This window comes from Coturnix japonica, chromosome 10 (assembly GCF_001577835.2).
Source record: "Coturnix japonica isolate 7356 chromosome 10, Coturnix japonica 2.1, whole genome shotgun sequence".
Lineage (NCBI taxonomy): Eukaryota > Metazoa > Chordata > Aves > Galliformes > Phasianidae > Coturnix > Coturnix japonica.
In genome coordinates, this window is record NC_029525.1 from 10650915 (window position 1) to 10795093 (window position 144179).

The following is a 144179-nucleotide window of genomic DNA, read 5'->3' on the forward strand; positions in this document are numbered from 1 at the left end:
CTGGTTGGACAGTAGATGTTGATTGTCATTCCTGAGAGTTTCACTGGAGCTGGAACAGGAGGCTCTAACCAGATAAGCAGACAATGATTTATTTCTGTACAGACCTCACATACCTGATTTCTGTTTAATGGTGTAGGTTCTTGTACTGAATTAAAAACAAAAACAGCAAAAACAAACAAACACAAACTCAATTTTCTTGAGAGAAAAGGAAATATCTCCTGTTAATATTAAGAGATGAGAGCTGCAACCTCAAACAACTAGGAAGCACTTGATATTTTAATTCTTCACTTGCGAGAATCTTCTAGAAGCATGCTGCATCTGCTGAAAGTAAGCAAATACCACTATCTACCAGAGTGTTCTGATATTGAATGTCTGCTTTGTGGTCCTCCATTTGACATTACTGTCCTTCCAAGCTGCCTGCTGAAATCAGTGGGATGTTTTTCCTGGCTCTGGCGAACTCAAAGTTTGGCCCATTTATTGAAACATTTTTTGTGTTGCTCAGCTTTATTGTCTGAGCCCTTTTTCCTTCTTACATTACTGCTATTAATTGAAATATTTCACCATCTGCTTTTGGGTGGAGTAAGAAATTGATTGCTGATTAAAGTATTTCCAAGCCTATCTATAATGTAAATGTAAAAACATATCATTTTAAGTGCCTCATTGAGTTTAAATGGAAATTGTGACCAGATTCATAATGTGTTGAGCTTGTGTTATGGCATATCTCCAAAGCATCAGCTCAGTGCAATCTGCTACATCTGCATTTCATGGCTTCAGGGGAATGCCAAGAGATTTCCATGGGGTCCAACTGCAGAGCTTTTTAACAAGGCAATGGATGCCTTTCTGGTCAGACATGGTCACAGAAAACATTTGAGCAATGTGTGGCCTATTAGAATGTCTTCCTCACAGATAATGCAAAACTTTGTTCAGGTGATGTTCTTCTATGGTTTATTTCTACTACTTCTAGCGCAGCAACAGTTTAATTTAGGCCCCAGGCATGTGAGCAGCTATGAACTTAAGCGGTTGAAGGTGAAACATGGTTATTAACAGCGAGATGCAAAAACATTCTGCTGATGCACTTGTGCCAGGGATTCTCTAAGTCCCAGAGCTGTTCAGAGAGTAGGTGCACAGGTGCCTTGATTCTAGAATGGCTAAGAATTATGGAGAACACAAAGAGCAACTCGTGACTGATGGAGAGAGAGAGAGAGAGAGAGAGAGAGATCTTCACTGAGAACCATACCATTACAAGCTGCTGTGTGAAGGTGGGACTTGTGATTTCTGCTCTACAGCCAAAGAGCTATCACTACGCAAACTGGAAACAGCATGCACTTCAAGCAAGAGAACTCCTTGTGAAAGTAATCATGTATGTGTATGTTTGAATTTATATGGCTTTTATTGGAAGAAAGCCTTACAGAATATACATTTCCTAGGAAGAAGATTGGGATATCACTGCTTGCTTTAGCTTTGCCTAGTCTGTTTGCTAGTAGGTAATAATCAATCTTCCTCATCTATTCTGCTGCTGCTAGAGAAGAGCATTTACTGAGCTTGTGACTTGATGGAAGAGAAAGCATGCTGCTTTGTTACTTGTTATATTCAGTCACTGTAGTAGTAGTAGACCCACAATACACAAGTATTGTCTTAGAATAAGATAGCAACATTAGATAAAGAAACAGTGTTTCCTGCTTTATTTTGTTTTAGTTTTCAGGAAAGAGTCTGAATAATATTTGAAGAGCAGATGGACTTTCTCCCAATGGTGACACTTGCTGCTTTCCAAATTTGACAGCCTTTAGGATCATTAAACATTGTGTTGCCTTTTCATAGTTCTTATCAAGCAACTGCTGCACGTGGGGATTGTTCCTCAATAGTATTGATAGGAACTGTTCTTATTGTAAAATCAAAGCTAATTTCTTATCTCTCTGTAATGAGTATACCCATGAAGAAATGTCAAACAGTGTGGAGTTAAGTGATGGAAAGAGGTTTAGAGCATGTCTGGAATGTTTAATTCTGGATGAAATCTGTGTTTTTAGCATTGAGTCCTTCCATTTGAAATTCATTTTTGTATGTTGTCTTGCATCTGAAGCAGGGAGCTGTGGATTTCATTATATGTCTAGCAATCTTGACACAAGGTTAAAATACAGAGCAGATAACCATCTTGGCTAGGGTTCAAATTGTGTTGGAATTACATTTTTTTGACAGGGCTCCTTTTCTTGCTGTTGGAAGGCATGCATGTAGTAAAGGGACTGATTAGGAAAAACTTTCCCCCTCCCCTAAAGTCTGTTTCAGTTTTCTTTGTTTTTTTTTAATGTTTGCAACAGTTCTTGAATTTTTGAGATGCTTTTGTGGAGAGCAAAGCAAGCTAAGAGCCAACTCTTACAATGAGAAACCTGGATTTTTACCTTGATTTCCTCCTGTTCTAATGCAGAGAGAGTAAAACATTTCTGGAGGCGATTAGCATCTGCCACCCAGATTTAGTTTGTTTCACAATGGTTTCTAATAAGCAAGAAACATGACGAGAGCAGTAAGGAGCAGCGTGAGTGCCAAAACAACTCCAGGGCTGTCCAACCAGCCATAGCAATTACTTGACGTGGTTTTGTCGTATTGCTGGTTAGAGATGTTTTCACTCCAAATACTTTGTAGAAATTTCAGATTGACTTACAGGAAGTTGCAACAAGTGATCTCAGGCGTTCCATTGGAGATAGTTCTGCCTTCTGATCCTCTGCTGTCTGTCCCTTATAAATGCCCTGCACATCCTGTGGTTGCTATTGATTATCAGTAACAATTATCAAAATTGATATTATCAATTTGAATTTGAATCAATTGAATTATCTGAATAATTGAATAATTATTTGAATTATCAAAAATGAAAATTCAACGTTCAAAAATAAATATTTTGGCTATAAAATGGGGTTTGTACTTACAAGGGTTACCCACAGCTGTTAGGCAAGCAACCCTATGGAAGGATGTTTTCCAGTGGGTAGATGTGCTATCGTGCCTCATTTGAGTGGATAACATGAGTTTTGTTTCACTCTGCTCTTAGTGGAAGGCTCTGTAGTCAGACTCAGATGACTTGTTTCATACTAATATTTCAGTGTGGCAGATGGTGGAGGTGTCAGGGAGCTGCTGAAAACTGCCATGTTTATTGTACCTCCTTGGTGCTGAACAGCTCATCTGTTCCTGCTGGCATTGTTCCCTAAGGGACTTGATGCCTGTCAGGATATTCAAAACTATGTTCTGCCCATGTTCTTGACTGGCTTTGCATACTTGTGTCTTTGTAAGGTTAGAGTTTGCTGTATATAATGGTATGTGTTGGACAAACTTTGCCTGAGCTGAAATTATCCCTAAAGAGAATAAAAATGGCAGAAGTGAGCCCTGCTGGGAAGCATAGTCCAGTTCTGCCACTGCAGTTGTAACTGGTTATAGAGTAGGAAACCTTTGATTGCTCCTACAGGTTGTATCTGTGAGAGGGCAGGGCTACATAGGAATCATGTTTCTGCAATATAGCCCAAAGATGTTGGAATTAGTGTTAATTTGCTCCAGGAAGCAGCAGCAGAGGAGCAGTTCTGGTAGCCCAAGCTGCCAGGGTCCAACTGCTTGAACTGCATTGTTAAAACTTAACCTGGGAAGCCGCTGCCATGAGTTTCTGTTGTATTCTTCTGTGTTTGAAGTTGTTAGAAAAAAATCAGAACAGAACACTTGAATTCTGAAATTACACCATTGCTTAAGAGTGAACATAACTGTGCTATTTCTAGATTGCATTTCTGTAGATGGGCTTTTACATTATAACAGGAGTCAATCTGCTTTCAACAATATATTTTTTGAAGCTTCTATATAAAGGCAGTGCTTTTAAAATACTCGCTAATAAATTAGACTGTAAGTTTTGTAAGAACACCTGGACAACAAGTATTTGGCTTAAGCAGTGTTACTGTAGACTAGGAGAAAAGAAGAACCTAGGCAAACCACACAGCAGGCCTGAGAGTACATCTAATACAGAAGGGAATGGTAATGAAAGTTCAGCTTTCTCCTCTAGCACCTCTGGGTGCCAGTGAGTGTCTGACTCACACTTTATAGGACATTCTGCCTCACTGTTCCGTTCCCAGCTTTGCACTTGATGCTGTACCTTGTTTCAATGGCTTGCCAGTAATTGAAAGGTAATATAAGCAAGTGTGAGGTATCTCGCATCGGAAGGAGCAGCTTTAAATTACTTGCACAAGTTGTTGGATATGAAATTAACTACTCAAGAAAACTCCATCTTGGCATCATTACAAATACATCATTGAAAACATCTGCTCAATACAGAGCACTGGTCAGAAGAAGAAACAAATCTCTTCTCCATCCCAAATGATCAGTGCATTTCCTGGACTTCTGGGATGGATGGTGTTAGTAGGGCCAAGTTCTAATCAGAGTGTGTGTGCTTGGACACTGCTTGCTGATGATCAATGACATGAGCTTGCTGCTCCAAACGCAGTTGCTTTTCCTTCATGCTTTTGTCTGTTACAAGAGCAGCTCATTGTATTACATGACCAAAAGTCTCAAAGCTTCCATGCAGGAAAAGATGATGAAAATTCAGGATGACTTGAAAACAAACAGCAAACAACGCCCCTTCCTTAGCATGATGGAAACAACAGCTCCTTTGTTCTCAAGAATCACCATTTTCTCTTGGGGAAACTGAGGTACTGTATGTGGGTGTTTAACCATCTAGAAAGTAGGAATAATAAACCATAATTTCCTTTTAAGGGTGAAACAACCAAGTATATATAAAAGAAACAAAGCCTTTGTTTTTAAACCTCCTTAAAGTTTTGCATTTACTGATGTTTTCCATTAAGCTGAAAGTATGTGAAACGTTTTTACACAGGTTGTTTTGGGATTAATTATATTTCCCTCTATGTTTCAACAGACTAAAGTCTGTTAAGAAATAAATTATTTGATCCAAAGTCTTTCATTTAGGAGCTTGATGCAGTGTAAGGACTGTTCTATAATACTGGAGAAGAAAAGGATGAAGGAGTTAATGCATTTTCTGGTTTTGACATGTGGAGGGTACACAAAGGTAAAATATATATTCTTCCTCTGGAAAAATTTCTGAGTGTCGAATGTCTCTTTTTCACTAAGTGTACAGTACTGTAAGGAAAATATAGAGCTGTGTGATGACAAGTTTGCTGCTTCCTTTGAGAAAAGGATTTTAGCTGTGAGCAGTGACAATCAGATGAGATCACTTTTCTCCCTCAGTTGATTGGCAATAGTGATGAAAAGAGTCAGACACTGAAAGTCGCTTCTGATGTTGAAAGGCTCAGAGGGCCCAGGCAAACTGAAGCCGCTGATGGGAGTCTTTGTTTTTGTGTTGATTCTAACTGTGGGTTTGAAAACACCTAGAAAGAATTTTGGGGAGGGATTATGGGTTCAACTTAAGGAATTTACTGAAGAGTAGGATTCCTTCTGGAGCTTTCTCTTGAGGATGCTATGTACTATCCCAGAAGTTCTGTAGGTAGCATGGAATGCTAGTGTGTGCTGGGAGAATGCATTTGCTTCTGAGTCTTTAGTAATTCTTTTCTCCTAAAATGATAGCCTGTCACAGTGGCAAAAAAAGAAAAAAAAAAAAAGAAAAAAAGAACACCATAAATGTCAAACCTATTGTTTTGTAGAGCTTCATTCAGGAGGAAAAGATGTTTGCTTAGAGCTTTGCATTACATGGAAGGAGAAGGATGCTAATTAACCCAATAAGCACTCCTGTCTTCCCATTTGCTGTCTCTCTTGCCTTGCACTGATGAACCTGGACCTGTGCTGTGGCTGTAGCCTGGTGGGGCTGACATGGGATGCTCTGACCTTCCTGAGATTCCCAAACATTTCTCTTGAGGAAGTAACACAGGGCTGTGTTAAAGTACTGATATTGCACTAGGTAACTTCCCCTGCTCTCCTCTCCTTTCTCAGTTAGTTCTTCCAAACAGATTATTATTTTTTTCAAATTCTTTTCTCTTTTCTTCAGCTGGGATGCTGGTACATCAAGTTTATAGCAGGCTGCTAGCATGTTCATTCACTGGGAGAGTGAACTGTGAGATCTTCCTGAGTGTCAGTGTTTCATACTTCCCTGCATCAGTACAGTGGATGTCACTCATGGAAAGTGTCCTCACTTCAATTGAAAACCAGGAGAGATTAATTCCCTTTCTCTATTAGAGAGGGGAGGAAAAAAACTGAATTACTGGTGGTCCACAGAGACGTGACTGCTTGCGCATGCTGACTCCTCCTCTTTGTAGATGTTGCTAAAACATAATGTGTTCTTTCTATAATGCAGTGTCTTTTTTTTTTTCCTAAGTAATCGTTGTGGTTACCTCATGAGCTTTAGGAACTCAGCAGTGGGCGGAGGTGTGCTGGTGAAACACATTGTATAATATGCTGTGAATCATACCAGGAATCAGATTGTGAGGCTCTTGCTTCAGAATGTAAAATCGATAAGTGGGCCACCCACAGGTCATCCTTTTCCTGCAGTGTGGAGTTTAACAGATGCAGTAATCAAACAGCCACTCTCAGGAAAAGTTAACGGGAATCTTTCGCAAATGACTTGAGCCAAGATCCTGTGAGTTATCTCAGAGCTGGCTGAGGCAGTTCTCTGATTTCACTGCTTTGCAATGAGCCAGCGGTGACTTTGAGCTGCTGTGAAATATCGGAGTATCTCTTACATTGGGTTAAAATAAAAAGCAGCTGTATACTCTTGATTAGAATGGGCTTATTTCATATCAAAATACAGGAAATAGAACTAGCTGTAGTTGAAGAGACGAATGTGTCTTCACGAGATTTATCAGCTCTGAAGACTTTTGCAAAAACCTCATTGTGTTCTGAGGTTTTCAGAAAGGCTGGTGTGATTAAGTCACAGTCTGGGCCATGTAGGAGGAGGTTTCTAGGATTTATTTCATTATTTATTTTTGGGCAACGTTTCGCAGTGTTTCCTATTGCATCATCCAGCTGAATTGCTTGGTTTTAGTTTTTCTCCTTTGGCTGCCCTGGGCTGGAGTTGATGGGAATGCTGTCCTTGAGGTCATGCATGGAATACTTTCATAACAAAAGCACTGCTCCCAGATTGCTCTGTGGTGTGGTTTGGGGGGAAAAAAAGAAAGTATGCCTGTTTCTAATATTGTACTGCAGCTTGCTCAGTGAAAAGCTAGCTGTCAATAGTTGTCCATACCAGCAGCAGGACTGTAAGTAGGTACCATGTGGTTGGAGGCTCTAGATAGCCCAATCTTTAGATTACCCTCTACCACAAACAAGTTTTCTGAATGCAAAGATTTCACACTTTCTTAATCTCTGGAGACATTACTGAAGAATTGGATTCCTAGCTAAATTTTATTGCCCAGAAAAAATTTTGGTCCCCTTCCTTCTTATGCTGTGTTACCCAACTTTGTAGTTGAATTTCCACCTTAAACTATAAGAGAGATGGAAGTTTCGTTATTTGGACAATTCTAGCTAAGTTCTTTTATGGCATTCCTGAAGGTCACAGGGAGTGATGTGAATACATTTTAAGAGGTCAATGGATGACTTCCCTGTGTGATAAATACCAGTTGTACGATTTATTTAGAATGATCTACTATGATCAATTCTTTCTTTTGTCACTGAGTGCTTTCTGTTAGGTTACCTGAGCTGCCCAATGCAGTGGCTATAATTTGTTTAGATGCAGAAATGCACCATCATCAACAAAGCTGCTTGGCTGCCCAAGATTTTGTGAGAAAGCTCTCTGTGTAATGTGGAAAAGCAGTGATCCTCTTCTGTTCATCTCCACGCATAGCCAGCCTCAACACAGGCTTAAATAGAGCATAATCATCTAGAATTCTGTGATTATTTTTTTTTCTTCTGTTTGCTGTGATGAGATTGATTGAGCTGCAAGAACATCAGCCAGAAGTTAATACTGTATTTCACTGTAGTGTCTAATGTGATGCAATCATGTATATTGTTGATGTCAGACCAGTTCTATTGGGTAGTTCCTCTGATCACTGGATAGTGTTAAGACTTAATAATTTAAGCCAAAAGGGAGTGATAAATCTTCACTACTTACTTAAATCAAGTGCAAACCCTGCCATCACCATGACTGTAGTTTTAATCTTTTCCTCACTCTGCAAATTAACAAAATGCGCTTGAATAACCATGCAGCTAAAAGAGCAGTCAGCTATATTTACTGATTGCTGTGAACTGGTCATTCTTTCTGAGCTGGAATGAAATATGGGGATATAAATTTGGTTTCCAAAGATGACCTTTAGTGAAGCTGCTGGAATACTCTGCTGGTAGCAAACACAGAACTGAGTATAGGAGCAGAGATTAGTCTATCAAATAATCCAGATTATAAATGCTAAGCAAGAAAATGGAAGAATAGCTTTAGAGAGAAGCGGGGAACTAGAAAACATAAATCCAATAATCAGATCATCCAGACAAGCCTTTCCAGAGCTGGCATTTAACCGTAACTACAGCCTGAAGGTGTGTTACGGGGGACGTCCAAACCTCCAGTGTTTGACATGCTTTTGTCCTGTGTACAGCCTGCAAAAGATACAGTAAGCAGAATTTATCAGTGGGGTATTTATGTGTAATAATATTCTGAGACAGTGATGCCAGAAGCCTCTGAGATATCCCAGGCTTCAGACCTTGCTCGATATGCCTTGAAGTGACTGGGCACAGCTCTGGCTCCAAATGCATGATCAAAAGATTCATCAGAAATAATCTGGTTGATTGCCTGACAAGCGAGCTAATATTTATTACAGGATTTGGTTTTAGATTTTCTGGATGTGATTCATTTTCAGCTATTAAGGCCTTTTTCAGTGGTGCATTATGTGCATCCTGAATGAAATATTGATCTCTTGAATGAAAAATGTTTTACTTTTTTTGTCAACAATTTGTCTTATGCAAAGATGCTCTTTTTTGGAAGAGAAAGTACTCAAGGTGGTATTTAGCTGCAGGTGCCCTCAATTTTAACCATAGGCCGGTTGTTGGGTGAATGGTTACACTCAGCTCTTGGAGCTTTCTCATACCTTAATGCGTGCCTATATATAACAGTGGTAGTCCATGAATAGACATGCACAGAGAGGCTAGAAATAGATGATCTTGGATTTATATTTGCACTCTTCCAAGAACAAAAAATAGTGACTACTGCATTGCTTTTGTAAAAGTGATTATTTCGTAGATGAACCAAATGTTAACCTGTAATTATAGATCAGCACAGCATGATGCTTCCTCTTCCTTCGAAAACATGGGAAGAGTGTTCTGCATAAAATCATGCATTTGTTCTTTGATTCGGAGATGTTGCTTTCAACTTACTTTTATAAGGTTTTAAATATATTAAATTTGGTGCTGTCATTACTGTCTAGCAACAAACTTATTTTTGTAGTGTATTCCTTTTAATTGGGGGCTATATAGAAAATCAAATTAAGCTCTCACTGAAGCCTTTAAATTGGGTTCAGAACAATTATTTTTTGAAGAGCCTGTACTTTTATGACAAGGATTGTGGTCCAGGTTGATAAGAGGGGAGAAAAAAAATCAATTTAGACCTTTTCATATTTGAATTCATTAAATTGGTCTTTCTCTATTAAAAGAACAATTAATTTATGGCAGCTAGTGTTGTACAATTGCATTGGAAGAAGGGAAAATGCAATGTAATAATGATAGATTTATCAAGTTACACAGTTGGAACTTATTACCTTGAGTGACACTAATTTTGTATTCAGTTAAATGATTGTAGTTAATAATAATACAGTATCCAAGGATCAGGATTTGAACTGATAGATCTCTGTTCGCTTTAGCTCTCTATATTGCAAATAAGAATTTGGCATTGATGTAGCAATGAAACAAGTCTTAAATGAAGCTCATTTTTATTCTTGAAATGAAATTTGAATAGTGCTTTAAGTACTTTTTTGTCTCTTCCTGGCACAATTTGTACTGGTACCTAAAAGTGAGTTTTAGTCAGAACTATTTATATGTAATTCTGTGGTTAATGCACCAAACATTCTTGAAAAGTATATTACTGTCTGCAAAATGTGTTTCTAGCTCTGTGGAAAGCTGAGCAATTAGTACCCAAGAGATGTTCTCTTTTAACTTCAGCTTTTCAGAGAGCATTTACTGTGTCAAGTTAAAGCCTAATGTTACATGCTCTTGCATAAAAGCTTTCCTTGTTATGTTGGTAGCCTACGTATCAGGGGGCACTCGTCTTATAGCATCCCAAACCTAACGTTTAGCAGTGCAGTGTAATGTAGGCCGTTTTATGACTGAGTGGATGGAAAAACAATAATGTCAGAATTTCTCAAGAGTGTTTAATAGAGGAAGGATTCCAAAAGAAATTCTCCTGGATTTTGGTGGCTGTTTCTCTCATGCTGCTGCAAGTGAATTAAAACAGAAATAAATCAGTGAAATGCATGCTGCCTTTTTGTTCTTTCAATATGATAAAAAACACAATTAAATTGTTACAAGTTGGGATACTTGCTTTAGTTTTTCCAATGAACTTGGTATTGAAAAATAAACCTTTTAGTACACTAAGACCCATATACTGGAAAGCTAGATCTGTGTGGCTTAATCTGTAGTGACAAAGGTAACCGCAGCACCCCAGCTGCAGTGCACCTGCTGTAAAAGTGTCTCGATCTCCAATAGTGCAATATATGGTTTGCTTGAAATGATTTGTATTAATTTAATCTGAGGCTTTCAAATCCCCTTCACTTAGTGTAGTGAAAGGAGGTGTTGCGTCTCTTGGAGCTAATGTGATATTGTTTGATCCTGGTTTGCTGTAAACTTGATGTTTCAAGACCAATTCAACAGCTATGGCAATGGTGAACTAGGTGATCTTAAAAATATTTTGTTACAAATAAAGGGGATAAGTAGCTTTAGCTTAGCACTATTCAGGTTCCAGCACTGGTGTGGCTTGAAGTAAGTTGAAATGTCTGATTTAGCTCAGTGAGTGGATCTACTATTTCACAGCCCTGAGGTATTCACAGGGATGTGATGCTGTCTGGCCTGGTCGCAGTCACACTGACCTGCATTGCAGAGACCTGGCGAACAGCCTGTCAGAGGTCTTTTCACTAGCTGCTTGTGCTCTATGGTTATCAGACAGAATTAAAGGTAAAATGAATTGTTATGAACACATCCCTTACAAAAAAAAAAAGGGATATTCAATATATGCAATGAGATGCTTTGTGCTGAGACCAGGCTCTTGGTAGCACTGATGGTGGTTCAAAGTGTGTGAAACATCTTCTTAATCAGTCACTTCAATCTGTTTCTAATTCTTTCTCTCCTTGCTCTTATCAACCTATTTCAAGAAATTGGTGAGAAAAAACTAAGCAAAGTTGTGATTCCTCTTTTTGTTCTGACAGGGGTGGGAATCTACAGTGTGATATGACCATTAGTACACTGCAGGAATAACAAAGCTCTGCTATGTTTAACAGAAAAATCAGATATGGAATGCTGCACTGAATTAAATTGCTTTAAAATCAAGAAGCCAATTATTACCTCAAAAGTGACCCATGGAGGAAGTCCAAGAGTAATAGTTATATGGTTGCTTTTTGTATTATTATTATTATTATTTAAAAGAGAGAGGAAATGGGATGATTGATTTGTAAATGCAGTTTCAAGTCTGGGGGATGTCCAGACTAGAGACATTTTTAAAGATGCTAACCAGCCCCAAGGCATGGAGTCAGTAGGAAGATTTTGTTTTTTTTTTCAATACCTTATTGCTTGTTTAATTAGATTTCCAGGTAATCCTCATGTATACCTGGAGATGCCTTGTATAAGAGATTTGAGCTCATTGTTCAACAGTGATTTATAACAATTTAATGTAGTTCTATGTGGGACATAGTGGGGGTGTTAGAACACTGCCCGTGCCAATAGTTTTTTCCTTCAGAAAACAAGCAGAAACCCCCAAGAAGGTGAAAGTCAGCATTTTATGTAAATAGCCTCCAAAACAGCTCATTGTGAAAGCAAATGTTCTCCCATTATGTGACTCTACAAAAAGTCTTAACCAAGCTCCAGCAGATGCAAACAGAGTGCAGACAGTCGCAGTAATTATGCTAACCAGTGATAAAAGCTTCCATTTATGTGCCCCATCTACATCCTCGATGCAATCACTTCCAATCGCAAAATGCATCTAGCAGTTGGAAACCCAGAGCTTTATTAGATTGCATTGACTCTGCTCCCCACAGCTGAGGGAATGCTCTTTCTCTGCAATACATTTTTCTAACAATTTCAGGACCCTTGAGATACACCCTTGAGTCAATTAAAATTATCTCCACTAAACTAGACTGCAGCTTTTAAAGCGCTGTCTAATAGCTCATGTGAGCAGCACCCATCCAGATTACAATGGTTTTATAAAACATAATTTATATTCTCAGCATGTCAGTTCAGAATGGAATTCTTATTCATTTACTGTGATTTCATTTTACTAACAAAGCAGTGCATAAAGCCATTTTTAGTACAATGCAGAGTATTGTATTCATCTTGCAGGAAAGAATGAGCAAATGTAAATCATGGTATTTTTTTCATCCAAGAGTGTAACTGCTTTTAGGCATAGGGAAAACTGCCCTTGTGTAACAAGAGGCTAGGAAAACACAGAATGCTTGATTGTACTGCTTGCTAGCTCTGCGGCTCCTCTTTTTCCTTCTCCTGTTTGTTTTATAGCTTTTTTGCTCACCTCCAGGTTCATTGGTAAGCTGCTATTCAGCTTCCTGGATGCAGGAAGGGTTATGCAAGTAGTTTGTGCTGTATGTTCTGAGCAAGGGTGGCTGTATGCTGCCAAGTGACAGGGTGATGGCAAACAGGTCAGCAGCGTATGAAGGGTTTTCTATATACACCTATCAGAACTAGAGAGGTTTAAAATGAACTTTAGATATAAGTTTAGTCCAGGATTTCTCTTTTAAAAACAAAAACCAGCAAGGGAGACAAAATGCTGCTTTTTAGTTTGATTTTTAGCAACCATTCTTACAATACCATACAGGGCTGGAAAATTAAGCCTGTTTTTAAATGGTTTCTTTTTTATTGTTATGAATGTCTCAGTGGATTATGAGACAGAAATTGATGTTATGAGTTTTCATTCCATATGCGGGATGCAGGTAGTTTAATTTAGTAGCAGCGGGTTTTGACACAAGTATGTCAAAGGATGTTTCCTGTCCAGTATAGAAGGCAATCCACTGGCTGCTGTGCCCTGGTTGGTGTCTGAACATGGGACATCAGCCTGTAGTGTAACAGCGTGATAAGGTATGAATCTGGGGCTGCTATAAGCATCAGATTTTCTAGAATGTTTTGGGCATTGTCCTACGCATGGTGAAGTGTTTCTTAAGAAAATTATTTAGCAGACATCTGTGAACTCTGGCACGCCTTTCTGCTATGGATTTACAGTTCTGAACTTGGTCATCCGTTCAGTAACGCAGCCTTAAGAGAGCCCCAGAAAACTGCACTACGGAAGCAGCAGGAAATCCCCACGTCCGTGATTAAGCAGTAAAAGATCTGCTGGGCTGAGAATGAGATCATTTCCTCACGTTTCATCCTTTACACAACTTTTTGGTATGTACGAGTCAAACCTGATACTGGATTAATGTATCTTAGTGAAAGATGGAGCCTTGGGAGCACAAAGTTTGGCACTGGGTTTTAGACCCTGAGGCTTCATCAGAAGCTGAGCCTTGATGCTACCTGAAGCTGTGGCCTCTTCAACTGTTTGGTCTCTTTTTAACTGTTGTGAGCATTAAAACAACAAAGATTTTAATAATAAAAATTAAAAAAATTACTAATGCAATCAATATGAAATAAACTTCAGCAGTTTGGAATATGACTGAAAAATACATTTAAAGAGCAAGCAAGGCTTCTAACTTGAAGATTGTTATCGCAAGTGAAGTCAGTGATTCAGAACACCCTGTTAAGTGTTAATGCATACCGGGTGGATGCTGCATCCTTTGTCTCAGTGCACATCAGTTAAAAGCTTGGCACAGCTTCAGCGGAGCCAGCTGGGAGAGTATCGCTCTGTTTGTGTGTGGTTGAAAGAGAAGTGATGTACAGTACTTGGGGAGTTAAGAAATAACAAATGAATTAGTGAACAGTTATGTTTGTTTATTGATCTCATAAATGTGAGGAGTGGAGATGGGTGCAAAAGGTTTTGGGAAGGATGTTTTGGAAAGAGTTTCACCCAGAGAATGCTTTCAATTTAGAAATTCTTTACTCAGAGGGCAGAGAAGTGCAGGCAGCCCTGAGAGCTGTGGGTGCACCAGCCCTGGAAGGTGCTCATGGCCAGGCTGGATGAGCCCTTGTCAGCCTGAGTTGGTGGGGGGCAATCAGCCCACAGCAGCGAGTTGGAGCTGGGTGATCTTTAAGTCCCTTCCAACCCAGACCATTCTATGAATTCACTGAAGAGCTTATACTGCAGTTTGAAGTTGTGAGAGGTAAGAAAATACCTTAACAATGCTGAGGGAAAGATCTACTCTTTGTTAAACCACATAGAGGTCATGAAACCTCTCAGTACTCTGCTCGGAAGAGTGAATGGGAAAATGAAAAACTGAAAAAGGAAACTGAGGAAACTTGGTATTACTCCTTGGGAGTGGTTGCCTGTGTTTGTGAGGAGAGAGGCTTCCAACCTGGCTGAGGCATTTTCTTTATGTGGGCTGGGAGGGGATGTGTCATGCTGTGTAAGAACTCAAATAGTATTGAAAAGTACAGGTGGAAAAAAAAACGTAGTCTCACCAAGTCTTTGTCTGAAACTGTGCTGGATTTGGCTGAGAGATGGGAGAGCTACAAGGGGATTCATAAGTTGGAGGGCAAGTGTTATGCCTGGAAAGAGGGAGAAAAGTAATTTTAGAATGGAGTAAAAATATTTGTATCTCTGATGATAGAACAGGCTGCCCAGGGTGGTGGTAGAGTCACTACTGCTAGATGTTTCTATGAGAAGGATGGATGTTGCATTATGTGACGTGATCTAGAGCTGTCACAGGCATGTTGGACTACATGGTCTTGGTGGCCTTTCTGACCTTAATGATCCTATGAACTGAATCCCAGCTAGAGAACAGGTTATGTATTGAATTGTATGAGGGGACTTAAGTGACAGTGTATCAGTGTCTACAACCAAGGGAACTTTCATGAGTTTGCTGAAGTTGTCCCTTACAAACACACAAAAGCCATTTTCTCTACCGCTGCATGCTGCAAAAATGATGAAAGAAACGATGGAAACATTCAGGGAGTGCTCTTCAGTATAAGACCCAAATGAGTGGGTGTGAAAGCTAGCAGAAGCCTTTGGGGCTGTGCTCTTACACTGGAGCTGGGGTGGCTGGCAGTGATTTTACAAAGAGTATGAGCTTCAGCTAGGGAGAGAGGACCTAATGTCAATCAAGCCCCTAATAAGTGGAAAAGACAAGAGAATGATGAATAAACTGATGAGAGCCATTATTTCTATGTCAAATTTTAGCCTATTTGGATCACCACCTCAATGTTTTAATTAAAACTGGTGCTGCTACCATCGGTTGTATATTGCAATAACTTTAATGCAGATTATTTTTATTCATTTGTCCTTTCCTGGCCTTGCCCCACTGAGATCACTGTTAATTAGATACTCCATTACAACAGCAACGTCTTTACTGCTGTTAATGTTGCTGTCTGCATTATCTGGATGGCTCCAAAGTGAGAACATACTGAGAATTTAATAAGATGACTGGTAGTTGAGGAGCAGATATTAATGTGTTGTAAAACATCTCATATGACATGTTTTCTTTTATTAAGTGACCATGTCACTCATAAAATGGGATGATGCAATTCATGGTCAAAGCAGAGTTAACAGTGGCAGTTGCTGAGAACATTACAGTAAGGGGTACAGCTCTCATACGCAGAAATATTTCTAAGTTTTTGCTCGTGTTTGCCTTGTGTCACATGGAATGTGGATTCCCACTGTTAGGAAATAACAGGATGAGTTAGATTTTGATACTGCTGGTCTGTAAAAAAAATGGGAGCTGCAATTTTAGGGGATGGAGCTGTCTGCTGGTGGAACAAGTGCCCAGATTCAGCATCTACCACGGGGCTGAAAGCTGCTCCCTGGAAGGCTCAAGGTAACCCACACTTAAAAAGGTGTGAGATCATGGAACTTATAACAATTTTAGAATTGCAATATATTTCCATTAGTGTTATTTCTGCTGTTCTCACAGTGAACCCTCTCTTTTTATTTTTGATGAGAATAGTTTCCTGGAATGACTCCATAAGAAGATAGGGTATTTTTCATGAAAATCAAATAAATACAGGTAAAACCTAGTGGTGCCCACGCCTGTTGACTCTTTATGTGGTCTGTGGGACAGTGTCTTGCAGATGGCACTGGGTACAGAGAGCTGTGCCTGCCTTTCTGCTGATAGAGCTTTCCTTTGAAGCTCTTGAGCTGTTTTGTCTCCCTTCATATTTTTGAAGAGTGTTGTGTATGCTGAGCAGTGTGTTGAGTATGTTGAGTAAATAATTGCTTTTCCCATTTATTTCTGATGAACACTTGCTGTAAATTTCTATGCAAATAAAGCCCAGCCCCAGCGAGGTGCCAGTGCAGCCTCCAGGGATGCTCAGGTAATGCACTGAGCATCTTACACCTGGGAATTCCTCCCTCATACCCAGACTCAGCTTTTTTCACCCTTCATTTAATCCCCTTCCTGAAGTTACATAAACATCAGCCACTGAGATGCTGTTTATTTTAATGGTGTTTTAGTCTTCTAATCTCAACAGGAACGAAGTTTTCACCCCTAGTTTTGCATTGCTGTGTTGAACTGGGGATGAAAGTAAATTTAAGTCCTTTGTTCTTGAGTAACAGTAATAGGACCTGCAGGAATGTGCATCTCTTATAGATGTAGAAGGGGGACAGCACTCTACTTCTGTAGAACCTGCTCATGTGTTGTATTTCTCTTTATGCTGTAGATGATGAATAGTATTGTGAATCATTTTTCTATTTTTCTTCTTTTTTCTCAGTTTGTGCAATGTGTGCTTCCTTGTTCTACATATGAGGGATTAAGTTACAAACTATTTTCAACATTGCTTATGAATGCAAAGTCTGAAAAAGAAAAATATCCTCCTTAGGGTTATGGGTTTTGATTATATCTTTCTAATTGCATGCATCTAGTGAGATTACATCACATATTCCTCAGACATGACCAAAGTGTATGGCTCAAGATTTATGAGATAAACATTAAAGTGCAAATGCATAACTGCAAAGTAATGTAATGTCAGTTAGGAAAATCGGGTTGAGACTTCCAGACTAACCGCAAGTGGATCTAAAGCAGAGGGGGAAAAATGCAATTTTTCCTTCATCTGCTATATATTATGGATTGCATTTTACAGATGGCATTGTATTGTTCTTTGCCAGTATTTATATACCGAGTGGTATTCGTGGAATCATTCTGATGACAGGAGTAACTGCACAGAATTCTTATGGGATTTAATACTACATAGGCATAAAAAGGCTGTGCTTTTGTTATCATGCTCAGTGGATTCCATGATCACGAACCATCATTCTGTTGCTGCCCAGCTATTGAGCTGTAGGTATAATAATTTTTTTGTTCTGGTGTGGTTGAACAAGACATTTGGTTTTAGCTGGATTATGACTGGGTCACTTCAGCTGTGAAAGGTGTGAGCTATGGTTTAATGTAGGGGCGGAGGAACTATACCTCCAAATTTCTCAGGATTTCTGGATCTGAGATCACTTCATCAGCTGGCAGGGAACATGGCACCTGGGTAGTGCATCTGGCTCCTGCAGAGTGAAAAGCAGAGTAGGAAAAGGGATTTCTGCTTTGCAAAGAATCAAGATGCTGCCAATCTATAGCTTTTCATTGCTGAGGCTTCCCAGTTCCTATCATTTCCTGTTGTGGTATGGGGGCAATTTGCCTTGCATTTCAGCAGATTAGTGCACCTGCTGGAATATTGCCTCTGCAGCTCCTGCTGAGCCATTTCAAGCACTCATAATGCAGTCATTTGTGTCAGAAAGGTGGCAGAATGGGGCTTTTAGCTTGCAACCCTGCTGGGATGTACCACTGTATTTCAGACACTGAGGGCAAGCTGCCTAGGTAGTAAAACCATAAAATATAGCAAATAAGAAAATACTGAGAACTCGGTATTTCTGGAAAGAAATGAAAATAATCTTAAGCACCTTCTTCTGTTTTAATATTTATTTAGTTCTGAATGCCGTTTGGATATATATATATAAAAAATCATTTTGACCTCTTTTTTTTTTTTTTTATTCAAATGATAGTTCCTAAAGTTAAGCATCTAAAACTATATTTAGACATCTCAGTGAAAGTGCCCTGATTTTCAAAGGTGCTGAGCAATTACAGGGATGGAGAAGTGCGATAGCTTTTGTCCTGGATTCCTAGACTTAGAAATTAACAGTAGAGCATGTTGTCGGAGAGGATCAGACTATGAGCTATTTTAAAGGCTGAAATCATATGGCAATGCATGCTAATAGCAATTTACCCTTTTTAAGTAAGAGAAAGGTGAGGACTATAAATGCTCAAATTAAATTTAGAGGTGTTTGAATGAATATTGAAAGGGAAAGAAGAAAAAACTCAGTTGGAAAGAAGGAAAAACTCAGTGGCAGTAAATTATTATACACTGCTGTGAAATATGGGCAGCCAAAGCAGTGTTCAATTTTTTTTAAATAAAGCATTAAAGAAAATCTCAAAAACTTGTTTGCCTGGGTCTGTCCTGAAGGGAAGCATTTTAATAGTTATAAAATCTGGATATTAAAGCATAGGGTGGGAGCACTGACACTACTTTAATTGCAGTGGCATAAAGGTGTTAATCAGGTATGATGGTTAGTGCTGTAAACCCAGCCAACGCCTTTAACTACAGGCAGTCTCCTCATTTGGGGAACTCTCATTAGTGCATAAGGTCTTTGAAACAACTGCATCTCTTTCCAGCGTAGCAGTTCCTGCTGGGCATTTAGTTTTCATAGTGTTGAGTTTAGCATTTTGCATATGTTTGATTTATGGCCCTTTTACGGCTCCAGTGAATTGCCACAAATTGTTTGGGGGAGAAAAAAAAATGTTCTGAGAAGGAAAATCGCTTGCCTCGCAGCACATGCTTTTGGTCTTGTTTTGTTTGCTTTCACATCTGTGGGTGAATATTAAAAGTGCTCAGTGTAATGGCTCTGTTTTTCAGGTATGTTGAAAATTGATTTATTTTTACTCTATAACAACAACAAGTGGTCATAAAGGGAACAGAAAACTCCCTGAGAGTGCATCCTGTGGGAGAACCTCCCCAGGTGTTTTGGAGCCCAAACTGGGGACTTTTTATGGGGAAATCGCTTCTGTAAGTGTTGTGGTCAGCTGGGCATAGCATCGGGATGGGTGAAATTTGTGGTGCGCTGTAAATAGGTGAATCTCAGTACTGTGTGTTGATGTAGGAAGTTGTGGAGAGCGTGAGCAATGTAATGACTTTATTTCTGCTTGTAGGAGCTTGCTGCATACATGGAACCAGCACCTAAGGACATTGGAAGGAGCCAGGTTTAGGAGAAGGTTTTTTAAACAAGTCTGTGACAGGAAGAGACACGTCTGCCCTAGATTCATGCAGGCAACAGAGAGCTCTCTATATGACCTCTTGTGTATGAGGAATACAAAATACTTCAAAGGTCACTCACAGATATAGCAGAGAAACACAGAATCATGGCCATTATTTCTGTCTCCAACAGTGTGACATTCTCTGCAAGTACCAGCAATTACTTCCTATCCCTAATAGCATTTCTAAAGTGCAGACTGATGTGGTGTCTAAACCTCAGCTTGTTCTCGTATTCTTGCTCCAAATTTGATTGCAGTTTTCTTGCAAGCTGAAATTTAGGACTGTAAGAACACACTTACAAATGCATGCATACTTGCTTTCAAGCACTTTATTGCTAAATGCTGAATACAAAACCAATATAGGCCAGTGGCAGATGCAAGGAGTAGGATGAGAGGATGATCTTTGCTGTCGTGACTGCCTGTGGCTATTGTGCTGTGATGGGCAACCTACATCAATACAGTGATGTGAGAGTTTCTTACCAACTTAAGCTATGGTCCTGTGATTGGATAGGTACATAACTTATTTTCATGTTTGGTGCTACATGTGCACACAGGTGCTCACTGTGGACTAAGGGTCTCAGTATTCTGAAAGCCAAGAGAAATACTACAGAGAAGGTAGTATAAAACAAGCTTTGTTTTCTGTTCTTAAGGAATTGTGTTACAAGACAAAAACAAATAAAAATTGAAGCTGTGGAAGTTGATCATTGCAGACCTGGCTGCAGCTACAAGACGACTTAGAAGCGTTCAGCTTTTCAAGTCTCTTGTGTAGTTTGTGAGTGATGGAGCATCAGATGCTGACAAGCTTGGACCGTGGTGGGCCACCAGGTATATTTTGGTGCAAGGCCAATTTAGGAATCCAACACAAATGAGGGTGCACAGCTGCTGACTTTTTGAACACCCTGGCACTGTGAAATATGAAGACTGTTGCTCAGCCATTTGATTGGGTCAGTAGTGTGCACTGAAGACGCAATGCAACAGTTTCATGTAAGAGAGGAACCTTTCAGGTTTCATGGAGGTTTATCAGGTTGGAGAGGGTTTAGAAGTCACTGCCTGCAGCTGGAGGTCATCTTCTGCTGATCTACTTTCTAAAGTTGATCAGAAAGGAGGAGGCAAAAGTTATGTTGCTGGGAGTCTTAGAAGAAAAGCCAGTTTGTTTTTTTATTTTTTGAAGTTAGAAATGAGGAAAAAATGGAAACAAGGAGAATCTTTGTGCTCTGCAGCCTGTCTTGTAGTCTTAAGCAAAGAATAAGTAACATCATGGCATAAAACCTGATTAAGCTGGGGCAATCTGTCTTCCAAGAAACCTTTTATGAGCCAGATCTTGATCTATTTATTTCCTATTTTCAAAGTTATTGCCATGGCATCATTAAGTACTATGCATGCTGTTGGTGTTCCATAAATAGGAATAATTGTTGTTCTAGCCAGAAGGCTGGTCTGCTCCCAGCTCTTGTTGCACTGAAGAGATAGTAGGATTAAAAAGAGCTTTTAGACCCTGGGAAGTTGAAAGAACACTTTCTGGAAACTGTCTTGTGTGTATTATCATGTTTCCAGGCCAAAGAATGGATTTAGCTTATTTCTTTCAGGGCATCTGCAGGAGACAAATATTCTTCAGTTTGGTTAGCTTTAATACAGAGTATCTGTGAGCCTTCTGAGATGCCGGTTGGGAAGCAGATATTTTGAGCTACATCAAGCTACAGCATTAGCACTTCTAAAACATAATCCTAGAAGCCCAATGCTTGCAAATTTATCACCAATTTAGTATGTAACCAAAACGCATTTTTTTCTCTGAGTTTCTCACATAATTCATTTTACTGCCTATACCAATGCTTAATTTATAAACAGCAGCTTGCTATTTACAGCTGATATCTCTAAGTGATTTTATGCTAATTGAGGAGCAGGATAGTGCTATTATGATCATTCTGAAGGGTTGAAAAAGGAAATCCCAGCAAAAGATTGTAAATTAGCCCATTTTCTTGCGCTGTTCTCCTTATTGAACTTGATCAACCAGCAACAGATTCAGTTACTGCAGGCAGTAAAACTAAGTATGTTAAACAGACAGAAAAGCTCTTATTGTTGTGGTTCATCTTCAAAGCTATCACTTTTGATGACAGAAATGTGGCCAGAGTCCAGAAAAAAAGGGCACCATAAAAAAAATATCCATTGACTGAACTCATTGCTGATGGTGATTTCACCTTAGTAGTGCAGTTTCCAAACAACTTTAGTACCTTGCATGTATTTAAATGGATTTGTCTTTAGTGAACTGTTTACAAAGAAAATAATCATGCAAGAAAGAATGTTACTTAGTTTAAAGACTGGTAGACTTAATTTAATTCATTAATTATGCCTCTGCATCTTTTGTTTTCAAAAGAAATTTTAAGCCTAACCAAGACTGGAAGGGAGAACTTAAAGTAAATTCACTGCTGCCTTAAGTTTGTCAAATTATGCAGTTATGCCAGTGAGTGAGCAGCGAGGGTCATCTGACTGGTACTGTCTGCCCAGGGAGAGGTGTTGGGGTTACCATCCATAAAGGTGTTCAAGAACTGTGGGGATGTGGCACTGAGTGACATGCTCAGTGGGCATGGTGGGGGTTGGTTGGGCTTGGACTAGATGATATTAGCAGTTTTTTCCAACCTTAATGATTCCATGATCTGAGTATGACCTCTCCCTTTGTAGAGGTGAATGATGGCATGTGCTGAAGCAAGAGCTGTTGATGTTTAGCCTATGACTTGATATCCTGTAAGCAGCAGTGGATGTTCAGGGCATGAAATAAAGTCATTACACGCATGTGCTTCCCATTGCATTGTCTCGCCTCAAATCCAGTTGGGCATATCAAATGGCACGTTAGTAGAAAACCTGGCTTGTGAGTTCAGACGTAATTGTTAAGTGTTAACAGAAGACTACTAATTGAATGTGAGATTAGATCTAGCTTCATTGGTCTTTTCTGTACTTTTGCATCCAGACTAGTCCCTTCATTGTGCAAACGTGTTTTGTGGTTATGGGCCCAAAGCTACAGTACTGCAAACACAAGTGAGATTTGCTTTGTTTTTACAATTTGTCTTACTGAGCTCATGTGGTGAAATTTAAATATATGCTCAAGTGTTTGCAGTATTAAGTTAGCATTTACCCAGTTCCAAATGGCGTTGCACAAAATTTTTAAAGAAAAACATAACTTCATTTTCCCAAAGTGTACTGATTTAACTGTCAAAAAATAGCTCGCTATTAGGGGCTGTCTGGTTTTCAATAAACTAAGCAAACCAATTAATTTGACTTCTAGAACACTACAATAGCTTTTATCTTGTTTTATTGCTTTTATTTTTAAAGAAGCTACAGCAACATTTTTCCAATGCAAATGCTAATTTATGCAAGCAGAAATTCTGCAAAGATTTTTACAATAGATTTTACAACTCCAGTACTTTAATTCATCTAAAGAGCTTAATTGTTTTTAGAAATAAATCTACTGACTTCAGTAGCAGATATAAAGGAATGTTTATAAACTGCTCAAACAGACAAAAATGTTTTTGTTATTGGGGCAGGGGGAAAAAAAAAAAAGGCCAATTAAAGCTCCTTCCAGCTTTGATTTTATATTCTTGCAATTAAAAACTATATCTTGAGTTCCATCCCTCTGGGGAAGCCATGCTCAACTGCTGGCCTAATGTGGCTGCTCTGCTTCTGCAATTGGAGTGAGCTGGCTCAGAACCAGTTTGCTGGTGACTGCCATCAAGTATCAAGTATGCGCGGCTCTTGACACTGGAGTTATGGAAGTGACCGCTGTGCCTGTGCTAGCCTTGCTGGGCTTAGTGTTGCTCCTCTTGTATGCTGGAGAAAGAGAACTGGTTTTCCTGGGGTTGAAGTAATAGGGGGAATATTTCATAGGAAATCATGTAAGAGGTGATGCGTAGATGACATTGTGTGGGAGAACAATGAGAAGAGAGATGATTTTCCAGAAACCTTTATTCATCTTGAATAATAATTAACAAGCAAGTAATTGCATTCGTTCAAGCTTGCTACTCTATTTACCCAAAGGCAAAGTGTAATGATTTCATAAAAGATTTCATTCATAAAACTCTTGAATGAGTAAAGCAATTCTACACAGATATTGAAGAAGGATTCTGTTGTATTTCTTACGGTCTAAGAGGAAGGAAAGGGTAAGACTTTTAAAGCTATCAAAAAGGAATTGCATTTGGTCTGCTTCTGAATCTGCCCCTGTTCACCCAGGCAGTTGTTGCTGGATGCATTAGGTTCAAGTCTATAGTGCTACGGCTGTGACTTTCTGAGAGAAGTGCTGTCATATAGAGAAGGTAATACTGTCCTGGCTGACTTATTGTGGCTGTAGTAAGTGAGCAGGAAGGTGTAGCTCCTGGCAAAACACCAGGATGATGATCCCTCCTCCACCTGTGAATTGCTGTCCTGGATGTCTCCCAGTTTTACATCAGTGCAGCAGGTGAGTTCTTGTGTGTGTTAATAAGTTTGGCAGATGTGCTTAGGCACTGCAGAAATGAGAATAAGCAGCACAAGTTGTGACCCATGTACTGAAATGCAGGGATAAATCATGCATTTTTTAGTCTTTAATGATACTGAATCCATGTTAAGAAAAAACACTGAAGCTTGAGGTATTCACTGAGTCCTCTTTTAGTTGCTTGCTGTCTAGCATCTTCCCTTGTGTAATATTACATGCTAGAGCTCCCATTACTGTATAACCTTCCAGGGCCAACCAGCTCTCAGTGCAACATATTCAAGGAAAGCCTTGTCTCTGTCAATACACCTCACTCTTGCGTGGTGTAATTTCCCATTTGGTATATCTCCTTACCTGATGTTGCCACTGGATTGTAAGCAGATCTAGGCCACATCTTGAGCACAACATGAGCATACTGAGCACTCTTGCTGGGTATGTCTCATACGGAATGATGCTTTGGGTCAGTCTATTTATGACTAAGTAGCAGAAAGATGGAAAACTCACCAGCAAGGAGGAAGATGGAAGCAGGATTGTGACCTGAACTGTTATGTGCATACTTTTCTCTTTTTCTTTTTGTCCCTTTGTGATGAAGACTTATAGACACCTCTGACTGACTCAACACAGCTGTCTTAATATCTATAAATGCTTAACTACTGCCAAAACAAAATTGTTTCATTTCTGGTAAATGTATTAGGCTTTGATCCCTGTAAATCACGGTCAATACATTTGTCAGGAGTGTAATCTCTTGAGTAGTTTGTTTACTTACTCTAGCTTTGGAGTAGAGGGTATAAACAGGCAGTCATATCTACAGCGAAGAGGGTTCATGATAAAATCCAGCTTTACAATTTAGGTTTTGGTTATTAGGTTTGCAAGTCATTCTTACAGGGAAAATAAGTGTTTGTGTTTGTTTTGGTGTTTGTTTTTGTTTTTGTGTTTTTGGTTTTTTTTTTGTAATAATTGTTTATGCATGGTGTAATTTGAATCATGCACCATTTTTTTTAATGCTATATGCATTTTTTTCTCTACTGCATGGAGATCCTAGCAATAAGCAGCATTCTTATTGTTTCCTTAACCTTAGAAATACTTGTGTGGTGATTATTTAATAGAGCTTACCAGCAGTTAACAGTTTCTAATACAATGGGGTTCCAGGGTTGTGCACTTAGTCTAAATTTATTATTTATGGTAACATTCAGTCTTTGAGTTTCTTTTGCCTCACATACTCTGCCAACGCAGTTCCTGGTTGGTGATCAGCCAAAAACCCGTATTTTACATGAATTTCAGCAAATGTTGAAAAGTAGTCTCCAGTTCTGTGAAAGTTGTGCTGCCGACAATTACACATGTGCAACCAAGCTGCAGTGTTGGTTCCTGTTGGCCATCGTACAGGCCAGGCCTTGTGTCTTTAAAGCAAGGTTAAAATGCTGGCTATCTTGGGAACGCTGGGATGGCTTAAAACATACATTGTGTCAATTAGAAACTTCAGTAAGGGAGGAAATCTGGATGATGATGATTTTTTGAAGGGAAGCTTTCTCTAATTGAGTTCTTTTTTATGAATATTTTAAGTTTATTCATGTTCATTGGAAAAATACAGTTGTTCCTACAGTCACACAACCCTAAACTGAAGGGACCCTGTCCTGTCCCTCTGTGTTGGAGCAGTGTTTGGTGTGGTCTGCAGAACAGTCCACAAGAGGTCTAAATGGAGCTTTCAGAAAAGACGTTATAAGTCTACTCCAATAGCTGAGCTGCTGATGAGCCTAACAGCAAACGATGATGAATATGGTGTTGTGCAATATGTTGTTATTCAGATAAAGTCTCCAGCATAATCCCTTAATAACTTTCTCTGGTAGAGCCTTGTTACTTGTTCATAAGCCAACATCCCCTGCTGAGAGGCTGCTTCTGTACCAGTTGCAATGAATAATCTTTATTCTTTTGACTGCTAAATGTTGTTTAAGTTGCAGAAGTGCGCCTCAATTTACACCTTATTTCTGCAGTGCTGAGTTCTTTTGTATGTGGTTTCCCATCCAAGCTGTAACTTGAGGTAAACTCTCAGGGGATAATGCCATTGTGAGAACTTCAGCATGAGGTACATAATTCAACATTTTAGCTAATATTTACTTCAGAAACTTTGTGCATTTTTTATGGTTTGCTGTAAAACCAGTTATTTCTGCTGGTTTTTGCCTCCCAGGCACCCATCGGACAGTGACTCATTAAAACTTCATGTCAATATTTAGAGAAATATACTTCTTTAGCGTGACTAACCTGCAAGAGAATCGCACCAAAGTTTCCAAAGTACTTCGATATTTTACTCATCTTTCTTAGAAAGTATGCATCTGTTCATTATGAACTGTGATCTCAATAGCAGTGGTAGATGCGAAGCTGTACAATATGAACAAATTATGCAATAAAAATAAAAGAATGAAATGGTAGATGTGCACTAAAAATATGCCCAAACACACTGCAGGTACTTGGCAGTTCCCCTCCAGCTTTATGTCTTGGTCCCAGTGCAAAGCTGCAAGCAGGGTGTTTCCAGCACTGAGAGACAAAAGACAGCACAGGGATGTGTTGTGAAGTCCAGAGGAGTGAAAGGAAATAAGGGAAAAAAAAAAAAACAAAAAACAAAAAAAAACCAGAAAGCACATTTTCTGTGCTTCTCACACTGTTTTCTGTTTTAATGTTTTTCTGGGAACTTGCAAGGAAAAGCCTGTTTCAAATAAAGTGTGGCTTGAGCTGCAGGAGCAGCGTGCTGTTAGTGAAGTGCAGGTGTGAGTCACCCGAAGCATTTCCCTCAGCCTCTGGAGTTGAGGCTCATGGGAAAAGCAAAAACCCAGGAGCCAACAGTAAACACATCTGAAAATACTTTGGGAAGTAGCTCAGTGTTTGGCTCTCCTGCCAGATAGGAGAACAGAGAAAACGTGTATTGAGATGGTGGTGATGTTTTGCCGCTTTAATAGCTGGCAAAATAAGGTGATCACAAACTGTGTGGTATGTCCTTTTGGCTTTTACTCCATCCTTACCAGGTGATGCTCCTTCCCATGACTCATGCAGTGAGGTTTAACCCTGCAGGAAGACATGGGTTGCTCCCAGCTGTGGGCAGTGCAGGTGCAGGATGGGAACGTTGAGCTATCATTCAGGTGGACCACAGGCAAACACCTTAGCAGAAAGATTTGTAACCCATAATGAAGGGAAATTTCTAACTGGGGAGAACCAATCCTGTTAGTTTTCATGTTGGTTTTTTTTTGTTTTTTTTTTTTTCTGCCAGACCACAGTTCTCCTGATGTGACTGTAGGTTGTTCAGGAGGGGAACTTAACACCAGCCTCCCTGTATGTGTGTAGATGAGAGGAACGGCACATCCCATAATGACAGCCCAGAGACTTTGCTAGGTGCTGGTAGGCAGGCCAAGGAGTGCTCCTGTTCTGTGATCGTTGCCAATGATTTGACCAGCAGCAATCTCCTGTAACTGGGGAGCACTGAAGTTCTTGTAGAATATCCCAGTTACTGACTGCAGAATCAGGAAGCTGCTTGAAGAGCCATATCTCTTTTTCAGCTAAAGGCCTGAGGATTTTTAGATGAACCAATAAATTCTTTCTAATCCCTTCTTCTAGCTTAAACGCTCTGGTGTTTATCTCTAGATGGATCAGCTTCAGACTTATCTCAGCACAGGGTAAAGCCTGCACCAGGTGCATTGCACAGCAGCAGTGGTAGCAATGATGTTAGCTAAGCTGACCAGTATGCTGTGCTCTTTCTGCGGCACAGTTACTTCCCAGGACTTGCCAAGGGTCAGCCCTGACCAAACAGTTCAAAATGACTGAAACTACCACTACAGTATGGTGCTTCAGACAAACTGCCCTTTTACTTGGAATTATAATGCTATTCATCTTTAAATAGGCGAAGATCACCCATTAATAAAGCCCATATTAATTCCTAGGATGTTATAATTAGGTCTACTGAACTTTACATCTGTGTAAAAAACAAATACATAACCTGAAGTACAGTAAGCTCAAGTTTTCTTTTGATTTGGGAAGGTGTTCAACAGATATCAGCATTTCTTGTTAGCTGGTCTCACCTCTAGGATCACTTTATGACAGTACCGTGAAGTTTCATATTTTGTGAATTGCTTTAAAAAGATAACCAGGTTTCTGAGAAATGATTTAAGTTTGATATTAAAACAAAAGAGCTTTAAATCAGTTATTTTTGTTTGAGCTTGGCATATGACTTGTGCTTGTCTTAAATAGCCTGTAGAAAATACAATGGTTAATGTGCTGCTTTGGAGGGCTCATGAATTTCTGTCTGTTTTCTAACTACTTCACACACACACAAAAAAACCTGTGTTAAAGGTGCTTCATGAGTGACAGAAGAAATATTAAACCTGCTAAAGAGATCCCTGGCTGCAGAGGGCTATTTGTGTTAGTACGAGTGCATCAGTCCCTATGGATCTGAAGTTAGAAAAACGGGAAATAACTGAAATTGCTTTAAATCAAATTTGAGAGATTGTCAGTGGAAAACGGTCATCATTAAACCTAGAGACGTATGATAACAGTTGTCTTCCCAGAAAAACAGACATGGGAAAATCTTGTGGTCTAAACTGAGACTGGCTTGCATAGATTCCCTGAACAGAGAAAGCAAGCAGAAAGCTCATTTAAATAGACCTTTGGTGTCACTTTTCAACATCCTAAAACCCAAGTGAGTTGGAGGGACTGAGCAAGGTTGCACAAATGGATTGTCTGTGCATTTGAAGCTGCTGTCAGCTTTACCAAGCAGACAGTTGGCAGCATCTTCACCTCCTTGTTCTCCATGGGATGAGAATGGGTGAAAGAAACCAATAGCTGTGGTGTATGCAGGCAAACTGTAAAGGGACAATGGCATGTTTCTGTTGTAAGCTGGTCTAGTTGGACACTGATCTTTGGAAGCTCTTCTTAAAAGAAGTGCACAGCTGCACAGGAAGGTTGTGGGGTCACTGTTGCTGGAGTTGTGGGGATGTAGCACTGAGGGATGTGGTCAGTGGGCATGGTGGGGGGTTGGAGTGGGTGATCTCAGTGGTATTTTCCAACCTTAATGATTCTGTGATTTTGAGATAAAGAAATAAGTGGATAACAAATATGAAAAGGCGATTTTATTGAAATAAGCTTTCTTGCAAACATTTTTCCCTTCATCTAAATACTTAGCCAAACTGTGTTCTCATTGATGCCAATATAAAAACTCACACCTTTAGTTAAGATAGGATGTGATTTTTTTTCTGTATTAAATGTCAGTGTTTCCATCAGCTATGGAAGAGTACTCTCTCTGTAGGAATAAACAACATTCTTGTGGAAGTGACATGGTGGTGTCTGCTGTTGGTTCCTGGTAAGGAACGTTTTATTCAAGTTTCATGCACGTCAACTAAGGTAGATTCTGTGTTGGGCCAATAAATCAACATCTTTCAATTTTCATTTAGAATTGATCTTTTTCTTATCCACAATATGATGAAAATTTCAAGTGAGTTTTCCATTTGTCCTCAGTAATTTCAGTTCCTGCTTTTGAGGCCTTGATTTAATGCAGACTTTTCTGAAGACATCAAGTGTGCACAAATAATTTTCCACACTGAACATACTCTTCAAGGCATACATATATTTTTTTAATTTTAACTAACCATATCTCCGTTTCAAATATTTGCAATGAAAATCTAATAAAGCTTGCCTGAGTTTGGCTTTCATTACCATTGCAAAACTAGGAGCAAATGAATAAACATGCATGAAAAGATCACGTACCGTTCTGAATGTACAAGGGATTATTTCCAAGGCTTTTGCTTGCTTGGATTACTGAGCTTGCCTAGAACTTAAGACAGATTTGAAAAGAGAACTTCCCATGGTTTTCTGCAGTCAAATGTTCAGAATAACAGCAGGGAGCCTTTCTTAACATTAAAAATCTTCCTATAGATTGCTTCTGTGATGTTGTGTCACAAATCAGACATAGGCATAGAATTTGGGGTGCAAATAAGAAGGGAAAACAGAGAGTCTTCAACTGTGATGGCCTTTGTGGCTCAGAGACCTTGAATCTTGCTGAGACTTATTTCAGTGATAATGTTTACTGTGCAATGGATTAACATCTCTTTGGTGAAAAGGATGAATGATGAACTAAATATTTTTGTTCAGGCCAATCACCAGGCAGAATTTGTTATAATTATCTAGGTTTTTTCTCAAAGATCTTATTGGGGTAATCATAGTATCTGCTATCTGTGCATCTGTTCCCAGATAAGCTTTCCCTGCAAAACTGTGTATGCTTTTACAGAGATTACCTCAAAGCTTTGGATTCCTAAGTTTATAGTTCAATGCATGGAGACCACAACAAACACATCTGCACAGCTCCTTCTGTCTGCCTGCACCAACATCATCTGTTCTTCAAGTATGGGATTACTGAAAAAAGTTGGTAATGGAAAGACCTTGTGGGACTGGAGTTTTGGAGAAAGTGAGAATTCACTATGGAAATTAGAAGGCTACTTGAAATCTGAGGCAGCAGCCTGCTTCTTTATAATAAGTCTGTTTAACTTTATATTGAGAAGTCAAATAAGAATTTTTACAGCTGGCTTTGGATCTCTAAGCTTCTGTCTTTCATACTGTCTAAAGCTTCTTGGCTGTGACTGAAAACCCACTATGTTGGAATTAGTCTTGCTGACTTTCGCAGCTGTGGTTTAACATGCTCAAGATGAGAATTTCATTATGGAGCCTTTAAAACTGTTAATTCTTAGTGAGAATGCTAATAGTAATAGAAAAATAAAATACACAGACCTGTAGCAACAGATAAAGGATGGCTCCTGTGAAGCGGATTGGTTTAAAAGAATAGAGACAAGATTAAAAATCAGTTGAATACATATATTCTTTCCTTTCAAGTGACTTGTTTTGGTTGTGTCTGTTTTCCCTCTATAAACATTTATGCATTTGAAATGGCATTAATGTTAATGGAAAGCAAATTCTGAAATTGTATGTGTGATTACCTCCAGAGCTGAATTTGAAATGCTAAGCATCCTGCTGGTAGGAAAAAACCTTTGCCAAATGTCAAAATCTTTTTCAGGTACTTATAAAGTGGTATTTTCAGCCCTTAGACCCAAAGATTCACGCACTTCAGCCCAGTTCTAAGCACTATCTTGTCCCTGAGCAAAGAAACTTACCTGGGGACGTGCTACAAAGAAATTTCCATTTTATTTCACTTTGTTGGCACCCCATTTGTTTATTATCATGGCACCCCTGATAGGCATCAAGGAGCTGCTTGATACTCTGTGGCATTCAGGTGAAGGTCAAACAAAGCTACACTTGTTTGTAGTAGAGGTATTTGAGTTTCGTGAACCCTGAGCTCACATTTGGCTGCACGGAGCTCTCTCCAGAGTTTTGAAGCCCATTATGGTAGATGAAAGATTCTCCTTGACTTCTTGGGCATTGGCTCAATCCTTTGAGCTTTCTGCGTTTGCTTCCTTGTGGCCTGTTTTCCTTGTCTCATTATTAAGTGACTTCATGGAGATTTGCTATATCTCATTTGAGGCATGTGCTAAATAAGTGAAAATAACATTCCTGCACTCTTCTAAGCTTTTTTAGATGTATTAATCTCAGAGGTACAATGAGGCATAATGAAATTGTTATTAAAGTCTCGCTTTAATGTGGGGATGAATTGCTGCTTTAAAGGGTATGTAACGTATCTGTTTCATAGTCAGAACTTATTTGACCCCAGTTACCTGGTTAAGTTGTTTTACTGCCATCTTGTGCAGAGGTTAAATGCAATGTGCACCGTGCAAAAATAATGAGACAAGCATATTTAGAAACACACTTGTGAGGTCCTTAGCATTATTTAAAGTGCAGGTATTGTAGCTTAATGACAGTGAAGATTTCAGTGCTGAGCAAACCTTAAGACAATTTCTCCTGTGTGCTGCAGCTGTTGGAAGTCTGCCCAATAGGGCAATGGGTAGGCATGGATCTGTGAGGAAAAACAGCAACACGGAGTTCAAAACCGTTTGTCATCCACTTTGTGTGCTTCATTAAAGGCTCTCTGTACTTTAATATATGCAAATCTGTTGAGTACCTCTGTCATGGTTTTGTAATTTTGCTATCAGTATTCCACATCATAACATCATGTCAAGTATGGATACTTCTGTTGAATGTGCAGTCCACAGAAGAAGACTACATATCCCAGAGAACAACAGGAGTGACAATAAGTCACGGGACCAGGACTCTATATAATCTCGTTCCCAGGCTGGAGTGCCCTCCTTCTTCTCTCGAACTTCTCGGAGAGTGGGAAGCGTTCCAGCCGTGTCGCCTAGAGTTCACAGTAGGCCTCTCGGTTTTCAGAGACTCTCTCTCTCTGTTTCGTTCAATTTTGTTAGCCTTAATTATATTATATTGTGTTATCTTGTATTTCGATATCATATTTAGTAAAATAAGTTTTTCCTCCTTAGATTGTCGCTGTTTTATCCCACTCCCCTTTTCCCCCTCCTTTCCAGGCCCCGGGGGGGGGGCGTGGGGTGGCTTCCCCTGTCACGGGCATAGGTAAATCTAAGTAACCCGTGACAACCTCTCAGAGGATCCATGCTACTGCCACCAGTGCTCTGTGTGAAGGGACTGGGTGCAATTATACCCAAGGGCTTTTTAACCTCAAAGGAATGATCCCTTTGCTTCCTATTCATCCTAGTATTTTCTTACACACTCCCCTTGGCTTGGAATTTGTAAATAATAATAATAATAAAAAGTAACAGTAGCTACATCTAGAATGAGGCTAAACATAAGGCACAAATAATGGCTAAGATATTAGACAGACAGCAGCAGGGCAGCAAATCATAATGCTCAGAAGCTTTCCTATCAGGAATGTATTACAAATATTAGCAAATGCTCATCAGCAAAATACAGGTTTATGAAATATGGCTTAAGAAAGCTGTGGGTGGGTTTGTTTTTACTGCTGTTGAGATAAAGCAATTGTGGAACAACGATGTAAATGTGATGTTGCTAATTAGTTGCCTGCATTAGCTCTGCCTCATGATGGTAGGATAGAATGTTCTCAGAATTGTCTAAATATATCATTTCTCTTCTGGAGACACAAAGCATTACTTAGCTTAGCAACTCAAGCTATATTCTTCCCCTTGCCTCCTTTTCATGCTTTCAGATAAAAGGAATGTTTTTGTCAATTGGTGTCTGTAAGAGCTGAAAGGCAACCCCTAACATTTGGATCTGGTGAAGAGCTCAGCACCTTCTCTCTTGTTTATTATGTCAGCAGTCTTGGAGATGTCTGGCATCCTTTTTCTGGCTTGAACTTGGAATGCTGTGCAATTGGGTTGTGTTAGACTGATAGTCTTCTGAATTGAATGTGAAACAGTGTTCAGGAAAAAACATTGTGAGGCTGAGTTTTTGAGCTATCTTCTTGTCTCTTGTTTGGGTTTTGTTTGAGTTATAAGAACTGTCATCTGCTATAACTTAACAAATAAACACTGAACTTTTAAATGAAGATTTGTCTACCATACATCTGCATCCTAGCATGCATGTGTTGTACCTTCATTAGAAAAGTTAATGAGTCAAGCAGCACTGTGCTCCCCTTAAGGTGAATAAATGCTTTTCATCCCTGCAGAGACTGGAAACTGGGGGAAGCTGTGGTCTTTCCAAAATCACAATGGCAAACTATCAGTACTTTTTCCACAAATTTGTTCAAACTTCAGTGCTGAGGCATTTCTGAATAATGCTGTTGTTTTCTATGCAAAGTAATATAAATGACATTTCTGTTATAAGATTAGCCAGAGTAGCCTTGTGATTTATGCAGAAAATCTGTGAGCCAAATTCTGGGAAGACTGAGGTTAAAAATAGGGCAGCAATAATGAAAAAAATTGAAGTAATATGGCCATGGAAAATGTTATATAAAAATTCAATAAAAGATGATAAAATGAATTTAGAAGATGGTCAGATTTGATTTAATAATCAGGGGAAGAAAGGAACTTATGAAAAACAAGGATCTCCCTTCTGCCTGCCTGTCTTTTCTCATACTTTTTTAATGTTGGAAGATATTTTGTACCATATGGTAGCTGCGCGTGCGGTGATGGATTTTTATTCTGTGGTTGGGAATGGGGTTGCCAACCTTTGTCTGCCCATCCCTGGGCTCTGTCTGGACTCCTGCTTGCTGCTACATGACAACACTGCATGCTGGAACCAGCCAGGCTCAGGACTAAGCCAAGCACCCTGATATAGTGCTAATCCAGTGCCTCTCCCTGGGCAGTGCATTTCAGCAAGGTTGCTATGAATCCTGAGTAGCAACTTAAAGCTTTTCCTCACTGAGCAAGTCCTTGAGGGCAAATAACAGCTCATCCAGTCAGTGCTTTCCTTGCATGGGATTGGATCTTTGTAATTTAGTGCCCTAAAAACTCAGATTGTATGTTTTAGCTTTAATTGATTAAGTGTACATCTATCTTCCACATCCACTTGTATTTCCTTCCTTGCTCTCTCAAGTGCAATTATACAAGATTTTAGGTCATTTTGGAGAAAATTGAAGGTGAAAGGCACTCGGGTGAGATGCCTTTAAGTTTTGTTTTATTTTTTTTTTTGTTTTCAAACTCAGCTGGAAGGCATAGAAGGAGGGGAAAAAAAAAACAAAACCTTATGTAAACAAACATAGGTTTGACTATGAGAGCTTGATGAAATCTTCAGCAAATATATTGGAGTGCTGCTTGTTTCAGTCCTAGAAGGGACTGTTTTCACTATTGGCAAGAAATCTTGATGGGAAGCATATGTATATATGTGTGTGTGTATATATGTGAAAAAAATATATTTTAATCTTTAAAATCCTACAGTTTTGTGCTGATAGGCTTGGGATTAGTATAATTGGAAACTTCTTTCAGAGTCTTCTATTATCAAATCTTTTGTATTATGTTGCTAGTGGGAGCGTTTACATTAATTTTAAGATACCATATATACTGGAATTAGTTACAGATATTTCCCATGTTTTTGCTTAAGATGGCAAAAGCAATGATATAACTGCTACCTGCTGTCTGAATGTGAATAGTCACCTAATGCATTCATTACTAGTACAGGGCTGTAATTTGAATAAATACACTGATTTGATTATCTGCTCACAGACAAATAATTCTAGGATGGTTCGGGTTGAGTGTTCATAGTGAGTTTGCTATCCTTGATTTCCTTCTTTATTCTTATAGCTGTTTTCACAGTTCCTGTCCTGTCACAATCAGCTCCACTAACTTTGCTTAATCTCTTTTTATTTATGATAGTTTCCTGAACAGCACTTTTTGGTACAGATCATTGCTTTTTCAAATTACATAGGCATTAAAGAAAAAAAAAGCACCTGTTATTCAGATAAAATATTTCTGAGACTGAAGAATATAACCGCTCTCCCGTGTCTAAGGTAAACTGGATAAATAAATTGGACTCCAACTCCTTACATCCATATGCTGTTAGGAATGCTAATAACTACGAGTTAGGGTTCAGATGTTAATGGAAGAATTTATTTTAAAGGCTGACCCATTAAACAGAGGAGCTGGGACATAGGATATATGTTGTTGGAATTTCATTCTTTTATAGAAGTAAAGGAATCATAGATGCAGTCGACTTGCTACTCTACTAGTGAAACTAAAAGGAATACATATCTGAGAGAGTGCTTGTGTTTGATGGAGAGATGACCTGGAGAGGAGGCCAAAGAGTATTTTAGTTTGCTTCATTCTTGTTGTATTCAAGGAGCAGGATTCAGGGGACTCCAGTAATCCTGTGCCAGTTTTCATGATATATATATAACTGCTGCTCTAGCGTCTGTTTAGTGGAGGCTGGTTCTTCCTCAGAGTGCTGGATTATTATGCATGTGCTGTTGATTTCTGGATATAGAGCAGGGCTTGGCAAAAACATTCAATATATTGCATATGTGCCCTGTGAGGGTATAACGTGTCTGTAGTAAGTCTAGGGCTTTTGCCAGGAAAAGGCTACCTCATGTCTGGAAAGCCCAGACAAATTCCTTACAAATCATCCAGATGAGATTAAAAAGGGGGAAGAAAATTGTAACTCCCTCTCCCTAGAAGAAAAGACTGCAGGAGACCTGCACGAGTTACCTGTTATACCTCCTTGATGGAAAATAACATCAGCTACACCTATGACTTTCCTAATTAATGTCTCTAACCTGCTTTGAAAGACCTCCAGGAAAAGTTTCTCAAGAGCTTCCCTAGGCAGTTTATCCCCATGTTTTACTGTCCTTAATTTAGAAAGATTTTCCTGTAGGCTAAATTTGAAGACATCTTTTAACCTGTTTTCATAGATCTCGTTTTCCAATACTTGATTATCGTAATAGCTTTCCATGTATTTGGTCCAGATCTGTGTTGAGCAGAAAAAAAATGGGCAAAGTGAACCCCAAACCCTTGCTTTGTATCTCTTTGTGCTGCTTTTGTGTCTTGAAACCTGTTTATGCTTCAGGTATCTTGTTTGCCTTTTTGTGGGTCACTAATGTACTTGCCGTTTTGCCTCTGTTGTACAGGAATTTGATAGACTAAACTTCCCTGCTAGCATATGAGAACATAAGGGCAGCATTAAATGCCTTAACTCAGAGCTTTTTCTCTTGTTTTAGAAAGAAATAGACTGGTTTGGTGCAATTTGCTGTAGACAAATCCATGTTGGCTGCTTGTAATCTCCTTGTTATATTCCAGGTGGCTACAAACGCTTTGTTTGTTCCAGAATTTTTCCAGGAAACTGCAGCTAAGCTGCCTAGTCTATAATTTTCTTCTCCTCAGTTTATCCTTTTTGATGCTAGGCATTAACTCTGTCCTTTTCTGTTTTTTGGTGGCCTTACCCGTTCCCTGCTTCTCAGAGATAAGTGCTAGTCATTGCTCTGTGCAGTTGTTGAGGTAGGAATAGTTGTGGGATATTCCTAGGATTGCAGCAGAACAATATCTGATGCTATAACCAAATTATCTTAATAGAATGTAACTATCTATGTACCCTGACAACTGGCTCTATGCGTGGCTCTATGCATCCTGCAGTTTTACATTGAGCCATCCTTAAATGGTGTGCGATAGCAAGTATTTATAGAATCATGGAATCATTAAAGATGGAAAGGGCCAATAAGATCACCTAGTCCAATTGTCAACCAATCCCTGCCATGCCCACATGGAATCCATGGGGAGAGAGCCCAGTGCGTGAGCTGCTTTCTCCCTTTGTCTCCTGCAGGCCATCTTCTTGCCTTTAATAGAATGCCTTATATTTCAGTAGTTGCCATGGTAGCTAAATAAATTATTATTGAGCTGAGTAATAATTGCTTTATAACTGTAAATCCAAGCAACATACTTGCACATGTATCTGAAAACTTATGTGCTAATTCTTTCTGTATTGATCTTTCTCCCATCTTGGTCTTTTTGCATTTGTGAATTGTTTTATTTCACCTCTTAATGCTGAGTAAAATTAATCTAAAGCTTCTGTATTGTAACCTCCTTTTGAATCCAGCTGTTAGAAAGTCTCTATGGCCAGCACAGCACCAGGTGGAACCTCTTTGGCTTTGATATAAATTCAGCAGAAAAGAAAGTTTCTTTGAGCTTGCCTATGTGCTTATTTTTGGATATTTTTCTGCTTTGCCTAAAGCACATTTTGTGATAACGCTAAGGAATTTGTGAAAATACTAATAAATCATATTATTATAGGGCTTGGAAGGAGCCTGTAGAGATCACCTAGTCTAATTTCTCTCCTAAAGCAGATTTCCTACAGGAATTTACACAGGTAGGCATTCAGGCAAGTCTTGAATATCTCCAGAGAAGGAGACTCCACCACCTCTTTAGACAGCCTTTTCCAGTACTTGATATAAAACAAATATTATTTAGTTTATATATATAAACTTTAATGGACACGGGCAATTTTTTTATAGATTAGATGGAAATTTCCAAAGGGAACTATCCTTTGCTTGAATGCTGACAAAAATGGGCCATGGTCTTGTTGCTGATGGCTGGTCTTATTGCGACCATTGCTCTTGTTGCTTTGTCTCTATGGTCTGTTGCCTCTTGGTTGTAGCAGTGATACTGTTGTTTTTTTTTTATCTGGATCCACACATTTTATATTTTTAGCTCATGGGTTGGATCTCCAGGTTGAGATAACACAATAATTATGAAAGGAGTAGGAAACTGATGTGGTTGAGAATCACATTATGCATTGTTTACTATTGACACAATTTTTTTTTCCAACAGTGCCCTATTTTCAGATATGTTGTTGATAAATGCATGCTTTTCTACCTGAGATCTGCTTGTCAGGCCCAAACTGGGATCCATCTTTATTTAGTTACACTTCTAAGGAACAAAGTTTGGTGATAACACAATAAATCAAAGTCTTGTTGCATTGTGCAGTCCTCACAAGTTAGATGACTTTTTAATCCATGCAAAATCCCTGTCTTAAAGTATTTCTTAGGTAAACAGGTGCCGCATACCAGTTCTCATGACTGACACATCTGCCTTGGGGTTGTGGCACAGCCCACAGCCAAGAGTTTAACCCAGTGTGTGAAATGTATGTCTGCTGATCTTATAAGGACACTGAGATGCTTTGGGCACATTTGTTCCATATTCTCACTTATTCAAGACTCAGTCTCTCTCTGTGAGATGTTGTACGTGGCTGCTTGGCAGCATGTCAGTTCTATAAAGGCACTGTAAGATTAGGTTGAAATATTTAGTGAAGGCGGAAGCAAAAGCAGTTTAGTCAACAGTTCAGCAATTATAAATCTGGGAGTACTGTCATAACAGAAGCAAGACCAGTGAATATAGGCTTCCTCTCTTTATAAATGGATGTTTCTCTTATACCTGCAGTAAGATATAAGGGAAGGATTCTGATCTGCATTTCTAGTTGAACATATTCGTGAGAGTGTCTTTTTTTACAGCTAAATCATGTTAAACCTTCACGAGTGGCTTTTACTACTATGTGGTAGGGAGTGTAAGCAAACATATTCACAGATGGGTGATAGCAAGGAAATAGCCTAAGCTTTTCAAGAAGGAGGCTTTGAATTTTAAAATGCACATGCAATCTATGCATTTGTTACAAGTGACAGAAGAATACTGTAATGCAGGGCCACTGCTCTGCTCCTGTGTCTGTAGTTGTTTGCACTGACCATTCATTTATGTTTCAGCGTGCTGCTGTTTTGTTTACTACTGATGCTTCCTTTCTTCTCTATTGGCTTTAAAGGGCAGTTTACCCATGTTAGATTTTAATTTTGCTCTTAACATGCTTGGAAAAATGTTCTTGTAACAGTAATAACAAAAATGTGTGCAAGACGGCACAAATGACATGTAAGCTTATGCTGTGCATTTTGGCTAATTGAAGATAAACAAATTTATTATCGTGCAATTAGTGCGGCTTGTATATGTAAATGGCTTCCTAGCAAATTCAACAACTTGACTCAACGTGCTGTGTTGGATTTGGCACCAGGTTTTATTTCATTGTAACTTCAAAAGCTTCTTGGAAGAGTTTTCCTCCTGGTTCTCCTGGCAGCCTGATGTATGGACAAGATTTGATATCATGCTCTTTCAAACTCCTCTGCAGAACACAGTGATGGTGGAGAATTATAAGCGTGCTGGAAAATGCACTTTGTAGTATTATTTTTGCAGCATCCTTTGCAGCTGATAAAGTGATACCAGGCAGTGAGACATGTCAGCAATACAAATATGAATGTTAGCAAGCACAGTGCAGATTTAGTGTTTTTTCTTTTTTAATTTCAGAATATAATCCTGTTCTATGAGATGATGCCTAATTGATAGCAGTGATTAGCTTTCCTTTATTATTATTTTCCTGAGAGGAGAAGCATACCAAACAGGAGAAATCAGTAGTTTGGGAATCATGGGAAGGAGTGCTGTTGAAATATGAAAGTGTTGTTAGAGCTAGGCAGGCTCATTCTGCCATAATTACCCCATTGACCCACAAATGAACTTTACTTTTCAAAGAAACAATTTTGGAATATTTCCTGGGGAATGTTTTGCTGTTGATGTGTGAGCATACAGTGCAAGATGCTAAAGAGACGTATCAAAACTTGTGGCTGAGGATTAGCATAATGATGAAGGCAGCTGCCTAGTACTGCTCTGCAGTCAGCTCATGGTACACCTTATCTTTGTAGGATTGCTTTGTGTCCTTGTGAGCTGTCTATGGAGCTGGGTGATGCCCAAAGATGTCATCTGGATAATTTCTGCTTTTTGGTTTGTGGTTTTGTTGGCTTGTTGTTGTTGTTTTTAATCAATCATTACTGACTAAAATTGATTGAAGTCTCTTCCTTCTTCCATTCCATATAGAGGCATGAATATGGCTACCTCTACTTGACCAGAGGCAAGCATGCTGATCAAGATTTTACTCGCCAGCTTCTAAGCCTGGCTCTTGGCTTACATCTCTGTAATGTGTAAGGAACTGTAAACCAGTACACCAAGATTTGGTCATCTGAGCCAGCTGCAGACTAGAAAACATATTATAGCAAGGGGCTAAACATGCTGAAGAATGAGTTCTATGATTATAAAAAAACACCTCGTTCTTTTCATGGAATGTTTGATGTCCTGAATGTATGCTTGCTGAGGGTCCTCAGATTTCATAACCAGTGCTACTTTTCAAAACATATCCCTGGTAAAAGAATAATCCTGACAATTCAAGGACGATTCGTATTTGATTAATTTGATAAATTATACAGTAATATGATCTAAAAAGGTCTAGCACAGTGATAGCTAATTAAATAGACAAAATTCTTAATGCACTGATGGCCCAATCCAGGAATTAATTGGCAAGCTTTTGCAACAAGAAAAATTTTTTCACTTCTTCTTTGACGTGGTTTTAATAAGGTAACTGTGGATATTCCTAATGCTTATGATGGCATTCTTTGGTTGAACTAATTTGTTGGGCTTACACGAAGATAAATACCCATGCTATTATATGGAAGATGAAAAAAAGCAAAACTGTTTCTGTATTACTGAAGGTTCATCTTGAAAACATTTCTGAGCTTTTTATTTGCAAATAGCATTTTGCTCAGTTAAGTCTCTTTCCACAGACAAATTGTACTCTGCTTCTTCAGAAACCGTTGCTCTCAGGTAACTTTCATTTCAAACCCTTGCCTGCATAATTAAAACGCAAACTCGAGACCTTTTTCTCAACGTTTCCATTTTCTATTTCTCATTATGCTTCTTGATGAGATTTTTAGGCTTCACAGAACACCGTCTAGGCAGCTAATCCGATGCAGTGCTAAGATCACAGCACTTCTTGTGTAATTCTTATTAGCTTAATCAAGAAACTTACTGAAGCAGGAGGTTTTTTAAGGCCTGCCAAATCTGAAACCACAGATCAAAGTTCATAGCCCTCTGACCCTTTTGCCCTAACTTGCCTCAGCAAAGTCTACATGAATGGCCTTATTGTGGCTATGGCAGTGTCCCAGTGCCTGTACATTTGCAATTGTTTAGGCTTAGGAGGGGCATTGTGTTGTGACTGATGAAATGGATTTTCTTCTCTTTCTGAAGTGTAAAGGTTTTCACCTCCATTGCCTATACAAGCATGCCGGTGATTACAATAGCACTTAGGTGATCCTTGTTCCTGTTGGACCAGGCGCCCCATTTTATGACAGAGTGTAATTAAATGGCTCAGAAGGCAACATTGGGAAAACAGCAGTGAAGAACAGGGGAAAAGCTTAATTTCCATATGGTCAGCCAAGCACAAACAACACCAGCATTGTGATCTGGAGTAGACAGTTTTAACCATTATCAAAGAGACGTCTATTCTTTATGCTGTCTCTTGAACGCCCCTGCACTTCTTTGATTGCCCTTCTTCATGGTCAAAACCTCTTCTTAAACCAAATGCTTCTTGCATGGCGTGACTTCTTTGGTGTTATTAATATAATAGCAAGGATTATTTTGAATAATAACACTGAACTTAGGAATGGAAATGAAATAGTCCAACTAAATGAAGTTTGACCCAGAAAGGCTTAGAGAATTTTAATAAGGTTGCCTTAATAACATTTTGATTTACTACTTTCTTATCCAGGTGAAATTACAAAAGTAAAATCACAGTAAGGTTGGAGCTGTTAGGGAGCATGGGGTGGAAATGCTAATTGTGCTTTTAAAGAGCATCTGAACTTCTTTGGGTAAGTTAAATCGTGTATAGTTTTGTTTTAATTTCTTGGGTTAACTTATCTGAAAAACAACCAGTGGCTCTGAGGAGCCAGCAATTAGCCAGGTGACAGGTTTTCACTCTCATTGTAGTCTTTAAGTTATGAGCTTGGGAGCTACTAAGTACTCACTTGTGAAACCAACTCCTTGGTTCTAGGTGTGCACGCCATTGTTACAGCTGCAGTGCTGCAGTTATCACTGTTTCCACTCCTGACAGCGCTGACCCCAGAGCCAGTGAGAATTTGGCTGTTTTGGGTGTGAGCTGTGGCTGTATGAGCATACACTAAGCACGGCCTGTATTCTTGCACGGTGGAGGGAATGAACACATGTAAAAGCACACAACTTATACACTGCAGAACTGAAGGAGGGGCAGCAATATTATTATTTTTTTTCCTTGATATGGCTGATTAAAAGCAAATGCTTAGGGGTAACGTAACACTGTATCTAGAGGAGCTAACTTGAAAGTCGATGTTTGTATAACAATAAAATGATCTGGTAGTTCTGAGAACACCCTTATTTATGTAGCAGAGCACATGAATGTGGTACCAGACACCACAGGAGTTTATTAAAATAAAGCAAGAGATGTTGTTCAGATCATAAATTTACTAATTAAAGAGGAGTGTTGATTGATTAAAGCAGGATGTTCATTTACAAAACAAAGCACATGAAGCAGTTCTAGCAATTATGGTTCTCCTTCTTATTGCAGGGGAACATTTGAAAGTTTGACAGGCAGTTGTTTGCTTACTGTGCGTATTCAATTCTCTAATCTTCAAAGCTATAGAAAAGCACTGTATCACCAGCAGGAAGTTCTCAGTCTAAATACTCAATGGCACATCTTGTGCAGTTGGGTTGTTTCCTTCCAGACAGAAAAAGTGAAAGACAGAACCAATAAAAAGATCTATTTGAGGGGTATGAATTTCTGCTTAACTCTGTCTTGACTACATCTTATTACTAAAATGCATTTTTTGCTGCTGCAGCCAAACTGCTTTCCCTCCCAGTGTATAAAAGAGAAGTGTCAATTCTGTTAGATCCTGAGATAGTGAATGTAATGATGCATCGCTACTAGATGAAGCAAGGTTTATTCTGGCAGATTGCATTAACGAGAGCAGTGTGACAGATACGATACAAGCACATGCTGTGTCAGCTTGGGAAAGAGTGTATAGGCAGAAGAGAATATTGTCATCACTCTCAGAAAAATAATGTGAAGTATCCCTTTACTTATGGCTTGAAAAACTGACTGAGGCAGTTAAATTATTGTGTCAGTGAAGTCCTGATTTAAAGCTCCAGCAGTCAGTACTGAGGAACTCAATTACTTTATGACCTTTCATCTTTTTCCTCTTTATGGCACATGCAGTGCCCAGGCTCCTCTTAATTGTTACACTTCCCTTGACCTCTTTTCTTTAAATAAAAATAGGGAGGGGGAAAAAACCTTTTTCTAACAACTGTTTGAATTTTTCTTTAAATTAATTTATTACATCATTATCATTTGCACAATTATAACGCTATGGCTTTTCTTACTAGTGTATTCTCTCTTGCATTACCAGTGGAGCCAAGTGGGATTTACCAAATTACTTCTGGAAAACTAAGTGGCCTAACATTCCTTTCTGGTTATCTACCCTTCAACTGGAGGGATATATGCTGTGCCTTCTGCCTTCATGATTCTGCCTTCCATGATTCTTAGCGCCCTGTAGATAAATTTGTACAGAACTTCTGAAGCTGTCAGAGTGATGGATGGGCGGTACATGGAGCCTGCTCAGCCAGAGCATGCGGCTGCCTTTGCCATCCATCACTCTTCCTGCTGTCAGACCCCTGATCAGGGCTTCAGAGGAGGTCCAGGCTTTGTCTAGGTCACATTGCCAAAGAAAAACAATTAGTCAGTCAAGAATATATGTATTTTAGTATGAGGATATTTGACATCTGAAATGCTTCTGTGTTTGGTATTCAATAAATCTGATTTTTGCTATGCTTTGAAGGAGGGGAGAGTGGAGTGTGTTGCACTGGGTGCTGTTGTGGTTATGTTTGTGAATGGCAGTGGAAGAAAGTATGTATCAGATGAGGGGGAAAAAAGGAAAGAGAAAAGTTTTTGATTCACAAGTAATGGAGGCAGATGTATATTTTAACAGGGATGTTAAAAACCACTCTCGCCTTTTTAAGGACTTGAGGGTTTTTCCTATTAGTAATTTTTAGTGACTCTGGTTGTCTTTGGGCTTTAGGTCATTCCCTGGCTGGGTGTGTTGGCTCCTTTGACTCGCTAGCTATTTGCGAAAGGAAGAGAAAAGCACCAAACTGTACTGAAGTAGTTCTTCCTACTTGTGTTAGGTTTCATTGGATGCTATTACACCTCATGCATTCAGCTGGTAACTGGAGGTTCAGCTCCTCAGCACCAGACAGGGTTTTTAAATCAGGCCTGTCTTTAACGGGTTGATGCAGCTCTTGCAACCTGATGCTGTATGTAAGCTGGGCAGACAGCCTTCTTGATGGCTGTGAGAAAGATGGCATAGCTGAGACTATGCTGACATATTTGGAAGGAATTAAGTCCCTTCCACACATCTGTGTTTTAATAACATGGCTTTTTTTTCAGCATTTGTTTGCACAGTGGAACAAATCAGAAATAGCCACTGCAGCTGAAAGCAACAGAGACTTGAGTGTAGTATTTCTTTCCAACCCTCTTCCAAACCTTTCTTAGACCACTCTTGCTGCATTATCATATTCCATCACGCCCTCCTCCTATGCTTGCTTTATTATCTTGCTGTGCCTTACGTGGTGCATTTGAATTGCAATGCCTTTGTGATGTGAGCTTTGTTTGACATGACTGTAAAAGTATAATATGAAAGCATAGTAAATATTTTGTTTATTGGAGAGAAAGAAGAAACTTAACAGCTGGTTAGAGGAAAATATGCCATTTATAATTTTTAGGACAACAGTAAGTGCAAGGTTTTCTCTACTAAGCAAGTGTGTAGATACTTATATCAACATGACCCAAAACAAGGTGGCTCTCATCTTGTGGTGCACTGTGTGCAAGTGGAAGTTTGAGGGGAAAAAAGATTCCACCTGATTTAGTAGACTCTTTCTTTCAATAAACCAGAACCAAGTTTTATCATAGTGGTGAATAGTTTGATTTCTTGTTTCTGGTAATTAGCAGAAGTTTGCGGTAGCAAAACACCCGCTGGATGACTCAGAACATGGCCCAAGCGGAGTCTTTTCATACCAGCTTCTCCTTGTCTCAAATAAGAGGAGGACAGGACTCTGGCAGATGGGTTACCAAGAATACTGGAACTGAATGCCAGGTAGCAGGTTGAGGAGTCACGGTAAATAATTAAATGCACTTTGAAATGAGCGCCCCTAGTTTTAAAACCTTTGAGTATCTTTTGTTCACCTGGCTGCTATTTTATCCTGCTGTGTCTGCTTCTTTGCATCCTGGGTGGTGATGGGGTGATGGCTGATGATCTTAGTGGTCTTCTCCAGTCTTAATGATTCTATGATACGTATCTGTTAATTCAGTTTCATAGGAAAAGTGAGGCTATTTTGGATTATTTGTTGGATAATCTAGGGGCTCTATAGTAACATGGTAGGCAGTGTGATATGTGTTCATGTCAGCATTGAGGAATTATCCATCTACTTTTAATGTAGCTTTGTGATCATCAAAATAAATGTAGTGACTGGGGTCTGAGGCTGCCAGAGAAAGAAGAATGCACAATTTTGAGCAGTGAAAGGCAGGCTATTAAGGAAGGAAAATAAGAGTAGATTTAGGAGACAAGTATCCAATATATCAAGTGTAAGATAAGTGTTGCCTAGTATCTAGGGGCTCAGCTAGTGCCTTGAAACTGTACACAAGTGTCATGTGTTTGGCATGTGGAACTGAAATTTGCACCTTAATATCACCTTTGTTTTTTAAAGCCAGAAGAGATCACTACAGCCTAGCCCACGTCTTTGCTTTATCAAAGAATACATGTATACTCAATCTGATATTTATTCTCATTTCCAGTTTATTGTTCTCTATCAGTCCTTGACAAAACCTTACAGTTACAGTGGATTGTCATTAGAGGTGAGTTATAAAAATAATGCAGCTGATGTGTCCTATGTGTACTGACATTCCCCTTGTTACCCAAGAGCTCTTTTCTCCAGGGCTCTGGTATGAACATGACCTTCTACAGTGCTAAATATTAAAACAACTGTTTTAAGCCTTATGTTTTAGTTCTAAAAGCAAAGGAACAAAGTCACAGCGGAAGCCAGCTGGCAGACTTGCATAGCAATGTGCAAACCTTTCCCCTTTAGACATACCAGAATTTAAATTCGCACTTAAATCACGAGTCAATATGAATGTGAACTATCCAAGAACTCATTTATGCGCATCACAAAACCAGCCCACAAATTGGTACAGTGCTTTTCACTTGGCAGTCATTCCTCCAGAGATATCCAGGACAGAAATAGCAAGGGTGCTGCAGGCCAGATATATGCTGGCAGAGCTGCCTATGACAGAAAACTTGCTCAGCACCTGCCTCATTGTGCTGGCTGCCATCACCTCTGCTTGGATTCTTGCATTTATAATGACCAAAACTGCAGACCCTAAATAAGAGTTAGAGCAGGTGTGGTTTTCTTATTATTGTTGCTTAGCCTAATATAAAATGTTAAGTGCTGTTGAAAGTGAGGGAGAAGACTGAGGAGCACAGCAGAGCTGAGCAGAATCCATGTTCAGAAACTTGTCATTTCTTGGGTCACAGCCATGCAGTTTGCAGTGCCTCCATGAGCGCTTGTTCCTCTTCCCTGCTGTGCAAACTCAGGGTTGACAGGCCTCCATGTGGGTGTGATCTCAGAATTTAACTCTTTTATCCTTACTGTTTAAAAGATTAAATTGATGTGGTTGCTAACCAGCCTATTTACTTCTGTTTGTTCAAGTCAATGTCTGGAGGTGATCCCAGTGAATTTCAAGTGAATTATGTAATGCCAGGAATAAATGTGGTTCATTGATTAAAAATAAAATAAATTGGAATGTAGGTCAGGATGATCTGAGATCCTCTTACACTTAGGCTCTCCCTCCTGGCATGGGCTCACTGCTGCCTTTACCTGTTGGAGAACCGGAGCAGCTGGCAGGGATTCCTCTTGCAGGCACCAACAGTAACTCATTTGCTGGCAAAAGTATCAAGCTCTGTTCTACAGAATTACTTTAAACAAGTGTAGGGTATCTTGGAAATGGAGAAGCCTGCAGCTGGCACTGATTACTGTCCCAGCTAAATTCCTTTCCTAACCTGTGTGTAGGATCTGTTGCAGCCCTTTAATGCTTTGTTGGCGATTTTGAATCCCTCTGCAAATCTACCCTTGAAAAGTCTGACCAAAACAATTTGATATTCTTCATCTTATTTTCTTCATTGTGGTTTTTAAAGTGTTTGTAAAAATAGAAAAAGCACTATCCATTTCAAAAAAAGGGAAGAAAAAAAGAAAAAAGGCCCTAATGGAACTTTCCTAAAACTTTCAGTGTTTACTTAAGATAACAAAGAACCTGAGGCCACGCACAAACCAAAGCAGGCTTGTTGTTGTTTTTAACTCCTGTGTACACCAAAACTGTGGTGTGTTCAGCACAGAACACTGTTGGCATTGCAAAGCATAGCAGTTGGTGTGCAGCCCCCATCTCCTTGCTGTTCCCTGGAAGCAGAGCGCAAGTCACTTCAGAAAGGCCTTGCTTTTGAGGGATCGCTTTCATCCAATTTTGCAGATCTGTGCTAATCTGTCTGCTCTAATTAGACATGGGTTTTAATGTCAGTGATAAGTGATTTAGTGTTCATTATCTTACTTGGGAATTACTGTAGCAGCAGCCTGTTCTAGCAGGAGAAGGTGGTTTTTGCTGCAGTGACTTAATGAAAGATCTTTGAATCATCATATTATCACAGAATTATTTGAGTTGAAAGGGACCCTAAAGGCCATCTGATCCAACTGCCCTGCACTGAACAGGGACACCTACAGCTGATCAGGTGCTCAGAGCCCCATCCAGCCTGACCTGGAGTGTCTGCAGGGATGGAGCACCCACCACCTCTCTGGGCAACCTGTGTCAGTGCCTCACTGCAAAAACCTTCTTCCTTATATTGCGTCTAAATCTCTACTCTTTTAGTCTGAATCCTTTTCACCTTGTCCTGTCCAAGCAGATCCTAATAGTCTATTCCCTTCTTTCTTATAGCCCCTCCATCCTTTAGATATTGAAAAGATATCACTTACAAGGACAGCTGGGAATGCCCCACTGAGTGCTCACTGTCTGTTGTCTTTGTTAGTGGGTGAACCATCCGATTAATGCACATTTATGCAATTGTTTATTTTTTATAAGAGAAGACGCTTCAATAGAAGCGTATGGGATACTGTGTTACGTATCTGATTTCTTTTTGTGAAATATACATTTTTTTCAGAATCAGTAACAATGCCTTGTAGGATGTTTGCTTAGCTTTAGTGTGATAGGATGGGGATTTTGATAGTAAATCTTCAAAGAATCTCCATTTCTGATTCATGTAGATGGAAATCTCACTGAAACGCTCTTCTGGCATGTGAGAGCAGATGAATAATTCTTGCTTTGTTTCCTTGACTATAAAGGGAAATGATTTCTCTTAACAGTAAACGATTGCAAGAAGCTTACTCATGCCATGGTTTGAGAGCAAGTATGTGGAAAATGTACTGGTGACAGAACCGCAGCCTTGCTTTAAGTCCTGAGGTAAGGGGTTCACCTGAAAGAGTCCCTGTAATAATGGAGCGATGAACAAAAAAAGAGAGCTGGGGAAATGGATGATGCATAAATAGAAGCACAAATAATTCCAAAGGGTCTGCTGAAGATATCTGCCTTCTTTGCCCCTCTAAGCTGTAGGGTAAGGTCCAATTTTCTACTCTTTTTTATTACAATAATCAGACATGAAGGTGTCATTTCAGACTCTGAAATACACTACAGGAATTTCTTCTCATCGCCTGGTCTGGTTTCCTTTTCTGTCTCAGGATGGAATTACACAGTCCTTTCCTTCCTCTAGTTCATGACTTGGAATACACTAAAAACATATGGCTATGCATTTTTTTCCTCAAGGGGCATCAATGCTGATGCAAATGACATTAAAACAACAAGCATGTCATGTACCTGCTTAGTCCCCTCTGACCCTGTATGTCAGTACAAGCTGAGCTGAGGGGCTTCTCCCTGGAGTGACTAAAATAGCATCGAGCAGTTGAAAGCGGAGTTTCTCCCATGGTGTTCAGATTGAGGTATCTGCATATTCTGGCCTAGAGATTTCATTTTGAGAATTTGTCTCTCAAGTTAAGGGCTCTGGCTGAATGAACTGTACCATACTGCTCAATATGTACTTCTATTTTAGTGATTCACGTCTCCACCTCCCGCTGGCTGCTACAGTGTTCCCAAATGGGATTCAGCCATTCTGGTGGCATTTGCTGTTTCTCTGCTTGTTTTTGTAGATGTGTGTCCGCTCTGACTAGCCAGCTGCTGTGGGTCCAGCAGCTATTTTCTTTCTGTATGGGGAAGCTATTGCTTTGAGGTCTTTTATTTTTCACTTAAGCCAAACCATTTCCAGTGTCAGAATCAGAATCAATATACACCAGTGCAGAGTATATAAAAGTGAATTGAAATATTGCCTGTTAAATACATGAGGAGAGGCTTTTTCTTTACTCAGCAGTTCATATGTCAGCTAGGCTATGTATCCAGCCCTGGACACTGCCCAGCCCAAAAGCTGTGTGATGGGTGGAGAGGGACCCAGAGGTGAGCAAGAAGGATGGTAAAAGAAAACACAAGCTACAAAGGCAGACCGAAAGAATTTGATTTGTTTAGTCTAGAGGTTAAGCAAAGATGGCTGAGAAAATGTAAGCAAAAAGCTGCTGTTTGGAGAAAAAGAATAATCTGTTTTTTCATGTCCGCCAGGGACAGTGCAAGAAATGATGAGCTTACATGAAAGCAAGAGGAGATTAGAAGTTAGATATGGGGGGAAACTTTTCAGTTGTAGGGATAATTAGTCATTAGAATAGACTGCTTAGGGCTACAGAGGAATCACCGCCTCTCTGTAGGAACTGGCTCCACAAGCATTGCCCCGAGTGTCCCCTGAGTTGGGGGTGGAGCAGCGCCTTCCTGTCCCCATTCCTGTAAGATGATGTTTGTACTGTCTTACTCACCCCACTGCCCCGTTCACCCAAACGATCTCAGGTAAAATGAAAGATGTTTATTTGATGCCTGCTTCCACCAGCTGGTAGGAAAACAAAGATGATGTGCACTTGTGTAAGTGAAGGGAAGTTTGCTAGGGAGCTCAGCTTTAGGGCTGCCACAACTACAACATCTGCTGCGCTGTGGTGTAGCAGGAAGCGGCTCCTATTACACTTTATCAGCAAAAATTCAGCTCCCAGAATGACAGAGCAAGCTTAAAAGAAAAAACAGCTGTTGATGAGACTTGTGACTATGCGACGGGCCTCAGCAAAATAAAACTTGATGGGAAGGGAAAGCGAAGCATCTCTGCAGCTTTGAGAAAAATTTACACGGTTGCAGATTAGCAAAGGGATTCATTCAGCAGTTTACAAAAGCTGTTATTCACAGTGCTGCGCTGCACATGAGCACAGCTGTCTCAGTGACTGCGATGCAGAGCTGTCCCCAGGGCTCCCATACATGAGCTGGTGGGACTGCAGCAGTGTGCTCCTATTGCTGAGAAACAGGGTGTGCTTCCAGGTGTAGTTTATTTCTGCCAGTTTAAAGGAAATAGTGAATACGTTGAATTCTGTAATTGCAGAAAATCACCCTTCTCTTAGACTTTTTGAGTTTGGGCTAACCGTTCAGTTTGAAACAGAATGCAGCCATCGAATCAACTAAAATTATATGGTACTAAAAGAAGTCATGTTAAAAGGACCCTGATCTCTTAGACACCTTTTCAGGAGGGGCTTTAAATATTGTGATCCTTGTTTAAAAAGAAACTAAAACACTGGAATTCTTGTTACAAGCTCATTATTTGTTGTCAGTGGTATCCAAGAATGACATCAGATATTGTGTCCACCTGTTCGTTTTAGATTCCTCCTTCTGTCTTTGGTTAAAGCCTTTATGTATGACAGTCAGAATATTACCTGGATAGAAAGATACGTTTAAAAAAGCAGAGGCGTTAAACGGTATGCACACAAAAACTTCTGTTCTTAACCTCCATTGCATAAATGGGTAAGTCCTCCAAACTTGGTGAGGTGTCTGTGTGGAGCTGTTAATGAGCTGAAAAGTAAACAGGATGTGCCTCATTTCCCCTGATGAGCTTTTGAGAAGGATTCTGGAATTTGCCTTCAGGTGAAATGTCAGGGATTGTACTTTCCCTTGGGAGAGCCAATTCTAATTAAGCAACGCACAGTCCAAATCATCTCATTGTCCTGCCTTTATTGAGAAGCACTTGAATATAACTTTTGTCAATGCATTAATGATTCGATACCCACAGCTGTATGCTACCTGTGTATACATGAGCCCTGCTGAGTTATAATGGAATGAAGGGATGAGTGTAAAAGTGATGGTGTCTATGAAATCTACAAAGTGCAGTAAGCAGTGGCTCATACTCATTATGCTGTTTTTGTTTTCAATTTAGTCAAGACACAAGTAAATAAAACATGTTAATTAGTGTTTTGTAGGATTTATTCAACCCGGTGTCCTTAACGACATGCTTAATAGAGCTATTCTAACACAACACTATAGGTTGTGGAAAACCTTCCTAAACAACACAGATAAACTTTAGTTTGTGCAAGAGAAGAAATCCATTTCATTAAATGGGAGTTGTATCTGCTTAACCTGAATTTTATACCGTCTTTTTCCTAATCATTTTAGGAGGTGATGTTGTACAGAGCCATGCAGAGAAACCTCTGTAATTTTGTATGTTGGTAAATACATTTAAGGTCTATAGTGATGCAAAATCTAGATTTACTATGAAAAGGAGTTTTTTTTTGTTACTCTGGAGTTCAAGAATATCCAACATGTGGCTTTTAAATAAATTAGGAAAGTGAAGCAGAATCAACTGTGGATACACATCTAGGTTTGAATTTTTGTCTCCTTTTAACTTGAATCTATTTTGGTTGAGGTGAGCTTTTGTTACTGAAGGACTGGTTCAGTACCCATAACTGGGTGTTTATTGCCCAGTGGCCCTGACCTACTCAGAGCATATACTTTCTATAAAGCTATGAGAGAGTGGATGGTGACTGTGCTTGAACATCACCACCTTCCTTTTCAAAAAGCACTGTTGGCACTGGGGAAATTGCATGGAATAGATATCAATGTGAAATTTATTGATTCATGGGTTACCTTTTTTCCAGCTTTGGTAATATATTAGAAGATCATTTCAGAGCAAACTAAGCTGTATTTCTGAAAATGGGAATTATCTGGAACCTCAAATATTAGTATTAAAAGCTCACTACTAGAAAATAATATGTTGTTCAATCAAAAGAAGGAAGTGATTTTTGGTACTAACTGTCCAAGAAAACGCTTTCTTGATGTTAAGAAATTCCTTTTGAGAAATCTTCCTGTAATTGCATCTGGTGAGGTTGTTGAGTGATGCCCTATTTGTGCCTTTGGCAATGAGGAAATGTCCATTAGCATATAAAGCCATGGGTCACTATCTTGAAATGTAAAATGTCAAGCCAGGTCTACAGCATTCCAGCTGTTCCATGTTGTGATTGTATTTAGCAATCCAGACAGCTCTGTTGCACAGGTTGTGTGGGAATTAATGCAGAAAGTGCAGGAGCTCTGTTCCCCAAGGATCATTGTGCAAGTTTCATGCTGTCTTTAAAGCATTCCCAGAAACTGCAGCTGAGGCAGAGCAAGATGCCAGTTTGCTCAGCATGCCTCTGCTTAAGATGACTTCTTGCCATGTGTGTGCTCCAGGCTGTTTTCTGTTAATTTTCTGTTGTCAGACATATAGTAATGCCAATGAAGAACTGAATAGCCGCTTGGAGTAATGTTAACGTGATGCTGGTGTAGATGGGCATCGCAACTGTTCTGCTGGCAAGGAACCTTTCTCTTGCTTCACTTTATTTCTTAAGTCTCATTCACTTTAAGAAATAAACTGAGGTATCACTATGAGAAAGAAGCATGTTTACAGGAGAGACACTGAGGATCTGGGTCTGGGATGTGTCACTTACATGACTGAAGAGCTTCCTGTGCTGCGTGTAACATTTGGTTTCCAATACGTTTTCTTTTTAAACATGCCTAGGCATAGCAAACTCTTCCTAATCTATTTTCTTTTATACCCAGAGTACAATTTGTGTGCTCTACTGTAATTCACCATTCTGATACACTTCGATGTGAGCACTTAAAGCTGGTTTTCAGTTCAGTAACTCATGCTTCTGATGCATGGATGTTGTTAAGCACAGCTCTGAGAGAGAGTTAATTAAGCTTCATGGTGGAATACTTTATTGATTCCTCAGACTATTCACTCTGCAAAACTGCGAACAGTTGTTCGCATGATGTAGTACCATGAGGATGTTTGGTAAACATTTTTGAACAGATACCTTTTAACTTGGAAGATTTATAAGCTGTTCGTAGGCCTGAAAGTTACATTAGGGATAAAGCTAAAACACGGGGTGGCTAAGGAGATTAAAGAACCTCACTGTTTCCTTGGCTGTATTCCACATTAATGGAATATGACTAATATAGTTAAAATAAACATAGAGGAGTTATTACCACTTGGCTCAAAACAGGGCTTGCTCAGGCTTAAGGTAGTGTTGATTGCGAGAGGAAAACACATGTGCAGTGTTACATTTGTTTCCGAGAGAAAGGATTTAGCTGAGTTCAGATGAATCAGAGACGTTTGGTTTTGTTAGAGAGGAAAGAACATGATGGATATCCACCTGTCCTGTGTTGGAAACGAAGATTGAGGTGAGAGTGTGTGGGTAAATGGAAGGGTGTGAGCTGAGCCTATTGGAGGTGTAAGGGCTAATGCAGTTTCAGAGCAAAATGAGATAAAAATAAATTTCTCCCAGATCTCTTGAATGCTGGCACTTAAATTCCTGTATTTCATATCTATTCCTTCCTTATGCCACATCTCCATCAATGCACAAAGCAACAGTGAGGCGGAAGCATCTCAGTTTGTTTAGATGGTACAAAAACAACAGCAAAACTCCTTAAATAACTCTGTAGATAATCTCTCATTTGAGATTGTATTCACTGCTACAATTAAATTGTCGCTCTAACAAGCTGAGAGGTAAATTCTGGCACTATACTAAACCACAACAATTATTAATGTAATTAAGCTTAGTTATCTGTGTAGATTAGTAGAATGGTGCATTTAGTACAGCATAAGCGTGCAGCTTAATCTGTGTTGTGTAATGGCGTGTAACATAGAAAAAAATCCTTCAATTTTTTTTCCCTTGAGCAAAACAGCAGTAAGAAGAGAGGATGCCTCAAAGGTACACTTAGCAGAGTTTGAATAGAAATTGTTGATTGATAACAGAGGAAATTTAATATTCTTCTTCTCTGACCAACTTTGTAGTAAAGCCAAGCTCTTAGAAACAGTTAATTATAGTTTCAGTAAAAATATTTAGATGACAGCTGTAAGCCTTCATCATTTCTACACATATGTTACAGAACTCTTTTGTCATTTTGGTATGTGTAAAGGAAGAAGTCGAGAAGAACAAGTATGAACAGATCTGACATCCTTCAAGTTATTACCAGCACAAGCACTGGAAAGCCAAGGCAAGCCACTGCTCCTGACCCCCAGTGTTTGACAGAACACTGTGTGAATTATTGATGAATGGATTTTGTGCCTCAACACAAGCTGCACATGCCACGTAGCATCAAGTGGTCTGTGTGCAGCAGTGGTAGTTGGGATGCACTGTAGAGAAGGAAAAAAATCTCTTTTTGCCTTTCTTCTGCTTCCCATCATCAATCAAGGTTTGAAGTCTGTTTATACTTTGCTACTCTGATTGTTGGTTTTGTGTGAGCACACGTAGGCTTTTTCTTCACTCTCCAAAGGTGATGAGATTTCCCATTCTTGGTATTTGAGTCTTCATTCACCTGTTGCCATCTTGTATGGCCAGAACATTGCAGCCACACCTACTGACTCAGCTAGCTGAACTGAACCCGATGTTCTCAGCATCTTGGGGGTGTTTTAATTGATCCTGGAATCAAGCTTCACCCATCCCCTTCACAGGTAGCTCCTCAGCTGGTGCGTGCTGGTGCTCACTGTGCTGCCGGTAGGATTGGCTTCAGCCAGCATCAGCTGGCGAGGATTGCCTTCCTCCAGGCTGTCACGCTGCCTTTAACAACTGATTTTTGGCAGGGTGAGGGACTGAGCTGTGTTTTGCAGCCGCAGAAGATGCTGACATGGCTAATTCCCATCCTTTTGTGGCTGTGCAAGCATGTTGCCAAATGGCTGCAGTTCTGAAGAGCTGCAGTGTATGCAGAGGAAATGACTCTCTTCAAGCCTATGGGTTGCTGGAGGTTTTAAAGAGAATCCTGTTCCAGGGATCGTAGGCTTTTATTGAGCAGTGTTTGAAGACAGGTTCTGGTTTGGACTGAGGATTTATTGTTTTTATTTTCATGGGAAGTGTTAGTAACAGATGTTCCTTTAGGAAAATAGACCTGTCCCATCATGGCATTTTTCTTGAATTCATGTGTTTGTAATCAAGATATTTTCTGTCCCACCAAAATTACTGTTTTGGCAGTGCTCTTGTACTGTGTACTCTATTAACAGTGAAGCACTCACCAACTGTAAATGGTTTTTTGCAAGCTGAAAAGCAGGACAATGCCATCCACGTGTGCTTTGTAATGAAAGATCCTGCAGGAGGAATTGGGGGGCTTCCTGTGGAAGTGACAGTGCTTTCTCACCACGTCTTTTCACGTCAAGTATTTTGTACTCAGACTGAGAGGTGATGTTTATATGCACTCAAGCACTGATTTATTCATAGTGCGTTGAGTCATTTGTCCTTGCCTTCATATAGAGTGCAGCTTTCTGGTATTTTTATACGAAACTGAAAGAATAATTAAAAAAAAAATCTAGGGAAGTAATTTTTAACCATTCCCTCTGAACTCTGTTCCCTTGTTTTCTCCCTCAAAATTATTTTTGCATAAATATTTTGACATGGAAAGGTCTTGACAGGGCTGTTTACTTTGACAACAAATTCAAGTGTTATATAATGGATTTGTTTATGGCAGTGAATTAGGAATGTGTAGTTGTGAATATTCACAGTAGAGATGATGTTTGTCCTTTGGAGAACACCTGAATGTCTCATGTAGCTGAGTCCCACTGGAATAGCTGAGAGTTGGGGTATTCAGTACTGCAATGCACTGTTTGCAAGAGTTATTTATGGACTTGTTCAGGAGTAATATTTAATCGTGCCTTTCAAGGAGTCATTCAACCTATTTGAGAAGGAAGTTAAATATCGATTCAGGTTTTGCTAACATAAGTCAACTTTTGACTGGCTAACCTCCTGGGTAAGACAGATCAGAATACGCCTGTGTTAATGCATGGAGAACAAATGCTTGTGTGGAAATATCTAAGTGTGCAAGTCTGTTTTCTGTGGTAGGATGAAAAGAAAACAAGCAGTAGATGAGGTCTTTCATGATTGGCTCTATCTGGTCTTGAGCCAAGATCTAAGTTGACCGTTATCTAATTACGTGCCAGGAAAAGAGCTGTAACTCATTTCTCTCAAGGAGTTCAGTAAAACTTTCCCCCAAGCTGGCCTAATGGGAGGATACACCACTATTTTTTGTGTGTTTTTTGAGACTTTTTTTCTGTTTGATGCCCCTGTGTGTGCATGTGATTCATGCCTGAGGCTGCCGTGTGATTCCTTCAGCAAGGAGAGCATGAGGAAGGAAGGAAGAGAGGAGGGAGCAGGAATGTGAATATAACAGCAAACCGCAGAAACATCTCTTTGATCTCTGGGAGTAAGCAAAGAGCACTTACAGTGAAAGATTGGCAGTGGGGAAAGCTGTCCCAGTGAAATATTTGTAAGATAAACTGCAGGCCCCTCAAAAAGTGGCCTCAGTAGTCATGGTTACATAGAACCAGGATCACATTACAAAAGTATTGAACAAGTGTGTAACAACTGATTGCATGTTTTTTCTATAAACTACATTTATGCACAATATTTCACTTTCCTACTGTTTCATTAGTTACCAATGATTGCATTTAGAAAAATTCCAACTGAATTGTTGCACAACTGGAGCTGATTGGGTATATTTGTGGTCTTGGATAACTTACCTCGCAATGTATCGTAATTTGTTTTTTCCAAAGATAGATTTTGTGCGTGTGTGTCATTTATAGCAATTTTTCAGAAGAGGTCCCTCTTTCATATCTTTTAGAATCTTTGTGGTTGCAGCGTGTGAGCTGTGTCGTGTATAACAGCACATATGGTATGTTGAGACTGCTGTAATGCCAGGGCTGTGCCACAATGTATGATGTAGAAAAGGAGCGAAGGATGAGCATGTTGTTTGTTGCCAAGGAAAGTAAGTCTGAGCTCCTTCCTGAAAGCTGTAGCTTTCATGTAGGCACTTCCTGAGAGCACTAAACCATGGGATGCAGAAGTGAGCCTTATGGTGAAGCATCAGAAAAATTAAACAGGAAGGCTTCATCTGAACATTTTTCCTTCATACTTTCCTCCCTTTTTCTCATCTCATTTCTCCCCTTCTGAGAGTTCTCTCTGGCAGCCATGTGAGGAGTGTAACATTTATTTTGATTGCTGGCTTTGGGCTGAGACTGTGATCTGTTGCATGCACGCAATGCCAAGGAGCTGGAAAGGAGGTTGCCTCTTCCCTCCCCTATTGCTCTACACCAGCCTTGGCAGGCCAAGGCAGCCTGGGCAGCCTTCAGACCCAAGCCCCTCTTATGTGAGAGAAAAAGAAGGAAGCAGCAGTCTCTTGTGTGACTTCTGCAAAGATGGGGAATCAGGAGGAGTCTGGGAGCAGTGAGACAGGCTTTGTCTCTAAAATTAGCCTTTCATCTGGTTTCTTTTGTTTTACACAAAAATGGGGACTTAAGTAGTGGTACAGAGTCCGTGAAAGTTTTCATTCTTTCTTCTGTTGTCTATGCGTTGCTGCTATAGAATAAAGGAGTTTACCTGTCACAGGAATGAAAAGCCCTGAGTACTTCATAGCTCTATGCAAAATGTTGCCTTGTGGAATTACAGTACGATAATGTGGGTTGTTGCCATTACACTGTTCTTGTTCATTGACCCTTTCTATATGTGTCTCCCTCCTCCTGGAAAATGAAGTGGCTTCAGCATCAATGGGAGTTTATGCAGACTATAAGGGTCCTTTCTGTCTCTCAGTTGGACCTGCCTGGCTCTTTACCATAAGCCAGAGGAAGGTGGTGATAAGACTGTAGAATTGATAGATGGATGTTTCTAAATTTGTTTTTAGTATAGAAAACAAATCATATTACTGTTGCAGCCACAAAGTGCTTAAGTTGCTCTAGTGTAGAAAGACCGCCTAGTGTCCTGACAGTTATTACAGAGTGATGGGAACTCTTCCCATTGTGAGTGCAGAGACTTGTGCCTTTGTTCTGCCATTTTGCTCCAGAGTCAAAATTCTGACATTCAAAAACAACAATAAAAAAAGACAAAGTAATAATAATAAAATGAACCCAAACCCACCTTGTCTGTCCTGGGAAAACCACAGCATCTACTGATTTCCTTCTTTTGAGCTTCTTTGTAGCAAGGAATTGTAGCCCTGGTGCCAAGCCCTGTCCTTTACAACCAAAGATCAACTTGTTAATGTCTTTTTTTCTTTGTATAAAAGTAGTTTGGCATAGACATGATTTGCTAGAAAGCTTTCTGACTTAAAATGGAAACTTTTTCTTGTTTCTGCTGCTATCCATTCCTGATGGTGCAAATGTACATATGAGGAAATAATACACACATCAAAAAAGTGGGGGAAATGGGTTAGGGGGACTGTTAAGGAAACCTATTAGATGTCATTCAGATATAGCTGCTAGTTTTTTTTCTAGTTTAATGACTTTTTAAAAAACAATTGCTTATTAGAAAAACAACCACCACACTAAGGAGAAAGAATTAGGGCTATTTCAAGCATATTATTTCACTCTTACTTGCCAGTGGGAGACTTGGGGAGGGGGCTGGGGGGTTTACAGTGGCTAGACAGCCCATTAAATTGGTATTAAACAGTTTTCCATATGAAGGAAGTCCCCTTGTGCCAAATATCCAGGAGCAGGGGGATTGATTTCAATGCAAGTACTGCTGGGATGGGGCTAGATAAACTCTGAAAAATTAAGAGGTCGCTGAGGTCAGGGCGCAGGCTTCAGAGCCTGTCTGGCTGGCTTCCTTATGGACTCTTGGAGAGCTGGCACACCAAAGCAGCATGACGTCCTGCATAAACATTTGATCCTCCTGACCAGATTTTTCCATGGTATTAACTTTCTTAACAGGGGAGAAAAAAAAAAAAAAAACCCTCAGAAAAAGAAAAAAAAAAAAAAATGGACCAAAGCTGTTTTATATCATTTTTCACCATGCTGAGGCTCAGAAAGATTTCTGTGTTGTCCTAAATAACAGAGAAGGCGAAGGGAGAAAAAGCAGGTTGCCAAACTGCTTATATAGATTTGCAAACTTTCCTCTGGCTCCCAAAATAGCAGCACAATACAACAGAGCACTCTTCTGGAACTGCTACAGAATATGCTGCTATTGATTTTGCAGCTTGTTAATCAAATGGAGAATATAAATAATATAAACCCTACAAATGTGGAGAGAGATACAGATGAATGCTAAGGGATTGCTTTAAGACCCCAAAACAAAGCACAGTTAGAGGACTGATGAAGTCCCCATAGAAGAGATAACCCAAACAGTGCTGTGCTGAGGGGGGTGGGGGCCAAGAGAGAGCTGATGGGTTGCAAAGGCAGGTGGTACATGGTGGGGGGTGTGGACATGCCTTTGTGTTGTTTGTCTATGTGTGTTTGGGTCCACGAGCAACACGTGCAAGTTCACGGTGCGGCTGCATGTTGACCCTTGCAGAGGCCACGGACAGCAGCACATCTTATGGGACCACTGTGCACATTGCAGGCACATCATTTGCAGACCAGTACAGTGAAGGGTAGTGATGTGCTGGCTGCACTGTGTGAGGTGGGGCTGCAGCCTTGGATGGATGGGTATGTTTCACTTTCCTGGAAACTGGAGCCAGAAAGAATTACAGATTTGGCCTGTAAACTGTTATTATTAAGAACATCTCTTCTGCCTGGCTTGGCTTTTGTTCACTGAAAAGTAATCTTTCAACTTGAAAATAGTGATCTCAGTTTAGTAAAAACAGGCTGTACTGTCATAAACTTCCCTTTTATCTGCTGGAGTTTTGCATGGTTATGCCTTAATACAGACTATAGATTCTGGAAATGAGCTAATGGTGTTCCTCTACTGGGACCGACCATGAGAAAGTTCGTTAATGATCCTGTGCAGAGCTCAGTGCTAACAGAGGCAGGCATCTGTCGGTGCAGGGCTTGGATGAAGCTCTGCTCATTTCCTTGGGAATCTGCATGGTGGACCTGCTCTAGTAGATGGTGTTGTAGTAGTGGAGCTTTACTCTGAGAGAATTTGGAGCCATGAAGTAGTCAGTGAGGCAGCTTGGGTTTGTGTTGTCCATAAGTAGTCATGATGGTTTGCTAAATGTGCTGATTGTTGCGTAAAAGAGAATTCCTTTCTGATTTAAATCTGGAAACCATTTTATTGTAAATATGATTGGGTTTGCAGAGCTGTTTTGTCAAGCAGTGGTGTGCTGCCTTCTTGCCAACCTCCATATAACCTTTTTTGGAAGTCCTTGGGAGCCAGATGCTACAGCCCCATGCCTATAATGCGTCTATAGGAGCAGTTCCATTCCCATACTGCATGACAAATGGTTTGTCACATGAACATACACGTGCAAGTGGCACAGGGCTGGCTCTGTGGGTTCATTCCTTTCATGCAATCAGAATGCACTCTTGAGGTGATAGGTTCACATCCAGAAGTGTATGTGTTTTTAAGACTGGAAGAAATCTCACTGAACTTTGGGGATGTTCTTTATTGCATTTGGATAAAAAGGATGGTGCCATGTTACGTTTCCATCTGACCATTGGTGAAATCTCAGAACAAGGAAACCTCCATTGTCACAGAAGACCATTAAGTATAGCAGGTAGAGGGAGAGAAAAAAAAATGGCATGGCAATATGCAACCTGAAAAGATTTAGTATGTCGTATTATGGGCTGAAAATAACTCAGGGAGATGAGAGCCTCTATGGCGTGGGGTATGTGGGGAGAAATAGAGCTTAGGAAGAAAGCAGTGGAGGCCACAGAAATGGCTGTAGTCCATTTTTATTTTAACCGCTCACAGGAAGGTGATGAGTCACCCCTTCCAGAGCTCTTTGATTTATTAGTGAGGTGAGTTTCCTGCTACGGAAATTAGAGCCAGAACTACTGCCAAAAAGGGAGGAAGAGTGTGCACAGACATCTCTGTAAGCTCTGCTAAAGGAGGAGGCAGTCCCTTTGGCTGGGGAGAGGAACATAGCAGAGAGACAGAAGTTAGAGCAAAAGATATGTTAGCCCTCAGAAAAGTGAAAAATATAAAAATGTTGTCAATTTCAGATGCAAAAATGTACTTGAGTGAATGAAAAATTCTGACTTTTATTTTTATGGATTGGTGAGTGCAGAAAATTTCAGTCTTGAAGCTATAACACGCCGGTAGGTCACTGGGAGGTCATCTGTCCAATAAGTCACTGAGCTATGTTAATTTATTCCACACTGGGCTTAAAGCCTACAATGAGGTGAAACAGAACTTTATGGAAAGTTCTCTTCTGAAGTAACACTCAGATTTTTCAGGTCCTGTCATTTGCCTGATCCTTCCAGATCTGACCAGCAGCCCTGACAGAGAGCTTGGGAATCTTCTGGTAATAAGATGTGGAAATGCATAATGTTATTATGTTGGAACGGGCTGCCCAGGGAAGTGCTGTATTCACTGTCCCTGGAGGTGCTGAACAAACATGTAGATGTGGTACTTAAGCACATGGTCTAGTGAGTAGATGTTTGGACTGGATGGTCTTTTCCATGGCACTGAGCACTAGCAGGAAACAGGATAAAGCTCTGTTTAAAACACTGGAGTAATTATGTATTGTAAATAACTTTGAAAATGGAGTCCGTGTTCATTCCCCCACCTTGTCAAGTGTCTTTTCCAGCTGTGGAAACTCACAACACCTGAAGCTGGTGATCACAGAAAACCAACAGCTGGTTAAACGTTTGTTGAGGCTTGACTGGGTTTCAATCTGGTGCTGTGTGTTCCCGTATTGTGGTTTCCACTCAGGGCACTGCAGATCAGACCATGTTAGTGGCCAAGCACTATTCATACTCATTAGCTTAGCTGAAACATTGACTGTTATCATATTAATATTTATTATGTGTATTTGTGTTATAGCGTTTTTTTTGTTTGTTTGTTTTTGTGCTTTTTTAATTTCTTTTACCTTTTTAATAACTCCTGAATTTCTTGCTAGCCTTAGTTTGAAACAAAGTTAATTATTTCAACTTCCTACAATGATTATTCAGCATTGAGTAAACAACCTTGGCAATACATTTGCTCACATTCCTCTGTAGTAACACTCTGTCCCTATTTTATCGTTTATGGAATTGCTTTCTAATCCATTTCATGGGTCTTTTTTTAAATAGCTTTCTTATATAACAGATAATAGATGATAACATTTGTCGTTAAAATGAAAGTAAAAACCAATTAAATCTGCCTTATTGTACTTACAAAAGATTGATGTGTGTAAAGTCTAACAGCTTATTTGGGGATTTTAATCTAAGGGCGCCCTGCAATAACATTTTGTTGTGTTCTGGGAACCAGCTGTAATAGAGAAGCCACTGCCTGAAGAGATGCTGAGCTAAATTAAAGTATTGTGTGCCGGTATTCTAGCATCTGCTTCATACATTAATCTCCAGAACATGCTTGAAAATGCCCTAAAGTAGCAGCCATTTCTTTGTTTAAGTTTGAAAGCTTTTTGTATCTGTTCTCATTAATACTGCCATGCTGAAGATTCACAGTTCAGTGAATGAACTGAACAGAAACTTCTGCAAAGCAAACCAAGAACAGACTACAGTTCTCCCATTTCTCTCTCCATTTTATTTTTGCTTTTTGAAAGGTTTAACTTCAAGCTCTAAGGACCTTGGTTTTACTATGCTTGTTTCAACACGTGCTCCCTGCTAAGAGGAATTGAACTAGTCAAAATTAAACGAATACTGCAAAGATTTAAATACTATAATGTCAGAATGATTAAGGATCTCTTGACCTGCCTTAGTCTTTCTCATGAATTATATTTGTGTGTATAGGACTATAAGTGGAAACTTACTCTGGAAGATGCATTCTGAAAATGCTTCATCTTTATTGTAAGGTCTCGTTTTTCTCCTCCTTTTATAAGATTTTTCATTCACTCAGCCCAGGATGGGAAACAATGCCATGTGATTTACAATTGTGTATGACATAAAGAGTTGAAGCTGTAAGAGCAGCAAGTAGTAAACAAACAGACTGTAGGCAATAATACATTTGAATACAGTATTTTTATGCATGAATAATCCATGAGTTTATTAAAAAAAAGCAGTCTGTTTATAGATAATGTAGGAATAGAAGAAATCTTTTATTCACCAAATAATTTACCATCTCCAGCTTCAAAAATAATTTCATGAAATAAAATGAATAATAAGAAGAAATAGCTGTGACGTACGCACTTGCCAAACTCAGCAGTGCTATATCAGAAAATAAAATGTGCATTCATTAGGAGCAGGGCTGCAAAAAGAATGTGCATCTCTGAGGGTGCTGCCCAAGCTGCTACTCTGTGCCATATACCCATGTTGCAGGTGAACAAACACTCCTGAGCACCCTCCTGCATCTGCAGCAGGGCTGGTTGGGAAGGTGATTGCTTCTAGCTGTTTGTTCCATCTTCTACTGGGGCATTATTCCCATTTTAGAGCTGGGAAAATGCTATTTAAATTGCTGTTGGAGGTTGTGTACATGTCACTGTCTCTGCCCCAGTGAGTAAGTTTTGTCACACCAAGTAAATCCTCTATAAGAGAAAAGGGAGGGATGTGTGCATCCCAAAGCATGGAGATCCTCTTTGAGCCTCCAGGCAATCAGGCCAGAGAAGGCCTTCTGCTACACAGGAAAGACCAACATCTACTTGCAAATCCGAGCTGAAAGAATACCTATCCTTCAGAAGTTATAGCTATGACATTTTGGAGCATTTCTCTTCAATGTTTTCCTCAGCTAGAGGTATTTATTGAATTTGAACCAAATTATATACATAGATTTTTGGCTGATTTGAAAATGATTTTTATAGCTGGGAAGTTCATTTCCTTTTCCAAACCAAAAAACGTCCTTCAACTCCATTCCCATCTGAGCTCTTTTCTGCTTCTGATTCAAACTTTTATGGTTTGTAACACACCCTATATGACTCTCATTTCAGTTCTCACATACTTTAAAACTGTTCTTTGGAAAAGGGGCTCTGTCAGGATTAATTAATATCTTATGGTGCTTTCAGTAGGAAAAATCATTCATTGGTGTTAGGCAGAAATAGTGAAAGCTAGTTTTAAATTACTTACAAAGGCAACAATTTGAAATGACAAGTCAGAAAATAATTGTGAAGAGGAAATAACAAAGGGATTAGGAGAGTGTGGTAGTGCTTCAGCCTGATGCTCCTAAGATGTATTTAATTAGGAGCCAATAAAGTCGGGTTTAAATGTACATAAAGCAAACACAGTAGAAACTTGTGAATTTGCACTCTAATAATTTGCAGATTTTATAATTCATGGAGGGGGAAAAAAAAAAGCTGCCTTTTGCCTTGCAGCAGTAGTTTAAACCAGAGGCAATAGTGGACTGGCCTACCTTTAACACTGAGTTTCTCTTTTAAGTATACCAGATGACAGTGGCTAGTGCATACAACTACTATAAGGGACTGACCTCTGAATCATATGGATAAAAATGTAGTCCTACTGACAGTCCTTTGTCTGTATTCCTGCTCTTTCAGGTAGCACCCAGTGTAACTCTAAGCTTTTCACAGATTTAGAGGTAAAGGAACTGAGGATAAACTTTGAGGTTAATGTGAACTTTTCTAAGTTGAACCCCTATGGATCACTTCCTGTCCCATTATTAGTAGTTGTGCATATTCAAAATAAGTCTGATTTCCTGGCCTGCTCTCGCTTGAGCAATATATCTAGATCATGTTCAGTGTTACAGTCTTATTCTCTCTTCCTTTAGGTTTATTTACATAGAAGATGAATGAAATTTGACAGTACTATGTGACACTAAAATTAATATTTGATAATCGTTTTTCAGGCACTTCCAACCTGTTGCTTTCATGCTATGATCAATATTTTCTGCTTTTTTTCTGTTTATCCAGCTGTACATGAAAATCTGGAGTGAGAATTATTGAGCCAAATTTCATCATCTGCCAGGTAATTACAGCCCTCGTAATCTTCAGCTGGGAGTACCAATGTAGTAGAGCCATGGGCAGAGTAGGACCCATCCATATTTTTTCTTCTCTGGTGTATTTGTTTAACCAAACATGCTTATCAGCAGCTTTCATTTTGAAGCTAGAAGGCCCGTAGCAAGGTGAAGAAGCTGGCATTTGCATTGAGATTCCAATTAAGTTGAAATTAGCATGAACCTCTGTTTAGTAGCTGATGTTTAATGTATGACAGATGAAATCGTACTTTGATAAACGGACTCCAAGGATTGTTATGACATTTCTCGTCTGCATCCTACAACGTGATTAGACTACCATAGTGCTGTGTGATTAATAGAGTGAGTTCTATCTGCACTGAACCTTTCTGGCACAGGGAATCTCTTAGAAACAGTGTACCTTAGAAATGCTTGCATTGCATCCTATTGTCAAAATCCAGCCAACCAAAAATGAGGTATATGAGCCATGCCATGTGTTGCAAAAGTTGGCCAACTCTAGATCCTTCATTTAAAAAAAAAAAAAAAAAAAAAAAAAAAGAAAAAAAAAAAAAGAAAGAAAAAGTTTTCAGTATCTTTTTTATTTTTTTATTTGAGGAAAAAATGTTGCTACATTTCCATTACATCTATGCACTGAGTCTCTCGCAAGAAATCAATACAACCTGGTGATTTAAATGCTTCTCTTTTTGATGGTCTGTGTTTCTAAAACATATCTCATGTCAGACATTTGCCAAGGCCCATTTAAGCAGAAATTGGCTTGCTTGTGTAGTAGGAACATTTTCCCCCAGAACAAAAGGGATCGGTTCATCTTGTCAAGAAGTTTTGTTGTTACTTCGGGTGCAAATGGTGCTGTTTCTCTTCACCACCTTGGTTTTCTCATTCTTCCCATCACTTGCAGGGAAGTCTGCTCAGGGAGCAGCAGATTAGGCGATGCAGAGAGGCCCTGAGAAAGGCCTTAACAGCACAAGCCAAGCATTAGGGAAGGGACTGTGTCATTCTCTGACAGGGAAGATTCATTTTATTTAACTGCCAAACCATGTGGTGAATAGCATTGAAACTAGAAGCAACGGTCTTTCACAGCTTGGCGCAGGTGGAGCTTCCCCATCCCATGATGCTTGAGCCATGGGCATCCAGCCTTCCCCTCCTGCTTGGGGGCAGGCCACGTAGGCAGCAATTTTCCAGTCCTGGAGCTACCTTTGGGCTTTAATTTTAAAGCGTGGCTGACAAGGTGATTTATCTTTCATGCATTTTTTACTTCTGTAGTTGTTCAGCCAATTTTTTCTTTATTGCAAGTTATAATTTAATTTGTGTATCTCTGGAAAAAAAAAGTTTTGATTTTCTCATAGTAGTCACAATGTTTTTTCAGTCTATTTTTAACCATTTTAAAGTTGTATTTCCTCACTGGTAAATACCAGTTATTTAAGATTTATGGGTTTTGTTCTTTTGCATGTAACTCTTTCCCGAAGGATAAAACTTGAAATAAATTACTTCATATTGTGTTACTCATTACATGTATTTGTGGGTCTGATTCCCTGATGCTGATTTTTCAAATGTTAGTAATTAAAATGGCAGAAGCATTTTTAACACCAAAGATTGAAAGGCTGTTGGTGGGCACTCAGGTTTAGATGCAGGTTTGGCAGGTGAAATTTAAAGTTAGAATGGCTGATTCGATATTCTTTGATAATTTTAACTTCACTGAACTTCCAGGTGTGCTTCAAAAGAAAAATGGATTATAGAGAAGTTGGCCACAAATTATTGGCACGTTTCTCTAAAACGGCAATATGTCAGATCAGAGATGAGATGGCTGATGTCAAATCCTGCTCACCCCTTTTCCATGACCGTAAGCTGAGTGCTGTTACACAGTTCATTGTAGCAGCTGAAATGACTCTTCCTGCTATCATCTGGTGTATTTGGACTTTGTCTGCACTCACTCTGAAGCCCATTCCTTATGATGATTGAACATCTTCCATCAGACGGCCCTGAAGCTCACTCCCATTCTGAATGTCCCTCCCTGCTTCTCTGACGCTGTTACCTTGTGAGTGATTTCTCACAAGGTCTTTGTGAAGACTCGTATTTTCTGTGCTGCCAGATGTGGTCCTCTGAGCCTTAGCAGCCTGAGGGCAGCCAGACACAGTTTTGCAGCTGCCTTGTGAAAATCCCAGTGGCTGAGACCTCAGTGCTGTTAGGATGTACAGATATGTCCAAATTCTTGGAATTCTTTTGGGGCCTATCCTGAGCCCCAAAATATTCCCAAACTCCTGCAGTAGATGCGCGCTGCCTGCCTAACATGCATGCACCTGATCAGCTGTAGGTGTCCCTGTTCAGTGTAGGGCAGTTGGACCAGGACTGCTTAGCTTCCATCTCTGGAACAGGAGAGGTGAAGCCTACTGTATTCCCCTGGGGAAGTTACTTTGCTTGGTGCCTCTGTGCTTATGCTACTAGCCTTTATTTTTGTATTTCCTGAGTCATTCTTCCAAAGGATTTTTTGTTTTGAGGCTTATTATTATTAATACTTAGCCAAAGCTTATTTTGCTCTCTGGAATGAGTGTATAATGTGTCTGTCCTCAGCTGGGATATGGCTCTTACATACTTCCACTCCTACTCTCATCGTACTATCTAACTAGGAGTGTAAATGTCTATTTGCTGCTCCAGTCTAATTTCTGAAACATTTGTAAGGCAGTTTTTCTTATTGAGAATTTAGAGCAACATATTGTTTCTTAGAGTAAAACAAGAATGTAAGTTGAAGCTCCCATAGCATTTTTATTTCTTCTGGAAGATATGGTCCAATTTTGGGAATCAGTTGGCTGCACATCCCTGTTGATACTGGAGCATAATATTCATTTATCATGTCTGTAAGGTCTGTGTGTTTTGTCAGTAAAATACTCATGCAGCTGTTCCTTGAGCCTCATCTAATCCCTGAGTCCATCCATCCTGGAAATGTGTGTCAGTGTGTCACTGCTGTTGATGAAATTTTCCTTTTTCACAGTCTGTGCCTCCCCTCTATTTATCGTTTGAATTGTCTCAGATTAACTCTGTAGTCCTTACTGTCACCTCTTCTGCCTTTTCTATCTATTTACCTGCTAGTTATGCCCTGCTCTGACTGCCTCTTCTCCCTTTGCCTGCTGCTTTATTTATTGATGTATGGCTCATTTCACCCCAGGCCACGTAATGACTACTCTTCTTCCCTTGCTGAGGACTTGAATAACATACTTTCATAAATAGGTAGGGATAGGTTGCTTTCTGCACTTCAGGCCAAATTAGAGTTGCAAATGCCATTGTCTATAACAAGGTGCACATTTAATGTATCATACAGCACTTTGGAAATGTATGTTCCTACATGTGATTCCTCATTTAGATCACTAATTATCCCTGATTATATTATGGCTGCTGTTGCATCAGTGCTAGTTTTTTGTTGTTGTTTATTTCTATCCCTCCTTTCTTTTTTAACAGCTCTTACCCTCTTTCTTGCAGGTAACCCATTCAAAGGTTCTGTTATTCAGTGGTGTAATCCTCCCTGCCTCCACTGAGCATAGGATCAGTCCTCTCTGTCTGAAGTTCTATTTCCTGACTTGGGCTGGAGCACTGTGTACATTGTACAGCACAAGAAGTAGGGTATGGGCATACTTGCAGTTTCTGGAACTGCTGCCAAGGCAATCATCACAAGCTGTGACTAAATATTGTGTTTCTTTGGGTTCAGAAAAGCAGAATAACTTTTCCCAGCCTCACAACATGAGTTAATATAGAAATGATATCAATACCTCCTTTTTAAGGCATGTGAAAATACAATGGGAGCAAAAGTCCAAATCTGCAGTTCCACAATGTATTTATCATGTTCACTGACTTTTTCATGTAGGTTTTAATTATCCTTTTGTCAAATCTGCTTGGCTGCCTTCTTTAACTTTGGACTAGATAACCTTTAAGGTCTCTTCCAACTCAAACAATTCCTTCATCTCAACTCCAGCTTTAAACATCTCAAATGGTTTTCCAATTTCTACTTATTTCACAGCCTAAATTTGATACAAGGAAAAAAAAAAAAAAGCTCTGCTTCAGGTTATTAAGGTATGTTTTGAGTTTGTATATGGTGAGAATCACCAAATATGCCTATCAAAATACTTGGGTTTATGTCTTGGATTTACGTCCAGTTGATTCTGAAGAGTAATATTTAATGCTGACTTGCTTTTAGTTCTCAGTTTGGAGCTGCCGGTAACTGAGAATTGTCTGCAAAGGGAAGGAGGAATGGTCTACTAAATTCAAACAACTTCCTTTCCACCTGTTTCTTTGCTTTATAGGTTTATACCTTAAGTTCTAGAGATGCCATGAGCAAAATAACCCCCTAAATGAAAGGGAGATATTTAAGGATGAATGCTGTTCTTCTCCTGCTTCCTTCGCTGTGTTTCCCCCTTCCCTACCTCATTTGCTTCCCAGTCTGACCAGCTGCACAAAACCATGCTGCTATTCCTACTGTGCATTCCCATGGGGTAGAGATGGCTATTATTTTGACATCATCACAGTTGCTGATGGATGACTACAGGGGAGAGAGATTAGGAACCCTGGGAATAGTTCAAGGCCAAAGATGACATAAGATAGGGGAGACCAATAAGACATAGGATAGGATAGCTTGAATAGCCTTATAATCCCAAACTTGAGGTGGTTGGCAGCAGCCTGCAGGTTCTGAGTATTTATGAAAAGCTTAAAAGAAGTAGATGGCCAGAGACTAACAGAATCACAGGGCTTGGGAGAGGGACCTCAAGAAGTTATCGGGAGCAACCCTTCTGCTAAAGCAGGTACCCTACAGTACGGCTCACAGATAGGCATCCTACTCCCATGTGATCACTTAGGTGTGTGTGGCCCTCCATCCCCCAAATGCTTGAGAGAAGAGGTTTCAAGTACCTCCTCCATTTTCTCAGCTTTGACCTGAAGCAGAGGATAAAGGATTATTGTTGTCATTCAAAGCCATCTGGAAAAGCTTTTTGTGGCAGAGCTGTACCATTTCAATGACCGTGAAACAGTGGGAGTATGAGAACTTTACTGTGTCACTACATTTATATGCCCTGCCTTAGCTGCTCTCTGTTACTTAACACTGTTCTTTCAACGTTAGTTCAAAATGCATTTGCCAGTTTGCTGAGATCACTGTTTTTCCCTTACTGCTCTGAAAGCCACAAAGGTAAAATGTTTGCCATTCATTGTTTTACCATTTTTAATCTTTTATTTCAATTGTGTTCATGCTTCAATAAGGTTCTTGTCTGTAGTCATGAAAGCTAAGGAAGTAATAAAAATGTTTTGTAACAGCTGTAATAAGGTGCAACATAAAAATAAACTATCCCACAGCAAGTATTTCACAACAAGTATGTAATCAGGAAAAAACTGTCCCCCAAGTAACATGTTAAAGGTTGTGACCAGTGACCAGATTACCAGTTTTACTCCCAGATTTTCTTTCATCTTGCAACAGCAAATGAGAACCTGTAGTATGTTTGTTGATGTAACGTGCTCAGGTCATGAGCTCTCTTCATTTTGAGATCTGTATCTGAGCTGTAACACAATTTTTTGTCACGCTAGCATCTCAAAGACTAAATCATGGAGTTGCTTATAATTCTGCAATGTATCAGACAATCTGATCTCAATTAGATTACTAACTGCAGTACAAACCACAGACATCAGTTCCTAGCAAGCACGCCCACATTATTTCTAGATGGTGTGTTCTATTTATCTTCATTTTTAGTGGTTTCGTTGCAGCTTTATAATTAAACCTGTCTCTCGCATCCTAGGGGAAGAAAAAGTGCTCTGTAGTCATAGCCAGTTGGACATCCTTATGTGTTAGGAAAGTGTTGCAGTGATAGCTGTTCCACATGTTTTCTGCATTGTTATACAGTGTTCTAGAGTTTTTCAAGCCATAGAGTACTTGGAACAACTAAATGAATTGCCTTGATGGATGCCATTTCATATGTCATGGCCTATTTGTGAATTTTAATTGAAGGATTTTTGGGCTGATTACATTCAACAGCTATTTCCATGAGTTCAACAAAGCTCTTGAGATTTATCTCCTTTAGGTTCTTTATTTGTATGTCATCACCTTATTCTTCAAATACACTTTAAAAAGAGCAGTTGTACAGTACCTATAAACTCCTGTATGGGAGCCTTATAAATTTGAATGCTCAGGAATGAAGGTGCTCAAAAGGCCTATTGCACATCAGTTTAGTGGGCATGGTGGAGGTGAATTAATGGTTGGAATAGATGATCTTAAAGGTCTTTTCCAGTCTTTATGGTTCTCTGACTCTAAAGTCACTCAACAATTAGGAAGCATCAGGGTTAAAATTGCTGCATATAAACACGCATTGTCAGGGATTTTTTGAAAGGTATCAAAACCCATTATGAACTCCTGGAAAAAAGCAGACAAGCACTGCTCCACATTTTGCGTATCTTTATAATTTTGAAAGTAACAGTAAAGGGTGTTTTAGTTGGAGTTAACCTTCAGTGGCTTTCTACCAGTACTGAGCACAACAGGTATACCAAAATCATTCTGCAGTGCTACACAGCTTGTCAGAAACATGGGTTTTATTTAGAAGTTTAAGGGATTTTCTCCAGAATCTAAACCTGAAAAAAAGGTAGTAGGAGCATCTCAAAGCACATAAATTTTAAGTCCTTCACAGAAGTGAGATGAGTGCAAAATTACCAGCCGTATAAAGTTCTTTAGAAGAAACAGGTGCTCTTTGCTTTTGAATGACTAATCTAAATCCAAAAGTATTATTATTATTTTTTTTTAGGCTAAGCGTGAGTTTCTTTCATTTTTCAGTCCTGAGCCAAGTCTTTACTCTTTGAAGATGTCATTAAAACCACCTCAAAGTCTCCCTGACTCACACTGTATGATTTTCAGGAATTGCTTAAAGGTAAAGCTAAATAATGATATGACTTTGTGCCACGGGGTGGTTAATTAACAAATGCAAAGAGCGATGAATTAGTGTGCTATCCATGAATGTATCTTTCTGATAGCTACTTGGTTTGCAATTATGCCTGGTTTAATATGATGATAATACTAAGAAGTTGTGGCTTTTGAAAATGACCTTTGTTTTGGGAGAAACTCTAATTTGTCTGACATGACTCACTGGTGTCTGTGCTTTTCTAAGGGTTTTGTTGTTTTATTTTTGGGTTTGTTTTTTTGGCTTAGCTTGGAATGAACCACTGACTTATGCAAATAGATATGTTAACATGGAAGATAACATGCTGTCATTTATTTAAAAGGAAGAAAGCAGGACCACACTGAACATTGGCTGTTGCAAAGTTAATGGTTGTACAATGCTTCTAAATGCATTGTTTTGTATTTTTAACAACATTTGGGCTATTCAGAATTCTCTGGATTATAGATCACTTTTACATTACAGAAGGAGATAATGACTCCCTCTATTACTACTGATGGATGTTTCAAGTTAAATGTGCTGATACATCATTGCTTTGAAGGTTAGAGACCTCATGATAGAGAAATAGAGACTGACTTTCAGTGTCCCGTGCCAAAATTCCTTTTATCTTTCACTAGTGTTTTTTGCTACATGTAGTAGCCACAAAGGTAGTAACAGGAGGAATATTACGACTTTATTTCTGGCCAGGCAAATCCTAGCTGATCCTATTATGAGCAACTCCTTTCTTTCAAGGAACAAACTTCTAGAGGGTGAGAGGGTGAACAGTTTCACTCATAGCGCCGTGTTTTCCACTGATCAAAAGCACCTTTGATTCTCAGATGATGTAGAAAATAAAATTCTGACTAAATTTGATTTCAGTTCATGGTATTTAGGAGAGACTACTTCAAGCAATTAAGCAAGCATTCATTTTTCCTAGTCTGGTATGCAGTCATAGTAATGCAGGGCATTTGTTGGACTTAAAATAATGTATTGAATGTTCTAGCTTTTTTTTCAGGAGACAACTTCATTAAGTTTTGCTTTTCCTCATTCTTTCATTTTTATATGAAGAGTGACAACAGTGGAGATCTCCAGCTGATGTACTCCAACAGCAAGAGTCTAGAGAAACATGCAAGATTAGTCTCATTTAGATCTCAAATGACTGTTCATGTCTTTAACCAATGTCATGCTTTTCCTTCAAACGTGGTTTCCATACTGCCATTTGTGTCTTCCAGTATGATAAGCTACAATGACTGAACTCAGCTTGTGCCAAAATAGATACATCTCTAGCACTAAGGAAAACCCTTGCAGACAACCGTCTGTGTGTTCCAGGTTTCTAAATAGGAGAAATGAATTTGTTCCAAATTTGGGTAGAATTCGGTCTCAGAAAAGTAGTTTGCTTGAAAAATGGAAAGATGTATTTTGGTTAGGTAGTGGCCTGCTGTTCAGAGCTTCCCTGTGACTCTGAGCTCTCTCCCCTTGCTGGATATTGAACACTGACTGCGCATGAAGGAGGACCTTCCACAACATATTGTTGCAATGGTTTAATCCAAAAGAGCCTGAATCTGCTAAAGGAGGAACTTGAACCTTTTGCTCCCACTAAGACCAAATGATCTCTGCTGATATGAGCAGTTTCTATGAGAAAGTGAGCTGCATCTGAGAATTTCCTTTCAGAACTGATAAACAACACAAATTCTTGATCAAGTTTACTTACTAGTCAAAACATAATATTGATTGAGAAGAAGAAGAAAAAAAAGCAGTGTTGTACATTGCTTGCAGTTAATACTTTTTTATGAGATACTGTGAACAAAACAGATGAAGATAGTAATGCAGGTTATTGCTTTGCCTTATTTTGTCAGTCATGCATTCAGATATTATACCACAGGCAAAAACAATTTCATGGCCCCTGATATATCTGCATCACATCCTGTTTGAAAACCAATAAAAAGATTGAGTGAATTGCCTGGGAAGGGACTGTAGCATTCAGAAGTCCCTAGCTCTGTAACCAAAGATTTTAATCCTTATCTTGTTGGACATTTCTTTCCATCTGTAAATGGAGAGAAATGATCATTTTCAGAATTAAATCAAAATTTAAGACTGCAAATTATAGTAAAATGGCAAGTTATAGTATTTCTACTTAAACATTTAATGGGTTGCCATAGAGAACCCTTCTGTGCTTAAATTAAAATGGCGCTATCCAAAAAAACGAAGCTAATATTTCTTGGCTACAGAAAGCAGATGAATTCAATCAATGAAGTCAGTGGGAAATGAAAAGGGAGAATATTCTCTTGGTTTGGGTGATTTCAGGTGTGTTTACTTGTCCTTTTGTGTGATCTTTCTTTAAGTGTGAAATGTCTGTTATTTCCTATACACAAATTTGTTCTGTGAACGCTGTTTTCTTAGTTGTCTCATTTTGAATCATCTCTGTTTTCTGTAGTTTCTAAAAAAATCAGCTGACTTTTAGGTAGTTGATGTTCTAAGTGTTAATGCCATAGGACTACAGGTTATTGATGGGAATTCAAACACATCCCGCTGGGTTTTAGTACATCGCTCAAAGAGCCCAACTGCAGTTTTGCCCTCCTCTATAGCAGATGTGTAGTGTAATGAGAAGAAAAATCCAATCACTGATATCTTTGTTGAAATTTTTTCACAGAACGTGTTGTGCACAGTGCAGGAGTGGATGTGATGAATCCTGCAGGTAAACACAACTGTTCTTGTTTGCAGAATGGAGTGTTTTAGTTTCTAAGTTATTGTGCTGCTCATCCAGTTCACTGCATGTACTTTTCCCTTACTAAACTAATATTTGGGTTCAAATGTTCACTCTAATGTCAGGACCTGATATTTTTACTTCTTCTCCCTTTCTCTTAATTTTATTGATTTTTTTCTAAGCCAAACATTCCATAAATTAGTTCTAATAGAAGGATTATTGTGGAATGTGATATAATTGGCAACTGATTGTTGATGTAGGAGATTTATGTTGGCCTTACAGTAATAGTTTCTTATAATTGAAAACATATGTGATTTTCAGTGTCTAGACTTGGGAACTTTCCCAGGAAGGAGTTCCAGGTGGTTATCTAACTGTAATAAGCCAAATGGCTACCACTCAGTCTGCAGACATGGGAAATATGCAAATACTACTGGCAAATGTAATTATTCCATAAATCTGCATTTAAATCACAATATATTGATTTACATCTAATGGTTTGACCAGCTTGTTCATTTTATAGATTCATTTAATTTAATTTTATTTTTTTTGTAAAACCTGAAACTTTCTTTCCCTTGATTACTCCCTAAACTAAAATAATGTAAAATGCAGAGGTGAAAAGTTCTTGATATGCCTGGATGTTAAAAAGTTTTAACTATGCCACGTGACTGAAGTTAGTTGCATTAGTATATGAAGTAGTAAGTGCTTGAGGTAGCAGTTTGATTGCCGTATATTGAACTAATTCCATGAAATTTGATTAGGTATAGTTAAGTGACATGGCAACTTGAGTTTTCATTTGCTAGCAGGCTAATTTCTGGAAGGCTCTCAGAAAGGAAACGTGTCTGGAAACTGCACAGCCTACTAAAGCATGTGGTGATTTGATATTGTCCTGATCCCAGTTTGTCTCAAACATGCTTTGCACGTTAAAACATCCCTGGAGAAGGAAAACACAGTTGGCTATCCCAGCATGAACACTTTGCAAATATTGTTCTGGGGCCCGCACAGCCTGTGACTCACAATGAATATTTTCAGCTCTGGTTCTTACAGTACAATAGGAAATACAAAGGAAAATAAGTAATTTGCTGGGGCCTAACACAGTGTGACTTGATCATTGTGCTTCAGAGAACAGAAGAGCTACATTAGCAGAAGTGAAAAGTCCTTTCAACTCAGATTTCATATGCCAGATGGCTGGCTCTTGTTCTTCTGTTTTGGTGGTGGTGGGTTGGTTTTTTGTTGTTGTTGTTGTTTTTCCTTTTATCCTACCTGTTAAGATAGCAAAGAATGACATACGTTATCTGGCTCTGCAGCCAAGTGTGTGGTCCAAATTATTTTCACAGAATGCCTGAAAAAGTCTGCTTACTTGCCTGCCTGCCTCAATCATTTTTCTCAACTAATTAGAAAAGTCTGCCAAACGTTTTTGGGCTAAGGCACTAATTATTCTCAAACAAATGTTTCAATTTTGCACAAGTTAGGAAGTGTCTCTGTATTAAATGACTACATGCCAAGATGCCAGAGTAGTTCATCCACTTTTGTTTATCAATATGTCTGTAAGTCCTGCAGGATCAAGGAAATAAACTAGAAAGCACCATTTTAAAGCAAATGGAGATCTGTGGTGTTTGGTGATCTTAAAGGATATAATATGCAATACTTTGTATGTGTTAGTTTTTAATGAGAAGTAGATCTATTTTCCTTCTGGAAATGCTGTTTCTTGTGATATTTGTAATTGCATTGGTCCTCAGATTCTGTTGTTCCTGGCAGAGAAAAAACCTTTTATTATGCCAGACTGGCCTATCTAACCCTGTCTCAGCTTTTATAGCCAACTCTTCACCACCCTATTTCAGCATTAAAGAAGATGGTCCCTCGTGGCAAGGGCATTGCGGGAGAGCCTTCCTTTGTAAAAGTTCAAGTTGAATTTGGCAACCTGAAGAAACTTGAATGGTTTAATTCAAGGGCCTGGACCTGGGTTCTGCGTTTCCCTTCTCAGAAGTGGTGGTGATCTTCTGGAACACTCTCATCCTACTTTGAGTCTGGAAATGTTTTGGTCATACTGGTTTATTTGTGACAAGGTGGACAGTCTGATAGTTTGTTATGTCACTGATAAGATATATGCCACTCATTAGCTGTATCTCTGCTGATGCTGCTAAACTTCTGCCATCTGTCTTTCAAACTGTTTGTCCTTATCCCAAAAGTTGCTCTGTAAGAAGATGATAGATTGCCATACTTAGGAGTCTCTTTGGCTTCTGTTGCATCTGCCCATGTTGTATAACCAACAAAGAACAATTTCCACCAACTGCCTTCCTCTGTTTTTTGAAAGTAGGGGAAACGTGTTCTGGTTTTTTTTTACAGAAAAATACTGTTGGAGCAGCCCTCGAATTGTTTTCCCAAGATGACAAGAGAAACTCAACGGTTTATTTCACAGAGGATAAGTGAAATGATCTGCTTATGAGCCAGTGAGTTTATTTTTTAGATCTGTACTAGCACAAAATTGCTGGATTAAGGTGGTGGGCTTTTTAAGTTTTGTTTCTTGAAGCATATATTAATGGCAAAATGAAGAAATGAAACCATCAGAATGACAGCAGAACTTGGAACATTTCTTTACTTGATTAATTTCCAGAAGCCACCTGTGCCAAGGAAGCAAATGTGCCTAAATACTACAGTATTTGTATCTCTTTGAACAATTATTCACATTAGGGTAATTGAGTAGACATAATTTGTATTTGAATAATGGATTATATGTGTTTCCTTTGTAACATTTCCCTTCCTTCTTTCTAGGGAAAGTACTGAACCTGGTTAATGAATGCTTTCTACCATTAGTTACTTTTTGCCCTGATATGCACCCACTGGCTTAAATGCCATCTGTCTGCATAGTGTGAGGTGTGTGCATTTAAAAAAATAAAAATATTGTAAATTGTTTATAAGGAGGAGATGAAAAGAGTTGGCTCTAGACAATACTGGCAGCTCCTGGCACTGGCTGTGCCTCAGGAGTGCATGCAGACAGAAGAAGTTAAGAGAAGACATTTGGCATTCCTGGTTCTTTAGTGTGATGTAGAACAAAAGACAAACAAGCCGTGAATCCTAGGGTGTATCTCAAGGTTCAGTCCATAGTCATCTCCTACATGTCAAAGAAGCTTTTAAGAAAATAGAAAACTTCTCTGTTTCTATTTTGTTCTTCTTGTCCTTTCAGTGCAAGGTTATTTGCTAGATAATTCTCCCTGCTGGTTTCAAGGTGATCCTTTTGTGGACGTGAATCTTTCTTTCAACATCAGTCACACGGTCTAAACTTAGCAATGACCACTAAATGTACTAAACATTTGGTAACCCTTCTTGGCTTTCTTGACATTTGGATGTCTGCAGGTTCAGCCTTCTCTTGAGGAGCAGAGAAACATGGAGGAGGATCTGAGTTTGTTCAAAGGTGGTAGCTGTTGTCCAAGACCTGTAAGGATCTGGTTGCAGCAAGCAAGAATGTTGAGATATCTATAGCCATGCAGAGGTTAGTGGTGAATCCAGAGTTTTTCTAGTGAAGTTGTATCTTTGTGCCACAAGGCGTATAAAATACACCTATATAAAAAATTCCTATGTCTTCCTTCATCTATTTTAAGGATGTATTGTACATAAAAACACTGCAATCATTGTTAGAATAGTAGGGATCCCATTCCATACATCAGTTATATTATGTTCTTCAAACTTTTCCAAATACAATGTATGTGTTCTCTGTTTAGTTTCTGGAAGCTGTAATAACACAAAAGGAACAGACTGTTTGAATGTTTGACCTGTCAAGGACTATTTTCATAAGTTGACAGAACAGTGTACCTCCAAATCACCTCCATTTACCAGTGAAATATTAGAAATATTATATGGAGCCCATTATAAACCTTCAGAAACAAAAGAAAATTTGGTCAAACTGTTTGCCTTTTGATTGACATCTTGTCAAATTTAAGATAATTCTAAATGGTAAATTGGGTTACCGAGGCCAGAATACTTCTCTTTTTATGCAGCTGCCCATAGATGACTTGATTATTTTTTGTTTGAAATTGAAATTTATGTGTGTCCTCAGAGCATGATAAGTTCAGATACGTGGTTTTATGCTGCATAATCATTTCTGTGTTTAAGATCTTGATTTTTGTGGGGGAAAAAACACTGGTTTTTGGGATTTATTTTTTTATTTTTTATTTTTTTTAAGTGAAAAGCTGAACTTTCTATCCAAGAACATTTCCTATTTTGTATATCTTCTCATATGAGTTTGCAGAAGTGCAGTGTAAATCCAGTGGGAGTAGCATTCCAGTGTCGCTACATGAGTGTTACATTATTTTAAATCAAACAGGTTTAGTGGTGTAAAACCTGCTGCCCCTCTTTCTCGTGATGTATTGCTACAGTTATAGTCGGTTCAGCAGAGATCTACTTGTACTTTATTTCTTATTTTCCTCTTCTTAGAAGAATCCCTTTGGAATTTTTTTTTCCAGTATCTTTTCTCAAGTGAAGTGTTAAAATGTGTTAAAATTGACATAATTGCAGGGAGGTTTCCAAATTGGCAATTTTTCCTTCAAACGAAGGTCACTGAATTATTTCTTCATAGCTTGGTAGCGTTTTCCCCATTCACACTTATTATGTAACTATAAGAAAACTTCATCTATGAACAGATTTCATAGAGCTTATCATTTATACATGACCTTTTTCTTAATGCAGACTAAAGGACATCCTGACTGCAAGTTGGAGGCTGGGCCCTTGGCTTGTTTTATTCTGCAGAGGAAATATGTCAGTGCTCTCCAAGAACCCAGTAAATTGCTCTTTCTGTGGTGTCTGGGAGAGCGATGAATTGCTCTCTCAGGGGTGTCACTAACTCTTAGGTTGCTTTTCAGTGCATCACCGAAGTCTGTGTATTGCATAAAGTAATTTTCACATGAGAGAAGAGCATTTTCTTAGCTGGGTTAGCTGTAAACTCACCCTAAGGGGCATGGAGAACAATGAATGCAAGACTTTAAGTTGTCAGGTACATGATTGCACATAATACTAATCTAATCACAAGCTTTGAGATGGAAAAAAAATAGGAGAAAGGGAGGAAATACACTATCCCAGAGAGAGATGCTGACACCGGACAAGCAGCAGGGATAATTCTTTCTGTTCTCTGATATATTGGTGTGACTGCTGTTGTGCTTGGCAGAAAACACTCAGCCTAAAAAGCTGTAAACTTTACAGCTCTTTGCACTGTGTCGCTGTGTTAAAGAACCCAGTAGGGTGCAACTATGGAAAAGGATTTCTTGAAAATCTTGTCAATATATTTTGTCATTCCTTGATTGACTGAACTGCGAGCATAAGCTGTGCATTTTAAGACCAATACTTTTGTTTTACAGAATAACAGCATGGAAACTAAAATCCATTACTTGGGGCAGAGTCATGTCATTAAGGTCAGAAAAGACCTCAAAGATCCTTGAATTCAGCCATTATCCCATGCCCACCATGCCCTCTAAGCCCCAGCACCATGTTCTATCCCAGCCATATTCCTCTCTTCAATTTTACTGGAAATGTCTTAGTAACAAACACTTCAAAAACAGAGTCAGAACAATGCACAAGAATTCAGCTCAGAATGAATTTGGTTGCAATATATAATTGAGCAGCAGAGTGAGAGAGTTTTGAAATTATGGAGTTGATTTTAACAGTTAACACTAGCATTAAATACTCTATATTTTAAGCTCCTGCCTATTGACATTTATAGATAGAAATAGTGATCTGAATTCCCCTTGTGGGTTTGGCAGATAGGGTTGAAAGTTGTTTCATTTTTGTATGTAATTTTCTTTTGGCAAGAACGTGTGCGGGTGGTGGAGGAGAGGTCAGTTTGTCTATGTTTATAGGTGCTGACAAGTTGTCTCAGATTTATTTTTAATTCAGCTTGTTTAAAAATTGCATGGCAGTATGTTTTGTTTTTTTTTAAAATACACAATTGCCAAAAGTTTTCATGTTAAACTTTGTGTGTGTGCCATTGCTTCCTATGACAGAAACTGGCTTCGTTGATGTATAGTGCATTAGTTAAACAATAGCTGGTTAAACCTGAGCTTCCAGAAGTTCAGTCATCACCTCCATTTGTTGGAAAGTTATGCATTCTGTGGTTTTGGTGTGTCATAAGAACTAGTTGATGCTTCTACTAATTAACCCAGTCAGTAATGCAACTTTTTTAGATATTTCTTTTTTTACTGATGTGAATGAACTCTCACTGAGACGCGTTATTCAATGAGAATAAAAAGATTCATTTTCCAGGTATTTGAAAGAGATTTTTCAGAGTTGGCAAAAATGATTATGGAAGTTTTGCTTATTTCTAAAGAAGATGAAATTCACATAGTTTGGAGCAATTTACAGAAGAAATTTGTTGCAATTAGAGGCAGAGGTAACCTGTAAGTGCTGTGATTATCTCAAGTGTTTTCAGCCCATGTGGATCACAACCAGCATGGCTTTGTCCCTGATTACTACAGAGGAGTTGGACTAAATGACATTTAACAGTCCTTTCCAACTTCACTGTATGATTTGCATACAGGTGCTTGGGGAAGGTGAGTGAAGGAGCAGCTCTCCTGGATGCAGCCCTTGCAGGCTGCTCTTGTAGGGCTACCACTGCCTTCTGCTGCACAGAGAGAAAACTGTTTTCAAGCACAATATTGGTAAAGGGAATTGCTGCAGTACTGTGACCAGGCAGATCTTCTCTCAGCTGTATTGCGTTGTTACCGAAATGGTATAAAATCATTGTCAGATTGAGAGCCAGGGGCTGCACAGAGTAGAGGCACTCTCTTCCTTAGAATGGCAGTTTCAAAAGGCTTTGGGCCAAGCATTGCAACTCTTTAAAAATAATAATAATAATAAATGAATGTCCCCTTATGAAATTCAGTTGGATATTTCTATCCAATGTAAGCCAACTCAGGATGTGAAGCAATTAGCACTTCTGTAGATGGTAATCATCCATGGCAGTCTTACTTGGGTAGCTTTAGCCGCAGCTCTTTGGTTGCACCTTTTCTTTTTCTTTATCCAGAATGAGATGTATCACTTGACCATGGACTGATCTGAAATGAAAACTTAGATGAAGAGCAGTGCCAGTAGTAGTAAATGGTTACGCTGCAGGAATCAGAGCCAGCTGAAAATTAGAATTTTTGAAAGGGGGGTTGGAGTCTTAATCTCAACCAGCTCTGGAAAAATTGCAGCTCTGTTCTCCACAGGGAAGGAGGAGGGGGAAACGTTGATTCAGAAAACATGTGCTGCGCTCCACTGTATAAATCTGGATTTCAAAAATAAACTTTTTTAGCATGCTTGAAAGTTGTTGCTGACTACTGCCAACTAGAAGATTTAATAAAGAGTTTAACTTAGAGCAGCCTGAGCCAGCTCTGCAAACACATGCTTTCCTGCTGAGATCAGAACGAATATCAGTGCGGTGTGCAAGAGCCAGACTGTACGAGCAGGGCTGTCTGCATGCATCCCTCATCTGAATTCAGTTATTGTTATGGCTGGCACAGTTCCATGGCTGTAATCATTGCAGAGTGTGTCCAAAGATCTGCTCCAAACTCAATCGTGCTGCTTACATTTTTCAATTATTTTAGTAAGGCTCTTTCATCTGCAAGCCTAGTCTGTCTGGTGAATGGACACATTTACCTTCTCAATTATAAATCTTTTTATAATCTCTTGTGCTCTCCCTACATACCTTCTAGTGTTGGATTTTTGTACTTCTTGGAGTTCAGCCATTTGTGAAAAGCCTTTTAACATAAAGACAGCAAAAAATTATCAGATTGTGTAAGAAGTCACATTTTTCATTAGAACTTTTTGAGCTGCTTTTTCAAATCTATCTTTAATCCAAATATACTTGAGTCAGTGTCTTGATGGGGTAGATATGGGAAGGGAGTTAAAAACAGATTTCTGTTTTCAGCCAGGAGTTCAGCTTTTGTCTAGTGATGTGTGCTGATGGGAGAGGACTGAATTGGTGAGGGCAGCACATCGTGGTCAGACCTCCAGACATCTCCCAGAGGGGCTCAGAGTACTGAGAAATGAGCTGGGCTGGTTCTGGGAGGAATGAGACTTTGAGTAGAGCTGATTTGGAGGAGACCTGTCAAGCCATGCTCAAATCTATATAGCCAGATATGTTGCATCCAGGGGAAATCCATAAATAAAGAAAGGATCCTCTTATACACGTGGCCATGTGAACAAAGGTTTGATTTGATTACCTTGTTTACAAGATCTATAACAAAGCACTGACCACCAGTTCAGAGGTTTCCTAGTAATGGCTTGTACTGTGAGCCTGAACTGTCTTAATATTCCAGCATTTAGTCTCAGTGTTCAGCATCCTGACAGGGAAACTCTGGAGTCACACTTCCATGTTTCTCTTCTAACCATTCTTGCTATTCTAAAATAAATGCCAGTGCAGCAATGGGTTAGTTAGCAAAGCAAACAACGTCTTTATGAGTGAGTGAAAAACTTTTCTTCCTTTATGCCTGATGACACAACAACATTAATAAATAATTGGCTTGGTAGTGCTTACAAAATAGAGCTTTCCAGCAATGTTGCCTTTCTTTCAATGCACAGCATGATGTGATCTGTCTGAAATAAATTCTAGTAAATATTTGCGCTTCTCACAAGAACTGCCATTTGTTGTTACTGCGAACAGGGCAGCTAAAGGGGCACCAAGAGGGGCCTTTGTGGGATTGGTGTACTGGGGAAGCTTGTGCTGCAATTGCTTCTCTGTAGATAAACTGAATTATTCAGCCCTGTTTCTAGCACATTTTTAGTACAAATTCCCTTTGGCAAAACGCAATAGTAGAATAAAAAATTAACTAAATCACTTTGGGAAAAGAACATGGATAAACATTGAGTTTTTTTTGTTTGTTTTTTAATTATGTTTTGGGATGTATGATAATTATCTTTGAGTGAATCCAGTGTATCTCACGATAATGGCAAGATCTGCAATGTAAACAACTACCAGATAGATAAGGGTAGTCCTAGAATACCTAGGCAAAATGTCTGTTCACACTCATATCCAAAATACAGTAAAAGTAAGCATTTTCCTGGAGTATTTGCCTGGAAGCCTTTTGGATGATCAATCTAGTTTGAAGGATTTTAAGTTTTGCTGAGTACTGTTGTACTGTAGTGTTGAGCCCCCCAACTCCTGTTCTGACCAGCATAGGCTTCTTTTCATCCTTTCCCTGTTCGTATTTTTCTATGGAGTGCTGCTATCTGTAACAACAGATACTCTAGATCCACGGATAAAATTTTGCAGTCATACATTCTCAGGTATCAAAAGACATGGTTGAAAGATTAGGCTCCCTTGCTTAGAAACTGAGTTCTGCATCTTGGATGCTTCCTCTGAAGCTTTACATGAATGTGGCTGTTTGTGGTTTCTCTCCCTTTGCTTGGTTTATTTTGGTTTACAGTCACGATGGGAGGAAAAAAAAAAAAAAAAAAAAAAAAAAGCCAAAATGAAAAGAAAAATGAAACAAATGCTAATTGGAGCCAATCAGTCTCTGCGTCTTTTTCTGAGAGAGAAAGCATTGAGGTTTAGTTTTATTGTGTCGCTCTGAAGCACGAGGCTGGTTCAAGGAAACAGCTGGCAATAAGCATTCTGCTAACAGCTAGGCAATTGCACTGAGGTAACGCTGCAGGACTGAGAAACCAAGAAAAGAAATAGAATTCAAATGTAAGAACTGTGCAATGTTTAGGGGGGGAAAAAAAAAAGTAAAAAGAGGAGAGCTTGTAGATGCTGGTGGCTTTGTTCCTTATTCTTGGAGCTCCACGTGTGTGCTGTTGAAAATACAAGTCATGAGGAAGTGTTTTGGATATGAACTAGGCTGTTTTGAAATGCCCATCTTGCTGAAGTTTATAGGAATGACAGGGAAACATGATAGCTGAAGTTTCAATGGATTGTCCCATTTGGCAGTCATTCCCAGCAGAAAACAACACCCTGGGAATTTTGCTTGGCGCAACGTACTGCACTTTTTCCATGGCCTGACTTCAGCTATGTAAAATCTACTTAGGAAAAGGTGGTTTTAAAACTTCAGTTATTGGCTTAGAGTCAAGGGTATTGGGGTGGAGGCAGTCAGGCTTGGATATTTAGCTGCTGTTCTGTTTTCATCTAACCCCAGACTGTTTTGTCCTAGAAATGCAAATTCCCAGCATCGTCTCACTTAACTGAGATGTTAAATTTAGGATCGTTAAGTGTCCTGGATTCTCAATATAGTCAATGAGATACAAGTATCTCCAAAGGTAATGTGACCCTTGTAATAGATGGATCTGCTCCTGAGGGTGACTTTGCTTGTGTGGTTGTGAGAAGTAGTTATGGCTAAACTCACAATTTGGGTGTCTAACTTACATAGTTGTATGTGTGCGAATTGTGCCCCAACATGTCTTAGTAAACATTTCTTCTTTAGGCAAAATGCCTTCTGGTATCAGATGTACAAAAACATGACTTAAAAGGCCTGAAAGGTGTGCAGATACTGTTTCAGAAGCTGAAACTCTGGCTTTAGCTGCTAAATAAGGAGAGAAGGGCAGGATAAAGGAGAGAAACAGTAGATGTTATGCAGTGGATAAATGTAGGAAATAAATGAAGTATTGAATATTGGGAAATGTACCATTAAGTCCTCTGATTCTGTAGGGAGGTGGAGTGAGATGCTTGATGTCTGGTATCAGAAGCCAAAAGAAATTGGGGAGACAGAGAAAGATGTGCTGCCATCAGATGAAGGGATGATGGAAAGCACAGAGCTGTGCTGAGGGCAGAACGTGTGAAGATCAGAGAGATGCTGTGCCAGGTGAATAGAGGCAATAGGGGCATGTTGTAAAATACATTAGAGGTTATGCAGGATGCTCTTAGTGTTCTCTTTGGAACAAAATAAATGGTACAGCCCCATTTTGAATACTTTGTGCAATTCCAGCTGTCCCATCTCAAAAACCATGAGATGTTGAGATGCAAAAAAGGTGACTTGATCAGGGATGGGGTGGCTTCAGTGTGAGAGTGTCAGAAAGCCAGGTCTTTCCAGCTTTGAGAAAAAGTGACTAATGAGAGGAAGCAGGGTATATTTGAGTCATGTGAAGTCATGAGTGATGTGCAGAAAGTGAAAATATAGTGATTATTTATTATTTCTCTCTAGACAAGAGACCAAGTGAAGTGACCAGGCTGAGCTTAATTAAATTATGGAAGCCATTGCTACAGGATGTTGAAGATGCCAAAATATAAATGGTTTCTTAAAGTGATCAGATGAACTCAGAGAAGAATAGTTCACAAAGACCCATTAAAGATACTGATGTGGCGCCAGCCTGCAGTTCAGAGGAAGTATCTAAACTGCAGGTCTCCTTAGAATTTGTAGGGCATACCATGTACTTGCTTGTGTTCATGTCCTTCCCTGAAGTATCCATTCTGGCTGTTATCAGATACAAGATACCAGGATAAATGAATCTTTGGTGCAACCCACTGTATGGCTTGTTTTTTGCTGAATCATCCAATGAAGGTCTGCAGACTAGATGCAGTTTAGCTCTGAAAATTCTAATTTCTACTTATGATGTTATTCTTTGGCTTGTAATGTTATTTAATCTCTTGCATAAAAAAACAATCAACTGGTACAACTTTGTGTCTTATTTCCCAGTGTGCTCTCCTGAATTGTGTTCTGTGTGTCATCTTATGTTGCTACTGGCTCATATTATATGTGTATTAAGCTGATCTATGCAAATAATTTTTCTGCACTTCTTTTTCTGTAGCTGTTTAATAAGAATACTGACCCTAGGTCAATTACCTTTAATTATCTAGAAGTTTTCTTTTAAGTGTTAGTATAACCTTGGAAAATTATTAACTAATATGTAGACCCTTGTGTATAGTTCTCATTGAAGGCTGTTCTGCTAGCAATTAATATAATGGAATTGCCACTATCTTTTTGGAGTTATTAGTCACATCACTCAAAATAGTTTTTGCTTCAGCCGCCATTGCCCTGACTTCTTTAGAATAGCAGTATTTGTAGTCTCCTGCTGAAGTAGTGCTGAACCAAGCAGTAAACACAGTGGGATGCTGTAAGCATTCTGTAGTTCCTCTAGGGCTTACCCTACAAAGAATTTCATTTTTGTGTGACAGTTGCTAGCAGGCCAAGAAGCTTTTGTTTAACCTTCAGCATGCAAACTGATCTTCATCTAAAAGTTTGGATGGCATTTACTCTGAATGTAATTTGTTGGGGAATATCTGCTCTTCCCTGTGTGTGTTTAATACATATGGGTTAGTAGTCTTACTGGTGCAAATTAAGAGTTCTGTCAATAAAGTTTTATCTCTAGCAGACGTTATGAATCCTTCTGGAGAATTGCTCATGCAAACCTGGACTCATATAGGTTTATTTACTGGTGCCTTTAAGGGGTTGTTTACAAGTAACTTAGAAAAATATGCAAAATTTGACATTCCTGTTGAGGTGGAAGGGGATTTCAGTGTCTTAAAAATGTAAGTAATAAAAGTCAAAATATTTTACATTTTTTCAAAGTAACGATTAGCTCTTCTGACTCTGTCAGACTTCCCACTGATGCCAGCTATGTATCCCAGGGGTCTGGAAAAAGTGAGAATCCTTGAGGAATTGATGTAATAGTCTATTGTTACTTGGCATGAGTGAATCTTACATCAACAGGAAGCACTGAGCACCCTACCAGCCTCCTGGTGTTTGACCTGAGACCTATAGGATCTGAAAGGGAAGTGCTATTTGCAGAATAGAGCAATCCTAGAGTTTGTGGCTGTGGAAGCCCAAGATTTTACAGCACTGTAGAGAGGTACCCTCACTGGAAATCAGGCTCTCTTCTATCTGCATCTGTATTTTTGCTGAGTAGAAGTTCCTTGAAGTAGGAATGCTGCTATGATTTGCTCTTCGTTCAATGAAAAAAACATGCCCTGCTGGAATTCCCTGACCAGCTCTGATTCAGAAGTTTCCTCGTTCTGGGATTATACCCTTTCCCTTCTTCTTTTTCCACTTTCCTCTTCAGCTTACTTCCTCTGAAACTAGGTGCTTGGAGTTGACACTGCAAGAGGATGCTGGTTCTGCTGTCTTCTGCATACCTCTTTGATCTGTGTTGATGCAGGATAAATATCAGCGATTGGAGGCTTTTATTTTTAAAAAGTAACAGGTGATTACTAAGACTAACTAATCACGTAGTTTCACAAATGACTTTAGGCACCACCTGTACTTATCTCTTCTCTCATTCCTTTCATTTTGTTAACATGGAGACAGCCACTTGTACAGGCTCGCTGTGCAGGAACAGGATTGCATTTTCTATGGAAACTTATTTTTTTTAAATTATTTTTAAAAATTGTTTATTTAAGCTATTACTGTTTTATACATTTTGGTTTTGGGTGTGTGTTCACTCCCAAACTTTTGCCAGCTCTGGAAGGGTCACACCTGGAGATTATTTAATGCTCACATTTAGCATTCCCTTTTGAAAATCTTTAAAAGCTGCCCAACCAAAGTAAGCACTTCTTGTGCAGTCTTTTCTGAATGTGTAGGGAAACCTTGCAGAGTCTTTAGAGCTAGAAAATGGCAGGAAAATCAGGGACTCTCATAGTGTGTTTTTTCAAGTGCTGCAAGTGTGGTGATATGTGAAAAGCCATGAAGGGGAAAAAAATCTTCATTTGTCCCATTCTATGTACTGTGAAAAGCAAGAAAAGAGCAACTACTGCCCGGAGGATGGAAAGGGGCTACAGCTCAGAGGCAGTTTGCAGGGAATTGAGAACTTGAAGTTTGATGAAATGCCAAACTGATTTATTGCAAGTTGTCTTGTGTAAATAGACAGCATCTAAGATCTCCTGATGTGTCATTAGAATGGAAATATCGGCCATGTCTTACATATGGGAAAGCTGAAGAATGGAAAACTCAAGCAAATTTCCTATGATGTAAAAACAGGCCACAGACGGAGCTGAAAGAAGAAGTTTCTTGAGTCTCTCTTTTTTTTTTTTCCTCTGTTGAACTGTGCCATCTCAGTTACAAAGGTGAGAACTCTTAAAAAAAAGAGGGAAAAAAAAACCAAAACCAACCTGGGGTGCTCTTGGACTCTAACCTGGTTGTGCTGGTTTCATGCTTTTCCTCTAAGAGTACTACTTAAAGCCTTACAGCAAAAACAAAGAAAGGAATGTGCTCCTAAAAGCCATTTTGATGAAATCCATGAACTAGCAGCAGCAAGCAAATCTTTCTCACTTTCCAGCTTGATAATAAGCCTCACCAGTTGACAGTTTATTTTCTTTCCAACAATCAAGTCTTGACTGAAAGAGCACTTGATTCTTGAGTAGGCAATAACAAGCGTAGGCATGGAGTTGTTGCCACTTGTGCTTTCATTTCAACAGAAAAGTTGAAAACCAGATTTTGCTGAAAATGAATTGAAATGTTTTCCTTATCCTTTTTCTCCATGTATATCTATTTTCTGTTCAGTTTTCTTAAATGGCATTCACAGAATTTGACAGAGATCCTCACTTAATTTTTTTATTTTTTATTTTTTTGTCTTTCAGCTTTTCATTTTAGGCTTATATAACGAGGTAAAAGACTTGCCTTTCCAGCTTTTAAAATGATTTGATTTTCTATCCAAGCACAGAGGTGGTGAGCGGAAGAAATGAATATGAAATAGAAGCACTAGATCTAATAACCTGACTGTATATGCAGAAGACTTAAATGGAGGTCAGCAGGCAACGTACACTTTGAAAATTCATTTAAATTGGAAACTTCGCTTGAGTTTATGTTGTCTAGATGGGAGATAATATATTAATTAGGAATTTGATTGATGTATCTGCTGTGAAGGCAAAACGGGACTTTTAGGCAGCACTTTCCCATTCATATTCCATGAAGTGTTTCCACATTCCCAGTGCTAAACTCCATGAAAGAACCAGATCATAGGTATGCTTGCAGAGCTGGAGCTATGGCAATAGGATTTGCTAGTTTTGTTTCCAGCCTGGAGCTCTGAAGCCTTGATTTGTATCCTGAGACATTACTGTACAGAGGTATCACATTCATTAAGGTCTACTAATTCCCATTCATTGCACCATACAAGTGACTAAGATGAAAATTAACTTAATCCCAGCCAAAATCACTAAATAGTGTCATATCTAGGGAGGCATCTGCTGTGTTCCCATTCCTTAGAATCAGAAAGAACCATTGGCTTCTACCTCACAAAGGTTCCTTTCTTAAGACTACCTATCGTCTTTCATAGTTTAGTTAAAGGAAACTTTTTTCTCAGTATAAATCACCATGGCTCCATTAATTCCTTAATGAGCTTCCCTTGCATCAGGTATTGTTACCCCCCAGAATTTCAACATTGCTTGAGTAGATAGAACATTTAAATCCCATCCTTCATTAGAGTAAAGCTCTTTTTTCTTTGTTATCCTTCATAACAGGTGGTAATATAAGAAAGCAATCTACCATCCCCCCAGATTCTTTGAATTCTGCTTCTAAAGCCGTACTTTGAATCATATTTCTAACATCTCTTAGGGTTTAGTGAAAAAATAAAAAATAAAAAAATAAAAAAATCATTTTCTTTAGCATTACACGTCCGTTGACTGGAAAATCTCTTTATCAGTGCTTTAAATCAAAAGTAATTTTTTTTTCCTACAGAATCCATTTTAGGCTCCTGTACTGCTGGTTCTCAGTGTGAAAGAATCTATTTAAATGCTGTTTTTTTGGATGGCTTTTAATGTTGTTTTTAGATTTATACATGGGGTATTTTGCCAATGAGCCTCTTCATCTTTACCACTAGAATGATTTTTAATGGACAACCAGTAGTTTCATATTAAGTAGTTTTTTTCAGCTTTATTCTCCCTAGGGAGGAATGCACTGAATGGCTGGAAATGTCAGCAGCTGCATTAGTCGAAGCAGTTTAGCTGCTACCACCTCCTAGATAAATCTTACCCGTTTTCATTTCTGTGTTTCTTATTGTTTCCCTCAAAGACAGCCAAGGAAACTTCCCATCTGGATTAATACAGATTAGGAACTAAATTAGTAGCTATTATAGATGAGCATTTTTCTATTGATTCTGGGGTGAAAACAATTAAAACTGGTGGAAGGGTTGGTTCCATATCCACAAAGCCAACAAAGCCAAATGGAAATATGAAGCTGAGAAAAAATAGAAGGGAATGTGTGCAGCTGCATGGCATAGAGCCCAGCTCAGAACCTGCCTGCCCATCAGGTAAAGTAGACACAGTGTGGGCACTGCTGCTTTTCATTGCTCAACACACACGAGATTTAAACACGTAAGCAAATTAGCTAAGATACTTTTCTGTCCTTTTGAGCACCTGAGCGTGAGTTCAATTGGGGACTGAAAATGAGTTAGACACACCTTAGGTATCATACAGTTGGGCATTGCCTGTCTTGTCCTGCTCATTACCTGATGGAGCTGGCATTTCAGCTGTATAATCCATCAGGTTGTGTCTTAGAAAATAGCTCTGATCTGTCCTTCATCCAAGTTTCTCAAATAAATGAGATCTTAGAATCATGGAATTGCTTGGGTTAGGAGGGTCCTCAAGGTTCCATCAGGTTCCATCCCCTTGCTTTAGACTGGTAGAAATATGTTAAACATACATAGCCACCTGATTATTTTAGTGTAATGGGTTATCAAACTTTATGGTTACTTTTGGAATGTGTATTTTTAATGTTTCCTGGTTAAAAAAAAGAAAAAAGTGTAATTTGAAAATTTATTTTTGAACTACTAAAACACAGTGACCATTTAATTGCCTGGATGCATATGTTGTTAATGAGAACTCTCTAAGACTTTACCAAAAACTATTGCAACTGGGTTTTGGTACTCAGGAGTTTAGTCTGATCAGTTCATTCCAGTTAGGAGAATTCAATGTTGGAGACAAATGTCTTTGGTTGTAATCCTGTTTACTTATAGAGATGTGCCAAGCACCTTTTCTTTGAGCACAGGAGGATCAAATGACAGGAGATTGTTTTCATTTGGTACTCAGACCCAACAGCACTGTCTGAGCTTCTCTCAGTGCCGCATCCCACATTTGCCCAGTGTGCATCTGGATTTTCTTTCTTAAAAATCTGCTCATCTGTGGTGTTTCTGCTGTCCTCTTTGTCACACCCACACACCAGTCAAACAAATCATCTTTTGCATAATTCAAATTCCTCTCTGGTCTTTCATATTTCTGCTTCAGCCTGTGACAAGATGTGTGTTAGAATCAAGGGTGGGGGTTTTTTTGTTGGTTGGTTTTATTTCAAAGGAAGGAATGCGACTATTGTGTTTTAAAGGAAGTGTATTGCTTACAGTAGTCTGTTCTGCATTGGTATTCCTTTTCTCAAACAGTGATAATTGTTTGCTAGGATGTGGACAAATGCTAAGAAAACATCTGCATGGGAAGCATTCTAGAAGCGGGACGCTGCCCATGGTCAAGTTCTTTGAGAGTACAGGGAGGATTCTAATGGGAATTGCTTGCTTGGCAGCTGTTGAGTCTGTCTGTATTTGTCGTAGTTTGAGATTGTGGTTGATTTTTAACTTTGAGAAAACGCTGCTGTTCATCCCAACTGCTGTCAAAAGGAATAGAGGAGGCTATGACTCTAGGTCAAGTATTCCCCAGGTTCCCCAGTTGTGAAGACTTTGTCAATCTGCTCCTTGGGGAGCAGAGCAGCTCTGATTTTACCTATGGCCGAGCTGTGAGAAAGGTGTGTGCAGCACAGAGTAAAACTCTGAAGCTGCAGCTACCTGCCAATGCATTGGAAACACTAGGAATATGTATATATTTTCTTGAGCATTCTCTTTTCAGCTCGCAGGCTACCAAATAAATGGCCTGAAACTTTTTAAAAGGAGATGATGATACTAATATATTGTGTCTAGAAATCAAACAGTTCAGGTTGTGCTTTATTATTTACAACTCTCAAGTGTATTTTAATATAACTCGTCCAAGCAGCACAGTGCTCTTTTATCATGTTCCTTCCCCAGACCATCTTTCCTCCTTATCTAAATGTCCTCAAAGCCTTTCATCTCCCTGGGAAACTGTCAGATGGTTATGGAAATCCAGCAGGCAGGATGAGTCTCAGTGGTGCTCATGGCTCTGAAGGAGAATCCCATCTTGCTCAAAGCAGCCCTGGGGCAAACTAAAAGACCACCCATTTGCTGGGCCAGAACTGAAGTTTTAAATTGTTTTATTTTTTCTTGTTGTTTTTTTTTTTCTATGCACTCTTAAGCAGAAACAGACAAGGCACTGTGCTTCCATACATATACACTTATGGATATACTTTTGGAGTATCAGATTTTCAATAACCTAAAGCCATTAGGAATGGTTCATGAACATTCAGGCATGCATACATAATTTACGCTAACTGAATCCATTTATGTGCACTCTTGTAAAACAGAAACAGGTTGCAACTTATTAGTGGAATAAATGGAATTGCTTTTTTATAGCATGTTTTACGCGTCTCCTTAATTTAAAGCTAGATCATTGAAATATAAAATTGGCCGATAATTACAATAAATATTCCTAGAATATTTCTACTCTCCAGCTTATACACAATCTGTTTCTTTTTGGAAAAATATTTGGTTTGGGATAGTTCAATTTATACTACAAGAAGGTTCAGATCTGCGCTTGTGGGTAAATAACATTTAAATGAAGGCTTGAGGTAAAATGTGAAGTTTTGCCCCAGTTAAATTATTTTTGCTGGAGGTTTCAAGAAAGGATCGAATCCAGTTCAAAATGGCTTTTGCTCATAGCTAAATTCTTCCTATGTTATTGGACAGCTTTACCAATATTATGTTACTGAAGGCTGGAGGGGAAAAGAATGAAAACAAAACACAATTTTCTGATGCTGTACTGAGTAAGAAGGTGGAAACAAGTGGTTTTTCCTGTGTGAAAATATCCCTTATATTACAATCTAAACCTTCAAGTAGAAGAACTCCCAGTCATGTTTCTCACTGTACATGAAACACCACAGCAGATCATGCACAGCACATCATTAGACTCATGAGGCTGATTGGCTTCGGGAAGTACAGTACAGCTGTAGCTCTACTAAGGAACATACATAGGCTTTCTGAATATTGTTTCGTTGAAGTGTTTAAAAAATCCTTGTGTGGCCGGGTGTCTGAGCTACACTGCAGTCAAAATAATGATCACTATACTCAAGAACTAATGTGGATCTCAGGGCTTGAATTTTTTGCAGGCTAATAAGCAGATTTGTAATTAAACCATTATTATGGCCACTATGGGAAAAGGTATGCTGCGGGACTGAGCATTCACAAAAGGTTTAGTTGGGTTCTGAGTCTTATTTGGACGTGGTTTATGATCTTACCCACTTCAGTGTTTGTTATTTAATTAAAAAAATAAAATCTTTATTAGCCATCTCTGATTTAATTCTGATCAGATGGATTCAGATCGTAATGGTTTCTTTAATTCTTAACTCAAGGAGTAAATAAGGTGGGACATACTCATTATTTTTCTTCAAGACTTTACTTGTGTTAAAAAAAAAAAACACATGGAGAGATGTAATTGCAAAACCACAGCTTTTGCACAGAGAGGGCTAAATTTAGAGCAATTGGAATGACTTCTAATGATGTGTTCTTTTATTGCCTTTCCTCAAAGAAAAACTATATATCTTAAATTTTTAAACAGTCATGTAGGATGTAATACTTTCTGTTCTTAGGATATTCAAATAATCACTTTGAAAGGATCAGATGCATAAAGTTTCTTTTATCCTCATGCCCTTATTTTAAACAAGTTGAAATGCTAATTGGAAAAAAAAGGGAATTTTGTGGATGTTTTGAGGCTGTCAGATGGCGCTTTGCCTTTTCCTTATGTCGAGTTTCATTTCCAGTTCTTCCCTCTTTGCTGCTTTTGAAAATGGAAATTGTAACTAATATTTCCTCCCTTCCTTAGCCCAATCTGATCAAAGTCAACAGCCAGAGCTCCATACTACACAGCTTTCCTGTTTAGAAATGCTCCAAAGCATCTTGGTGTTGATTTTGTCTGGCAGAAATCTATATGTTTTAGCAATGCTTTCTCATGTTGTATTGATGAAGGCAGCTGCCAGATCTGCTTCCAAGGTATCATAGATAGGGGGAAGAAGATTTACAGAAGCGTTGGACTTTGAACATTGACTCTGGTAAGTAGTAATCAACGCAATAATTATTTGTTTTTCTTTGTCTACTTTGTTAACAACAACTTGGGATTACATGACCATGAGTTTAATGGCTAGGTCAGACTATCCAGAATGGTTATGACTTTAAATCACTTGCATTAATCCTTTTGGATTATATCATGAAAGCATAGCCTGTAGCTGTCAAATTACATATTCACTGTGAGTGTAGTCTGTTTAAGTTCAGGACATAGCATCGTGTATTCCAATTCAATTTATTTTTATATCTCATCTTTCACATGGAGGGTCTGAAAATGCTCTATAGTGAGAGACAGAATAATGAGATAATGCTTTACAGAACTGTGTAAAGTGACTTGCATGTAGACAGCAAGCAAGGCAGAGGTTGGGTTTGAGTGAGAGAAGACAGAACTGCAAATTAAAAGCAGTAGTAGTATAAATAAACAGCAATTCTGATTTGAAGGGCATATGGAAAAGGTTTGTATTAATGTTAGCTTTTATTAAAAGGCAGCAGTAGAAGAATAAAGCTTTCTATATGTACTGTGGTGCTACTTTGTGCTAAACAATATTTTGAATTATAGGAATTTGTACTATCAGAATTGAACAGCATGATTCTAGATTTGTTATAAGAGGAATAATGTGAGGATGTAAGGGTAAAAACAGTATGGTAGACTCTGCCTGATGATGAACTGAGTGTTCCTGCTGAGGAACTTTGAAGGGAGTGCATGATTAAGCTGTATGAATGAAGGAAAAATGAGAAAGGAAGCTTTTAATGTTCATTTTAGACAAAATTAATCCTAGTCTGAGCAATACTCATAGTGACAATATGAAAATATGCACTGCCACAGGTTGTGTAGATAAGCGGATGCCTCATCCCTAGAGGTGCTCAAGGCTGGATTGGATGTGGCCATGGGCAGTCTGAGATGTTGGGCCACAACCAACCCATGGCAGGGTGTTGGGACTGGGCGATCCCTTCCAACCTAAGCCATTCTGTGATCCTTTGAAATGATCACAAGCCCTCTGGCAGGGAAGTGAGGAGAAAAATCAGTATATGAGTGTGGTAAGATGACAGTGTTTACTCTCAGATTGTTTCACTTTCATCCAGGACATGGTACTTTCTCCATTTCTCTTAATCTGCATTATCTACCACTGCAAAAACAAAGCAAGAGTTTCCTGTCATGGGATTTAATGGATTTTGATAAGGTGTGAGTCTGATGAACTGTAGTCAAGAAGTAGAACTGAGTTCTTAATATGAAGGTGGTAGCAGCAGAACCTGGAAGAATATTTTACCTTTGAAATACTCTAAGAAAAGTCAATACACTTCAGCATCACGTTCTTGACCTACCTTAGCTGAAAGCACAAAACTTCTATTGTAGACCAAACCTAAGTCGAGGATTACAATACATTAATTGCATGAAATTGGCTGAAGCAAGGTTAGGCTGGGGGGAAACATATAGTTGAATGTGCGAAGCCTTAAGCAGTGAAAAATGAAGATACAAAGCTAGGAAATAGAAAAAAGCTTCAAATGCATTTTGCTCTTTGAGGACAGCATCAAAGGCAAATCGCTGGAAAGGTTTGGGAAGGACAGACTAAACAATCAGTGCTGCCTTAGAAAAGAGATTAATCCATGTTCTTTTTTTATTGTTTGTTTTTATACTATACAAGTGACTGGAGGTGAGGGGAACATTTGGAAAACGGATATTACTTCCATTGATGTTTAGAGGTAGTCAGTGAGAAATGAAGTGGTGATTTGGGTAGTTAAGGACATGTTAAGGTTGTGAGGAGAAAGAGCAAGTGAAGGAAATGGTGAGAGAAATTAGGGATGGAGAGAATTGAGCAGGATGGCATAATGGAAAAGAGATTTGAAAAGACTCATTGCTTCCTTTTGTAACCTGAGTAATTATGCTATGATTGTAATTATATTAATTTAATTGCATCTCTGCTTTGTTTCTTTAGGCACAGTTATGTTAATTCTGAAGGAAAACCTGAAGTTCTCTCACCCAGATCAACAGCATTTTTAGAAGTAAACCAAGATGTCTGATGAGATGCAATCAGTCCATTGTAAGCCATGACTAAACAAATCTCTCTGATGGAGAGGAGAAGCCCTGCTACAGAAATTGCCAGCTGGTTGGTTGGTTGGTCTTTGACCTCTGCTCAGCTCTGAAAAGGTTTGTCTAGAAGGTAACTTCACTCTGATTTGATGAGATGTGTAACATCCGCATATAGTTTTCTGCAAAATTTTGATATGCGCCTTAATATTTAGTGTAGAATGCTGTAAGTCTGAATTATAGAAGTTGTTGTACTCTTAAAGTGCCTTTATATAAATGAACTGACAGGAAATCTTACATCATTATGTTGTTGTTTTTTCCAGAGATGAATTTGTCACAGTACAATACAATACAGAACTAATAAATATATATGTATAGTTTTTAAGTATTGCTAATATATTACCTTGTAATAAAAAGTTAAACTGTTGAACATCATTATACTACAAAAACATAACGACCCTTAAGATAAATCCTGACATAAATTATAATTGTTTGCACAGACCTCCCAGCAGTCTGCTAAATGCAGTTTGCTACTTGACGTTTCGTAGCTGTGCTGCTTGAGAGGGGCTATTCTTTTATACATAATACTGAGCTGTGATGCAAATTTCCACTGTAACAGGGTATAAATAAGCATTTTTTTCTGCTTTTCATTGTTACATACGCTACAAAAGTAGAAAATGTGTTTGAAATGCAGTCCTCTCAGATTAATTGGGCAAGCTTGCATTCTGTCTCAGGTTGGATATTAGGAAAATCTTATATGAAAGAGCAGTGATGCAGTGGCACAACTGCCCAGGGAGCTGATGGGTTCACTGTCCCCAGAGGTGTTCGAGAATTGTGGAGATGTGGCACTGAGAAGTGTGGTCAGTAGACATGGAGGGATTGGGCTGATAATTGGGCTAGATGATATTAGAGGTCTTTTCCCTACGATTCTGTTCTGAGAGAGGTTTTATACGTAAATGATTTCATCACCTTTAAATGACTCTAAATAGTTGATCTTAGATGAATACACATAGTTTCTGCTCTACAGGGTAGTTAATAAAATATGAACTTAGCACATAGTCTAATATTGATTTATCTGGGATAGACTGGGTTGATATTAGCTAATGATGTTTCACATGGACAGCAAATGACTTAAAAGACCTCAGCTTTTTGATATTCATAGTGTACTGTCAGCACATTCTGCAAATATATGTGTATATTCTCTGTACAACCCAAGGGATCTGCACCTGAAACATATCAGAAAATTGGTCAGATTTTTTCTTGGTATCTCTTTGAAATATTTTGTCAGATTTTGCAATTTAGGAACTTGGTTAGAGCAAGTGGTGACACAGAATCTGATGCTCAAGTAAGAATGTCCTCTAATGTCACTCAACATAACAGTCTTGAGTTTATTGTCATCCAGAAAAAAAAAAAGTTTAAGAACGTCTTGCCCATCTTCTGGGAAAAGCAGAACCTTGTTTACCTGTTCCCTTGTGTTTCTAGTCCAAGATCCAAGCTGTATTATCATAGAAATGTGGAAGGCATCATTTATCTTATTTCAGAAACCTTGTAGTCTTGCAGTGTGCATTGGCCAATAGTAGGGTAAAGCAATCATATAAAATAAATGGTTTACCAAAGGATAATGAAAGCCAAGCAGAGTGAACAGGATGGAAGCATGAGAAATTGGAGATTTGCTCCATGGTGTGTGGAATAGGGATAGCTGTAGTTAAGACTGGGATAAATGTTGGCACTGGAGTCTGCTTCGAGAGCTAAATCTTTAAAACATGAAGAAAGAATTTTCAAAACACAAAAAGGAACAAGCCAAAATTTTAGGCCTTAACAATTGTGGTTTGTTTTACTTTTATGACTGGGAGACAAAATAATAATAAAAATAAATGAATACATATATATAAATTGACACTGTATTTGTTCCAGAAAATTATTCTGGATATTCTAGTAATAACTTCATCTAATTTTTCAGCATACTTCTATTTGGTGCATATTTATCAGACTGTGTTTTGCAGATAAGCATTGTACAGTTTCTCCTGCCCAAACACAGATGTAGAAGAGCCTCCAAATAATACTTATATTTATCAGAGCTCTGCTGAACATGATTGTTTCTTCCAAATGAAATAAACATGTTTTTTTAAGCTACTTTTCCTTACAAAGTGATTGTCCTTTAAATTTGTTGTTTTACACAGTACAGAAGTATTTACTTCTAAGAAAAAACTGTGACAAAATTCTCTTTTCAGTTCTTTCTAGATGATTGAGTTGGTGAAGCTTTGGAAGTGGTTGCATACTCTGGGAGATGTGTGATAGTACTGTCCTGATTTGAACAACTTGAACTGCAGATGTCACTCTCTCTGGGAACTCAAACCTTTTGTTGCCTGCAACACCAGACCACACAAACTACAGAATTTCTTACCTTGTAGAAATGTCAGGAGGAAACGTGGGCTGTGATGATCAAATCCAAAACTTAGTGTAGATATTCTAGAAAATACTCTTTGGGATCTTCAACCTTGTGCAATTAAAGTATCTACATCATTTAATGTCTCTGGTGCCAATAACATGCTGGTGCTTTGGTACGGGACCAACTCCAGGGGAAGAGTGCCACCTACTGAACTACCAGTTCTCTATTTTGTGACATACATATCTACCAGTTTTTCACCCAAAATAGTGACCAAATCCAGTCTTGTGTAAGATATGCAATATTAAGGCCTTGACATGACATATCCAAATGTAATGTTCCCAGTGTGGATGAGATTATTGTGCTGTGGCACTTGGAACATAATCCTTTCCTCCTTTGTGGACATTTGAACACAGATTTTAACACAATAATTATAAAAGACTGCAATATAAACGAAGATAGTAACAACCAACATAATGTTACTGTTATCTGACCCTGATTTGAACTCTCCACTGCTATAAAAGCTAAAATCTACTGCTAATGATTTCTTTGAAAATACACTAATAATTAATGCATTAGTTCAGTCTTAGCCTCATAAAAATTAGAAATGTCTTTAAAAAGAATTAAAACAATAAAGCTTTTCATGCTTCCTCCTAGATACTAAAATGCATTTTATCAAACTCACTCATGCAAAGAAATTCAATTATGCTTCTATAAATATGGGTCGAATAATGTATATATTTATACCATAAATCCTTTATTCCAGCATGACTTCAATTGCAGATCTTCCTATGGCTTTTTTTTCCCACTAAATCTTTCTTTTGGCAAAGCAAAGGGGAAAAATCCATCTTTGGAAATGAACTTGCACATCTCCAAATCAAAATGGGAAGAATTCAGTTATGTAGAAAAACCGAATCTCAGAGAATGACCATTTTGGAAAAACTTCAGATAAAACTTCAAACTTTTTGTTCCAGGTTGGTAATTTACATTCCCGTGGATCATTTGGATTAAAGGATGAGTATGGTAACAGTGTGAAACCAGCCCAAATATCTCCAGAATATGAAGCCTGGTGTTTTAATGCCTCTGCTGAAAACTGAGATACTGCAATACTGATTAAAATGGGAGCAATTAGACTTTCTGAATAGGAAGAAGATACTTTCTGGTCTTTAATGGTTGAATTTTAATGGTTGTACGTTCCTTTTTATTATATAGTGTATTTTCTAAAGTCATTCCAGCATACAATTGCTATATTTGAAGTAGAGGTACAAGCTGTTCCAGGTGGCAGGTGGTTCTAGATATTCCACACACTCGACAAAGCAGGTTATAACTCAACCATCACAGAATCTACCTGTATTTCATTTTATTTCCTTGCTCACCTAAAAGAATTAGTTCCCTCCCTGGCAATTAGAGCTGCTGCTGTAGATCTGTACAATGAGAAGGGACTGGAATATAACACAATGCTAAGTGCTCATCCTGAACTCTGTGGTCCTGGATAACTTGGGGTGCGTCTTCTCATTGAGCCCCATTATAGCTTAACTGCAGTGGCACTGCTTAAGGCCTACTGAACTCATTAATCTCCTGTTGGAAAAGAACAGCTGACATAACCATTCTTTCTTTGTGATGAAGCAGAAAAATTGATATAAACAAGCTATTGTAATGCTTTTTTTATGCCTTTTTCTTTGCTCTCCTTCATAGTTTCCTTCCTTGGGTTCTCATCAGGTGTGTTCTACTGTGCTCATGCTGACAGGTTTCAAAGGATACTGGAATAGCAGGGTCTGATGAGAAGGTCGACCTTTCCAAGCATGCACTGGCTTCAGGTACACCAAATATTGGTCATCTTCCAGGAGGGCAAATTCTAGAAGATGTGAAGGCATCCAAACACTTGTAACCAGGGTGTGATTAGTGTGGTTTAGCACCTGGCTGATTCACGTCTACTGAGAGGCTCTTTTTACTGTAAAGAAAAGTAATGAGTCTCAAATGTGTCACTTGTTAGGTTCCCCCTGATCAAGTTCTTAGATCCAGACAGCCCATGTGTAGAGGGTGTTACATTCACAGAAGAAATTCCCCAATTATTGGGGGGGGAAGGGGGACTGATGACGACGACGACTCTTATGCATCCTTGTCTTTATTTCCCTGTAGCTTTTTGTCTGGAGTTTGATCTTTTCTGATTATCTTAAACGTGCAGCTTTCTGGAACTCCTTTACTTGTCGTGATTCTTAATGTACGCAAGAACAAACTGATGCTTGATTCTTTTTGCAGCAAGTTGCTGCTGAGTATAGATGGTGCGGAGCGTTGAGTTACATGTATTTTCTTTATTTCTTTGCAAAAAAATAAATAAATGAAGTGACAGGTGCTTAGCCTCATTTTTCATGCTAGCTTTGCCATGCCATTTTCACCAATAATGAAGGCAGCTGCCAGAGCCTGAGGAAATCAGGCGAAAAATTCATCTGGCAGGTAGACCCAGTCACTTTAAGAAATGTAATCTTATGTTAGCAGATGGTAATTAAAAGGCAGAAGAAATAAAATTTTGTCTCAGTTTTCTGCACTGTTACATCAATTAAATCTGCAACAGAAACGCAAGCAGAAAATATAATTTATTTTCATGTGGCAGTGTGATTCTATGCAAATATAATGATTTGTTTTACAAAGACAGTTTTTTAAAACTAAGTAGAATAACTGATCATTTCTATAGTGTCTGTGTGTGTGTGTAGTAATTCTTCTGTTTCCAGTATGCCTAATGCAATGGGAAGCATCTTCTCTTTCTGTTTTCTGTTCAACTTAAAACTGGTGTCCCACTGTCTGCATGCTTCCACTTTCAGTAACACCAGTCTTAATTCTGAGAGTTCAGTAAATCTAGATTGAGCTCAAGCCTCAGCACAGGTACATCCTGTTAGAAAAGAATATCTAGAAATCATGAGATTGAACCTGGTTAGAATTGTTAAGATTGAGCAGGAAAACAGTGTTAAGACTGAAGAGATTCTAAAGGTTTTTGGTTGTTCCTCTGGCTTAAAGCCATCCAGTTATGAGGATGGAGTTTCATCATTCCTCATATGGTACTTTTTATGGCTGCTAGGATCATGAACATCATGTGCAAATCAGTTGAAGTGTGAAATAATTAAAGCTCGTTATGGCAGCGATGAAACAGAAATGCTACTGTAGCTGTGTCACCATTTCCATAGCTAGTTTTGATTTGCAGGGATTCTATGACTCACGCATAAAAATTCACCCAGTTTTAAAACAATTCACCCAATTCTGAGCACTATGGCACAGTCAGACTTTGAATGATATTTTTACTGAATGCAGTTAGTATTTTTTAAGGATGTAGAGTTATTTAACTTAAAATTAATTGAGTTACTAGGCATTTATTTGTACTTCTGCAATTCCATGATAGTTTGTGATACTAAAACAGCATGCCCTTTCTTACATTTCTTGCACAATGTTTGCATTAAAAATGATGAACGGTAACTAAGAGATTTTGCTTTAAAATGCAGTTTCTTGTTCTTCTGTTCTGTTGACTGATTACTGATGCCTTTAAGCACAATGGAAGTTTTATCACCATATCTCCCATTCCAGTGAAACCAGTATAACAAACAACACTTCTGGAAATTTTAACTATTTTAAGTGCTCAGTCAAGTAGAATTGCAGTAGTCCTTAGAGCTGCAGTGATCAAGCAGATGACTTCAGGTCTTCCGTTTAACTTTAAATATTCTATCCCTACTCATGTAATTATATAGAGGATCACATAATGATAGAGGGTCTTATGAGCAAGAATGAGTATTAGTTTTGAATTGGAATTCACATTTATTTCACATTTACTTGTGAAATATCTCCATGCTTCTGCATTCAAGAAAATGCATCACATTTCACTGAGGGAATCTTGAAAGTTATGTACAAATAAAAATGAGGAGGGATAAAAAGGCACCTAGAATGTTGGATGTCAATCATACCTCTCTTACCCACAGCAAATCATCATGAGCAGCATCACCAGTCAGGAGAAGTGGATGGGAACCAAACTTGGGATCCTGGATGCTGACCAGACAGGATGATGAAGAAGTGAACTTATCCAGGGTTCCAGTAGTATCTACAGCAGGTAACAATCACTTGGTACATCACTGAAATTGCTGAGTTCTTGTCAGGCAGAAGGCTTGTATGGTAGTGATGAGTTGGTGGTTGGACTAGATGATCTTACTGTTCTTTCCATCCTTGATGATTCTGTGATCTTAAAGCAGAGAGATAGAGTCTGGGGTCTGGGCAGCAGCAGTTTGCTGAGCTGGGGATATCCTCTGCAACTCTTAGCACCTTCTACTTGATCCTGCCACCATCTTGGCCAATGATGCTCTTTTAATCTCAAGATTGATCCTGCTGCATTGTGTGGTGCTTGTAGGTAAACATCCAGAGAAACCAGTAGTTCATCTTCCCTAGTGACCTAAGCCTGGCCTTTGCTGAAAGGCTGCAGCATTTAACACGTCCAACGTACCAAGTTCTAACTTTGTGATTTTTGTCACTCATGCCTTGCCACATTACAGAGCAACTGGGATAAATGAATAAAGGAATTATTAAGGTAAAAGTACAAACAGGAGAAACTTTCTTTGCCTTCTGTTTGTTAAATGCTTGTTTGTGTTGATTTGTATCTCCTTTTTTCAACAACCTCATTGTTGTGCTTTGGCAGCAAGGGATGATCTCCAGCACTAAAAAGCTTTTTGCTTTCTCAGGATACTGCCATTTAAGTCTAAGTTGTTCAGCAACAGGTTTTTGATCTGAAAGCTGTGTTTGTACTCAGCTTTGCCACATGCCACAAGTCTGTAGCAGGCTATGAATTCCTGGGGCATCTGATGGGGTGCCCATTATTGTCTGAGAAACCAATGCTGCTGCTTTTGAAATTCTCTGTGTCCTCTGAGAAGCGATCTTTTTATATACACAGAAGGATAAAAGCCTTTCAGCAAAAGCCTTCCTAAAAATGAATGCTGTATTTCTCCTGCTGGGACTTTGTGATGAAGAAGGAATCAAATCCTTCACTTGGTTTCTCCTCTCAGTCAAAAAATCAATGGAGGTAGTATAAAGTCAAGATTTGGAAAATGTGCGAAGCAAAAGTGATGTGCTTATGTTTGTTTCCTTTAAAATACTTAAAGGCAATAGAGATTTTGTGGCCTTAAACTGTAACGGTCCCAAATAGGGAACATGGAGGGGCCCAACAGTCTTGAAATACTGACCAGCAATTCTTGAAGAGCTGGGATTTCTGGGTGCATAACAACTTTCACAGAAAGTGCTGCTAATAAAGATAGATCTTGGCTCCAGTATTTATGTCCTGTCCCTTATGAATCCTCTAAATAGTTTCATACTCCATTTTCAGAATCAAAGACAAACAGTGGGAATGGTTTGGAAAATCTGCAGGAGTGTTGTGACTGGGAAAGGCTGTGGTCTACAAGTTGAGTCAGGGGGGTTAAGCAAGCTGTTAAAGAGGGAGGAGAAGTGGGAGAATATTCAGAGTTTGGATTTAGTTTTGATATTTCCTTTTATCAAACTTGCTTTCAGTCAGCTCATGCAGCAATAGTAATAGAAGAGTGTCATGTACATGCAGAACTGTGATGGCCTTCCCTGCTCACCTAGGCTGCCTGCTAGAAATTATCATTCATTATAATTTTCATTGTAGCCAACCAATTCCAAGTCTGTTCCTACTCCAATGGCACAGAAATGGCAAAAATCCCAGTCACATCAAAATTGTAGGCTCAGGCTTGAGGATCTATTAGAGAAATCCAGAGATGATTGGTGACAATAGCTTTATTATTGTACCTAAGACACATGATCTGTTTTTTAATGTAGTGTGTTAAATGAGGAGCTGTAAAATAGTAGAGAGAAATAGTTTAATTTAATGTGATTTTAGGGTTTTAATCTAATGTGTTGCCAGATGTAGCCACTCAATCAGTAAAACAGCTTTACTTGGACAGCATCCTGCTCCAGTGGATAAACTTCAGTAATTACCCAGCCATCACAATTTAAAAAAAATAAAACCTAAACTAGACTCCTCGTTTGCTCAAGCAGATGAGAAGCAGATAAGATGGAATTTCAGCGCCTGTGACACGTTGTTATCACTTGGCAACATCCAAATGCAGAGTATTTTAAAATCAAATCTATAAGTCTGTGAGCTGATTTGAGGGAATGTGTCAACAAAATGCAGTCAGCTCCTTGCCTCCTGACAAGCTGTACAGATTTCATACCACTCTGAACTGTATCTTGCCCATCAAAGCAGCAGATGTCCTTTCTGGCAGTGCTGGTAGTGCAGCTAGATTGTTTGGTGGCTTATCTATAAAATCAGGAAGAGAATGTGATTGTAACAGAGGCCTGAGGTACAGTCTTGATGTAGTAGAGAAGAGCAAGAAAAGTTTTTCTAGTGAAACACGGAATCATTAAGGTTTGGGGAAGACCTGTAAGTCCAACTGCCATTGGAATCTGGCAGTGAGAGGAAAGGAAGTCCTACAGACTTTCATTCTTTGCTTATTTGGTATCAAATAGGACATTGTCCTCAGTGACCAAAGTGTACAACTGGAAGATGCCTCTCTCAGCCCTAGAGAGGGACTGCATTGAAATAGCACCTATTTTCCATTCTGAGAAAATCCTCTGCTTTCTGGTTGCTGTTATCTCCACATCTTCTGAATTGCCTTGGCTGGGGAAGTCCAGCTGTTTCTAGTTTGCACAGGAAGGGAGCATAATACACAGATTCAATATTTTACCTCCCAATGTAACTGTTAGACTGAAGCATCTTGTCATGAGTTGAAAGATGGTAGAGAGTCTTTCTCCATTAACTCTGTGGATTTACTTGTGCACAAATGTCTTCTGTACATTCATGTACTGCATTTATCCAGTGCCTTCTTGGGCCCATAAGCTGCTTTTATTCCCTGAGGGCAGCATGCATGTGCTTCTCAAATAACACAAAACTGAAGGCTATTGTATAGAGGCTCGTGGAAAGGAAAGTTGATCTTTAACCTATGCATTCCCAAATTATGTAGCAAAATATAGACTGAAACTCTTGAACGGTTACACGTTTAAGCATATTTACTTAACAGTCATGCACTTTGACTTTATCTTTTGTTTGTAAATTAAATCTGATTTCCCCGCGTTCTACAATAGCTCTCTGTTTTATTTTTCCTGGCAGAAAATCTCTTTCCGTCTGTCCTTCAGTTAGTCAAAGGTAGGAGTTGCTCCCTGAGAGAGAGATTAGTTTGTCTCATTGGAATTTTGTACTGCAGGATGACAGTCTTCCCTGGCACAGAGTAAGCTCACCACAATCCGCAGTATACATGAAATCATAATCAAAGACAGATGCCTTTCCCTGTTATAAATAATCATTGCTGCTTGCATAGACCAGAAAAAATCCTTGTTTAGGCTGCTCTTACTTTCTTTCTTGGAGCTCTGTATTTCCCTTGGCCTTTCCTTTTTTCATCTTTTTCTGTCACTAATTCTAGATATTTGCCTAAGGAAATAAAAGGAATGGGGAAAGTAGATCTTGGCACTCTCTTAATTCTCAGAGGATTACCCTATGGAGTGAAATTAAATACACATGACATCTAAAAGGGAATGGCCTTTTAATTTATAGCAAAAATCCCAGTTCACAATAAATCCGTTCTTTCCTGTTTGTGTGTACGATGAGAACATGTCGTATGCTTCTGAGATGCTGTTATAAAAGCTTTGTTCTGTTGTAGGATTAATTCTGAATTGGTGAATGGTTTTATGTAAATATCAAATGGCAAATGTTGGATATGCTTTTAAATTGGTTATCAAATTTACTTGAGTTTCAGCAAAGCCCAGTTCAGTGTCATCTATTTTAACAGCTTCTTCTAAATTACAAATTGTCCTCAGGTAGTTGTGAGATATCTGAGATGTTGGGACTCCAGCAGTAAAGCCTCTTGGATGGTATTTTCAGTTGATTTGTGGAAAAATTCTGCTTGAAGTAGATGCTATTAAGAACTTTTAACCTTGGTTAGTGCACCAGATGCTTTGCTTAGCTTTTCAGCTGCAACCTAGATGGCACCTTGTTTAGACTGTTAGCAACAAACAGTGTGTAAAGGTTTGGCTGCAGTGTTTTGCATTCTAGGCTTCCAACTTTTTGTGTTCTTTTCTTTCAAATATGTACAATATCTCAAGGCAGGGACTGTGTAGAGAGCATTACATGACTGACTGGTTACTGCTACACTACCACCATTGAGCTCTAATCCTTTAAATATCTAAGCACTGTGGGGTCAAGTTCTTGCCGTGCTCTGTGCTCTTACAGGAGTTTGGCAAAGATCTGTTCTTAAGAAATGAGATCATTTTGCTCTGCGAGGAGACTGAGTCAATGTGCTGGAGGTATCAGTTTTACTCTGTTAGATTATATTGCTGCAGATATTTGCTTGCAAAGTGAGATGCAGTCTGTTCCTACTAAGACTGAAACTGGTGGCACAGCAAATCGTGATTGTTTTTACACCATTCATCAGCAAAACCTTCTAATGAGGAAAGTAATTTAAAAAATATCTGGCCATTATGGTGGAACAGCAGGATTTTGTTTTTAAATCCTTTTAGATTGCCATATAAAATCACCAATATTAATGGTCTGATAAAATGGTCCTCTACACAAGAACCAGCACTTTCTCCACAGTAGTTGGTCTTGCTTGTGATAACATGAAGGTTAAGAAATAGTTTTTCCCTTTAAAGCATGTGGACCAGTTGTGCTATCGACTACTAAACTCTTGGTTTTCTTTGGCCAGTAGTAAAGAAATTGCTGTGATGTCTTGCCTATTAGTATTTATAGTTTTCTCCTTTACTGAACTACTTCCTCCTCTATACAAGACCATAAATACACATTATGGGACAAAGGACAGTCTGATCAGTTTGCCCTTGAAACACACACTCTCAAGTTGGTTGACATTAGTCACATTAATCATCTTATAGACCCCAGGATTCCTAGCAGAAGCCTCATCTGATTCAAGTAATTAATCCACGCATCTGATAAACACCCAGTCCTAGCATTAAGGTGACTTATACCTGTTGTCACTAAAAAAATGGTGGTGAATACATTCAAGTCAACTAAACTGGCTCTTACTTTTTGTACGTGGCAGTCAGGGTTTGTGTGTCTTCATTTTACTCATTTTTCCTTCCACAGTGAAAAGGATCTGGCCATGTTCTGCCACTTACGTTTTCTTCTTGTTGAATTTGCAGATGGCTGACCTTGTAGGAAAGGCACAAATCAATCTGCAGAGTGATTCTGTTTCGTGGTGTGTTCAACTTTGACACTGTTCTCTGATGATATGGGGCTAGCAGAGAAAATCCTGTGCAAGCTACATGCTCAAACATTACCAAAATTCTTGCTCTATCTGAAATGCAGCAGAGTCTTTTGATACCTTTGTGTTAGAAAGTGGCACATTTCCTGATAGTTGGTACTCCCTATTCTGAATAAAGTCATGGCGGTGTCACAGTTTAAATGAAAATCTACCTGCGTCTGTGACAGGCCTAAACATCACAATGAAGAACTGCCCAGTAGATATTTACACTCAAATTCTGTTGGAGAAGTGAGGCTCATATCACTGGTGATATGTGCTGTGTGTTGACTTTCCAGTTCAAGTGAGTGTGGCTTAGCCCTATGTCTAGAATTATAAATCTAAATCATTAATTATTCTCCATTCTCTATAAGAGAATGTCTCTTCCACCAAAACTAGGCAATACAGCAGCATCTTTTGTGATGCTCTCTGTGCATAAATAAGACTGTTGCTAATAAAACTACCCATCAGACTGACTTTTGTGAGCATAAATAAAGTATAAGCAGTTGCTTTTTAGTTAGTAATGGTGTGGCTGGCCTAGTGCACTATGTTTGCAACCCTTTGGAATGATGTCTCTTGAAAGTAAGTTTCTCTAATTCCACCTTTCCTTCAGTCAATATGGGGTAATTGTTAACCGAAACCCAAGCAACAGTGATTTCATCCTGTTACACAACCAGGAGGCCTGGCCTAACATCACTCATCAAGTAGCCAGCTTGTCTGTATAGGAACTGTAAGTGAAGAAAATCATTCACCATTTGTGCGTAGGAATGCAATAAGGACACTGTAAATAAAAGCTCGTTGCAAAAATAACCAGTTATATGGTTTCAGAACATTCCATTCTCAAGCATGAGTTGTTAGCCTTTAGTAAGTGCTGTTTACATCACAGCTAGGATGTCTAGGATGTCTGTGTAAACCTACGTGAGGATGTGCATAAGTCTACATCACGAAGTCTTTTTGAAAGTGGTTTTGGAGGCAATCAAAAGTCAATAGACCAAAGCAAGATGGGTGGTTGGCAATGCAGAGGAGACCTGCAGCTCTGTTTTCAGAGGGTTGTGTGTATGGATGGATACAGGTGTGGCTAAGTGGGAATGGCCAGGAGCAGGGACAGAGGCAAGCAGAGTAGATTTGTGAGGAACAAAGATGAAAGGCAGAAGCAAAATGGCTCAAAGCTAGCTTACTTGGGGAATTCACTCTGTATCGCACATTGAATTTCAGGCCATCTCTGTCTTACTTTCTGAAAGCCTTGAATGGAGAATTAGCTGCTTCAGGTATTAACATGGCCTTCCTCAGTTGTTCCTTCTCTTGGTAGTTTTCTGTGGAGCTGCCAGGGGAAAGCAAAACCCTCTCTTTTTAGTATTTGAAAGCATCATTGGGAAGTTAAGAGGCTGGGATTAGGTTTGTTAATAAATGCATACAAGGGAACTCCTCTGGGGCTTTATAATTTTCTGACTATTTTCTTTAATAGATGATGCATGTGATACAGTTGGGGTTTGCCTGGTCCTTTTTCTTACTGTGGAAGAGTGGGGGGAAGAAAAATAACCCAGTCAGTCTGCTCTTTCTGCTTCTGAAAGATCTCTTTTCAAGACTTTGGCTGTAGCAATTTTGTGCTTTCCAAGGGCATTACTAAGACATTCAGCACATCCCCCATGGAACTGTGGTCAGTGTTATTAGGCTCCTCCAGGGAACAGCAGTAGTTCTGTCAGATTAATGTGGCCTACGGTCACCATCCCTTGAGCTAGCTGGCTGGTATGCCTTGGAGAAATGAGCAAGGCTCTCTAGGTAAACAAAAATCCCTGCGTGATAGTGAGCTGACATTCACACATATTAAGAACCCTTATTTCAAGTTGCTTAAGGCTGTGTGAGCATGCATCTCAACATATCTTTGTCCAATCTCAGCCAGCGCATTGCAAAACAAGCAGACACTTGAGCAGGTCTGGAAATTCCAGGTGGGGAAGGGAGATGCTGCACACAGCCCATCAGGCAGCACGACAGCCTCCGTCAAAACCAGGCAAATGGGTTCAGGCTGAGCAGTGATTTTGTGCTGGCTGCAGTCATTGGTTACTCTGAATCTATTCATAAAGTATGGTTAAAACAATATGCTTTTTCAAGAGCTTGAAACAATTAGGTGCATGGATCTAAAATAATGCACTTCCATGATAGCTACATGTTGCTTGCTTTGAGTGTATGATATTTAGTCCTTGGAAAGCTCCATCTGTGCAAACATTATATCTGAAATAATTTGATGAGTGGTGGAAGAGGAATCAGTTATTTCATTAATTATTTGGTTGCACAGATGGACCTGTAATCCCTGGCCAGATGCAGGCAGACATTTTTATACAAGCAGCAAAGTAGATCTTTAGATATCCAGTTGCAGGCCTCTACAATAAAGTTATTATTGTCAAGACGCCATTTTGAAGACCTTTGTTCTTTTCTTTCCCCTCTCCCCCCCCTCCCTTCTTCCCCTCTAATGTCTCAGCTTTTTCCTTCTCAGTTCAGAAACAGAATCCCTTCAGCAGAGACCTTGTGCATCGCTTTGATAAAAGCATTTAGAAAGATCAAAGAGAGAGAGCAACTCAGCTGGTGGCCTTTCCCTACAGAGCAGTGGGTTTATGCCATGTCTATGCTACAGATATTGTTGGATAGAGTCATGTCAAGACAGCTTTGATACAAAGTTTGGTCCCTGTTGGGCAGATCTGTGCTAAAAGAAGCCTCAGGAGCAGATACTGTTTTTTATGGGTCTGCTGCGTGTGCAGGAGCCCCAGACCCTCATACAGCAGCAGCATCCACCTGCCTGCAGTGCTGTTGCTGACACAATCTCTACACGTGCTCAGAAGTTGTTGCCAAAGTAGCTTTGCTGCACAGGAGGCAAAGCAACTGGGCCGGGAATTAATATAGGTCTATTGGCAAAAACTTTGGAGGACAAATGTGCTAAAATACTGCTCTGGTGTTGGACTATCTTCTGTTTTAGCAATTAGTTCAGCCTATACTGGCACAGAGATTCATGCTGATGCAAGTTGTTTTGCTTTTTTTTTTTTTTTCAGCTGGAATGAGTTTATGGTCTACAGCTTAATTGTATCTCATTTGATGGAAAAACTGGATGGAAAAGCAAAGCATTAGTGTCTTCCAATTAGTTGGGATTTTAGGCAACAGAACATTGATTCCATGCTAACTTTCATGTTTATTACTGACTTCACTGCTGTGAAATCAGGTAAGTGCTCTTTAAGCACTGGGTTTGTTGGTTTTTATAAGAGCACTTACCTTCAATAGCAAGTGTCTATGAACACTATTACCTAATACCTGTGTCTCTCCGAATGAATCTGGAGTTTACTCCCTTCGTAACCAGCCCTGGACTTTTCTGGCTTTTATTTATGTGATTTTTGCTTATGTTGACAATGTTTGTAGATCTTACAGAGCTTCCAATAAGGGATATTTTTATTATGAGGTCTATTTGAGGGCAGGAAAATGGAGGCTTTTTCGTTTCCCACTGCTGTGTTCTTAAATCAGAATAAGCAGAAATTTGGACTTATAAATCACATGAGTGGATCTACAATAACAAAGGAGTTGTAGTTCTCCACTGTAAAGGATACAGTCTGGCAAAATGTACAGCAGGTAACTCTTACAATGTGAAAAATGTAGACAACCAGAATTAACTGCTACCCAATGTAGCCTGGAACCAAAGCTGTAATTTATAATATGGTCAGGAATGCATTGCCGGCTCCTCAATCGATAAGCTAACGAGAAAAAGCTCTGCTATTAATTACAAATCAACTGGGTCAATATCCTGTAAGTGAAAGATATGAAATTGCTAACATTCAGGGGAAACTTTTTTTGCCAAGTATATTTATAAAACTTGTATAAAATATGATATTTATTTAAAAAATAAAAATGAAAAAAAGCTTCTTTCACTGTTCAAAGGCAGCACCATGAATGCTGATTTCCTTCTGCTCTGAATAGTCAACTGAACTGACTTTATTTCACCAGGTTTTCATTTGTGCGTAAAAGAACTGAAGGCAACTTTTACCTTTAATTTGAGACCTTACAGTGAAGCAGACGTGCTATAAGTGGGGCACTCAAAGTGATGCTACCTGTGTGTTAATCATCAAAACATCTGAAATACCAAGAGTTTGTGACCAAATGATCATCTTAGTAGATGGCAGGGTTTGAAATTTTCTAATCAGTGATGCTGGCAATCTAACATCTTGTCACATTTATAGGAGTCCCAAAAAGGGCAGCTGGGGAGTGAGAAGGCAAGCTAATGCTTGTATTTGAAAGCAGTTCGTCATCTGCATGGTTCTCCAACTTCAAACAACTCCGTGCTTTTATAAATTGCAAAAATGGAAGTGCTACTTATCCGCAATCCTTTTCATCTGGCAGTGATGATTTTTTTTTCATATCCTTGTTATAACATTTCTGTTTTCTATTAAAAAGACGGGGGACAATCATTTCCAAGGAGGAAATAATAAGATTAAACATGTGAATCTCTCATTTTCTGTAAGATAAACTTGTTTTATGACCTTGCTACATAATTTTACTCTTTTTTTTTCTTTTTTTTTTCTTCTTTTTTAATATAAGCCATGAAAATCTGAAGATTGTATTGTAATTAAGTGCATCAGTAATGAGAAGTTTAATTGAACTGAAGTTTAACTAATTCTTCTTGGACGGTAAAGCATTTTATGATATTTGGATAATTCTAACAAAAAGTTGCTGGCCTAAACAGGTTGTGTGAAGCTGTTTGGTTACATTAAAAATGTACCGGTTCTGATCACCGTTGCAAAGAAGAGCAATTATTTTCAATGCAGAAACAATGAAAGCAAACCCTGCACACACACTGTTCCTGGTTTCACCATGGAAATTCAAACCATAACAGCCATGGGAGTTTCTGAGATGCGAAGAGCTTTCGGTGAACAGTGTCCCTTTGTTTTCTTCATCTCTCAGGGTAGACTGAGTCTGTGCTTTTCAAGTCAGTAAAGGCAAATATTAAAATCTGGAGAGAGAATCTGGGAAGGGATGTGGAAAGCAGTGAGCAGCAACCCGCCAGAAGAGGGTTTTTCCTCTATGAGTGGCAGATGTCTGGAGTGACCGTTAGCAGGGGGTACAGGAGTAAGGGTGTTCATTAACTTTGTAGGCTTTTGTGTTTTAATGTTCAAATACTCCTTGTTGCTGATTTATTGTTATTATTGTTTGCTCTGGTGAAAAGGCCCTGGTGCCCTTTTTTATTGTTAAAATAGTAATAAATCAAAGTCTTTTCATTTATATTAGAGTACTAGTCTTCATCCAGCAGGTTGTTTCAAATAGATGTTTCTTCTAGCACTTCAGTTGATTGTTGATTTCAGGGTATTTGATACAAAAATGTTCTTAGTTCTTTTCTTACATATTGGAAAGGATGCATAATGAAACATGTAGCAACGTTACAAAGCATGGCTGGGGAAAGAAAATGTGTGTGGCTAACAGCTTACATCATCTGAAATGACAATGATGGTTCTTAGATTACTGTTATCAGCTTCAATTGCAGCTCTATGCTTTTTCTGTCTCAGTTCAGTGCAATTAAGTTTCACACCTGAAGTCAAGCATTTCATGCAAATGTTTGAGGAACAGTGACTTGATCACTTGTTTGGTTTCCTGCCTCTTTTGTAGTACATGTAAGCCTTAATGTTTAGAATATCTTCCTTTTTTTCCCCTAATTTCCAGATTGTCGTGTTTAAGAAAGAGTGACCCCATCTACCCCAGACCCAAGTGAGCAGTCCCATGAGGACAGCAGTAAAGGAAGTCTTCCTGGAGCCTGTGCTGTCCTGTGGGTTTCATTAGATTTTCATGAAGCCTCTTCAATCTGGTCTGTGGTTTTCTTTTCAAGAAACACATTGCTGAGCTAGGCTAGCTCTGATGAGGCTAGGAGAGTTAAATCACCACCAAACATTCAAGGCTTTAGACAGGAAGCGTGGTCTGACTCCCCATGAATGATGTACTTGGCACAGAAAGCCAGTTTGGTAACAGTTTGCTTGGAGCAAATATTGGAATATGTTTCCAGTCCTTTTTTATTCTTTTTTTCAGCTCCCACCAACAAAATATTTTTGGTAGAGTATAAAATTTTAGTGCGTTATATATTATAACCATTAGTTTAAAGGTAGAAAATAAGAGAACTCTTATAACGGTTCATTATTCCATTGAAGAAAACCTTTTTTTTTTTTTTTTTTTTTTTTTTTTTGCAGTGGAGAATGTGTGATGCTGGTTGCAAATTATCACAGTGCCAAGAATTTCCCAAGTCATTTAACTTCCTCAGTATATATTAGATGCAGCCATGTAGTTGTCCTGCCATTTATTTTTCTCTATTTGGCAATTCTGTGCCTTCAGAATTTTCATATGTTTGTTTTGGTTGTTTCATCTACCTAAAGACACAACTCTGATCTTATTTGCTATTTTTCAAATATTTCAAATATATATTTCAAATATATTTCAAATTCTCACTGCTGTGACAGTGAGAAACATTAGTTGGCTTTTACTTGCCTCCTCTGAATAATGACTTTACTGTATATTATGTAATTTTATTAGTATATTATATAACATACTGTATATTGTATTTACAAATAATAATGTTTCCTGAACAAGCAAGAGAAAGTCAAAGACATTCTGTTTTAACACAACACTGGAAGACATTCTTGTTAATTATTCAATTATTTTCTTAGGTTCTTGACTGCAAACCTTTTACAGTCGTTACATGATGACTCCATTGGCACTGATTGCTCTAAGGAGGATTGTGGGAGAAGAAAGCAGTCTCAGTATCATTACCTTCATAAGGAGTTTGTAAGTGATGCAGCACAGATGAGTTGAGGGAGCAGGGAGATGGAGACATTGCCTTGAAATATGGAGGTAGAGATTATTTCTTGTTGTACGGTATGTACTGGTATTTCAAGAGTTGCTTAGCAAACTCTGCAAAGCCAGTAGTCCTAGAACAATATTTGAGAGTGAATTGCAATAGCAATATAATCAGTAGCACAAAAAGCTTTACCCTGATTTTAGAGGCTGTGTGTAGTTTACTGTTTTCAGGACTGAGTCGTGCTGCAAGGCCTTCTAATAGCTGAATGGACGACCAAATAGAAAAACAGAGCAACTTCTTTGGTATGATTGTCTCCCAGTGTACAGACATATATTTGCATCTAAATTTCAAAGGAAATTCAGCTTTTCTCTTAAAAGAAATAATATTAAAAAACTAATATCTGAAGTTTATATGGACCCTCTTCTGTTGCCCATTTATCATTTCCAGCAAGGGAGATGACTTTTATGTTGGCAGATAACATTAAGCACCAAGTAACGTTCTGGACAGCAACCAGTCTCCCTTCAATAAAAGGGGAAGGCATGCAGTGGGAAGTGTGACATATGTGCTGCTGCTTATGTCCACTGAGCTTAGTTAAAGTAAGCAACTAGATAAGATTTCTTGCTTTGATTTCCAAGTCTGCTGTTACTTGGTTCCATCACCTTGGTCAATTCCATTCTGTTTACCTAGTTGTAAAATGTGTTCCATAATATTTATTTGATTTACTGTGATTAAATCTTCTGTTATTAGTTTAGGTCCCCTTTGTTCTAGTTATTGTGAACATCTACAAGTAATCAAAGTCTCTGCTCCAGGGAAGGTATTACCCTCATAAATAACGGAGGTGGAGGCACCGAGAAATTCTAGGATGTGTTATGGGAAGTTGGGCGGCTGGGAGCACAGCTAAATAACAAGGCCTTTTTTTGCAGGAAGGAGGTCAGGAAGCGTTAGGCACTGCTTAGTAGCTCATGAGTAAGTATTTTACCCACTCCTTCTTACAAAAGGGAGAACTCCCTTCTTCAACAATCTGTTAAAAGGACTTTTGGAAATTCTTGAAAACTTCCAAAAGGTATCATATGAGCCCACTTAAATCATACATGTTGTTTATGGGATCTGCATGAAGAAAGGCATATAAATTTCTGATTGGAGGAGGCTTAAAAAAAAAAAAAAAAAAAGACATTTATTGAAATACAACTTATTAAAATGGTCAGTAATGGGAAATGGATGGAATTCAATCCTGCACAGGAAATTCAAGGACCTAACAGGGAAAAAAACACTTTAAACTCGATTCTCCGCTGCCTCGGGGTCTGCTTAGGTTAGGGAAGATCAATAGCATTTGATTGTGTGCAATCAAACAGGCATTGCTAATCACTGGTAATTTGGTTTTGGAACTGCATTCTGCCACCTCCACCCTCTTCTCTTTTCTTAGCTACCAAATTCACTTTACTTTGTTTTGCTTGTGATCTTTTTATCTAACATCCTTCTATGGTTTGTTATTTTCCTTCCTTACCCCTCATCCAACCTGAGTGCTTTTCACCACTTACACCTCATTTTCCTAAGAGAGAAATAAGAATCAGAATCCAGGAGAAAAGCTTGTCCAGCATTAAGTGCTAAACTTCAGATATGTTAGAAGCAAGTGGACTGAATAGCTGATCGCTGTCATCTTCTCTCTGCTTTCTTGAATATGGGTAGGAGAGAGCTTGGAGAGCCCTTGTGTCCCAGGGAGGCTTGGGAGAATAAGGAAGAGATTTCTGCTGTGCATTTCACTTTGCTAGCTGAAAATCTCTGCTAGCACTCATTCTTTTCTGGTATACGTTTCATCCTTTTTACAGTGTTTTTTGTTGTTGCCTTCTTAAGACTCGCACGTTTCTTGGTTATTTCCTTATTTAAAGATAATCATCATCATCTTCTAGCCTTGGTTGATTTAAAGACTGTTAGTTTGCCTTTGCCTCACCTTCCTCAGCTGTAAATTAACAACAGAATATATGCCTGGCTGCTGCTATTTCATTCAGTGCATAGAGTGCGTGGCATTATTGCTTCTGTATTGTTACTTATCTGTAATCTTCAATCTAGTATCTTACTGTCCCAGCAAGGTTCCCCTCTAGACGTTCATTCTAGTTGCTCAATAAATTTATTCCTCAGAAGTGATCTTTTCCCCTGTAGTTTGGAAACAAATTGATCTGAGAGCAAAATCTGGCTTGGGATATATTTGACACGGATGGCACATTCCTTAATGCTGTATTTATATGACAGTAGAAAAGAGTTGTGTCGCTTATACAGAAGACCTTTCAAGAGATCCTTCACCGTCACTACTAGAAACACACACAAGATATTCCTGAACCCACCCAGATAACTCACTGCTTCAGCAGCAGTGCTGTGTTCTGCTGTTGAGTTGAAGCTGTGCAACAAAAGTGACAAGAAATGGGTAACGTAGTTTGGGTGAATTTTACTTTAAGTTGAAGTGTATCATTTTGTTTAAAAAGTTAATAAGGTAACACATTTTATATGTGTATTAATGAATAGTTTCAAATAGCTGTAATTACACAAGATATAAATTACAGTAATCGTGTTTGCTTATGTCTTTCAGTGGTTATAGTGCCATCATTTGAGTGTCGCATTTCTAACAACTTACTAATTTCTTCTTGTGAGCAATTTTTGCATTGTTAGAACTGTACCTTAATGTCCATTGCACTCAAGATAGATGAAAATAGCACTTTCAGCAGAGAAAAAGATACTGAAAAGCATGAGAAGTTACTGCAGATGGATGTGCAAATACAGATACCTCTATCAAAGTAATCCCTCAGATAGCCCTGAGTCCATCGTGAACTTTTAGAGAGATCTGAGAAAATCATGGCAGCGAAAAGAGCTGTTATTTTCCCACAGATTTAATGGCCAAATGCTATAATATTTAGCTCCTGTTTTCGTCACAATTTCAATAGCATCTGTAAGCTGAAACAAGAGAGGGGGCTGCTCTGTAACATTGTTCTGGGTATCACCCCTCTGGTGTGGGTAAGGATGGAGAACTGCTTTGCACTGGAGGTAAAAGCAGGCACTCCCCACTTGTAGATTCTTACTGCATCAGAGATGTTTCTCTACTTTTGGGATGATTCATCTAAAATTTTAAAAAATAAAACAAAAAGTGCTTTGCAGTTCACAACTATTTCCAAGCTTCTTGATTGCTTAGCAAACTCCTTGATATCTCTGACCAAATGAAATGTAATTAAATGCAATTATGTGAATTGTATCATGGAATCGTAGGATGGCTTGGGTTGGAAGGGACCTCAAGGATCATGAAGGTCCAACCCCATCCTGCAGGCAGGGCCACCAACCTCCCCATTTAATACTAGACCAGGCAGTTAATCGTTGTTTCCCTGTTATACTTTTTACATATCTACTGCAACTTATGTATTCTTGGTTTGTGTTTCATGGATATATGTTTAATGGGTAAAACATGATCTTAAAGGTCTTTTCCAACCTTAAGCTTGATTCCATGATTTCCCATGATTTTTTCCCCCCTGTCCCCTTAAGTTGTTTTTGTTGTTGTTTTAAGTACACTATCCTATCCTTTATCCTAATGTTAAACTGCAAGCAAACCACTTTAATTCAGTCTGTTTTGGAGTCAGCTCTCTGTCTGATCCCCAACTGCTGCAAAAGCTGACTGATCCTCCCTATAATTACGTCTCTTCCTGCTGCTTACATGGACAGATGGAGCCCCAGTTGTTTTTCTGTGGTCACCAATGCTACCAAGAGACCCATCTTAGTGACAAGCACTTAGATTAATTTGGAATTTTTAATCATTAATTAACACTTGTCAGCTTCAAAGTGTACACTGTTGGGAAATTAATGTCACATCATGTGATACAGCCATTTTAAGTCTGCAAAGAAAACTGATTGTTTTCTTTCTTCTTTTTTTTTTTCTCTCCATGGCAAAGGTTAACTGTCTGGACAGCTGTGAGTCAAGCCTTCAAGCCACGCTGCTTTATCTGATTGGTCTCAAACTTGATCTGGCACATGAAAGGAAATGTGAGGAAGTTTCAAGCAGAGATCATTTTGCAAGTCCAGAGCTGAGGGTGAGGTCAAGTTCACTCACATTTTTGGAGTATCACATTGCAAACATAAAGTGCCATGTGTACAGCATGAGGGCTGGTGGAGCAGTGGTTTTGACTGCAGGAGATGCATGTTGCTGGAGTATTTTTGTGTTATTTACCAGCATCAGTGAAATATACCTCAGTAAAGAAACAGCAGGTTACATGTGTTTTTTAAAGGCGACCCTTCTAGGGAATAGGCATATGGTGACTTTATCTCCGTTTAGATGTTTAACTCACACAGGTGTTGCCAGCATCTCATGGAGATGCAGGGTAATGTTAGCATTTAGTTAATGAGTAAGTTCTTATTATTCATGTGACATTAATTTAGCCCATGATGTTACTCCTTTCCTCCTGTGGTGCGTTCAGAGCCATGGAGATTGCTGCAAGAATTTATGGGATGGAAAAGCAGTTATTTAACAGTGTGATCTATGGGTTTTTTTAAGCTGTGTGGAGTCATAAAATTATTGCTGTTGGAAAAGACTACCAAGATCATCTAGTCCAACCATCAACCCATTGCCACCTTGTCTGCTATCCATGTCCCTCAGTCCTACTGACTGCCCTCCTTGCAGACAAGCTCCGTTCCAGACTCAGCCTTGGATCATCACTTCATAAACACTGTCTCAGTTCCACCAAGGCCTCGCTGAGATTCCCCAGTTTTTCTCAACATGTTTAAGTCTTAAATGCGCTTTATGGCTTTGTGTAATCAGTTTTTCTTAAAGGAGAGTTGCTAGTTAAGCTGTACATTTCAGCAAAATCACAAATTTAAATTTTGTTATCTGTTGTAACATGCAGTAAATTCCATGGCTAATGGAAGAGCATACTGAGTAAAAGCCTGTGCACTCCTGAGCTCAGTTGTGCCAAGTGCTTTATAGGCCGTCCGTGTGGAACAGGCCTGCATGCTTGTGACTGTTGAGGTGTAAATATTGTATTTCTCAACATCTACTACGGAGAAGCAGCAGTTGAGTTTATTCTCTAAGAAGTGAAAAGCAGAACAGATATGAGTAGCTCCCAGGGGGTCACTGGGCATCAGCATTTTGGCACTTTGCATATTCAGATAAGCATGGGGACCTTATGCATGGTAGATGCAAGATGTGGTACATACCCACTTCGTTTCCTGAAGTATTTTTTAACATTCCTAGCATTTATTTACAGCTACCTGAAATATAGATGTGATACAGCTGTATGATGAGGAATCTTCAGATATTCTCAGCTGAGATTATAAAAAAATAATGTCCCCCCCCCAAAAAAAAAGTAAATAAATAAAAGTGAAGGCGCTGAAATGAATCATTCTTTCCTAATGCTCATTATAAATACAAGGAAAACGTGAGATTATAAATTGCAGAATATTTTAATACCTTGCATGCAAATTAGTCAGTCACTCTAATCACATCAGTAAGCACTTGTCAAGATGTTACGTGAAGGACCACAGTAATGGGCACCCGTCTAATCCTTTTGTGATCCTTTTTCAGAGCAGTGATGACAGCAGTGCTAACAGTGATGGACAAGTGATGTGTTCCTAGACAAAACTTGGAAGGACAGTCACTGATCTGTTAGAAATCATCTGTATTTTAATTTTTGAATGCAAAATTCTCTGGGGCTTTGTTTGGTGTTGAGGAGCGGGGGCTCAGAATTTTATAATGAAACAGGCACAGCCCTGGGATGCTTTCATCACTTGTATTCTTTATCAGGGAGAGCTGTGCACAAGCTGGAACTAAACTAAACCTTCAATGCAAATCCCCACTGTGCCCTGAGAGGAGGAGGATAAGAAAAGGAGCACGGCATGGCCTTGTATCTCCCTTGCCTTAACAAGAGCAGATTTGATGTAGAATAACAATACTTGCATCTTTAGTTGTCCTATGGAAATCAGTGCAAAGTGTGCTCCCGCTAAGGGATGTAGCGGCTCAATTGCTAAATGAGTTGAGCAATTCCTGCACGATTTTATCTTGTCCTTTAGAAATCTTTTCATTTACTAACAGGTTCAAGGTATTTCTTGGCTTCTCTGTGCTATTTTCAGCATTTTATCATGACACCGGGGAACTAAACTTCATGCAGCACTTTCTTTCATATAGAGCTGACCCCTCTGTGTCCAGTCTGTTACTGGCTTGATCAGACAGAAATGGATGAGATCAGAGAAGCTGGAAATATTGCTCCTAACCCTTCCTGATGCTATATTGGGTACTTGAAAATACCAAACGTCTTATTTAAAGATCTGTTAAGTCATTCTCTTCTTTCCAAGAGGAAAAGGGGCGGTTCCCTTATAATATGTATCTTCTCCCTCTGAAAGTCTGAGTTTGAAATCTCTTTTTTGCTACTCTTTGGTTTTTATTCCTATTTATTTATCTACGATATGCTATATTTCACTAAAACACAACCCTAGCTTTCAAGTTTTTTCATTAATTTATGGGTGGGTTTTTTCTTTGTGAACAAAGTGAGGAGCGTCTGCCTTTAAGCAGACCTGTTTTTCCTTTCCAAGGCAGCGTCTTTCATCATTAACTTTCAGATAGCAAATCAATCATGTTAAACTGCTGCTCTTTTTATCCTAATTATTTCTCCATTTACTGTGTTTCATATTCTGCGTATACATTAATATAACTTTGGTCTTCTCCTTTTTAAAAACAAAACAACAAACAATAATAACAATCCTTTATATCCCTTTCCTTTCAGGCTTCATTAAGGCTGTATTGGCGCTCACCTTTGTGAACATTTGTCCTTGAAGTTTTTAATTCTTGTGATAAGTCTGCATTTTTGCTGCTATTGTTAACCATAAATTAACTGCTTATGTTCAAATTCAACTCCCCATTCTCCTGGGGTACAATCAAGAATCCTTCTGCCATGCACCAGAGGAGAAGAGAACCAAATCTCAGCACTTTAATATCTGCGCCTCAGTATGATGTTGTTGCTTATGGTCAGAAGTATTTTCTTGCTCTGTCTTGGCTAATGGAAAACTTATGGATATTGCTGATAGTGTATGCCCCCTGCACAGTCTGTGGTAAGATATTCAGACATTCCATGATAGTGGTATCACAATCCTGACTCGTAATTGTAGTGAATTTTTGTGGGTGTTACTACCTTCTTAGTTCTTTGTAGCAGATCATACATTTAATCTATGAAATCAGACTCTCTTTTGTTCTCATGGCTGGGAATATGCATGAAAAGAATAGCTGTCCAGTAACAGAATCCATTTCAGTGATACCATAATTATGACTTCACTCATTTGGGGATGTGATGACTGGGTGGCTCCAAGAAGAGTCTGGCAAGCTACAGGTTCTTATTTTGGCCCTTGGGTAAAGTGTCATGCCTGCTGTAAGGATGTGGTGGGCCCTATGAAAAACAATATTGTGTCTGTGTGTGAATCTGCATTTCTAGCTTATTCAGTCAACTGCTTGAATTAGAAAAGAAAAAAAAAAAAAAGCAAAAAACAAAAGGAAAAAGAATGGGGAAAAGAGATTTGCAGAGAAGAAATCATCTCTGGCACTGGTCAAGAAAATCCCAGTAGAGATGTGGGTCAGCTGTAAGGAGAAAACATGAAGATGGGAGCTAAGATAAATTCTGACAAGTTGCCCCCTGTAAATCAAATGTATATTTTTGGAGTTCTGTACAGGCTGTGGATTTGTACTTGGCATTGCATTTACACACACATGTTCATCTGCTGAATAACGTAGGTTGTTTAGGTGTCTTGGCAAACCCCGTTTGTACAGTACGTACAGAAGCTTTGCCTCACAGTAAAACTGAAATTTAGCATTTTTGTTTCTTTCCTCTTGGGATGATACGGATTCTTTGTGTTCTGACATTTGTGGCAATAATGTATGCTTTTCTAAGGTTTTAGATGATTAATACGAGCATCTTTTCACAGGACTAGAAGAGATATCTGTCTTGGTAGCAATTCCTTTGGAAGAGATGATCTAAAAGATGCAGAATAAGATTTAAAAATCCTGCTCTCCCTGATTCTTCCATTTTAGACTCTAAGGTGTAAATGTCTTCTTAAGCTTCTTTTAAAGAGCTTCCCCTTCTCAGAGGGTTTTCTGGCCTTGTGTTTCCCCAAGTCATGAAAACATTAAGCTACATGCGCCTATGGGGCTGGTTTGGATGAATGTAAGACTTTCAGGAGGTGTATTTATATGCAAGACCAGACTGAACAGAGCTCCGAGCAGCTTGATCTGGCTGTAGCTGTCCCCGTTCATTGTAGGGGAGCTTGACTAGATGGACATTAGTGGTCCCTTTCAGCTCAGATGATGCTATGATTCTATTATTCTGTGTTTCCTATTCAATGGTATAGAATGAACATAACGCATGGAGAGGTGTTACAGACAATGCTGAGCTGCTGCCTCTGAGCCAGTTGCAGCTGATAGTATTCTGCCTGTGGCCTTATGTAGAACTGACTTCTGTGTGGGGTGAGAATGAATCTCGAGGCTGATTGTTGGTGACAACATAAATGAATGTCAGGAAACTTAACTCATTATATTGTCTTCTAGGTCTTTGTGTCATCTCTACTGTCAGAATAACAATAGACTATTTCTTAATGTGCTTCAGGTTTGGTGTTTTGTTTTTTTTTTCCTTTCTTTGTCTTGGCTTCTTCTGAGTGTATCTTAAACCCGAGTGCCCTCTTCTGATCTTGAAGTAGGTGTCAGCTCTCAGCACACCTGTCCCTGCAGCTGCAGCACAGCAGCCAATTGTTTGAAGTTAGACAAGCATCTGGGGACAGAGATATTTTAATTTGTAATCAGCTTTAAAGCTTTAAAGCCTTCAGCACTTGCTCTGATCAGAAACAGGAGCTTAGGCAGAAATTCGTCTTTCCTACTTATAAAAAGCATTTTCCTCCCCTGGCAGGAACCATAGGCTTGATCTAAGTCCACTGAAGTAAAGATAAACCCTTATCAGCTCTGGCCCAGTCCTTAACACAGTGAGTTCCTTGGCCCACAGAGCCACTTGGGCTGGAGGAAGCATAGTATTACAAGATTTTCAAGGGACAAATACTAATTAAGGATAATCTTGTAGAAAATATTACCTCTTTTTTGGACATATTTATCTTGGGACATATTGGTAAGCGATAATTCTAAAATTACCAACTTTGGGGAGGCTTTCCAATGCTACTAAACAAAAGTCAGTTTGTGTACATACATCTAGACAGATGTACGCTATGTATACTAGATACTTACACATGATCAAATTCATTAATAGGCTGTCACCTCTGGGATGGGAGGCAGCGGCTGTCAAGCAGCACACAGCAGCAACTCCATCCAGTTAGCATTGCAGGGTGATGCAGTGCAAGTGGACATAGGATTCTTTTACTTACTGAAGGAAAATAGTATGTTTCTTTTCTAAAATAAACTTAAAATCATATATATTGTTAATGCCATTTAAATTGTTTGTCCTTAAGGCACCTAATGTGTCCAAGGTATGTTTAATGCTGCTAAATTTATAATGTTAAATTAATTCATAACTGTATTTTGAAGTAAGCTTTCCCAGCAATGGCTTTTCTAGCCTGTTGCTGTGTGCTTATGTTTAAAGCAGTTAATATTCGGCCAACTGGGAGTTGTGCAACTTCAAATAAACGGTCTCTACTGACAAAACTATTTGTTGATAATTTTAGATGGGAATTGCTGAGAGACTGATGGGCAGATTAACACCAGAGGCCACTCTAGAAAGAGGTTTATCAACACATTAAGCAACAAAAGGGATATTTATAGTACTTTCTTGAAATTCGCCTTTTTCAGCTCTCTATTGCCACCTTGAGTATCTTGTTTGCAGGAGAAAATCCAAGTTGGGCGTAGCACGTACAGAGACAAAAGGAAAACAGATGGGCGGCTCTGCTGACCGGAGCCCTCTCCATTCATCACGTGGAAGTCATCTCATGTAAGAGAAACAAAGGTTTTAGTTGTTTTTGTTTTTCTTTTTAATTTGAGTTTTGTACCCATTACAACAAACTCCAGAGAGAGCTGAAGGCAGAATGCTGGGATATCTTGATGCTAACTGAAACTTGGTGTAAATGGCAGCAGAATTAAGGTTGATGGAAAGGAGCCTGGTGTGAGATGTGTGGATGCATTGCGCAGCCACCACTGGCAGCGATTGTCAGGGGAGCTAATGAGATTTTAGAGTACATTTGCAAGGGGACATGGAAATATAAAGAGCCCTATTTCATCTCTTATATAGTTGTTTTGATTCCATAATCTTTGTTCCGTAACTGCCATCTACAAAGTTTTCACCTTCCTCTGAAAATAAGTAGCATGGGACAGGTCTGTACACTGTGGTTCCCATTATCCAAAGTATACGCGAAGGAAAGTCAGTGCTTTTCAAAGTCTCTTGGGAAAGATGGTCTAAAAATTAGAATGTTGAGGCCTTCCCACATAGGCCTTTCTCCAAAAGCTTCTGCATTTTCTTTCATCACATTGACTTGTTTTCATATGTTAATAGCTTTTTTTGAGGTTGTTTTTAGTCAATATTCCCAACTTGGTGTTTTGCGAGTAATCACACTCTTGGCCAGCAGGATTGTGAGATCACTGTTACTAATCCAATCACCAAACCATTAAGGTTGTAAAAGATCTCTTAAGATTGTCTGGTCCAACCATCCACCCACCACCAATATTGCCCACTGACCACGTCCCTCAGTGCCACATCTCCATGTTTCTTGAACACCTCCAGGGATGGTGACTCAACCACCACTTCCCTGAGCACCCTGACTAATCTTTTGGGGAAGAAGGTTTTCTTATAAAATCCATCTACTGAATGGTTAGCAGGGGATCTCTTCCCCTCTGCCTAGTGCTTGAGGTGTACTAAACATAAGTTCCTATTTTTTTATTCTAATAAAATTTACTATTCAAAGGCTCAAAATGTCTTCAAACAATATGAATATATTTGGGCATACTCTTACAAACCCCAAATTCTTTCCTCTCTCAAACAGAAGATACTGTTTTAAGGTCTCAGTTGCACTCTTTTCTAAGAAGAGTCATAGATGTAGCTGACACCAATGCAGCTTAAGTTTTGCTAGCATGGGGTTAAATTGAAATCCAATGAAAACAGACTGAGCTGGTTTTGCCACTCAGCTTTGTGTTGCTGCTACAGTACAGCAAATATTGGTCCTCCCTCATTTCTAGTAGATACAGGAGTTTCTGCAGTGCATGCCAAGCTGGTGCAACCAGCTTCTGTATGTCACAGACTGGTGTAGGGGATATAACTGAGGTAAGATACAGAGGTAGCTTATTAAAGACCAATGAAAGGACATCTTTGAAATTTTTAGACCTCAAGATCAGTGCTCTACAGCATAATGGGTACAAAGGAGGACCTGTAAAAACAGAAGAAAGCTATGGGGAAATATAGCATTGCTCCTCAGCAGCTTTACAGGGTCATGTGCTGTGAATTACAGGACAAAGAGGACAGGGCAAAGAATTCTGTGGGAAATGATAAACAAACAAAAAAAAACCTCACTTTACAGAGACTGAAGTAATAGCTGGAAAATCTATGGGTTTGGGTATGTTTACTGAGATCTAGAAAGGCTTCTTAGAAGATCTTGAATATTTATATCTGTGGATTCAAAATCTGTGTCTCTTTGCTGGCCTGCAAACAGCTTTGCTTTTGAGATGAGTCTTTGTGGTTTATTGTGGTGAGTTCATCAAACAACTTTCCCCTCTTCTGAGTTTAGTTTCCATCTGAGGGATAATTTATCCCCTAGATGCTAACAAGACCAATTACATTGTTTAGAGTCTTCCAGCCCCATTTGGATGATCCCTTCAGTAAATTCCCTTCTCATTCGCAATGACTCCACAATAAATTCTTCAGGCCATGTTAAGTTTTCACCACATTCCTTTAAAGTCTCATCACTGACTGAGTACCTCTATTTGTATTATTGTATGAAAGAGTTATGTTGGTGACAACATGCACATCCTTGCTCGCCTGGCAAACACTGATCTGTTTGTTCGTGTTGTACCACTAAGAGTGGTTTGCCTAAGGTGATTGCTCGTGCCTTGTGCAGTCACCATCATTCTGGTACCACAAACAGCCTACTCTTACCAGATTGAGGTCAAAATGTGCCATTTGACTCTAAAGCAGGATATTTTGTCCAAGCAGCAGGTGAAACTAATCTCCTGATCATTCCATTGCAACTGCTGGCTGGTTAACAAGGCTCAAGCAGGTCTGTGTAGCATTACCTCATGTATTTTGGGAGTCCCGCAGTCTGAAAAAAGACATAGCCTACAAATGCCATTTTAGCCCTTCATTTGTGGCACTCATTAATGAGGCATAGGACAGAACATAGTTGCAGACCTTGGGTTTTATAGCTCAGCAGTCCTAGACTTTTTCCTCTTCTGAGCATAGATGCTGACAGTCATCCTAAACCATAAAGCGTGTTCATGTTAATAAAATAATAATAATAATACAAAGCTAAGCAACAATGAATAAGCTGGAGTGAGGCTACTGTACTTTGCTTTCCCTTTCCTTTAACGAATCCCAACCCTGGCCCACAAGTTTCAGCAGTTTTTCTCCCTTTGAAAAATCCAGGCTCACTCTCCCCTTTCCTCCCAACCCCCACTATCCCCCTTGGGTATTGTCCTATTGATGTGACTTTAACTAACTACATAAAGGTCAGTGTGCATTACTGCTCTTGTGCATATAAAGCAATGAGAGTAACAGCAGGGTCACAATTAATTGCAAAATCTATCCCAAGTTTCAACTTCTTTTTTTAATAAATTCAGTTTTTGTGAGCTTTGTTTTTTTACATATTTTGGGGGATTACTGGTGTCAGTTTGATGGTTTAGCTAATCAAATAACATCATGTTACTTCCCTTTTAGTCTCATCTTTATTGTACTCATATGAATTAAAATGGGAATTTTAATTAACTCCAAAGGCATGAGATTCTCAGTGACTCCTGAATTTCCTATTTAATAAATACTTGAATGAGATATGGATTCGTATTTCTTGAATGAGAACAGCACCTATTCAGTTTTCATTTTGGAATGGAATATATTAAGCTTAAATTCTGAATGAACTTGACATCAGTTTAATGTAGTAATGTGCAGAAAGTTTACTGAAAAATCTTTGATTTTTCCCTGTTCAACCTGAACGTATTGTACTGCTGTGCCACATAAGCTATGTGGCTTATTTCTGGGGAGTTTAGGCTCTTTGATAAGTGATAACACAAAGTTAAACTTCTACTGTATCTTAAGAGGCAAACAAACTCACTCTTATAAAGTTGTTCACTTAATTATTTTTCCTATAGCAGACTTTCATAGCCATTTTATACTCTTCAGAGGAACAGACTTGGTTCAGCCATGAAGGTAAATGAGACTGATGTGTTTTGTCACAGTTGAGAATGAAGAAAAATTAAACCTCTTTCCATTGTAAATGTCTGTCTAATAATGCAAAAACTTTCCTTGTGGTAAGCATCTACAGTGGCCATTTTTTTAGTAGTCATAACATTAGGAGTGCTGTTGCTAAGACTGAGTTACTCTTCACTCTCTGACAGACAGCATGAGCTGCCAGGTAATGTGCTTCAGAGTACAACAAAGCTTTGTGCCCCTTTGCGGTTTTAATCAGTGTTAAACAAATGATTTCATCCCATCGTATTTTTGAGTGTACTCATTCTAATAGGCAGAGTATTTTCCTAATTTATCTGCTAATCACTAGAAACACACTTGGCCTCAGTTCAGAGATTGTTGTGTCTTAAATTTCAAGCTGGGCTTAGTACAGAGCTAAGAAATCCAGAGCGATTCAGTGGTGAAATGGGAGTGTTTTGCACACACTCAGGTGAGATGAACCGGGACCTGTCCTTTGTACACTCAGCACTATCTGTACTCACACTCACAAAGGCCAATATTTGAACTAGTTACTGCAACTTCCTCATCAGAGTTTAATTATGAGAAGTTTGACTTATGCAGTGACAGAGAAGTCAGGTTATCACACAGTTGTATTTATCTTGTGGTGTTTTAGAGAGATTTTTTGGTGAGCTGGTTGAATAATTCTCCATGCTGTCTTCGCAGTGTCTCTACTGTAAGTGGATTCATGCACCTTCCCTGGAATGAGATAACGTCTTCTGAAAACGTTCCATCTGGAAGGAAGCGGACGTGAGGGTGAAGGTGAGCTGTGGTTTCTATCATATCACAGATTTGTTCAGCAGAAATCTGCAGATTTTTATCTGTAAATCTGGGATTACTCTAGGATCCCTCCCCCCACCCCAGTCAAATGCCTGAAAAACATTGCTCATCTTTTATTTAGCATTAAATAATCCTCATTACTATTTATGGGAGTTGCAGCTATTATCAGCTTTGACAACGTTATCTATAGAGCAAAATGTTTTTAGAAATAAGCCTCTGTTATTTTTTTAAGCTCACTAATATTTGATCATGTTTTAACTGGGTCCTACCATGATGATAGCTCTGAGAAAAAATTCTCTCCAGCCTCAGAGCATTCTGCTAAATAAAAAATGATTTCAAAACTCATCCATTTTCAAAAACTATGAGGTGACTTCGTGAAACCCCGAGTCCTAATTTCACTACAAACGTTAGTGCTTGGACTTGAAATAATGCTCTGTTTCCTGTTGGGCTATTCTTAGAGCGAGGGAACCAAGTTTCCCAGACTTCCCCAGAAATAGGCTTCTTCCCAAAAAGAAGAGCTGACAACGAGGAATATTAATGTCCCAAAAAGCTAACTCCTACTCTGCAAGATAAATAGAAATAGTTCAACCATCTGCAGTAGTGTCAGTAGAGTTAGCAAACTTATATAATGCCTAGAGCCAAGAAGAGAAGACGAATAAATGATAAGTCATCCTATAGGCAATATAATTCTTTGTGGCATGTACAATATTTCAGAAATTACATGTAGACTAAACATAGTTTTGATACCTACAAGAGAAATTACACAATTTATGCATGACTCCTCTGAGATGAAATGTCTGGTTTGATCCCTCACGTCTTCATATTCCAGGATGACGGATTGGTGCTGTTAACTTCTTTTTTTTTTCCCTCTAAGTTGCACACTGAGAGCTGACTGATAAACAGCAAATGTCATCTGCCTCCTCCTCACCCTGTAACCAGAAGGTTGGGGTTAAAAGTGGGAGGGAAGAACAAGAGATGAATANCACTAGAAATTTGGCAGCATCTGCTGTCCGTATATACAATAAACCGCTGAATGATGCATTGAGGCGGTGCACCTTAACTGTAACTTAAATACATTAAGTTGCAATATAAAAGTATTTTAGAAATTAAATCCACCCCATATTGATACATTGTGTTATCCTGGAGTGACCCGTGGCAGCCAAATGTTCTTGCAGTCTGTCCTTGGCTCCTTTTGCATTATACAAGTTCCTAAGCCAAATTTGCTAAGTTAACATCTGAGCTGTAAATAAAGATCCTTGAAGCCTACTGTGCTTTCCTTGTTCTAAGAGTCCCTTCACAGTATGGCCGCAATTCAACTAAGTACTTAATATGTGCTTAAATCCCACTTAAATCAATGGGATTTAAACATTTGCTTAAATGCTTTGCTGAATCTGGCCTATTAAACTGTCTATGTTAGAGATCAAAATGTAATTTATACTGCTGTGATTTCTAGTATCATGTACCAGACCCCAAAGTACGTTTCACTGCAGCCTTGCTTCAACCAAAACTGGAACAGTTTAGAGAGAATGCGTTTTAATTATTTTGGGCATCAGCTGCTGTAAACTCCTGATAAAAGAGGTCAAACTCTGTGGAGAAGATTGATTGCTTTTCATGCGGTATCATTTTGAAGATTAGTTATGTGCATTTTTCCTTCTTCAGTAATGTTTGCAGCTCCTGGTAAATGTGGGAACACAGAGTTTTTACAGAACGTAGATACGTGAAAGTATTTGAGGAGGAGGAGAGTTACAAGCTTTTTCTTATTTGGCTGATTTGTTGGCTTTTTCCTGCTTTTTCACAAACTCAGCTAGCAGCAGCCAGGAAGGCAGTCATCCGTAGCAGGTGGGGTGACAAGAAAGGAAGTCACCAAAAGGGTCATCAAAAATCCCCAACTCCTTTCATGTCTAGGGAAAATGGGTCAAAAATAATTCAGCTGTATATATGACTATATATATATATATATATATATATACGCATAATTTAGTGATGTGTTCTTCTATGCCCGAAGAGATTGCATTGGTCTTATCACTTTTTTTGGAGAGGAGTGAGGATGGATGGTGGGAAAGTGAGGACTCTTCTTGACTTTTCCTATCATACAAGCTCTCTTCTTGTAGTGGAAAACAGCCAAAAGACAGCTCATATGCCAAGAAAACCCAGTCTAAGAGATGAGTGGAAAATAGCAGATGCTTAAATTTCTCTTGGATTTTCCCAAAGCTGTTAATGCTGGTTTGTGCTTAATTAGCCGAAGAAGGGATGGACTGTGCTTCACTATTTCACATACAGATACTTCTTTGATCTTAAGAGTTTGCTGCCTCCGGGACGTTATTGTCTATGTATGGGAAGAGCTGAATGTTGATTTCTTACTTAAACACCGCTAATGGGAGATAATTGCTGTAAAGCACTCCTCACACCCACATGGCAGCTACCCTGCCAGAATTTCCTCAAGATAAGGATTTTTAAGACAGCTTTGTCTGGAAGTTTTTTTAGGAGTCTGGAAAGAAATGATTGTCCGTGGTGACTATACTAGATTTAGTGAAACTAAAGAGTCTCTTTTGATTGCCACTTAGCTCTCCTTTAAGCAATTAGGCTTCCCCCCACCCAGATTTCTTAGTAATTTGTCTCAGGGATAGGGGTGGACTAATAAATACGTCTCTCGGGCATGAAATTATCTTTCTGTAAGGTCTGTTTCCAATGGGCATCTGTAACGCTCTTCAACTTTTCCGTGCCTCCTGAAAGGTATGAATAAGTCAGCTATCAGTGCAGGCTGCTTAAATGTGCAGAATCACTGGACCATATGGAAGGGCGTTAGAAGTAAAGAAAATAAAGGGAATGAAATAAGCAAACCAGTTCTGGAGAGCAGTAGATGGGAACAGCAGAACCATCGATATTAAATACCATAAGGCCATTTTAAGTATACTTGTTCTTAGTGTCACTTGTTTTGTTGCCTAATTAGCTTATAACACTTGATTAGTCCATCCTTTCTATCTGACATGGCCTTTTTGGATAGCACACGTAAATCATCTGAACACATTCAATTTCTTAATACCTTAAATTTGTTTCCATAATTCATCATGATATATTTATGTTAATCTGTATCTCACATTTACAGGAAAACTAGACACATTCAGGAGAGATTGTGGTTTAAAACGAATGGATATAAAGGCAGTATTTATATTAGAATACTAAAGCTAATTTAATACTATCTTTTTACATCTGGCGATGCATAAATTTTAGTTCTGCTTCATCATATACTCTAATTTCTTTAATGTTTTACATTCCATACAGTTATGCATTAATTTATATCAGTTTTAGAAGTGTTTCTTACCATTTTTATTTATTTTTTTGCTGTGCTGTTGTGGGCTTTCTTAATCATCTGCAGTGTGATGAGCCAGTACAGTATTCCTGTGAAAGACAGAAAAGAGTAACTTCTTGAGCAGGGAAAGTAATTCTCTTTTCACAGTTCATCTGATGATACACGTTCTTGAACTTCATGTGTTCACTGAAGAATCCTCCTTTTACAACTTCCTTTGTTCCTAAGCCTGGATAAAACTTACCAGTTCTATTTCAGTGTGCTTTGTTTATACCTCAAAGACTATGATTTATGGTTTGTGAATGAAAGTGTTCCATGTTTTCACATTGTTTTTGAAGATTTCAAGTTTCCCCGAGTGTTGTATATTAACTATTACTTTCTCCCAGCTGTGAAGTGCGGCTTTAAAGAGCTGTTCCCTCTCATTTACACAGATTCTTTATCACATATTGAATTAAATGAGAAGGGAAAATGGAGAAAGAAATTAATTTTCAATTGTTTCCTTTTTTCCCCCCTCAAATTATCATAATTCCACTTAATTTCAAATCAAATATTAATGCAGTATTCTCTCTTAGTGAGAAATCACTTCAATGGAGTAGCTTCCCAAGGTAACAGAAACAAAGCAATTAACTGTCCTTTCTGCTTTAGTAATGAGATAGTTCTAAAACAAATAGTTTTTCCTGGTGCAGCATTTCTTTCTCCTTTCATACAGATTCAGCACCTTGACCTCTACATGGTGTATGATGGGCCTTGTTTTGGGATATATAATTCTTGCTCTTTTTATGTGTTTTAAAATGTAGCCACAGGCTATATAGGAAGGGTCCCTTCAAACTCCCTGGTAGGTAATAGGGATAAATGCATACACATGTCTAATTTCAGTGATGCAATGACTGAAAGTGTATTCAAAAAAAAACAACAAGTAACATATGTCCAAATGCAAATTCTCATGAAAAGCTTCTGAGCTTCAAAATGAGATCATTTATATGTATTCTTGTGGTTGCTTCTCAGTTAGGAAATTAAACTACAGAAATGTCCCGCTAGCTAAATGAGGTTTCCACAATGTTGAAATTAATCAATCAACTCTTCAATAAGAGCCAAGCCTCAGATCCGCAAGCATGAAACAACAGCTAGTAATGACTATATAAATTGATTTCAGAAGGTTAAATGTGCACATTCAGGGTTCAGAGAACAAAGTCTTATGGTCATATCCAAACGGATATCTGTGTGACTCACATTACTTTGCATACCCTATAATCATGAAAATTAAGGCCCTGGGTTAAGATGAAACCATGAAGTTTGATTTCTGTTGAAAAGTTGTATGTATTTGGTGGTGTTGTTTTTTTCTGATGAACTAGGTCAATGGAGGTCTAATGCTGGATAATTCTGTTTGCTGCTGGGGCAGGAAGAGGAGTATAAAACCCAAAGGTAATAAGTATTGGTATGAGGGTAGGGATTATGGTTGATGGTTGGTCACATTTGAAGGATAGCATTAGTGTTATTCATTAGACCTGGATGGAAATCAAGGCCAGGAATAGTAACTGACTCCTGATGAGGCTATTGCTGAGGTTGACGTCTGCACTTTGACTAAGCTTACATGGACCAAACTGAAAAATGGGTATATTATAAGGCCATGTGAACCTATAAGTAATCATGTCTACAGCCCAGTACTCTCTGCTTTAATGATTACACAAAAGCTTCCTCCAACAGAGAAGTGAAATAGCTTTAAATATGTACAAGAACTGTGAAAGCAGAGAAACTTAGTATGTGAGAGATTTCAGCCAAGGGCAGGACAGAGACATATTTGGGAGACTCTTGTGTAGCCTTTCATTGTGGGACTTTATAAACTAAGGATGCAATTAGTGATGGGCTGTAACAAGATCCTGGATTGTGATGACATTTAATATCTGTTTCAGAAGATGTTCCCAGGCTAGAATCAATGTTATGTCCTTCAGACCTCAAAAACATAGAGTTATGTAAGTACATGCAGATCTTCCTGCGCTGAAGTTGTTGCACTGCTACTAAAACAGTCTGAGGTAGGATGAGGTGGGATGTGGATTGCAGCTGTTCACATTAAGACAGATTGAGTAAATATTCTCAGCTTAGGTTTCTGTTTAGGTTGTGTTGATCTTTCCCCTCAGGGCAAGGTGACTGGCCAGGCTTTTCATACCCAAGCTTATATCTGAATTTGTCCTTGTGTGCTTGGCTGAACTTGTGATTAAAACTCACAGCCAATGTAGAGCTAGTGTGTGCAAGGGCCAACTACCAGAAAATAAAAAGAAATAGCTCATCTGTACTGAGCATGGATGACAAACAAGAACAGCTAAATGACAGCCAAATACAAGATAGAAGACAGATTTGGTGATCAGTACAATCAACAGAAAAAGCTTATTTGCAGAGGAACGAAGTGTAATGGTTTCAGGTCTTCCAAGCAAACATTTCCTTCTAACAAAGTAGAAAGAAAAGCAACATGACACTGATAACTTGAAACATGCTTACACAGTGTATATGATAACCAAAAATGGAATGAGGAGCTAAAGGAAAACAGAGTACTTAAAAAAAAAAAAAAAAAAAAAAGAAAGAAAGAAGAAGAAGAGTTGTTTCATTTACGTTTTTCACCCTTTTCTCACAGGATTTTGAAAAAATCTCGGTGAGATCCGGGTGTTTCAAATTCCGAGCCCTGGGATTTGGACTGCACCGCTCCAGCTGCAATGCTGCAGTCTCTGCCTCCATCTCGCGGGGATTCTGGGCATGTTCACTGCGCTTTGACTTGCTGCTAACAGCCAGCTTGCAAGCTTTACTTCGTCGCCTCAGCAAATTGTGGCTGGGTCAGAATGAACAGTCTTGTGCCATATCATTTTTCCCCCTGATCACCACGGCCTTGCTAGCAGGGATGCAATGCTGCACAGTGTCAGAATCACTGCTGGCTTCCCTAAAGAGCTTTGGAAGGACAACTATTTAACATCTTTAACAGCATCTCAGACAGGCTGAAAAGGCTGAACAGGCCCTGTCCGTTTTATGTTTCCATCAACTAGATGCCTTCTGTTTTCCCATTCTCTCTGATTATACCCTTACTCTTCCTGTCATGCCAACTCAACCAGCTAAATTGAACTTGGGGATAGTATTCCCTTTCTTTTCATAGATGATTTTCTTTCCTCCCCTCCGATCTTTCTTGGCACTTTGTTGTGCAAACCAATAAAACAAAGGATACTCCTTAGAGGTAACAGCCTTCATTTCCCTGAGGGTTTTGTGTATTCAGCTTATAGGAAGGCAAACCAAGCAAGTTTACTTTGAAAACAGATTTGCATTGATCAACAGTATCAAGGCATGTAGGTGCAGGTTATTCAGTTAATGAATTCTTGTCAAAGAGCTATCATACAAGGAATATCGTTATTCTTCAAGTTCCTTTAGGGAACCTCTTGAACATTGCTAGCAAGCTGACCTACTGCTATTCTCCTTCTTGACCTCTTGTCCTCGTTAACAGTGATAGGGTGAGCGGTAATGGACTGTAAGTTGCACCAGGGGAGGTTCGGGTTGGATATTAGGAAGAATTAATTCATAGAGTTGTGGTGCATTGGCACAGGCTGCCCAAGAAGGTAGTGGGGTCACTGTCCCTGGAGGTGTTCAAGATTGCCTTTTGTGAGAGTGTATGTGACACTGAGGAACGTGGTTTAATGGGCAATGTTAGTGGTAGGCAGAAGGTTGGAGTTGATCGTGGATGCCTCTTCTAACCACAATGATTCTATAATCTGTGCTGGTGTTGTTCATTTCCATCCCCATTATTACCTTCTATGATGGCGAGAGTGGAAATGGTTTCTTGGTGACGGCTCGTGCCTTTATTCTAAATATACCCCTGGTTTATCACTGGGAGATTTATGCATGGAAAATCAAGACTATCTGTGCACAGTTTTGGGAGGCTATGGCAAGACTGCCACAAGTATCTCCTGACCAGAAAATCATGGAGAGATGGGTAGTTGGAGAGGCTCTGACCTTTGCTTCCTCCTGGCTTTGGTCCACTACTGAGGGTAGCTCTGTTGGCTATGATTCAGAAATGCATATATAAAAAAGAAGAATTAAAACAAAAGAAATTGTTATGCTATTTGAACAGGAAATTGCACTTTATTGTTGTGCTCATTTAAATGCTCAGTCACAATTACTCCCAACAGATGATCTTGCAATGAAAAAGATTAAACAGCCAAACCATCTACCTTTGGGGAAAAAGGCAACATAAATTGATTTAAGCAGTTGTCAAGCAGATCTGAGATGTGGGATATGATTTGAGAGCTGAACCAAAGTTTAATTACCAAGAATGTAATAATTATTGACATGGTTATCTGGGTTTTGACAGATGTTTATTACTGAAATAAAATCTTCAGGCACTTCCATGATTCCCTGTAACTTCTGTTCCTGGGAACCTCTCAAAATAATTTGTCTTAATTGAGAATTCATCTTTGTGTTTGCTGAAAGATTGATGGCTCATGAGCTACCAGTGAAACTCACAACTAATTGGGCATTTAGATATTCTGATATCTGGACTTTCTGGCATGCTTAGAGATGATAACATGCTGTTTATCATAATGGTCTCACAAAGGAATTGCTTTTAGATCGGTTTGGGTATATCATTTTGTGTTGTAATATCTTGAATAACTGAGAATCATAGAATAACAGGACCGTTTGAGTTGGAAGGGACCCTTACAGGCCCTCTGGCCCAATTCCCCTGCACTGAACAGGGACACCTACAGCTGATCAGGTGCTCAAAGCCCCCTCCAGCCTGACCTGGAGTGTGCGCAGGGACGGGGCACCCACCGCCTCTCTGAGCAACCCATGCCAGTGCCTTGCTATCTTTATTGTAAGAAACTTCTTCCTTATTTCCAAAACTGAGCTCCAGCATCAGGTTTTACTTGATGTATGTCACACCAGTTCTTCCTGCTGCTGCCTGGTAGGTGATTAACTGCTACATTTCCCAATTTTTTTAACATTTTACCTGGCAGGTGCTTCCCCCAATCAGGAGACAAATACTTCAGGAATTGTTTTTATGCCATTTCTTTCCTTTCCTGAAATTCTTACTAGGTTCTGCGCTGGTCAGGGTGAGAATTGCCGGTAACAGGTGTGAGAAAGTCTTCTTCTAACATGCGGATTTGTCATCCAGTAACATCAGCCATACCCTTTCAGGTATTCTTGATTCCTGATTGATCTACAGTAAATCATATTAATGCAAAATGTTCCAGGAAACGATTGCTTGTCATCTCAAATGATATCGAATCTTGATTTGCTGCATTCATCTCAGATTCCAATTGTTTTGTCTCTGTGTATTCTGTGGATTATTCTATTGGCTCTTTTTCCTTAAGAGAGGTGTAGGTTCCTAATCTCATTGATCTGGTTTCTTCATATTAGGTCATGTTACAAATTCTGAATCAGATTAAAACAAAATCGGATTAGCTTCTTCCTCTTAAACAGAGCAGCTTAAATGCCTGGACCTTGTACTTGGAAACATATATTTTACAGTATTTATCTATTCCAATGTCCACTTGATATTTGTTCCATCACATCCATTCAATAAGTTTTTCCGTAGTATGTAAACAGTGAATTAAATCTGCCTGTTGAAATGACATTTTTATTCCCCCAAAATGTTCCATTTACCTTCCTCAAAATCTTCTGTGAACGTGGCATATAATGTGGTCTGCCTTCCTGGCTGATTCTGTGTTCTGGCATTTACAGTACGTTCATTGTATTATTCATCATTACAAGATGAACTGTTTTCTGTGACAGTCAGACAACAGAGTCACATCACATATTTCTAGGAAACGCATTACTCATCAGAATCAGACACCTCTTTTTGTTCCCAAAACATCTCATTTATTATGAGAACTTTACCTTTCCACAAGGGATGGTTTTTTTTTGATAAATGTATGAATTTTCTCCAGGTTGGGCTGTGTGAAGACTTTGAAGAAAGCTGCTCCCTATCCCCACCTTTTCTGCTACTCCAGGTTGGGAATTCAAGAGGAAGTGGAGTTCTCATTCCATAGAAATGGTGATAATATTCTCAAGTTCTTTACAATGGATCTCCTCCATCCCCCATCATCCTCCATTTAAAGAGAGCACTGAAAAAAAAACAACCAAAAACCTTCAACATACTTTGAATCAGAGTCTATGTATCCAATCACTTAGCTTTCCCATTGATTTGTGTGAATAAAAATCATATTAATCTCTCTATATGCCTGCAGATACTCAGTTCTTAGCAGGGTGTAGAATATTTATGCTGAGGAAGAAAGAATATGAAGTAAATACATAGTATTCAAAAAAGAAAAGCATCTTGTATGTTACAAAATTCAGGGTTTTTTTTTTCTTCCCTAATTAATTACTCACTATTTCTTATTAATGAGTCCAAGGGATGGCCTTTAAGTTTTAAACGTTGATCTGGATTTCTCATAGGGGTTTAATTGTTTTCTGACTTCCACACTAACTTCATCTGAATTTAGTATTCCTGGTATTCTCTTAGCTTCCCAGTGCTGCATCTCAGTTTGCAGTTAAAGTAATGTAGTTGTTTATCAGCTAGAAGCATCACAAGTGTAGTACAAGTAAGTTACAGGAAAAGCAGGAGAAGGAATAACATCAGTAAAGTCTTTGTGAGCCAAAGCCACTGCTATAGGAATGGACCAAACATCCAGAGTCCCAGATTATTCCGATTTCTAGTTAACTAGATATTCTAGTTAATAGCGGTGATTGTCAGTGCCTGATAATGACAAGGAACGAAGTTGACCACACGGTGGAGCCTTGTGCCCACTCTGCAGGAAGAAACGTGTATTCAGGGAATTGATTGCTGGATTCCTTCGGCCAAGGAGATAGGGAGATAGCAAGTCCTTTAAGTTCTCCTCCGAAACACGGTTCTTTACGTGGGGTTTTGTCTCCATCTGTGTATCGAGAAGTGTATCCACAGGCTGGTTTTTCATCTCTGGAAACGACATTTAATTTGAAGTTACCAATGCACTTAATTCAGACTGACAAATTCCAGCATGACCATTGCCCTTACTGCTGCATGCAGATGTGGGGGTCCTGGGTCTGCTTTTCATAGCCAGACACATCAACTTCACATACATACTGTTACATTTACAAACCATAGCAGCACGCCATTCTCAACCTGTTTCTTCACTGGGTTTCTGTGCATACGAAGCTCATTATATACTTTGCTTTCTTCCAGGCTCATTTTGTATAGCACTTGACTTGGACCGCATTGAAGGGCAAGGCTCAGGAGCAGCAGCAGCAGATGCAGGAACATTACTTAATCAATTGCTAATCTGTCCTCATTAACAAAGACGTCCTTCCAGAGTGGATATTAAGACAAAGAGCTTTTGGCATTTGAGCAGACTTAAGTGAACATCTGTGTTTCTGATGTCAGAAGATTCACTGTGTGATAATGGAAGTGAAGCCTCAAAGGAAAATCCTTTCGCTGATAAAAAGTAAGACTTCTTTTGTTTTATTACTTTTAGATACTTTTAAAGAACTAACTCTGGTTCATGTTCTGTCTTTTACCTTTTTCTTTTTTAAGTTTGCTTTTGTTATTTATATTACCTCACTCTTTCATGTGCTTTGAATTGGAATGGAAATTTCAAGGTCTATCTGGATGTACAAATTGCATAGGCTGGGATAAATAACTCCCTAAAAAAAAAAAAAAAAAAAAAANGTTTCTTTTATACATTTTCTGTTTTCCTCTTGGATATATTCTTGAATTATAAAGAGAACTGAGTATCTTAAGACTTTAAGAACATAGGCTTTTTAAAATAATATGTGAAACTGAATTTTTGTGAGCCCACGAGTACGTTATGTTCCCCCCCCATCATCAGGAAATGGGGAAGGAGAGCAAAACACAAAGTTGGCCACTATACTTTTGCTGTGCAACATCAATGGAAAGCTAAATAATAATAATAGATTGTGATCCACAGTCCTTTTATCAAGGCTTAAATTGCATTGCACGAGCTAAGCCTTAGAGTCTGCCTATGTGCATCTGTAGAGCACGTATCACATAGTATATAATTTTGCTAAGCCTATGCTGTCTATTGAGGGGCTTTCTCAAAACATTCCCCCTACTAAACATATAAAAATACCACGAGACCAGTGAATGCAGTAGATAAACTTAAGAAAAACAGCACTTTTAATGTGTGCTGGCAGGGAGAAAAAGTCACAACGAGTATGAGAATCTTTACACTCACTCCTCCTCCATAACATGGACGTTAATATTTAATTCAGTAGCAACGTAAGGCACAACTGTTTTCATCATGAGGTTCTTGGAGGAAAGGATTATTTGAGGTTATTTAAAATAGAGATTCCAAATATATTATAACTTCTTTTTTTTTTGCGTTGTTTTTATCATTCTTTTGCAGTGAAAATTCCCCCGTATCCAAACAAGCTGAAATCCCAAGACTTTTTTCCTATAAAAAAATGAATTAATACATCTCCCCTTGAAAATGTGATGGTGTTCTGTGCTCCTGTCTAGAAAGGAGGTTACAAACATTTAATGCAAGGGCTATGATTTATCATCTGCTGAAGATACAATTTTGTTCTTTATTATAACTTTCATCTGTCCGGCTCAATCACATCAGAATACTCAAAAGCTCTATAGCTGTCTTTTCCTGTTGAGAATAGGAAGCTATTATGAGAAAGCTTGTTATGTTGAAAAACTGAGGGTGCTAATGGAATTAAATGTTCAGGTTAACCTTAGTAGAAATGTTTTCATTGAGATAACTCAATTTAATATGACATAATACAATTTTATTGTATATATTAAAGTCCAAATGCAGATGTGTAAAAGTAAAGAATGGAAGCCCCTTTGAGAAATCTGCTTAAATGATTGTTTGAAATTACCATAACCTTGTAGCCCCTTACTCCTGTGATGAGATAATGATATAATTCTGAAGCAGGTGGCTTAGTGATGTATGCTGCACTCAGATCCTTCCTACCTGGTGACAGTTATTGAAAGCTGACTGTTAAACTCCATTCTATGCCTTGCGCTATCTATCTGCCTTGGAGCTGTTGGACACTGTAATTACATTTTGCTTCGTTTCCTGTATAATTTATGTGAAAACCTTTCCATGGTAGAAAAGTACAAAGTCCAGATAATGAGAACATGACAACGTATATGATTTAAGATGGTTGTTTAGATTACAGCTAGAACTGCCTGTGACTCAAGCACTTCCAAGGTCAACCAACACAAAGTGAGCTCAAGCAGCATAGCACTTTGGAGACTGTATAAAACAAAAGATGTTTTGCTACATTTAATCAATCTTAACATCATTATTCCTATAAACTGAGGTGTGTCTTACGGGTTGAGTAAGGAGGAACGATGAATCTGAGTGGGTTACTGTGGCATTCAGCCTGTAGCATTGCTGCCTTTGTGTAAAGATACTAAGAATGGTTTAGTGCCACTGCATAATGTTCTGAAGTCTTCAAAGCTTTAATATTGTTTGATTATGCTTTCCAAGTTTCCTTTTTGGCAGCAGTAAAAGGTATATGTATATGTGGGGTGTTTTGTTTCTTTTTTTTAAGTAATATGTTTCTTAAAGCCAGATTTTGTGATTATTTATTTATTTATGTTTCTTAGGAAACCTTTCTAAATAAATCATTATGCCACCAGTTCCTCTCATCATCAGCTTGGTCTAAATTACATCTAGAGATAATCAGCTAGACTTGTTTTCCAGGCAAAGGATATTTTATGTCTTCATTATGTACTGTTGAGATGGTTTGTGGTCTTGGTCTTGGTAGAACTTCTGAATCCTGGTGTAATGTCACAAACTCAGTATATGCTGGCTGCCTTTACTTGTACTTACTCCATATGCTTTGTTTGCTAAGAAACAGAAATGGGCCACAAGGCCGTTGCCAATGAGAATGTTAGCCGTGGAAAGCTGTGATTTGCTTATTTTGCTTATCATTCCTTTGACATAAACCCACCATACTGTAGAGAGGGATGAGCTCTCCCGACTCTGTGAATCCTTCTGGTTCATTCTCACCATCCCTCCTGCACCTGCAGTAGGAATTATGCTGCTGAATGGTGGCTGAATCAAAGAACTGATCTGCTGAAAGCTAATCTGAGAGGTGGGGGCTGAGAGGGGATTCTCAGAAGAATTATGAAGAGGTGCTGAATTTGGGATTATTCCTTGGACAAAAGATGACTATCATTTGCTAGTACCTGCAGAGTATCTAAAATGACCTTCTAGCCCTTGTCTTTGCTGAAAAGCTGCTGTTTCAGGTCTCCCATAGCTGAAGAGCTTCATCCTATTGCAAAGGGATGAAAAACTGAATGTGTGTTTTTACTGAATATTAGAGATGGTGCAAAACCGTATCCTAATGTTTAGAGGACAATGAAAACCAGATAGAACGGAAGCAAAATTTCTGCATGTCAAATATTGGCAGTTCTTCATGTCTTCGTCTTGGGCAAAATGAGATAATCTAATGGAAAAATATGTTTCCCAAAGCCTTAGAAGCAATTGGGCAAATTCAAGGCTTTCAAACAAACAAAAAAACCCAACCTGAATATTCAGTTACTTTTGAACTACTTTTCCTCTCTTTTCTCCTGAAATATGATTTCTTTTAATTATTATTTGAAATGTTCTAAAAATGTCTTCTGTATTTTCAGTGACTCCCCAGGTCTGGCTTGTAATGACTCACGTAAGCCTGGGAAATAATTTAGTTACAGTGCTTTCAGAAGTCTCTGGTGAAATGAATATGTCTGTAGGATGCACATCATGCTCCCGGTTAGACAAAGCTGCAGAAAACACAGATTCCCTCATAGAAGGAATAGCTGCATTCTACCGCACCTGAAAAGTAAGCTTTCTTAGGTTCCTGATGACTTACTTTCTTGCCAGTTGAAAGTAGAAAGCTGCAAGTTATAGGTGCAGGGCCAGGCAAAGAGGGGTGTGCTGCAGGCCATGTGCATCACTTGCATTGGCTGTAAAAGTTGATGGATTCTGCTCTACCCTGTCGTGGGTGCTTGGCTCTGAGTGTGGCTGATCCTTTTATCCTCAGCCATTCTTAGTGTTAGGCTGTAAAATACACATGTGAGCATTTGCCTGATTTTATTCTTGATGGTTTCTTGAATTTGATTTATTCTGTTCTGGTTTGTACTGTCACCGAAATGTATATTTTAGAAGTCATG

The 144179-nt window shown here is 38.9% G+C and overlaps 2 long non-coding RNA genes across 4 annotated transcripts; both read left to right on the plus strand.

Annotated features, from left to right (window-relative positions):
* The first annotated feature begins 48647 nt into the window (after positions 1 to 48647).
* On the plus strand, positions 48648 to 97210 carry LOC107318789. Of its 3 annotated transcripts, none has more exons than XR_004308567.1 (8): positions 48648 to 48874; positions 65350 to 65404; positions 68880 to 69020; positions 72199 to 72292; positions 74949 to 74993; positions 77346 to 77449; positions 78354 to 78489; positions 96992 to 97210. It is a non-coding gene; the product is annotated as an uncharacterized LOC107318789 (long non-coding RNA). The 3 variants fall into 3 exon arrangements; XR_004308569.1 differs by lacking the exon at positions 96992 to 97210 and adding an exon at positions 79683 to 82269; XR_004308568.1 differs by lacking the exon at positions 68880 to 69020.
* A 30322-nt stretch (positions 97211 to 127532) lies between these two features.
* On the plus strand, positions 127533 to 140672 carry LOC107318790. Its single transcript, XR_004308594.1, has 4 exons — positions 127533 to 129714; positions 138104 to 138205; positions 138958 to 139064; positions 140232 to 140672. It is a non-coding gene; the product is annotated as an uncharacterized LOC107318790 (long non-coding RNA).
* Positions 140673 to 144179: the final 3507 nt, after the last annotated feature.